The sequence below is a fragment of the Oratosquilla oratoria genome, chromosome 18 (genome assembly GCF_046742065.1).
Source record: "Oratosquilla oratoria isolate Oo_2021 chromosome 18, ASM4674206v1, whole genome shotgun sequence".
Classification (NCBI taxonomy): Eukaryota; Metazoa; Arthropoda; class Malacostraca; order Stomatopoda; family Squillidae; genus Oratosquilla; species Oratosquilla oratoria.
In genome coordinates, this window is record NC_134794.1 from 65773024 (window position 1) to 65875523 (window position 102500).

The following is a 102500-nucleotide window of genomic DNA, read 5'->3' on the forward strand; positions in this document are numbered from 1 at the left end:
GTTGTATTATTGAAGACTAAACCTACTCCCCCCACCCCCCCAATGGTTTTTCATGAGTGAAAGGGGCGTATTATTGTCGTTTCCTAGACTGTCTGGCCCAGCAGTCCCGTCTCCATTGGGAATACTTTGACTGGGAACGGTATTTCCCCACAAATCCCTTATAGAGCATATGTTGTGTTGTTGGCACGTGTAATTGTGTACAATGCAGTCTAGTCTTCCATAATGTGTTGTATAGTATGAGTTAAAATGTTACATCCTGGACAGTTATCTGTGATGCGGTCATACAGCCTCCTCTGGTAACTTGGAGGGCGTGTTGGTCACTTAGGTGGGCAAAATAAATAAATAAATAAATAAATAGATAAATAAATAAAAACAAGACCATCAATATAGCAGACAAACTCCCTCTCCCAATATCTCCATCCGGAAACTCTAGGACTGAAGACTAATTTATTTCCTTATACTTCCTTCTTTTCCTGCAGGAGTACTTACCGGTAATTCTGGCTCACACTCCGTCAAGTACTTCTCTACGCGCCGTCACCCACTACGCCCAGCTTAACGCAGCAAGTAAGTACCCGCAATATGACTTGTATATTTCTGTTTATAACTTGTTGGATTTTATGGGAAGAGAGCTATGTGTGCGCGCGCGCGCGCGTGTGTGTGTTTATGTGTGTGTGTGTGTGTGTGTGTGTGTGTGTGTGTGTGATTCACCTAGGTCTTTGGAACACGTGTTGGACTCGTGATCGACAGCTATTTCCCTCCCGGAAGAGAGCTCAGAGCTCGTATGATCGATCTATGGGTAATGCTTTGACCTTACACGCACACACACCCTAACTCCCCGCCCACGAGAGTTGGAGTAACGACTCGAAGCGCAGCGATACTGAAATTATTTTCAGCCCTGGGCAGGATGTGTGTGTGTGTGTGCATGTGCGTGTCGTCTCTACTTCATGTCTTAATCTTTTCAACGAAAAGACATTTTATATATTACAATCTCATGTTTCCCTGTGACAGAACGTTTCGGGGCTTTTGACTATGGTCGCCGCATCAACCGACGTCGCTACGGGTCTGACCGTCCACCGACTTACGCCTTGGGCCGCGTCACAGCGCCGGTCGCGACCTTTTGGTCCGTGAATGACTGGGTTGCAGACTACAAGGTAGGGGCGGGCGTCCGACTTTATACATCTACTTATCAGTTCATTTAGTATTTATTTATGTTTATTTGCATTTTTTTTTATTGTCAGAGATTACCGGGACGTTGTAAAGATTAGCAACCCAAGAGTACGTAAGGGTTGTTTGTCTTTAAAAACTAATATTCGGTGTGGTTAATCTTGAGTTCATTCCGAGGATGGTCAGTCTACAAGTTAGGCAGGGTTAGGTAGAGTTCAATGTTGAAGCAATTTTTATTTACAAGTTCATTTCTGGAGTTGCTACTCTTTATAAGCTATAACGTGGGGTAGCTTATCTTTACATGGGTATTCTGGGGTTGCTACTCTTTACGAAGCCCGGTTACCGATAAATACCATTGACGTGAGCTATCCAAATACAAACACAAGACGACTGATACAGGTCGCCATTAGATGTATTTCTGGCTCAGCTACATTATTAATATAATCACGTCATCAACATTAACTATCTGTAATATCACATTCAATATTAAAATATTACAAGAAAAGAAATGCATCTTATATGCGAAAGTAATATAATCCCATTCCTAACTTGCCACTGTATGTCACAAACGGCGAACTGACTTGTCCACGGTAAGATTCCGTTGTTTTCCAGACGAAGGATATGTATATAAAACAAAGAGAGAAACAAAAGAATAAATAAATATATATGTTTTTGATAAATGAATAAACAAATATAGACTGATATATAAATAGATGAAAAATATAGACGCAGAGGTTCTTTTTAATTAACGTTTTCTTACGGCTTCCTTTCGATCCCTCTTACATGAGTTCCGGTCGCGCTTGCATACTTTCAATTCCGATTGTTGCGTAATTGTGTAACAGGCGATGAGGTCACAACGTTCACACACATGCACAATTAATATTATACTGCCATAAGACAATATATTGACATTTATTTCTTTGTCATTTCATTGGATAAATGCAATTTCCTTTATGGCTTCCAAGACAACACAACCCCGAACGTAGCAACAAGTCAATCGATAAACTAAATATTTATTCAACTATGCAGAAAACATCTCGGTAGTGTTTTTCACTAATTGCTATTAAGTTCATATTCATCTTCAGTCACGTTTTTATATAATTTCTGTACGAATTAACACAAATAATGACATTGTTAATAATTGTGGAAAGAAGAAATAAAAAATGCATATAATTCATAAATGTGAGTTATACGCCAACCAGACGCACAACCCATGTCATCTGATTGAAAATCAGGGATCGCAATAATATCTGTCGGATTTGTAACTTTTCTCACAATATTCGTAACATAAAATAGTAATTACCCTGACAACAATGGACAATGTCTGAGAACATGGACATATTGAAAAAGGATCGTGAAAGCAGCTAAGGATGACCAGGGTCAGGAACTAAATGATAAACAAGGAAATGAACGAGTAAATATATAAAGCTACAAATAGTCTGCGGGTTCGGGCAGTTCGTTGAACAGTTATCTTTAGATAACAAACGCCAAACAAAAGAAGGTCGTCTTCAAGGAACAGATAATTAAAACTTTAATGTAATTGGTATCTACTTTTTATTTGTTTATTTATTTATCTATTTATTGCTTTGTAATTTGATGTCCAGACGTGATGAAGAGATGGAACATTTTTTTTCCATTATGCGCATCAAACCCTAATAATTTACTAATCTAAAAAAAAAAGATTACCGCTTGCTACATGAAGAAAATGTAATTTGGCCCATTTAATTAACTGGTAACAATATACCTCATTTTATTCATTGATAGATTTATTTATGTAATAGATTTGAGAACTGATCGACTGATACTTGCAATTCAATCTTTCACTGGATTGTTATTTATGGTGTAAGTTTTTGTGATAATGTGAATCGGATTATGTAGGGTTGTATTATTTATACATATTGTTAACGTAAATTTTGTCTTTCCTGATTCCGCACAGAATTTGCCCGTGAGTGGAATGTTTTGAATAGTTGGAGACGGGTAAATGAATAGATCAAAACTGATCTAGTCACTTATGGTTCTCGTCAAATGTTGTGAATTTGAAATGCTGGAGGACGACTTCGTTTACATTATTTTAGACTTCCCTAAGGACAAATCAACAATGTACCTAATATTCGTGTATGTTTAATTTCTTTTAGTAATTTAGCTTTACAATATATGACGGAAAAGTGACTTGACATTTGGAGATTCGAAAAAAAAAATGTAACTTTCTCAAACGAACTCATTCAAGTCGCGTAGGTCTGACTTGGGCTTCAAAAGAGGATACAAATACGCAAACACACTTTCACTTCTTCCTATTTTGCCTCTGAAAGATGCATTTTTCCTATGGATTGCTATGTTAGGTTAAGTTAAGCTAGGTTAGCTTAGGTTAGGAGCTATTGGACAACGTAAAATTCATGTTAAATATCCGTTTTTTTTTTTTTTTTTTTTTTTTTTTGCGATTCTGGAATTTTACCAAATTCTTCCTCTCGCTTTCCCAGGACTCCATTCGGATCAGCGCCGAGCTCGGTAACCTCGTTTTTAGTCATCGTGTGACAGTGGACGAGTTTAACCACATGGACTTCGTCTGGGCTGAGAGCGCCAGCGCCCTCGTCTACTCCCACGTCCTGGAGTTCCTTGCCAGGTACTGAGGAACCCTCCGTCAGGAGAGGAAGCGACGATCGCTGCCTGTGTGGGACACAGGCTCGTCCGGAGGGCTCTCTCCGGGTGCCGAAGAACTTCGAGGTGTAAATGATGCGACACCCGAGTCTCTACGCCGCGTCTCTTGGAGTTCGAGGACTGCTGCATCAGGAGACGAAGCGAGAACCTCTGCCCGCGTGCGCTGACGCCTCCGCTCGGAGTTCCTTCACGATTAAGGAAGAACTCCGGACTGTAGGTGACGCAGTACCTGGTGGGACATTTGGAGTTTCTTATCAAGAATGTGAGACCACCTCATTGGTTCTCCAGTATGAAGGTCTTATCTCCCCAAGAGGAATATCTACTCCCGCCTCCTCCCCCCCTCCCAAGCAGGAACTTCCAGTCACCCGCCAACAACACCTAAGGCCTGTAATAGTGCTGCGGTAGGGTCATTTATGATGTATGCTGTTTAAAGGGCAACTTTTCTTGCCCCGTAAGCATCGCCCTCCACTCCGCCCCCAGCAGGAGTAAGGTCGTGTGGTATGAATCTCACAAACTTAACTTCTGTTGTAACGCGGTGGTAACACGCCACAGGGCATACCAATCTCTGAAAGTATTTATGAAAAATGAGGGTGGTGGTAAGGGGGTGTAAAACGGATTAGGATTCCCTCTGCTTACATGTTTTGGTTAAACCTTCTTCACTTTGTGAAAGTGGCAGCCAAAGTACTGGAACTTATAAAACACTCAAACCATTCCGAATCTACTTACCAATAAACATATACTAGATTAATAACATTCACGGTATGTGAATGCAGTGGTGGTAATGAAGCTCAGGATTATTTTCATACTCAGAAGCTTCACATACGCCTTCCTCACCAAGAAGGACACATCTGGAACGTTAAAGAATAAAGATATTTGATATACTCCGAGTTTATTTACCATCACGAGCAGTGCACAACTTGACTTCGCATGTAAATGAACCGGCTAGCCCTGCCAGAGATGTGCTGTGTCTTGCTGCCTTGCTTCTGACCTGGGCAGTGGACGGGAAGCGGGGATGATCCTTCATCCACAAGGAGCTAAGAAGGAAGTGAAACAAATGGGTAGGGGTGTGTGCACGCCTTGGCTAACTATCTCCTTTATAAAAGGAAAGAAACAATAGGCACAGGATAGATAGCAGCACATGCATATCAATATTTCTATGGATTTCATCTGATAACTTTCATCTTTGAAATCTTAGTTCCAGATATACATTTGTTCATAAAAAAAATACCCAATGCGATCTATTCACCTTTCCCTGATAGTTTTGAACAGTAAGATAAAAAAAAATGTATTTCCTTGCCGATAAATCATCAACGTCTCTATCCATACAGACAAAATCGCGCCGATATTAAATACCTGGGATTAAGAAGGTGGGTAGAGTAGCATAGTTGTGTGTGTGGTAAATATGGGAATCTTTCAAACTGCGTAACTTTTAGGGCGTTATGTTAGTAGGTATGTATGGTATCAAAAGGTTGCAGTTACAGGTTTGTCACGTGAAGAAAAGAAAGGGGAGAGTTTGTCCTCCTAAAATAAGATATAAGGAAACCGTTCCTTGAGAAGAAAATTGAAATTAAAAGATATGAAGTTGTTGCGACGTGTTGAAGAGGTAGATAATTCAAGAAGAATGTGAGATATAGTGAAGGGGGTACCATAAGAGCAATAGACGGGGGTTATCATCATTATTGAGAAAAACATAGGTGAGACGAGATTGACCTGTTCAGAAGCACATTAATGCTGTCCCAAAGTGTCACTTATGTTGATAGGACAAGGACCATATGCGAACATGAGACAGATATACTTTAGAGTTTTTTATGGTGTTCCTCCTAGCGTTATTGTCATGAGTTTTGGGCCACGGACCGGAAAATTGCCTAGAGCTCTAATGCAAGCAAAACACGTGGAAACATTAAAGATTCTTACGATCCTGGATACTACAGTGGTAGTACGTTGGCCTCGTATTCACGGAGTCGGCAAATCGATCCATGCCCGGGCCCGCAAGCATAATTTGTTGGGAAGGTTACTGCCGTATATGGAAACCGCGGTGGGGGGGGGGGGGTGAGGCTTCCCACAGCCCGCCGTAGCTTTCGCTCGTAGTAACGGCCTCCGACTGATGTTCACCTCTGGCATACCGTGTACACCAACTTCTGCGTTCATTTATGAGCAGTTCTGGACCACCGACAAGGTTGAGGTCTACGAACCCCGCAAACCGCGAATATAAATATATATATATATATATATATATATATATATATATATATATATATATATATATATATATATATATATATATATATATATATATATATATTGAGGATTTCGGCCCAAATTTCAATTATTCAAATGGCCTTCTCCACTAATTCGAGAATTTTGCCTTCTTCCTAATCCACAGTATTATCATCAGCGTCTTTTCAAAGAACTATAATCACATTAGCCTTCATCTGATGGTGCAAAATATTATAGAAATCGGTACTCTGTATCCTATTGGCTAATATCTACCAGTTCTTGTCCTCAAATAAAAAAAAAAAAAATGCAGGCGAGCAAAAGAGTACTGGCCTAAATTTTCTCCGTGACTGCTAAGTGCTTTTTTCATACTGTTGGAACTGAATCGACACACTAAACAGAGATGTATTTTTTCTTTGACATGTGAATATTACAGGAGCTCAATCAGTAAAGCCCTGGAATGAGGTAGGCTCACTCGATGAATATACTTCGATTTTTCGTAGATCATGAATGCTAAAACCATTCATGATTTCGAATTTGGGCGCGTTATGTTGCTGGCGCGAAAATGCGCGCTAGACAAACCCTGAATTCTACAACCTACATTTGTTCGTTACTTGAATTATTCTTCAACTTACAATCTCTGTGACATTTCTGGAACGTAGACATAGCTTAAGATTTTCAGCGATTATTTCAACTATTCATAATAACCTTCAGATAATTCCGCTTTATTCTTGCTGGAGAAAATAGTATGTAGCTTACAACTGAAGAAAACCCAAACGCATGAAGGAGTGACTAAATCTTTCTGAATTTAGTTCTGTTTTATTACCATTTCTGAAATTATGTCCATCTCCGAATAGACTCGAGTTAGTGACTTGGTTAACCTGATTATAAGCTGCATTATTTTTCATACTCGAATAGATTTGTGCCAACCCGTTGTAATATCTGGTTATAAATTGCATTATTTTTTAAACGTATTCTACTAGCGCTTTGAAGATCGACAAAACATTATTATAGAGAACGGAGAGTAAGTACCAGATTCTTCGGATATTATCATTATTATCATTGTTATTATTATTATTATTATTATTATTATTATTATTATTATTATTATTATTATTATTATTATTATTATTATTATTATTATTATTATTATTGTTATTGTTATTGTTATTGTTATTGTTATTATCATTATCATCATTATTATTATCATTATTATCATCATTATTATTATTATCAATATTATTATTATTATTACTATTGTTATTACTATTATTACTATTATTATTATTATTATTATTATTATTATTATCATTATTATTATTATTATTATTATTGTTATTATTATTATTATCATTATTATTATTATTGTCATTATTATTATTATTATTTTTATTATTATCATAATTATCATTATCATATTTTGAATGTAATAAAAAGACGTTTTGGAAAGAAATTAAGAGAGGAAGAGGAGGCGAATCAAGTAGAGAAGAAAAGGTAAAAGGTGCAGATGAAGAGATGCTAACAGAAGAGAAGGCAGTGAGAGGAAGGTGGGTAGAGTGTTTCAGGGAGTTGTTAAATGTGGAAGAGGATGGGGAGGGAAAGGTAGTTGAAGTGGGAAGCACTAAGAAAATGACAGTGATGAGTGAGGAAAATGGAGTAATAGGGAAAGATGAAGTGAAAGCAGCTGTTAAGATGATGAGAGCAGGTAAGGCACCTGGGTTGGATGGATGCCATGCATAATGTCTGAAAAAAAAGGAGGTACAGTGATGGTGGACTGGCTGGTGAGGTTATTTAATGTTTGCTGGAGAGAGGGCAGAGTGCCGGAGGACTGTAGGAGTGCCTGTATAGTTCCACTTTACAAGGGGAAAGGGGACAAGTGTGTGTGTGTAGTAGTTTCAGAGGGATCAGCTTGTTGAGTGTAGTTGAGAAGGGCTTATGGGAGGGTCTTGATTGAGAGGATTAGGAGAGGAACAGAGGGAGTAATTGGTGAGGAACAGTGTGGATTTAGGACAGGTAGAGGATGTGTAGATCAGATTTTTGTGGTAAGACAGATATGTGGGAAAGCTATAGGAAAAGGTAAGGATGTTTTTTGGGCTTTATGGATTTGGAAAAGGCTTATGACAGGGTAGACAGGAAGGCACTATGGGAGGTATTGCAGATATATGGGATGGAAGGAAAGCTGTTAAGAACAGTCAAGAGTTTTTACAAGAGTAGTAGAGCTTGTGTTAGGATTAGAAATGGAGAGAGTGAATGGTTTGAGGTAAAGGTGGGACTTCGTCAGGGATGCGTTATGTCGCCCTGGCTGTTCAATTTATACACGGATGGGGTGGTGCAAGAAGTGAATGCAAGGGTAGTGGGTCAGGGGTTGGAGATGGTTAAAGAAAATGGAGAAAAGTGGGAGATAAGCCAGCTGTTGTTTGCTGACGACACTGCGCTTGTAGCAGGATCAGAGGAGGGATTGAGAAAGTTAGTGACAGAGTTTGGGAAGATGTGTGAAAGAAGGAAGTTGAAGATAAATGTAGATAAAAGTAAGGTGATGAGATTACAAGGGGAGAGAGTGGCAGAAGGCTGGAAGTGGGTATTAAGAGAGAGAGACTGGAGGAAGTGGATAGTTTTAGATACTTGGGTGCGAATGTGGCAGGAGGGGGAGTGGAGGTGGAGGTAGAATGTAGATTGAGAGAAGTGAGTAAATGCCTTGGTGGATTAAAAATTGTAATGAGAAATAGACATTTGGGAAGGGATGCTACGAGGAGATTGTATGAAGGAGTCATTGTGCCGACAGCACTGTACGGGGCAGAAACATTGAGCATAAAAGAGGAAGAGAGAAGGAATTTGAATGAGTTTGAGATGAAATGCCTGAGAAGTATAATAGGGGTTACTAGGATCGACAGAGTGAGAAATGAGGAGGTGAGGAGGAGAACAGGGGTGGAAAGGGAGTTGGGAGATAGGGATGATGAAAGAGTATTGGGATGGTTTTGACACATGGAAAAAATAAGTGAAGAAAGATTAGTAAAAGAGATGTGGAAGGCAGAGGTGGAATGAGTGAACATGAGGAAGCGTCCTAGGATAAGATGGATGGATGGGGTAAAAGGGGCATTGGGAAAGAGAGGAATGTTTGTTGAGGAAGGACGGGAGAGGACAGAAGATAAGGGTGAATGGAGAAGGGTTGTGTATGGATGATGCTGTGATGCATGAGGGGGGTGAGAAATAAATTGACGCAGCTCAAAGTGATTTCTCCCCGTCTTCTCCTTTTCTGCATAAGGGAACGGAGAGGGGGGTCGCCGATTTTTAATGAAGCGGCCTTGCTGTGGATGTGCTGTGTCCTACGACACTGCTTCTGACCCAGAGCAGCGGGCGAAATGCAGGGATGACCCGTCATATAGGAGGTACCAAGATTAGAGGGAGGGGAGGATGTTAGGGAGTGGTAGTGGTTTCTATGCCTTTTTCCTTTGGCTACCTTCCCTGCAAAGGGGGGGAAAAGCCTTTGGTATATGTATATATTATCATTATTATCATTATTATTATTATTATTATTATTATTATTATTATTATTATTATTATTATTATTATTGTTATTATTATTACTATTATTATTATTATTATTATTATTATTATTATTATTATTATTATTATTATTATTATTATTATTATTATTATTATTATCATCATTATTATTATTATTATCGTTATTATCATTGTTGTTGTTGTTGTTGTTGTCGCTGTTGTCGCTGTTGTTGTTGTAGTTGTTGTTGATATAATCACCATTATCATCATCACCATCATCATCATTATCACCATTGTTATAATGAGTGAAGGCTGACAAAAGTATGTGGTAGACAGAAGTGGATAAGTGAACTTAAGAGGAGGACCGAGAATGAGACGGATGGGTGGGGTGAAATGGGTTTTGAGTGAAAATGAAAATTCTGTTTAACAGAGAAGGACCAGTGGCGGCGCCAGGGGGGGGGGCTTTAGCCCCCCCAAAAAAAGTGTCCAGCCCCCCCAACTGAAATGAGCAAATTGAAAATTTAAACACTCATTGAAATAATTCTATTAAGTGGAATTTTTAATTGCCAGGGCTAAAGATTTGTCAGCCATCAGTGCTAGCCCAACCATTAACCCCCTCCCCTTCTGAAATGAGGATAATATATGTGTATTATCACATTACTATTAGCCCCCCCAAAAAATTTGCTCAGCCCCCCCTTAGCCTCCCCAACTAAAAATTCCTGTCGCCGCCGCTGAGAAGGGCTAAAGAGTAAAGCAAGAGGTAGCTGTGAGGTAGGTGCTCATGAATTCAAGACGGTATCCACCGTTAATACAAAATAAATAGATAAATACAAACTGCATGGTCACATGGTACCACGATAGAACTTGTTTGACATCCCCTGGAGAAGTTAAAGGAGTCTCCAAATGTAATAAATAAACTCGTTCTAAATTCCGTGTGATATCATTTATGAAAAACGGGGATGTTTTCGAATTGAATAGAAAAATCATACAATTCATATTCTAATAAAACCCGTGTTTGCAGAGTCACCATTTCTCGAAAGATTTTGGCTATGTGTTTGTCACTCGGGCAATACTGGACACTAATGTTTTTCTTCACTCGAACAGAAAACAAAGAATTTAGTTACCCGTTAATACACCCCGTGTTAAGTTTTCTATAATCTGTAACAATTTCGTTTTCTTCAGGCAGAAGTAAACATGAAGCAGTTTGTGGAGCTAACTTAACCGATTTTCATGTCTTTGTAAGAATTTGTTTATCTTTGTGTCATAATACGGAACCCAGAAGTGTAATAGAGATTGTAAGCAAAGAAAAAAGACACGTAGATAAAACAGTGAATTTGTAGGCAAACACGAATCGGCTACGGATTACTTGTTTACTAACAGTACTGAAAAGATTGTAGTGTTTTTCTTTTATCCCAAAGGTAATGGTCACTGGTTAATTTGCCCCAAGTCAGTAATAAGACTAACAATTTAATATTGAAAAAAATCACAATAATGATAGATAAACCACGGGTGTTTTACTTTACCGCATACAGGGAATTGAACTACCGCCGATTTCTTTGAAAATGTAAGATACAATTTAGTGAAACTACGTGTTTAGGAACGCTTTGATACCCTCTCCAGAAGGTATAATATGCTAATATATCAAGTGTTCTGTTTAAAGTTGTAGAAAGTGTGATCTGATCGTCTTTCATTCCGGTCCTCTTTCCACTCCGCCCTTGGGAATAAATGCTTTATTACATTGGGGCTGTTTAAGTTTGAGGTGATTTTGTTAAAATGTAAGTTTCATAGAAAGATAATTTAAAGCAAAAGAGGAAAAGTCCAATCCCTTTATGTCTGCAAGGAAATGTACCAACCTTGGTTTGGAGTGGGATATTGAAAGATACAGTAGAACTAGAAGCACTACCCCAGAAAAAAAATAATTGCCAATAAAAAAATCAGATATAATTTATATTACCATGGTATATAGTAATCAGCTAGTGTCTGGCTAATGAAACCTTGTCTGCCCATATTTGGTTCAGTTTCTTTCACTTGTCACCTAACCTAACTGTCAGATTCTTTAGGAAAGGGAAGGGGGTGGGAGCAGAATGTATTACAGATATAATAATGATAATTTTATTTGGCAATACATCAAATACAGGTAAATAAAAACACATATTTTGAAATTGCAGTTACAGTTACAATTGCTGAGGGTAACAAAAAAATGTGAGTTAATTTCCATTGTGGTCCTCATTAGACTATTAATCTACGCTAAATTACACCGACAACATACGTAGAGGTTAAGGGGACCAGAACACACATGATTAATACCAATCAGTACACATGTTACACAAATATTATTATTAGTTTGCTAATACTACTAAAATGATTGTAACATAGGATTGAGACCAAAATTTGAGTAACAACATATTAAAAGAACATTGCATTATGCATCAGGAACAACAGAATACTACTAAAAGGTACCAAAACAGTATGAGTGAGTACCAGATCAGTGGTGCACCATTAGTGATATACTGCATTATACTACTGCTGTTGCAGCAAGTGTAGGAAAATAAAGGGAGGTCCATCCCAGGGTAGGAGTAAATATCAAGTATTATGGGATAGAAGGTTACAGGCCATCAACAGTTTGAGCATATAGTTATAGTGAATACTACATGAGAGATTGGGTCACATGTTACTTAATTACAAATTAATTAATTACAAAAATTATCTGTACTTCAGGATGGAGTGGGCAATTACAGGATGGAGTGGGCAATTACACATCAATTTGATGACCAGGAAGTGAATATACATTATAATCTGTAGCACCAGAAGTAGGGTATAGGGGACCAGTACTGTTATGAGTAAAACAATAAGGAGCTGGAGGGAAAGGTCCAATTACCTTGTTGCCTGGTACCCTGATTCACCAGACTAGTATTATGATCAGATCATAACTGTTCTCGGACCATACTGGAAACATGTACCAAACTATGACAAGCAAAACAAAGGTGGAAACCTGTTTTGAGCATCAAACATTGTTATACGTCAAACCTCTGAAGGACAAAAAGGGAAGGTCAGAACGGTTATGAGTGAATGCAGATTTGGATGGTATTACTCATGGAGTCTAGTACCCCTCACGAGGCTAGTAGTACATAAAATCGTGGCTGTTCTCATTCCATAGCTGAGACATATAGTAATCCTTGACTTTTTTCTTGAAAGTAACCTTGCTATCTGACTGCTATGGACATGGTAGTGAGTTCCATAATTGAGCACCTATGAAGTGAAAGCTGTTTTTGGTGAAAGAACCTGGAGGAGTTACAATGGTGCTTGTTGAGTAGAGTTTAACCAATTAAATGTCCAGTGCCTGTTTCAAATTTTTTGTACCACAAAACGGCAACAATGCCAACACAACAAACATATAATATTAATACCTCTGATATACACAATGAACACCTAATTCTTATAAGGAAACTGAACCAACACCTGAAGCCACACAACCCACATTCACTGAATACACCACAACCAGGGAAGATAAAACTCAATTCAAAGGTGCACCCATAACACTAATGCACAACATTGTACCTTTTTCCAACAAAACAAATGAAATTAAACAATATCTGACAATTGGTCATCAATCCATTGCCTTAGGTCTCTTTTAGGAGATCCGTTCTCCCAGAAAATTGACATCATCTACTACACTGGCCTGTAAGTTATGCAAGGAAGAAATACTGTGTTGTTGTATGGGTAGTGCAATATAAGATGATGTGCTCAGTATCTTGTGTCCAAGCCTTTTCTGAGCCAGTACCATCTTGATGCTGGATGGTGACCTGAAGAAACTTACTAGTATGGTTATTGCTTCTCTTTGGAGGGATTTCTCTTTAGGGCTAATTTGGGGAGAGGGGGTTGATTTAGTAGGGAGTTTGGTTGTTGGATTTTTACAGCTTGTTTTATGATATACAGAAAAATATGTTTTTATGTGGGTGTATGTTAAGAAAAAATTCTTTCTTTTCCTTTTTATTTTTTTTTCCTTCTTCCTTTTTTCCATTTTCTTTTAATTTATTGATTTATTATTATTTTATGTACTTATTTATTTATTATTATTTTATGTATTTTTTTTATGTATTTATTTATTTATTATTTTTTACCTTTCTTTTCTTTCATTAAATTGGTTGTGGTGTGATGTAATGAGATGAGTGAGAAGGGTTGAGGGCTCTTGCACAGAACTGTGTACCTTTCTTATGGGGAAGATTATTGTTTCTGTGAACTGTTATTTTGTTGGAGATGGTATTTGTGCATCATGAGGTTGAACGCTTGAGAAAGAGACCCCATCACATTGACTCTCCATGATGACTACAGATTAACCCATGCCATACAATGATGCATACATAGGCATCATGAAGCACGAGTAGGTATATGAAAGTGCTGGTGTTGGTGTCTTACTTATATTTTGTAGTTGTAGCTGAGTGACCCCCATATTCTGTGAACTGACTTGATCATATTTTCTGTGGTTATTGATATTCAAAGTGAAAGAGAATGAGAAATATAGCTGTAACTTTATATCTTACATCATAAGTATTGTGATGCATCATTGTACATCAGGCAGCTGATGCTGCCTACAAGACAACTGCAAAAAGGGAATTTATGAATTGCCAAATGTCACCATATAAATTTGGGAGTCAAATAACATGTGCCTAATTGTAAATGATAACTGTTTCCTGGAAGTTTTATCACAGCTATCCACCAAACCTAGAAAGTATGCTGCAGTTAATGGGTTAAGGAGCTATCATAAATGTCCCAATTAGCACCCAGTCTGGGGTATTGGCTACATGTTATTGTGCAGTATAATTACAGTGATAGCATGCAGCCAATACATTAATAACTATACAAAACACCCCTATGGACCAGAGCCACACATCATTTTGTCTGTGTTAGAGGAAATCTCTACTCATAGAAAAATGATGCTACTTTATTTTACTGCGACTGTCCCTCCATTATGCTATCCCCCCTCTTAATACTGTCCTATACCATTTCTTTGAATATATATTTCCATTTTTACCTCTGTTCCCTGTGGTAGGGAGAATAAAGAATAATGCCAGTAAGTTTTCCCACTTTTGTCATAAATGCAGCTAAAATGGGACAGTGTGATGGGACTAGGCATCCTGCTCTCTGCAACTTTAAAGGGTACATTCACACAAAAAGTCAAGGCAAAAGAGGGTCTGGGAGGAGTTTTCCTAACAGAACCCAAAAGTTTGGGTCTTTTAATGTACATGAGTGTGGTACAGATGAGAGTAAAAGGGAAGAGAAAGGCAGTATGCTTGTGAGAAGGAAGATGGGTGTGTTAGGAGTTTTGGATAGATCTAAATGAGTGTTTAGAGAGTTTTGGGAGGAATGTTAATGTAGTGATTTTGGAATTTCTCAATGCTAGGATAGGGGATGAACCAGTAGACGGAGTGGTTATGAAGTATGGAGTGACAGGTAAAAATCATAGTGGAAAGTTAATGGTGGAGATGTGTGTAGAAAGTTGATGATAGCTAACACAGTGTTTAGGAAAATGGTCAAACATAAGTACACATGGGTGAGGATGGTGGATGGATGGGTGGTTGATAAGGCATTAATGGACTATGTAGTGGTATTCAGGAAAAGAGTTTTGGATGTCCATGTTCTTGGGGGGTGAAAGTGGGGGAATATCAGGTAATTTTTTAGTGGCAGGTAAGTTGAGAGTGGAGAATAGGTGGAGAAAGAGGAAAAGGTAGAGAGGTGCTTAGAGTAAACTGTTTAAATGAGTCCCAGGAGAAGCTGATAGAAGAGTGGGAGGCAGTGAAGGATAGAGTAGAGATAGGAGTGGAGGAAGAATGGGGGTGTTTTGAGGAGGGAGTGACAAGGTGTGCAAAGTTGGTATGTGAAACAAGGAGGATGGGAGGGAGTAGAAGGAAGGGTAGTGAGTGGTGAGATGATGAAGTGAAGAAAGTAGTAGAAGAGAAAAATAGAGTATTCAGGGATTGGTTGCAAAGTAGGACGAGAGAAACATATCAGAGGTAGAAAGAGAAGAGAAGCAAAACAAAAGATAAAGGAGGCAAAAAGGAGAGATGTAAAATGGGGAGGAGTATGACAGAAATTTTTGAAAGTAATGAAAAGATGTTTTGGAAGGAAGTTAAGAGAGAAAGGGGAGGTGAGTCAAGTAGAGAAGAAAGGTAAAAGGCCCAGATGGACAGATATTAACAAAAGAGGCAGTAATGGGAAGATGGGCGGAGTAATTCAGAGAGCTGTTGCATGTAGAGGAGGATAGGGTAGCCGTGGGAGGCACTAAGAAAATGACAGTGATGGGAGAGGAAAATGGAGGATAGATAAGAAAAGATTAGTTGCAAGTAGGGGGAAAAAGCCTTTGGTTTATGTATGCAAGTAGTTTTTAAAATTATGAGATTAGGTAAGGCACCTGGGTTAGATGGGTCCCACGTGGAGTGTCTGAAGAAGGGAGGTACAGTAATAGTGGACTGGGTAGTGAGATTATTTAATGTGTGTCTAAGGGAGAGTAGACTGCTAAAGGACTGGAGGAATGCCTGTATGGTTCTGCTCTACAAAGGAAATGGGGACTAATGTGTAGTAGTTTCAGGGATCAGTTTGTTGAGTGTAGTTGGAAAGGCATATGGGAGGGTTTTAATTGAGAGGATTAGATGCTTTTTGGGCCTGTATGGATTTGGAAACGTCTTATGACAGGGTAGACAAAAATGCACTGTGGGAGCTTTTGCAGATATATGGGATTGGGGGAAAGCTGTTAAGGGCAGTCAAGAGTTTTTACGAGAGTAGCAGAGCCTATGTTATAATTGGTAATAGAATGGTTTGAGGTAAAGGTGAGACTTCAAAATGGATGTGTCATGCCGCCATGGCTGTTTAATGTGTACATGGATGGGGGGGTGCAGGAATTAAAGGCAAGGGTAAGGGGTAGGGGAATGGAGATGGTTAAAGAAAATGGAGAAAAGTAGGAGGTGAGCCAGTTGTTGTTTGCTGATGACACTATGCTTGTGGCAGGGTCAGAGAAAGGATTAAGGAAGTTAGTGATGGAGTTTGGGAGAGTATGTAATAGAAAGATAAAGGTATATGTGGGTAAAACTAAGGTGATGAGATATATAAGGAGAGGATGGCAGAAAGTTGAAAGTAAATCTTAAAGGAGAGAGGCTGAAGGAAATGGATAGCTTTAGGTATTGGGGATTGCAGGTAGCAGGAGAGAGTAGTGATGAAAATAAAATGTAGACTTAGAGAAGCAAGTAACTGTCTTGGGGATTAAAAAGTGTTAATGAAAAATATGCATTTGGCGATGGATCCAAAGAAGAGACTATATGAAAAGGTGATTGTGCTGACAACACTATATGGGGCAGAAACCTGGAATTAAAGAGAGACAGAGAAGAAAAGTTCAAATGTGTTTGAGATCAAATATCTGAGAAGCAGGAAGGTGAGAAGGAGAGCTAGGGTGGGAAAGGAGATGGCAGATAGGGCTGATGAAAGATTATTGGGATGGTTTGTACACAGAAAGAATGAGTGAAGAAAGGTTAGTAAAAGAGGTGTGGACAGCAGAGGGTGAAGGAGTGAACTTCAGGGTATGACCGAAGATGAGGTGGATGCTTGGGGTAAAAGGGAAGTCGAGCAGGAGGGGAATGTCTGTTGAGCAAGGAGGGAAGAAGGCAGGAGAGAGGAGTGAGTGGAGAATGGCTGTGTATGGATGATACTGTGATGCAAGGGAGGGAGGGGATGGGGGTTAGGGAGTGGTTATGTATGAATGATATTTTTGACACAGCCTGCATGAGGGGACAGAGAGGGGGAGTCACTAATCAAATGAAGTGACTACTGTGGATGTGCTGTGTCTTGCTGCTTTGCTTCTGACCCAGGGGAGTGGGTAGGATACAGGGATGGCCTGTCATCCACAAGGAGCTAAGATGAAAGGGAGGAAAGTGTGGTGGATGGGAGTGGAATGGGTGGAGGTGGGTACTTGCCTTTTGATGTGGTTACTTTCCTTATAAGGAAGAAAAAGACCTTGGCATATAGGTAGCTTGTCATGTGTACAAAATGTTCATGCTACTAGTATTATATGTTCTCCAAAAGTTAAATGATAATGTTTCATTGCAAAAGGCAAATAACTTTTGTTTTTCAGAATAAGGCATCAAGATTTATTGGAACAGGGACTTGTAATTCATATACTCACCATATAATAGTGACCCAAACAGAAAAGAGAGTGGTTCAATGTGAGCTACATTTTGCTCTCTTACAAGAGTAATCACAGATTTTATGAGATGAGTCTCATAGGAGGAAACACCTTCCAGTGTGGGATGTGCGGTAAAGATTTTTCGACAAGGAGGAGTCTCAGAAAGCATACAGTAATCCACACAGGAGAGAAGCCTTTCCATTGTGATCGCTGCAGTGCGGCTTTTTTACTAAAGTGTCATCTCAATAGGCACGTGATGATCCACACAGGAGAGAAGCCTTTCCAGTGTGATCGTTGTGATGCAGCTTTCTCGAGAAAGGGTAACCTGAGAAGGCATGTAATGGGCCACACAGGAGAAAAGCCTTTCCAGTGTGATATTTGTAATGCGGGGTTCACACACAAGAGGAGTAGGGAACGACATATGATGTCTCATACAGGAGACAGACCTTTCCAGTGTGATCAGTGCAGTGCAACTTTCATGCAAAAGTGTCATCTCAAAAGGCATGAGATGGCCCACACAGGAGAGAAGCCTTTCCAGTGTGATCAGTGTGAAGTAGCTTTCTCACGAAAGGGTGATCTGAAAAGACATGCAATGATCCACACAGGAGAGAAGCCTTTCCAGTGTACTATTTGTGATGCAGCTTTCTTACGAAAAAGTAGTATGGAACGACATATGATGTCTCATACAGGACTTAAACCTTTCCAGTGTAGCCTTTGCATTGCAACTTTTGCACAAAAGAGTAATGTCAAACTGCATATGATGACCCACACAGTGTGACCTCTGTGATGCGTTTTTTTCATAAAAGAGTGTGTCAAAATGCATAGAATGAACCAAAGGATAGAAACCTTTCTGTTGTGATCATTGTAATGCAGCTTATTTATAAACGAGTTCTCAAAAAGTGTGTAGTAGCCTACACTGGATAAAAACCTTTTCAGTGTGACTTTTACAATGCAGCTTTCTCACTAGATTTACATCAAAGTGCATATGATGGCCAACATAGGAGGGAATCCTTTTCAATAACTTATGTGATTCGCCTTTCATATAGAAATATCTCAGTGATCATATGACAACCGGTATGAGAGAGAAACCTTCCCATTGTAACTTGTGTGTTCTGCCTTTCTCACCAGACTGGTACTGAAAGATATATGATGACCCACATAGGTGAGATTTTTTTTTCCATGGGAACTATGGAGCACAACTTTCTCATGTAAGAGTAGTCTTACTAACTACTAAGGATGTGGTAACTTTTTGCATGAAACCTTGAACACAGGCTACCTTTGTATTATCTTCATTGCTATTATACCTAGCTCTAGCTATATGGTAACTAAGAAGTTAAATTATTAAGATATTTATGCAATAGAAACCACATAAATTATTTGTTATAGATAATTATTTTTTTTTCTAGTATGCTAAACTATGTATAGTATATAAAAATCCTATTCAGGTCGATTTTGTAAATTGACATAATGGAAAAATGTATAGAACATTTAGCATTTAAAAAGAAATTTATATTGTATTGTAATGTAAAATTACCACAACAGAAAAGAAAATTGAGACATTTATTATATTCATGGACCATGATTATCCTTAAACAAGGGTGTCCACTGTGATATAGCAGTACCATGTGCAGCTGTCAACCATGAGAGAGATCAGATGTTCAGTATTAAGGACATGCACCCTGAACAATAGTCCCCAGTCACCTAAACCCAAGTCCTTTTGTGAGGCATCATCCTAGCTTTGAACAAGGGAGTTTGTGGTGTATTACCAAATCAAAGTTACCCTCAAACAAAAAGACATGCAGGTATGTTGTTTAAGAATGGCAAAAGGTTAATGTAAGCACAGAATCAATCAATTGTTGCCTTGGATTTCACAAAGTGGAAAACTGCAGCCCTACACTACGACCGGAGATAATAGTCCATGATGAATTTTTACCATATCTCAATAACTACTACGTCGATTTAGATGAAAATTTACATGGCATTAGATTACACTATCAGTAGCCTTTCATTAAAATTTGAAGTCAGTATCTTTGTTAGTTTTTTAATAATCAAATTGTTTTGTTTTTCAGGTGAACAGAGATAATAGTCCTCCTATTGAATATTAAAGAATGGGGCGTGGGAGAGATCTTACAGAGTGTGAGAGAAACAAAATTACAAAGGAACTAGCGCAAGGAAAGTCAGCTGGTGAAGTAGCCAAGAAACTAGGTCGACATATAAAGACAATTCGTAGATTTTTACAAAATCCCAAATTTAGGAAAGTGCGCAGTGATAAAGGGAAGTTCAAGTCTGTTACATCACATGACATCTCTCATCTTAAGCGATGCGTAAAGAAAAACCCTGGAACTACAAGTAAAACCTTGTTTGCAGATGCTGGAATTCAAGATGTCTCCAAAACAACCCGAAATAAGATATTGTCTCAACTTGCTAAATATAATAAACCTACATGTAGGCCTCCATTGGCACCGAAACACAAAAAAGCTAGGCTAGAATGGGCGAGGAAACACATGAAAACCGATGTTAAGAATATATTATTTACAGATGAGTGCCGAGCCACATTAGACGGGCCTGATGGAGAAGTAATGTTTTGGGCAGGTATCATGGGAGACACTATGATTGGCCCATTTAAAGTGCCAGAAGGTGTGAAAATTACTGCAACAACATACTGTGACTTTATTGAAAATGTCCTCTCAGACTGGCTGGATGAACTCCCATTATCAAAGCTCACAAAAGTCATTTTTATGCATGATAATGCACCAGCACATGCTGCCAAGAGAACAACGGAAATGCTCTCCTCCATGGGATTTAATGGAGACACTTTGATGAAGTGGCCAGCCTGTTCTCCGGATTTAAATCCGATTGAAAACTTGTGGAGTATCATAAAAAAGAAGATCTACTTAAATGACAAGCAATATACGTCTAAGGATTCACTGTGGGAAGCAATAAAAGAAGCTGCTAGAACAGTACCACCCGCCACTATCACAAAACTGACTGATTCAACTACCAATCGCATATTTGAGGTCATCAGACAAAATGGATCATATATCAAATACTAATAATAAATTTATGAGATGTATATTTAATATTTCATTCTTGTAATTGATTGTTATGTTGTATACTTATGGTATGGGTTGTTTAAAATTATTATTTTGCTTTACTTTGTATATTTATCCTTATAATTAACGAAAATACATAAATCCTTTTAACAGGACTATTATCTCTGTTCACCTGAAAAACAAAAAAATTTGATTATTAAAAAACTAACAAAGATATTGACTTCAAATTTTAATGAAAGGCTACTGATAGTGTATTCTAATGCCATGTACATTTCCATCTAAATCGACGTAGTAGTTATTGAGATATGGTAAAAATTCATCATGGACTATTATCTCCGGTCGTAGTGTACAGTGACTGGTAACAGTCTTTGGAACCTCCTACATATCTTGCAAGAAATTTTGGACTGCTATTTGTGTTGTACAGATATCAGTGTGGGACTATTTCTATGTCATTTGCTGAAAGTTGTAGGGAGAGGAAAGCAGTTGCTGGTTGTCAGCTCTTCATGTGTGAAAAAGTGTAAGAAATACTGTTGAAGTTGATGAAGAGAAACCTTGGGCCCAGTCCAGGAACTGAGTGCCAGCCCCTCATAGCTGCTGCACCTCCTGATGGAGGTGAGGGAGTTGACGGGTCTTGACAGTGGGAGCACATAGACAAATGGAGAGACATTAGGGGAGGTGCACCGATCCTACCACATGGCATCGGTTATTGTGGTGGATATGTGTGTAATTAATTCAGTTAGCAGTATGTTTTGAATTTGTATGGGTTAATTGATAAAGGTTTGGGAACTATAATGTCTCACTATTATAACTTTAAAGACTGCACAGAAAAGTAAGATATACAAAGATGAAAATTGTTTCAGAAAAAGGTATTTGAATGTTTGATCATATATATATATATACAGTTTATATAAATATTATATGACAACCTGATGTGTATTTGTATTTTTCTGAGTACCAAGTGGTGTGAGTAGCCCACAAAGTCCCTTGCTATTGTGGAACTCGAGTTTTATTGTTACAACAGGTCAAGTTCCTAATTAGTAAAAGTCCAGGGAATATTTGCTGGAAAGGGTAGTTATTACAGTACTAGCAACATCAATATATGAAAGTTTCAGTTGTTTCCATAAACCCAAATGAGTCATTACTTCAGTGCCTGATAAAAGCTGTATACCATTTCCCTCTCATTATTCTGAATTGTCTTACATTTCAAGAAGAAACAAAAGAGAGCATTTCCACAACTTGAGACAAGCAGAACTCTATGACTTACATGGTAGATAAATGTTTTTGGAACAGTTTACAAACAATCCTTTAAATTCATAGCCATCCATCCATATACCAAGGGTTTTTTCCCCCTTACCAGGGAGGTAGCCAAAGTCAAAAGGCATATACCCACTCCCACCTATTTCATCCCCACCCATTCCACTACCATCCATCATCCTTTCACCCCTCTAATCTTAGCTCCTCTTGGATGACGGGTCATCCCTGTATCCCATCTGCTGACCTGGGTCAGAAGCAATGCAGCAAGACTCAGCACATCCACAACAAGGCCACTTCATGTAATCAGCAATCCCATCTCTCCATCCCCTCATGCAGAAAAATAGAAGACAGTGAATTACCTTAGGATCACAGTATCATTAATACACAGCCATTCTCCACTCACTCTTATCTTCTGACCACTCCCTTCTTTGCTCAGCAGACACCCCCCCTCCTGCTCAAGGCCCCTTTCACCCCATCCATCCATCATATCCTCGATTGTCCCCTTATGTTCACTTCTTCCACCTCTGCCTTCCACACCTCTTTTAATAGTCTTTCTTCACTCATTCTTTTCTTGTGTCCAAACCATCACAATACTCTTTCATAAACCCTATCTCCCATCTCGTTTTCTACTCCTGCTCTTCTCCTCACCTCCTCATTTCTCACTCTATCCAACCTTGTAACCCCTACCATACTTCTCAGACATTTCATCTCAAACACATCTAAACTTTTCCTCTCTGCCTCTTTTAAGTTCCAGTTCTATATCTGTAGCAGACTAGAAAATACACTGAAATGGCCACCAAAGAGATCATGTCCATTGACCATTTCACTGCTAGTCTGTATTGCTTTTTGCTACCATACAACTAGTAGTTTCCATGTAGTTGCAGAGGATGTACATGAAATCAATTGGTTTTCACACTATAAAGCTATTCATGTAGTAGTTTCAGCAATAAATTTAAATATGATGACTGGATTCAGTTTTCTATATCAGGTGATCAAAGAATCAATATTATGTTCTGAATGCTTTTCTGTCAGTACTTGGTGGCTGAGCTGACTCTCTTATTTCTGTTTTAGCTCCTGGTGGTGAATATTTGTACTTCTTTCATGATATAACAATCTAAATATTCAAAACCTTATTGGTATGGGCAGAAGAATACTTACTATAAGATTGTAGTCTGCATTTATTTGCCTTATTGTATTTAACTTGTTGTATTACAGGATAAGAACTATGATTGTAAAATCCTGTCTTTTTAACTCCACTCCTCAAACTTTGCTTTAGATTCATTTCTGTTGTTCATCAGGACTGTTTTTTATTATTCATTCTATAAATTAACATACCTTCCCATGAACATTTAATATTCTTTATCCCCAAACTAATATATCCTATCTGTAATTTTTTCTACACCTTTCACAATTGTAAAGACAGTAGTCAGTCATGTCACTTGTCTTTTCTCTCTTCCACTGTGAGCTGTCCCAGTTTATCTAATCTTGTATGTTTTGTTAATCAGGTTAGGTATCATTTTAACTGGTACCTTTTGTATCCTTTATTTTACCTATTTCTTTTAGTGTGAAAACCACATCACTACTGCATCTTCCAAGCTGGGGTGCATTAGATTTTCAAAAAGAAATTCATATCCTCATCAATATAGTGAAGCGCCCTTGTTTAAGATTATCAGCAGCAGATACTCACATGTATCTCCCATTGTATTATTGATGTGGTTTTTTTTTGAGTTACAGGTTATCCATAATTAAGATTCCCAGATCCCTTTCCTCCCTTAATTTACTGATTTTCCAATTTCCCATTGTATAGCTCCATTATGGTCCTTGCTTACATTTTTCTGCCATTAAATATCATCTTCCACTCCTGACACATTAATCTTATCCAGATCTTTACACAGAAATTTGCAGTTTTCTTTATTATCCTTCACGGAGTAATACTATCTCCATCACTGTTCAACTGGTTCACAGGTGATCTTACCACACCAAATTTAGGTCATAACTTCAAAGCTCTCATACATACATACATATACCAGAGGCTTTTTCCCCCTACACGGGGGTGTAGCCAAAAAGAAAAAGACATAGAAACCACTCCCACCCATTCCATTTCCTATATATTCCACTCCCCTCCACCCTCCTCCCTCTCTCTTATCTTGGCACCTCCTGGATGACAGGTCTCAAAGCTCTCACCTATGCAAATGACCTAACAGTTAGTCTAGCACAATCACATTTGTTCCAGGCCTCTCATGGAGGAAACCTACATCTCCCAGGTAAACAGCAATGTCTACTGGATAGTCTCGTATATTATTCAGAGAAGAAATATTCCATTATTGTCAAGAGATAGGGTGGGGTAGTGTGGAATGAAGTGTTCAGTGTCCTGCGTGATGGTTGCATCTCGGACAGTTTGATTCTGTGAAGAGGCCTATTCCAGGATGGTATTGTCATATTGCCAGATGGTGACCTGAATTCAAACATGCTAGTGTGTTTCTTGCTTCTATTGAGAGGGATTTTTCTGTGGGGGCCAATGTCTAGTGGTGGGGGTGGGGGAGTATTGAGTTTAGTGATCTGTCCTGAAGAGCTTATTTTGTTAACAGGGTATGAATATATTAATCACTCAATTGTTATCTTGAGTTTCACAAAGTGAAGAACCCGTGGCCACATAGTGGCTGGCAACAGTCCTCAGAACCTCCCACAGACCTCTCTGGGAAGACACTTTGGACTATTGTCTGTGTTGTATCATTGTGGGACTGTTTCTATGTCACCAGCTGAAAGTTGTAAGGAGAGGAGAGCAGTCACCAGATGACAGCTCTCCATGTTTGAAAAAGTGCAAGAAATATAGCTTAAGTTGACAGACAGATCCTGGCCCCAGTCTGGGGACCAAGTGTCATCCCCTCATACCACCTCCTGATGAAGGTGAGGGGTTGATGGGTTTTGAAAATCGGCAGCTTTGCTGTCCGTCTTGCAGGACCATCACATGCAGGTACTTGTCATTGGTCCCTGTAAGTATTTTTTTTTATGTGGATGTATTGTGCACTATAAGTGGTAGGTTTTGGTGTATGAATAGTATGCCACTGTTTCTCTTTCTTTACTTCATCTTTTTCATTCAGCTGGTTGGGTTTGTGTGATGTAACGAGATGGGTGACTAGGGTTCAGGTCTTTCACAAAGGACTGTATCCCTACCATTTTCATATACCCTAAGGGGAGGATTTTTATTTCCAAATGCAAGTACTGTATTGGGGTGGTTTTATGCATCCTGTTGTTATTCTGAATGCCTTATTTTGTATAGTTTGTAGTATATTTTCTAGATGGTTGAGAACCAAGCTGTTGAAGAATAATTAAGTGTAATTCTTATGAATTGTTTGTAGATTGTGATTCGTTTCCTTCTGTTGTCCAAAGCTTATGGTTACAATTTTTTCCCTCCATTATTACTCTCAGGTTCTTTATATGAAGAAAGTATAAAAAAAAAGTGATACCTAGATTTTTCTTTTCTTTTGTAATGGAAGGGTTTGAGCATTTAATTTCATTATTGGGTATTCTTTTTATCCATGGTTGTCTAGAGTGAGCAATGTTGCTGATGACATGTAGGGTAGGGTGAGGCTTCAATTCTCTTGTTTCTGAGCCATTGTTCTAATATGTCCAAGCTTGGAACAACAGTTAGCAAAGCTCTAAAGATAATCAAATCCCACATACATCCATGGTCATCATCAACATAACCAACATTTTGAAACACCACTCATGTATATTTGCAATAAGCACCTATTCTTATCTATCCCATCAAACAACAGTCACCCTGCACATTAAAGGAGATAGACAAATTTGACAGAGAAGATCTCTTGATTTGAGATTGGGCATCACAAGGACATGAACAGTATGAAGATATCAGGACAATATAAAATTGGTGAAAAAGAAGTAAAGAAGTGGGATCTGAAAAAGACTTGGGGGTGATCATCACAAAAGATATGTCCCCTGACAAACATATAAACAAGATTGTTGATAAAACCTATCACTTGCTAAGATCAAAAAAGTGGTTTTTACTTACTTGAATGAAGAAATGGTAAAGAAAGTACTAGTCACACTGAAAAGGCCTAAATTAGAGTACACAGCAACACTATGGTCATCCAATACTAAAAAGAATATAAGGAAGGTTGAGAGAACCCAGTCAGCAACTACAAGGGTGGGTCCAACACTATCAAAAAAGTCATATGAAGAAAGATTGTCAAAACTAGAACTACTAGGCTGGATAGAGTGAGAAATGAGGAGGTGAGGAGAACGGGTGGTAAGGGAGTTGGGAGATAGGGTGGATGAAAGAGTATTTGGATGGTTTGGACACATGGAAAGAATGAGTGAAGAAAGACTAGTAAAAGAGGTATGGAAGGTAGATGTGGAGGGTGTGAACATGCGGGGGCGACCTAGGGTGAGATGGATGGATGGGGTGAAAGGGGCTTTGGGGAAGAGGGGAATGTCAGTTGAGGAAGGACGGAAGAGGACAGAAGACAGGGGTGAATGGAGATTGGTTGTATATGGAGGAGGTTGTGATGCATGAGGTGGAATGGGTCGGGCGATGGGGCTGAGGTAGTATGTGTGAGAAAAATTTGACGCAGCCCAAAGGGATTTCTCCCCGTCTTCTCCTTTTCTGCATGATGGGATGGAGAGGGGGGGGGTCGCTGATTTAATAAAGCAGCCTTGCTGTGGATGTGCTGTGTCATGCGACACTGCTTCTGACCCAGGGCAGTGGACAAGATGCAGGGATGACCCATCAACCAAGAGGTGCCAAGATAGGAGGGAGGGTAGAGGATGGAGGGGAGTGGAGTGTGTTGGGGATGGAATGGGTGGGAATGGTTTTTGTGCCTTTTCTTTTTGGCTATCTCCCTTGTAATGGGGAAAAAGCCTTTGGTATATGTATGTATGTATATATTATATATATATATATATTAATTTGACTGCTAACTGTCATCCATACTTAGATTTTATGAAGAATTAACAACACACATAGCTTTGTGGTTCAGCTAGAACGTTTCCTTTGTGGACTTATCATCGTTGTCATACCTGAATAGAATCACCATTGACAGTGATGTCATAGATATATATATAATATATATATATATATATATGTGTGTGTGTGTATACTGTATATATGTGTGCATATATGCATATAAGTACATGCATGCATGTATATATAATATATTTGTGTATATGTGTATATGTATACAGTATGAGTGTATGCGTGTGTATGTGGAGTAAGTTCTTCCTGTGCGCAATATTACCTTCATAAGCAAAATATATACGTGAGGAGGACGATCCGAGAGATCCATCCTAGGTGCTGCCTGACGCAATGTGAGATTTTCTATAAATCCCCCGATAATCATCAGTAATAACCTTTTCATTTCAGTGGGCCAACTTATCACATCATTCTCGCTGCCGCCGGGCGATTTTATTCAGCAGGTTTTGGTAAGTTCACACGGTACTCTGTGTCTGAAAGGAGTTAACGAAGGGAGGCGCTCTGAGGGTTAATCTCGAATGTCCTCCTCGGTGTGGTGGAAAGTGTGCCTAAAAGCTCCTGACCACTCGGAGCTCGGGCAGCTTCGACGAACGCGAGACTGAAGAACAACGATCTGGAGGGCCGGCTGGCAAACACAGCACGAAGCAAAGGATCTGAAAGAAGAGCGGGCCGGCCGGGTCAAAGGGAGGGAAACAAGAACAACGACACGGAGGGCCGGGCGGCAACACAAAAAGAAACTAAACACAAGTGAGAGAAGAGCCGGCCGGCCGGGTCAGAGGGAGGGAAACAAGAACAACGACACGGAGGGCCGGCCGGCAACACAACAAGAAACTAAACACAAGTAAGTAAGAGAAGAGCCGGCCGGCATAAACAACAAAAAACGAAGGAATAGAAGGAAGAGGCGGCCGGCTGGGAAAGAGGGAGGGCATATAGAGGAAAAACTATACGGAAGGCCGGCCGGCCGGCAAACATAACAAGAAACAGAAATAAGTAAAAGAAGAGCCGGCAGGCCGGAAAAGAGGGAGAGATAAAAAAAATGATAAGGAGGGTCGGCTGGCTAACACAACAAGAAACAAAGAAGCTGAAGGAAGAGCCGGCCGCTCGGAAAAGAGGGAGGGCGTACAGAATAGTTATAAGGAATGCCGGCCGGCAAACGTAGTAGCAAGAAATGAAGAAGGAAATTCAAGAAGAGCCGGCCGGTCAAGAAAGAGGACAGAACAAAAGAACCATGGGTTTTCCCTCAGCTGAAAAAAATTGTGATTTGATGAGAAAGAGGAGAAAAGAAAAATAGGTCAAGATGGACAGAATCACCCTCGGAGGACTTAGAGCCTCGAAAGGCTTACTGTCTCGGAGAACTTACAGACTCACCATTTTTGGCGCATTTCACTTAGTGCAAAGTATCTACATTTAATACAATGTCTTCATTTGATTCTTTCTTCCCTAAAGAACCTAATATTACAAATTAATCGACAAAAGTAATTATAAAGATACCAAGTATCAAGATGATATAATGTTAATCATCAAAATTCGCAAAGACAATAGCAAATGTACTCGTACCTCCATCCTCCATTTAAATTACGACAATATGGCTTCCGTTGCATATATCTAGCTGTCCCCTGTAACAACATGTAGTACAGGATGATCTACACATGTGCAAAATAGGCTTACAGGGAAGTCCGCAGATTGCCACGCCGACCGAGCACTTGAAGGGTTTTAACAAAATCGACGAAATCACGAAGACTTAAATTTCATATTATATTAGATATTCTCGTTATAACTGTCCTTTCAGGAAAAACCTCTGACAAGTCCTCAAGGATCCTTCGAGTTCCTGGGGAGTCCTGAGTGAGAGACGCTGCTCCAGAAGGCGTCCCCGGGGAGATTAAAAAAATAATAATAACAATAATAAAAATAAACAAATAAAAACGAAGAATACACCAGTCAAATACTGATAAGTTGGATTTTTTTCTTTTTTTTTTTACAAGTCCAAGTAACGCGGAAAGACTTCAGTAAGAGAGTTTCAGAGCCTCCCAGTTGACGAAACGTAATGGTTGACTTCTGCCGAAAGGTAATAACACACAGTCCCGGCTCTCTGGTGATTCTATCCATCTCGACCTATTTTTCTTTTCTCTTTCTCATCAAATCACATTTTTATTCAGCTGAGGGAAAACCCATGGTTCTTTTGTTTTGCCCTCTCCCTGCCGGCCGGCTCTTCTTGAACTTCCTTCTTCATTTCTTGCTACTACGTTTGCCAGCCGGCCTTATAACTGTTCTGTACACCCTCCCTCTTTCCCGGCCGACCGGCTATTCCTTTAGCTTCTTTGTTTCTTGTTGTGTTAGCCGGCCGGCACTTCTTTTCATTGTTTCTTGATTCCTCTCTCTTTCCCGGCCTGCCGGCTCTTTTTAGTTATTTCTTTGTTTCTTGTTATGTTTGCCGGCCGGCCCTCCGTATAGTTTTTCCTCTATATGCCCTCCCTCTTTCCCAGCCGTCCGGCTCTTCTTTCTATTACTTCGTTTCTTGTATATGCCGGCCGGCCCTCCGTATCGCTGTTTTTTTTTTTCCCCTCCCTCTGACCAGGCCGGCCGGCTCTTCTCTCACTTTCTTGTGTTTAGTTTCTTGCTGTGTTGCCGGCAGGCCCTCCATGTCGTCGTTGTTCTTGTTTCCCTCCCTCTTACCCGGCCGACCGGCCCTTCTTTTAGATCCTTTGCTTCGTGCTGTGTTTGCCAGCCGGCCCTCCAGATCGTTGTTCTTCAGTCTCGTGCTCGTCGAATCTCCCCGAGCTCCGAGTGGTCAGGAGTTTTTAGGTACACTTTCCAATGTCAATGTAGTGGGATTGGGAGACTTCAATGCTAGGGTAGGAAATGAACCAATAGACGTGGTTGGGAAGTGTGGAGTTCCAGGAAAAAAATCGTAGTGGATAGTTGATGGTGGCGATTTGTCTAGAGAATTGATGATAGCAAATACAGTGTTTAGGAAGAAAGTCAAGCATAAGTACACATGGGAGAGGGTGGTGGATGGAAGAGTGGTAGATAGATCGTCAATGGACTATGTAGTGGTAACCAGGAGTATAGTAGGAAGAGTTAAGGATGTACATGTTCTAAGGGGAGAGAGTGGGATATATATATATATATAATATATATGTATTTTTTTAAGTTAAGTTGAGAGTGAAGGACAGATGGAGAAAGAGGAAAAGGACAGAAGGTAGGGAGGTGCTCAGAGTGAACTGCTTAAATGAGAAAGAAAAGGAGCTGAGAGAGGAGTGGGAGGGAGTGAAGGATAGAGTAGAGCTAGGAGTGGAGGAGGAATAGGGATGATTCAAGGAGGGAGTCACAAGGTGTGCAGAGATGGTGTGTGGAACATGGAGGACGGGAGGAAATAAAAGGAAGGGTAGTGAGTGGTAGGATGAGGAAGCAAAGAAGGTTGTAGAAGAGAAGAAGCAAGCTTTCATAGATTGGTTATAAGATAGGACGAGAGAATCATTTAAGAGGTACAAAGAAAAGAGAAGTGAAGCATAAGATTAAGGAAGCAAAGAGGAGAGCAGATGAGAAGTGGGGTAAGAGTATGACAGAAAATTTTGAAAGCAATAAAAAGATGTTTTGGCAAGAAAGTAAGAGAGGAAAAGGAGGCGAGTCAAGTAGAGAAGAAAAGGTAAAAGGTACAGATGATAATGGAAGAGAAGGCAGTAAGAAGAAGAGTATTTTAGGGAGTTGCTAAATGTGAATGATACGGAGGGAAAGGTAGTTGCAGTGGGAAATGCTAAGAAAATGAGTGATGAGTGAGGAAAATGGAGGAGAAGTAAAGAAGGAAGAAGTGAAGACAGTTGTTAAGATGATGAGAGCAGGTAAGGCACCAGGATTGGATTGGTATCATGCAGAATGTCTAAAAAAAAAAAAAAGAGGTACAGTGATGGTGGACTGGCTGGTGAGGTTATTTAATGTTTGTTTATAAGAGGGTAGAGTGCCGGAGGACTGGAGGAGTGCCTATATAATTCCACTTTACAAGGGAAAGGGGGACAAGTGCGAGTGTAATAGTTTCAGAGGGATCAGTTTCTTAAATTCAGTTGGAAGACTTATGGGAGGGTGTTGATTGAGAGGATTAGGAGAGGAACAGAGGGAGTAATTGGTGAGGAACAGTGTGGGTTTAAGACAGGTAGGGGTTGCATTGATCAGATTTTTGTGGTAAGACAGATATGAGAAAGCTTTATGAAAAAATAAGGATATTTGGGGGCTTTTATGAATTTGAAAAAGGCGAATGCCTCCTCCAGTCTCTTTTTCAATATCTCTGTATCTGCTTGATCCCTTTTTTCATTTCTAGGTAGATGGCCAATGCCTTGCCTTCCAGGTTAAGGGCAATATAGCTCACGACGTCGGTGACACCGGTTAGTTTTGCCACTAATTCTGCCTTTTTGAGCCACGCGGCGAAGTCTCCATTGCCATCAAATAACTTTAGGGTGATATTGCTCATCTTGAATGGTTCCTTTGTGCTAGTCACCTCGGCCATCTTTAGTGCCTAGATAACTTGTCGCTCACTTACCTAATCGGAGTTATTTCCTAGTTCTGATTCCTGTTTCTTCGCTAGTTTCTCTTTCACTTTTCAATCCCCCAACGTACTTACTCACTTCTCTCACTCAACAATCTACCTTTATATTCGGTTGAGATGTGAATATATATTGGATATGCATATGAACATGTATACACATAAATAAAAGTAAAAGAATAACCAGCGAGGACTGAACCCGGCCAGTCATAGCACGTCTACGAAGAATCTACTACCTTTCCTCACGCTTGTCGCTGGATACAGACGGACTCATGTTCGTAGTACTTAGACAGAACCCAATACATTGCGCCACGTCTGGTCACGATCAGTCAAAGCTGGTAAAGGGATACATGTTCTTGGACTATTGATTATGGACTACCTAGGAAAGATCACCCGCTCGCGCGGGATCGGTAGTTGTAGGAAGGGAAGAGAAGTCTGTGTGAAAATGAAAAATAGTTGTGTATAAAAGAGGGCTATTTCCACCGGGCGATTCTTAGGGATATTTATTGCGTGAAGTCGTGGCTTAGGAAGGGTGGGCAAGAGACTTGGAGTTGGAGGCTGAAATCAATATTTGTAACTGTGAGGTTACTTTAGAGATAGCTATTCATCTTAAGCTCAACCAACAAAGTTAGAAAGGGAGTTGAAGGCTTAGTCGTAGGGACAGACAGAAAAATTTAAAATATTTTTAGTGGTAGGTAAATCGATATGAGAAGATGCACTAAGAGAGAAAGAAATGAAAATAATTTCAGTAGAAGAAAAAGCTTATGCAAATGTTTGTGCGTGTTTTTTTTTGTTTTTTTTTTCAATATGATTGTGTGTGTATTATACACAAAGAGTGTTGTTTCCTCTATGCGGGTGTACATTCAGCTTGATAATTAAGGGGCGAGACATATCCTGGTTCCGGCCGACGAAACAGATTTCCTGAAGTAGTGGAGCCATTTTACCGACGAGAGAATAGGTAATAGCATATATATTCGGATGAGATGTGAATATATATTAAAAATCCATATAACATATTTACAAAAAAATAAAATTAAAAATAAAATTAGATTTATAACCAGCGAGGACTGAACCCGGCCAGCTATAGCATGTCTACTGAGAATCTGCTACCTTTCCTCACGCTTGCCGCTGGATACAGACGGACACATGTCCGTGGTACTTGTCAGACAGAACCCAGCACATCACGGCACGTCTGGTCACGATCAGTCAAAGCTGATAAAAGAATACGTTGTATATATGCGCGGATATACACGATTTTTCGTGGACACCGCCCTTGAGAGAGGCGCAGCTGACAAGTAGTCTATACGGTGTGGTCTATGTGTGATGTGTTGCTTTTCATTAACTTAGAATACTCGTGAGTGCTCTAACACGTTGCCTGCCTCCTATCAACTTTCGAGTTTACCAACCACTGTGACCGAGCGGCCGACTTGACTTACCCGTGGCAGAGCACTCCCGACTATGCTAAATGAGGAGGAGGAGAAGGACTAGGAAGAAGCTGAGAACGAGGATAGGTAGGAGGAGGTCACAGTGGCGGGAACAACTCGAAAGTTGTTGTGTGGCTGGCAACGTGGCGGAACATTCACGATTATACTAAATGATGGACACCGAGTGCTCGGTCACGGTGGCGGGCACAACCCGAAAGTTGTTGTGTGCCTGGTAACGTGGTAGAGCATTCACGACTATACTAAGTGATATAGACCGAGTGCTCGGTCACAGTGGCTGGCACAACTCATAATTTGATGGTAGGCCAACAACGTGGTGGAGCACTCACTACTATGTTAAGTGACATAGGCCGAGTGGTCGGTGACAGTGGCGGGCACAACTTGAAAGTTGCTGGGGAGGGGGGCAACGTGGTGGAGCACTCTTGACAATGCTATGTGGTATAGACCGAGTGTTTAGTGACAGTGGCGGGGACAACTCGAAAGTTGTTGGGAGGACGGCAACGTGGTGGAGCACTCCCGGCTATGCAAAGTAATATAGACCGAATGCTTGGTCACAGTGTGTCATTTTGGCCACTGGCTCCAACTGGACAACCATCTCATCTACAGGTCAAGGGCCGCGAGGACTCCTGCGGATATCACTTGGTGACCAATCAGGCTAAAGGTGCGGGCGCTAGTGACCGAAAGGCAAAATCCAACCAGAACCTCAAAATTGGCTGGGTCCTACGCACACGCCCTTGTGTCCAGGTTCCTCACGTGTACCCCACAGTGCTCTGTGCATGACTGTCTTCCACAGGGGCAAGATTTGGCCAAATCAACCGATTCTGGGGCAAGATTGGGCCAAATCTGCCGAACTATATATTTCGGTGAAAAATCCCTGTGAGATTTTTGGGTCGTTCTGGCAACTGGTGATTGGGTCACTATCTCATCCACAGGTCGAGGGCCACGAGGACTCCTGCGGATATCATTTAATGACCACTCAGGCCAAAGGTGGGGGCGCTAGAGGCGGGAAGGCAAAATCCAAACAGATCCTCAAATTTGGCTGGGCCCCACGCACGCACACGCCCCTGAGTCCAGGTGCCTCACATGTACATCACAAAGCTCTCTGCACGACTCTCTCCCTCTGAGGTAATAATCGGCCAACCTGACGATTTTTCGAAGTGCAAACGATTTATTCAGAGTTGAAAAAGATCTTTTTTGTTGCCTAAATTCAAGTTTAATAGCAAAAATATTTCGTGGAAATGATCGGCAGTGTTTTTTTATTTACACTGCACGGAGGTTTGAAAAAGTGTCTCCCGGGGTGCATTCTGACCTTTAAGAGACCTCAATGGAAATGGGCCCCTAAATAGGATTTTTGAGTTATCCCTAGCATATTATTATATTCTTATCTGTGACTCGGTCTTTATTCTTTACATCCATTGTTTAATTCATTTGTATTCTTCGCTGTAGAGAAAATTATGTTTTCCTACAGATATCCCACCCCTTTTAATACGAAATGTTGACGGTGTAAGTTAATCTAGGTGACCGTCCCACCGAGTTAATTCTGGGGTACTCTGTGTGAAATTATATACAACTTTCAGCGACAGAAAAAATACATACCTGTGATCGGCAGGGACTCATCGAACCCTGAAAAGTACAATGGCATCACAAAGATTCATGTATCTTTGTGAATATGTAATAATTTCAATCATTCTGTTTTGTTTGGATATTTCATTAAATATTATGTAATTACTTAACCTGGCCTTGGGACCACTTGGTAATTTTTTTTGTCTTTGCTCAGATGGCAGTGAGGTGTGAGTCGACTTCGGGCGTGGCATTGGAGATAGGATGGGTGTGAGGGGAAGAATGAAGGTATGCCTTGAGGGGAGGCTGGCTGTCTCAGAACGCGTCCCCTCACTTTGGTTTAACACACGCCTAGTCGCATTTGCACGTCACACTATTACTTTTATATGAGGTCTGTAATTAGGGTACATTTCATATCGCTCCCCAATCACGAATCCCTAACACTTGTGGTCAGTTTCAAATAATGTCTTGGACTGCCTTACAGGGGCCCCACTTGGCGCCGAACGTATATATAAACAAAAATTATAGGCTTTCAAATACTTAACATTCTAGAATACAAATTTCATACAGCTTGATATGCTTTCATATACAAGCATTCTAGAAAACAAATTTCATACAACTTTATATGCTTAATTGCTGTATTTCAATCTTAATCCTAATTCTACAGCTATCAATTCACTAAATTAACTGAGGCCGTAACCACAGATAATATGTAATAATAGTTTATTTACTTCAGAAAAATGTCTCTGTCGGGATTTATTCCTGACAGTAACAGTTGCTGGCTTAATTTCTTATGAAATGGTTGTATACTGAAAAATATAATCTAAATCTAAATAATTTCTTACGGGACTTAAATGGAAATAAGCTCTTTTTTTTATTATTGTTAGTATCCCAAGAATGTTATTCTATTCTTACCTGCGACAGTCTATATTCCTTATATTTGCTGATTAATTCAATATAATTATTATTGGCTTCAAATGCTTGTGAAATGAATGTTTAATAAAGAATAAATATTAATCGAAAATCTACAGTTACTGTTTTGTTATCCCGTATTAATTTTGTAATGTAAACAAAAGTGCACGCCTACACGGTACTGCAAGCAAAGTTAAATGTAAGGCAAGTAAGTGCTGAATGATATCTATTATATTGTAGTTTTAAAATATAATTAATATAGAATTTTAACCCTTTATATATCTTCCCCAGATAGATTGGTTTTAAGTCACGACATAAGCATTCAAGAGGAATTATTGGCCACTTATGGGACTTAAATTGGTTTCAATTATTTTGCTACACATTGAAGAGTGTATATCTACTAAAGGATATACAGAAATAAATTGGAACCTGGGCAGGATAAAAAGTGCCTATGAAACGTTACCTTTTTTATTTTGGGTATATAGGGACACAATTTAGGTAAGCAAGATAGGAATCATACATAACATAGGTTTTCTTTCACGGTCTGAGTAAACACTGCCACTGGGGAGGGCCTCAATGAACCTATTAATTTATTTTTAGTATTTATCATGTTATTATCAGGTATAATATGTCATATACCTTAATTGCTGTTACTCATTGATAAATATGTATTGACTATAAAAAAGATAAATTTTTAGAAATGCACACGTATGTGATATAGATAACAATAGGAAATTAAATATGTAAACTATAACACATCATCGTAATATATTTAATACTATGTATATTAAAATGTATATTAAATATATGTTTTTCTTGGCAGAAATCAAGGTATCATAATTATTTTAATTGTGCCTACTTATGCAGTACAGCATTAGAAAATTGAATATTAATTTTGTAAATTTTAATACATGAACATAATATGCAATTTTCTTGGTGGAAATAACAAAAAACATTGCTACAAGCAAATCTACTAACAAATGGAGCTGCTAGGATATGGTCCAGATGCCATGTTGTTGTCTGTCCAGTCCAGCAACTGTCAGATGATGGCTTTCATGTTGTTGACTGGGTGTTCTCCAACTCTAGGTAACATTAATAAATGCTATCACAAAGACAATAGGGCTTTCTTGGACTTTATGAGAGAACACGGGGTTCTGGCATCGTCTGTTAATTTCCTGAGGGATAATAATAATAATCAGGCTATCAACATCTGTAATGATGACCCAGGTGATCATTAGAATTTGAGGTACTGAATTACTAAATATAGGTTAGGTTAGAATAGAGGAATTTATCATCCTTATATTTATTCGACCTCGGGATCTATCAAAACATGGCGTATCATTCAACCGCTGCAACTTCGTTTGTTAGTAAATTAATTTTAGCAACTATTTTGTTATTGATGTCTGTCAAGAAAGTCGCATATTACGTTGATGGATTATAATTTACAAAATTAATTATTAATTTTCTGTTGCTATATTGCACAGGTGTGCACTTCTACAAATTTACTGAAATCAATAACAGGAAAAGTTGCTAAAAGCTATACTCAAATAAATATAGCTGCTACAACTACTTGAGATGCCATCTTTGTTTTGGTTGATGCAGAAATCAAAGAAATTAAAGTATGATAAATTCATCCATTCTAACCTAACTTACCTAACCTCACCTAACCTAACTTGAATTTAGTAATGCAGTACCTGTAATCCTAGAGGTCAACAGGGTTGCCGTTCTCTTTGACTTCGAAATCTATCAAAACAAAGATGGTTTCATGGGAATTGCTGCAACTCCATTTATTCGAGCATCATTTTTAGCAATGTTTTCTGTTATTGATTTCTGCCAAGAAGAACATACATTACATTAATGTATTATAATTTACAAAATTAGTATTTAATTTTCTAATGCTATATTGTGTAGGTGTGCGCTTCTAAAAAAGATACCATAAAAATTCAAATTTTAATTATGTAGTGAACTAAATTGGCTTCACATAGGTGATTCACATCTTACAAGTTTTTAATGGTTAGTGGATCTAAAAGGGTTGCTCCTCTGTGCTCCACTTGTCAAATTGATCTATCAAATGAATTGTAATTGAATGCACAATGCTTTCTATTCAACATAGGGCAAATTTACTATCAGATAAGTCAGTATTAGATATTTTAAAATATTTTAAAGATATTAATGTTTTACGGTAGTTAATTCTTTTTTCTTAACATTTATGTGTAAATGAGAGTTTGGTATGGTTTAATTAATATATTTAGTATATATATTAGTGTTGGTAGTGTGAATGTGTTGTGTCAGGAAGCCATATAATTGTATTCATTAAATATATATTTATTAACAGACGTGTGCTGAATGACCTTCCAGGTCTGGCACTTGGTATTAGACCAAAAACTCATAAATCAAATCAAATCAAATATCCTTCCTATAAGGATGTTGACATCCATAACTCTTCCTATCCTTCCTTTGGATACCACTACATAGTCCATTAATTCCTTGTCAACTACCTTTACATCCCATGTATAATTATGCTTGACTTTCTTCACACTGTGTTTGCTATCATCAACTAGTGTTTCCACCATCAACTCTCCACTATAATTTTTACCTGGCACTCCAAACTTCCTGACCACTCCATCGTTTGGTTCATCACCCTATTCTAGCATTGAAATATCCCAATACTACTAGATTTATATATTCCCGACCACTCCATCTATTGGTTCATGCCCTACTTGAGATTCCCAATACTACTACATTGACATTTCTTCCAAAACTCTTTGAGCACTCTTTTAAATCTATCCTAAAGGCCTCCCTTTCCTCAGTTCTTTTCACTACCATGTCCATATGCACTCACAAAAACCCACATCTCCTATTTCAGTTTCATTTTCATCCACATTAACTTTGAAGATACATTTCACTCCTTGCATTTTCCTTTCTCATCACTTACCAGATAAGAGGGTGGAGAAGAGTGGAGTATGTAGGGGATGGAATGGGTGGGAGTGGTTTTTATGCCTTTTTCTTTTGGCTACCTTCTGTGTAAGGGGGAAAAAAGCCTTTGGTAGAGCTACCCCTTCCCTCCCTCACCCCTTCTTCATTCCTGATGCTTTCCTCACCATACTCCCAAACTCAAAATCATCCCTCCCTTTCACCTAGTTTTACTTGGTGCTAACACATCCATTTTCCTTCTCACAAACATACTACCTATCTTTCCTTTTTACTGGTTAGAAGTCTTTCAGACCCACTTATGCCTTGACTTCTTGTAAATGAGTATACAGAGAGCATGATGCCTAGTTCCATCACTCTGTCCTACTTTCACCTTTTATGACTTGCATGGGAAACACAGTGACTAAAGTCCCTCCTCCCTATATCGCATGGGACACAAGGGAAAAGAAAAAGTATGCAGAATATTTTCAAGGGAACATCATAACTGATGGATAGTTTTAGTATAAAAATAGCATCATTCTTCTAGGAGATTTTACTCCAACATAGATAAAATATGTGGCTCAAGTCTGTAGGGGTGCTCCAGAAGTCCCCAAAGCATTGGCTGCATGCTTATTTGCAATTAACACATACTGTACATACATACATATACCAAAGGCTTTTTCCCCCTTACAATGGAGGTAGCCAAAAAGAGAAAGGCATAAAAACCATTCCCACCCATTCCATCCCTAATACACTCCACTGCCCTCCACCCTCCCTCTTATCTTGGCACCTCCTGGATGATGGGTCATCCCTGCATCTTGTCCACTACCCTGGGTCAGAGGCAGTGTCGCAAGACACAGCACATCCACAGCAAGGCCGCTTCATTAAATTGGCGACTCCCCCTCTCCGTCTCCAATTAATACCACACAATAACATGCAGTCAGTACCCCTAGTTCAGGGGTCATTACCCCAGCACAGGGTAAACATGAAATCAGTACCCCAGTTCAGCATGCAACAGAGATGGATGAGGTGATGGGATACATGTATAAGAATGATGCAATTGATGATCAAGTTTGGGAGAGTGTATGAGAAAAGAAAGTTATGAGTGAATAAGGTTAAAAGTTAAGTTAAGACATGTACAAGTAATGTTGAAGGTGGCAAGATGATTGTAATGGTGAGATTATTTGGAAAAGTAAGTTTTGATAAGGATGGTTTCATAATTTTAAAGAAGGAATAGACTTTGATTACAAAAATGCAATGCATACACCTACTTGTATAAAGAGAGCATTGAACAGTTCCATCACAAGTGATTTACTATAATCGTCGTGAATCATGCATATTACTTGCTCTTTACTAGTTCTCACAGTGTAAAAGTAGTAGTTGGTAGTACAACATTTATTTCTCACAGAGGTCTTCAGAAGCAGACCATCCCTAACAATTTCCGTGGAGGTGACTTTCATACAGTACAGGGTCACTTTGAGAAGGCTCTTACTAAATTCGCAGCAGGACCGCTGAGCTGCTCAAGTCGAACAGATGCAGGTTAGGTTGTTGATTGCTGTATTTTGTAAACTTTTATTTTACCCACTTACCTATGTTTCCTCTTATCATTTTTGTTGAATATGTGTATGTTTACCTAATTGTGTATAACTATAATGTATGAGGATAGAGTGTGGCAGGATTGTATTCCTATCCACACTGTTGATAAGTTCTTCGGAGGCTTAGAGATGGAGAGTTTGGTGACCAGGTGACCAATGAGTAGTGGGTTTTTCAAATGTAAGCAGTGATGAGCTTAATGGATTTATTCTGCGTGGATAGCAGGAGACTGGTTGCCTGCTCAAGTCCATAGTGAAATCTGAATCTGTCCACTGAGCATTGAACCATGGTGAAGAAGGGTTTGGTGTCAGTTGACACTTCATCAATTTACAGATAGCATTTGTACACAAGAGGCCAAAAGTGGCGTGAAACTAATTGAGTGATACAATCAATATTTTGCTAATTACAATAAATATACCTAACCTAGAACAATAGGATAACATAGCATAAATGAAATGGAACAAGAAGGAAAAAATATATACAGAAGAAATATAATTTGTATGGTAGTCTTTAACAGTTGCCTTGTGGAAGTTGACCCGCAGAGCTGACTGTTGGGATCTGACCTAGGTTGTGAGGTCTCTTTCCCGCATTATTGTGGGAAATCAGGTCTTTCTGGTGACCTAGTACCACATTACTCCTAAAATGTGTGTGTCTTCATGTGCATACTGCTGGAGTGAATGTTAACTTTGTACAACATGCTGTGACGTGCTTTGTGACGTCACTCTCTTGCAGTCTGTCTTGATTGCAACAAAAGCCATGCTCATGGGGTCCCATCTTTATTGATCAAGCTTTACTTTTAACTTCATTTATGGTGTCTTCCTGAATTATCTCCCACAAATTGATGTGTCTTTAGGCAAGGTGTTTCCTAAACCATCCCAGCACTCTTTCATCAGCCCTAACTGCCAGCACCCTTTCCACCCAAGCTTTCCTCCTAACCTCATAATTTCTCACTCTATCCATCTCAAACACATTTAAATTTCTCCGTTCTTCCTCCCATAAATTCCAAGTCTCTACCCCATACCTTGTGATAGGTACAATTACTCCTTCTTGTAATATTTTCTTTTTATCCGTCTCCAGATATATATTTCTCATTGCACTTGTCATTGATTCAAGACATTTACTTCTCTCACTCTACAGTCTACTTCCATCCCACTCATCCATTCCCTGCTACATAGAACCTTAAATACTTAAAGCTATCCACTTCTTCCAACCTCCTTTAAGACTTGCCTACAATTTACTGCCACCCTTGTACATCACATCACCTTATTTTTACCCATGTTTATTTTCAACTTCCTCCTGTGTCATGAACTACCTTAGACCCCCCTTTGACCCAGCCACAAGTACAGTGACATCAGTAAACAACAACTGACTCACTTCCTACTTCCAGCCATTCTTTCTAACCATCTCCAATCCTATGCCCATTACCCTCATATTTCATGCTCTACCAACCCATCCATGTACACGTTGAACAACCATGGTGACATAACACAACTTTAATAAAATCCCACCTTCACCCCAAACTACTCGCTCTCTCCAACCCTAAAGCAAGCTCTTCTCAATCAATCGGCCATCCTGAGTCCACTGCTTGCTGCTCCTTGATTTCTCACCTCTTCACCCCTCTCCTGCAAGCAGACCAAGTTGGGACATGACTTGAAACTCGCAGTCATTCTCTCCGTTTTCATCTTTTCGTCCACCCCCCCCTTTTCTCGCACTGAAACCAAGCTATCATTATTTGGCACCCAACATTCATTTCTAAATACACACACACACACCAATAACTCTTTCCCCTTACAAGGGAGGTAGCCAAAAAACAAAGGCATAAAATCCACTCTCACCCATTCAATCCCCACATATTCCACTCTCATTCATCCTCCTCCCTTCATCAGTTTGCCTTCAAACCAACTTAACCACTTCAGTATGAATCAAATTCTCACACGCAGCATTGGCTGCCATAGGTATGATGTATCACACTACTCACATTATAAAATATGAAGTCACTGCTGTATTACTCATTCTCTTACTCTGAGTAATAATAAACACAGAAAACATTATCAAAGCAATTCACAGAATCTGGATGTAGCTCATGTACAACTACAAAAAAATATACTGTATAATCAAGATGCCGACACCAGTACGCTTGTGTACCTACTCGCACCTCATGACACCTACGTGGGTGTCATCATACCAAAGATTTGGCTGCCTAAAGTGGGGCAAGACTACCAGCCTAACAATTAGGATGTACCAAAATTACCCCCACTGGACACCTACATACAAAAACCAAAATCCTCCCAAAAGAACACCACATGAAAATGGTAGAACACAATTCTATACCAGGACTCTAAATGACACACTCTTTAGAATACATTTCAAAAGTACCATCATCAGATTGCTACAAAAAACTATAACAGCAGCATGTTACTCAAACATCTATAAACAACCTACCACCTACATCATACAAAAAATCCACTGTGAAACACATGCACACCCAAATCACTAAACAAGCCCTTCAAGGAAGTCCAAACTCAGTTATTTAATAACAATCCCCAGATATAAGACCCACAGAGAAAAATGATGAAAAGCTGGAGAGTAGGGATGGAAAGGGAGGTGGCAGATAGAGCTGATGAAAAAATACTGGGACGGTTTGTGCACATGGAAAGAATGAGTGAAGAAAGACTAGCAAAAAGTGTGGAAGGCAGAGGTGGATGGCGTGAACTTGAGACTTAGAATGAGATGGATGGATAGGGTGAAGGTGGCCCTGAGTAGAAGGGGAATGTTTGTTGAGCAGGAAAGGGAGAAGGTAAAAGATATATGTGAGCAGAGAATGGTTGTGAATGGTCTGTAGATTGTCACAGCACAAAGGGGTTTCTCCTTGTCTTCACTATTTTCATATGAGGGGACAAGGAAGAAGGGTTGCCATGTAAATGAAGCAGTGAGGTCAGGCTGTGGATGTGCTGTGTTTTGCTATTGGCTTGGTTAGGGTGGGTGGTCTTGGCTAGTTACCTCTCTTATAACTGGGAAGAAGGCTTTGATATGTAGAGTAGAATAATAATATTATTGTTATCATTGCTTTATCTTTTATTTAGTTATTAATCTTTATTCACTTATTATTTTTTCAGGAGTCCATGCTCTCAGAACCACAGCACATGTTGATTTAAAACCAGGAAGAAATGGAGAGTATCCTTCTCCAAATTATGTGACCAAAGTACTTAATTGTTGCTTTTATAAAGAAAAATTAGGCATAAGGTAAGGCGTTTCTTGAAATCTGTAAGTTGTGATGATAAGATGACAGATTATGTATTTACTTAGTTGTAGTCACTTTCCATAATCATGATAGTAATTTCCCAATTATTTTGAATCTTATGTTCCTGGCATACATTTCATGAAGTAACCTGGTCTTCCTGCCAGCCAAAATCTATCACACATCAAGTCATATGCTCTTCTCTGCTGTTCCATAATATCTTTGTATACCAGTTAATGAGCCATCTTGTACCTTTAACATTTCACCAATCTTATCCTCATTTGATTTTGTTGTGGCCTTGTTTACTTTTATAGAATTGAGAAGATTAGTTCTCTCGCTTGTCAGTCTCATTTTCTCTTTTAAGTTAACCAATTTCTGCTTTCTGAGCTAGGTTTGTATCTTTTTCTCATTTAAGCTTTTGCTCTATGTCACGAAACTTTGAACCAATTGTGAAGTCACATCCAGTATAAGTTATTGTGACCTTGGAAGTTATTCCTTTCTTTTATTTTAAACTCGGTATCATCCGTTGTTTGCGGACGACACTGCGCTTGTGGCAGGGTCAGAGGAGGGATTGAGGAAGCTGGTGGCAGAGTTTGGGAGAGTATGTGATAGAAGAAAGCTAAAGATAAATGTGGGTAAAAGTAAGGTGATGAGATGTACAAGGGGTGAAAGTGGCAGTAGACTGGAAGTGAACATTAAGGGAGAGCGACTGGAGGAAGTGGATAGTTTTAGATACAAAGGATTACAAAGGCAAAGCATGCCGACAGGAGACCTTTTGATCCATATCTAGGTCGGATGCAAAAAAAAAAAAAATAAAAAAAAATAAAAAAAAATAAAAAAAAAATTAAAACTATAACAATGTAAATAACAATTAAAATACATAAATAAATGCATTGGTATAGTTGAATAACAAACAAACAGGTAAATAGTAATTGATAATAAATTGACATATAACTAATAATAAATGAAAATCAGACAGACAAATTATAACAAAACAAAAACAAATAATATAACATAAATTATAATAATTACAGCATCTTACTTAGGTATTTATCTAAATGATTCTTAAAGCTTCGAACTGAACTACATTGCACTACCTGTGCAGGAAGTTTATTCCATTCATTAACTACACGGTTGGCAAAGTTGTTTCTACCTACTTCCAAATTGAATCTATTTCCGGACAGTTTGAGACCATTGTTTCTTGTCTGATTCTCATTCAATGTGAAAATTTGGTCACTTTTGATGTTGTCAATTCCCTTTAAAATCTTAAAGACCTGTATCAAGTCACCTCTGAGTCTACGCTTTTTTAGGGAAAACAGATTCATGTGCTTAAGTCGATTTTCGTATGATTTATTTTTGATATTTGGAATCAGTTTTGTGGCTCGCCGTTGTACTTTTTCCAGTCTGTCAATGTCTTTAATGAGATTCGGTGACCATACGGAAACAGCATATTCCAAATGTGGACGAACTAACGATTTATATAGCTTGTTAATGAGTGATGGACTTTTGAAATCAAAAGATCGCGCAATCAATCCCAGAATCTTATTTGCTTTCTCAGAGGCTGAAATACACTGCTTGGATGATTTGAGGTCGTTACTGATAATTACGCCGAGATCTTTTTCACTATCCACTTTTGTTAACGAATTTCCAAATAACTTGTAATCGTACTTGCTGTTATTTTTACCTATGTGCATTACCTTGCATTTACTTGTGTTAAATTTCATTAGCCACTTTTCAGACCATTGCTGTAATTTATCTAAATCTTCTTGAATATCTAATTGGTTTGAGTGATCATTTGCCACTCCGCACAGTTTTGTATCATCAGCAAATTTGGAAACAGTAGATTTTAGTCCATGGTCTATATCATTTATATATATGAATAGAAGTGGCCCAAGAACGGAACCCTGAGGAACTCCACTTGCAACACTTTTCCATCCAGAAGTTTTTCCATTTAAAACAACTCTCTGTTTTCGACCTTTCAACCAATTACTAGTCCAACCTAATAGGCTACCACTTATTCCATGCAAAGCTAATTTAGTAAGTAGTCTTTCGTGTGGGACGGTATCAAAAGCTTTTGCAAAGTCTAGATATATTAAATCTATATTGTTTCTTTTGTCATAATTCGAGACAACTGTGTTGTAGAATTCGAGTAAGTTAGTCACGCAAGAACGTTTCCGTCTGAAACCATGTTGGCTATCATTTATCAAACGGTTACTTTCTAAATGATATTTGATAGCATCTCTGATGATAGTTTCCATTATTTTTCCTACGATCGAAGTCAAACTAATAGGCCTATAGTTATTTGGTTTCTTTTTGTCACCTCTTTTGAATATGGGAGTAACGTTAGCTAGCTTCCATTCTCTTGGGACAAGTGTAGCAGGAAAAGGTGGAGTGAAGGTGGAGGTAGAATGTAGATTGAGAGAAGCGAGTAAATGCCTTGGTGGTTTAAAGAGTGTAATGAGAAATAGACATTTGGGAATGGATGCGAAGAGGAGACTGTATGAAGGAGTGATTGTGCCAACAGCACTGTATGGGGCAGAAACGTGGAACATAAGAGAAGAAGAGAGAAGGAGTTTGAATGTGTTTGAGATGAGGTGTCTGAGAAGTATGGTGGGGGTTACTAGGTTAGATAGAGTGAGAAATGAGGAGGTGAGGAGGAGAACAGGGGTGAAAAAGGATTTGGGAGAGAGGGTTGATGAAAGAATATTAGGATGGTTTGGACACATGGAAAGAATGAGTGAAGAAAGACTAGTAAAAGAGGTATGGAAGGCAGATGTGGAGGGAGTGAAGATGAGGGGACGTCCTAGGATGAGGTGGATGGATGGGGTGAAGGGGGCTTTGGGGAAGAGGGGAATGTCTGTTGAGGAAGGAAGGGAGAGGACGGAAGACAGAGGTGAGTGGAGAATGGTTGTATATGGATGATATTGTGACTGCATGGGGAGAAATGGGCGGGGGGGTGGGGGGTGGGGTAGTGTGTGTGAGTGAGTTTTGACGCAGCCCGAAGGGATTTCTCCCCGTCCTCTCCTTATATGCAAGGGGGGACGGAGAGGGGGGGTCGCCGATTAAATGAAGCGGCCTTGCTGTGGATGTGCTGTGTCCTGCGACACTGCTTCTGACCCAGGGCGGTGGGCAGGGTGCAGGGATGACCCGTCATCCAGGAGGTGCTCAGATGAGAGGAAGGGTGGGAGGGGTGTGGAGTGTATTTAGGGATGAAATGGGTGGGAGTGTTTTTATGCCTTTCCCTTTTTGGCTACCTCCCTTGGAAGGGGGAAAAAGCCTTGGTATATGTATGTATGTATCATCCTGATCAATTTCCCTAATGAAATTACTCACCTGTATTTGTGGAAAACCTTTGAAATTTGCCATTTATATGAAAATTAACACTATTATATGGACAAATTTAAATGAGTTCTGAACAATTTTGTTTCCTATCCTTAGTGACAACAGATTTTTTCCCTCTGTCTCTCTCTTTCTCTCTCACTCTCTCTGTCTCTCTCTCCCTGTCTCACCACAAACATTAACCCTTCTCTCATTTTATCTTCTCATTTGGTTCTTCAGGAGGTTTATTTATTGTTCCCCTACTGTAGATGAATTTCTTTTTGGATTTTGTAAATGTGGTGGGAAAGGGATGAGTGGGAAATTGAGAAAGCGAGTGGTTTGAAGTAAAGGTGGGACTGACAGGGCTGTGTTATGTTGCCATGGCTGTTCTCTGTGTACATGGACAGGGTGGTGCTTGAGCTAAAGGCAAGGGCAATGGGCAGGGGACCGGAGATTGTTAAAGTAAAATAGAGAAAAGTAGAAGGTGAGCCAGTTGTTGTTTGCTTGTGGCAGGGTCAGAGGAGGAATTAAGGGAGTTAGTGACAGTTTGGAAAGGTATGCAGTAGGAGAAAGTTGAAGATACTTGGAATTTAAGAGAGGCTGAGAAAAAAGTTTAAATGTGTTTGAGATGAAATGTCTGAGAATTATGGTAGGGGTTACTAGGTTGGATAGAGTGAGAAATGAGGAGGAAAGTGGGAGTGGAAAAGGAGATGACAGATAGGGCTGATGAAAGATTATTGGGATGGTTTGGACACGTTGAAAGAATGAGTGATGAAAGAGTAAAAGAAGTATGGAAGGCAGAGGTGAGGGGAGGGAACTTGAGGGGATGATCGAGGATGAGTTGGATGGATGGGATGAAGGAGGCATTGAGTAAGAGGAGAATGTCTTGAGCAAGGAAGGGAGAAGGGAAGAGATAGGGATGATTGGAGAATGACTGTTTATGGATGATACTGAAATGCAAGGAAGTGAGGGATGGGGGGATAGTGGGTACTACATGTGAATGATATTTTGATGCAGCCTGAAGGGATTTCTCCATGTCTTCTCTTTTTCTGCTTGAGTAGAGTGAGAGGAGGGTCACTGATTACGTGAAGCAGCTTTGCTATGGATGTATTGTCTTGCTGAATTGCATTTGACCCCTGGCAGTTGGCAGATGCAGGGATGACCCATCATCCATGTGGAGCTGAGATGGAATAAGTGAAAAGAGTGGTGGAGGGAATTGAAATTGATGGGAATAGGCACATGCCTCTGACTTAGCTACCTCCTTATATGGGGGAAAAAGCTCTTGGTATATAGATAGAGAACAGTTTGGGTTCATCTTTTCATTTATCTACTACACTTCTTTCAAAATTGGTTTCTTCCTTTGAATTCTTGTATAGCCATTCATAACTTGTTTGCAAGCTTCTTTTGTTTTATTACTTCTTTTCTTCCTCTTTTTTCCTCAAGCCATGTCCCTGGCCTTTTTTTTTCAATCTCACACTTTTTGTTAAACCAATCCTGTTTCTGTTTCTTCCTTTCTCTTGTTTTTGGCACATGTTTGTTCACTCCTAGTTTGTAAATGCCAAGAAAGATTTCCCATTTCCTCCTTATTCCTGTGGTATTCATGAATACCCCTCAGTTTATTTCTACAAAGAATTTTTCAACCCTTAGTAATATGCTTTCCTAAAATTGAGTCCCCCTTGTCTGTGTTATTCAGTCCTTGGCTCTATTTCCTCATCCCTCAGCTGAAATTCAGTAGTAATATAGTCACTTTTTCCTATTGGGGAAATGTAGTTCAAGGAGCTGATGATGTCTGGCTCTTTGGTTAGTAATTGATCTAATCTTGTGGGAGTGTCATCTCCTCTTACCCAGATTACTTCCTGTACCCACTGGGTCATTGTGTTCTCCATTACTATACTCAATAGTGTATTTCCCCAGGAATCGGCTTTGCCACTTGCTTCCCATTCCTCCCAGTTGACCTCACCACAATTAAAATCTCCAATAAGTACTATGTTGCTACTTTGTTCAATATTTTTCTTTAGGAAAAGAACTGTATTGAATAACATTTCATATTCAATTTCATTCCAAGCTCTTGTGCACATGTGTGCACACATACCAAAGGCGCTTTTCCTATTATAATCTAGGTGGCTTAGTCAAAACATATATTGTCAATATCGTTAATTCTATTTTATTTTTTTTATTTTTATTTTTTTTTCCAGAGTTCAAGAAACTCGTATAGTACCAGACACTTTTCATAGCAGATATGATGCAATAGAAAGGACATATTTGTATCGTCTTATTGTCGTGAAACCAGAAGCTTTGGAAGCATGTGAGCCAGTTTCACCACTCTTCTTAGACCATTTCATTCCTGTGCCAGAAATTGATCGGGCTTATATTATCAAGTAAGTATTTTTTTTTTTTCTATATATATTTTAAGATTGGTTAAAAATATAGGAGACACTTCATTAATCAAATTTATGTATAAATGCCCAAGAAAGGATTCAAGCTTCCTACTGGCCTGTCTTTCTCCTCTTCCTTGTATCAAGAATGATGGAAAGATTATTTATTTTGATAATTCAAGGTGTCTTATCAATTCTGCTTTCAGACCTCCTTTTGATGCAAGAATAGCACATGAAGTCTGTGGACTGTTTGAGGGTGAACATGACTTTGCAACTTTTCAAGCAGCCCTCAGCAAGAGTAGCTATCCCAGAGAAACAAAGCGTAACATTGATAAGTTTTGTATAACCCCTGGCAAGCCCCTTTTTGATCCTAGTTATTATCAAGCCTATGAGAGGTTGAATTTCTGGGATATTACTGTCACAGCCAAGTCTTTTCTGTACAAGCAGGCAAGTGATTCGTTGTATGATATTTAAGATAACTATTTATCAGGGAAGCTTTAGGTTAACCTGTTTTTTGGGACAGTCTTATTTTTAGTTACTTGGAATTAGTATGTTGCCCTTGTGTTCTCTTACAAGAAAGTAGCTATGGTCACCAGGCTCAGCCCAGTCACTCGTTAAAGAGAATGTGTTGTCTGGAAAGAATGAACATAGGATGGCATAGTGTTTACTTAATTGCACAATATTCTTATATTCAGTGTTTAGAGATATAACACTGGTCTACAAGGTTTTTGGTGTTCAGGAAATAAAAGTCATTCCTATAGTAAATTGGTCTCCTGAATCCAAAAATAACCTTCATTTTGACTGATCAGGTCTAGTTTTGAAGTTACCGAATTTCCGTATAATCACAATGTGTGTACGTCCACTCTAATTTTCTTTGCCATATCTAATTCTAATTTTCTATTTCTCCCGATTTTTTGAGATGTGGTGAATTCAGCAACAGAAAATGAGGAAGATGTCGTCTTCCAGAAGGTTTTGCATAAATTCTCCAAATGTGTTTTGTTATGTTTTTGGAGAATACGCTTTGCCTAATAATCGGAAAAACATCACGGACTTTGTTGAAAGAGCTTATATGGCATATTTTGGGGTCAAGCTGGGAGACCAAGATAAATACTGGGCACCGCATAGTATTTGCAAACAATGTACAGAGCATATGCGACAGTGGACTAAAGGGACAAGGAAAAGTATGAGATTTGCTATACCAGTGGTGTGGCAGGAGCCCAAAAATCACCTAGATGACTGCTACTTTTGTGCCCTAAATTTGAAGGGTATTAACAGGAAAAACCGACAAACGCTTGTCTATCCTAATCATGCCTCAGCTATCAGACCGGTTCCACACAGTGAAGAGCTTCCTATTCCTGTCTTCAGTGTCTTGCCTCAGATAACTTTGCCCTCAACTGAAGAAATCTCATTACCTGAAGATGACACTGGAGATGAAGACTTTTCAGGTATGACTTTACCTCAGCTTTTCTCCCAGGAGGAGCTGAATGATCTAGTTCGTGACTTGAACCTCCCCAAAAACTCAGCAGAACTGTTGGCTTCCCGACTGAAAAAAAAAATCTTCTAGAGAATGGTGTCCTTTTATTGGAGTCGGCATGAAGAGTTCCTTTCTTTCTTTATAAAAGAGGGAGAGTTGGTTTATTGCAGAGATGTTAGTGGGCTTCTTAAAAAACTTGGTATAAACCAGATGAATGACATCTTTTCATAGACAGCTCTTAGCATAGTTTAAAAAGTGTATTGTTGCACAACGGGAATTTGTATGGCTCTGTCCCACTTGCCCACTCAACAACTCTTACGGAAAAATATGAAGAAATTAAGTTAGTTTTAAAGAAGATACGGTACCATAATCATAAATGGGTCATCTGTGTTGACTTGAAGATGGTGAATTTTCTCATAGGACAACAATCTGGTTATACCAAATACCCATGCTTTCTTTGCATGTGGGACAGCAGAGACCGAGTAAACCACTATGTTAAGAAAGACTGGCTGCCTCGAACAAATATGGCTCCATGTAGAGCTGTCAGTATATTGGAAGAACCTTTAGTTGAGCGAGATAAGATAATTTTCCCCCCATTGCACATCAAACTCAGACTGATCGAGCATTTCGTCAAAGCTCTTGACAAAAATGGGGAGTGTTTCAAATATATCTGCTATGTATTTCCAGAACTGACAATTGAAAAACTGAAAGCCGGGATTTTTGATGGACCACAAATCCATAAGCTCTTGAAAGGCACAAACTTCATGAAAACGATGAGTGAACCTGAAGCATCAGCATGGTGCGCATTTATTGAAGTAGTGCAAAGTTTCCTTGGGAACCACAAAAGTGACAACTATAAGGATCTTGTTGCCAATTTAATATAAACTTTTGGTGAAATTGATGCAAATATAAGCATCAAAATGCATTTTCTTTTCAGTCACCTTGATCGTTTTCCTGAAAATCTCGGAGATATTAGCAATGAACAAGGCGAACGATTTCATCAGGACATCAAGGAGATGGAAACTCGGTACCAAGGACGTTGGGACTCTATAATGATGGCAGACTACTGCTGGTGTTTAAAACATGATTCACCAGTGGCTCAACATTCATGGTGCACAAAAAAACTTGAATTCATTCCTTGAATTTTCTGCCGTAAAGCTTATATTTTATTTTTCTATTTGTGCCCTTTTCTGTATAATGGCCTTGCTATTTCTTCCTATGTTTTACTCATGTATGAATAAATACTTTGTTAAAGAAACAGTCTTGTTTAATTCCAAAAGTCACCAAATATCAATTCTCGTATACTGTTCGAAAAGATTTTATGAGGACTTTTATCATCCAACGTAACTAAAATGGAAATAAAAGAGTCAGAAAACTAGACCTGATAGGGGTAAACTGAAGTAATTTTTGAATTCAGCAGGCAAAATCCCATAAGGATTCGCTGAAATATTTCAAACACCAGGCAAAAAGAAAAATTGTTGCCCGGTGTAATCATCTTTACAATACTTCTTATTTTCTAAATGTTAGGTACCAAGGCTCATCTCAATTCCTAAAATTGGCTGTACTCTTTTTCATCCGGTTAAGTACAGAGGACCCTCGAGTAACAAACTTAATTGGTTCCGCCACTGGATTTGTTACTTGAAGTATTTTGTACTCGAACTGGAGAATTAACGAAAAAATTAATTGTTCCAGACATACAGTAAACCTTCAGTATATCAAATCTCATTATAGTGGTTTTCAGGTATAATGAATGCCATCATTTATCCAAAATACCCACAGATATAACAAACTTGTTTTGTTGTATAAGTTGGAAGTTTGCAAAGAATGATGCTGTAAGGTATAATGGATGCCATAGTCTTTCCAAACTACAATAAACTCCTGAATATCCAGAATTCTTGTTTCACTAGCAAAAATCAACCGCCCCCCCCCCAAAAAAAAAAAAATCAAAAGACTGTCTATTTCATCACAACCCTAGCAATAACTGCTGCTAGACAATGAGCCAGAAAAATGCCAATTATTATTTAATTCCTTTAAAAAGATTAAATATTTTTGTTAAATAATTCCACCAGAAACATGGAACATAAGAGAGGAGGAGAGAAGGAGCTTGAATGTGTTTGAGATGAAGTATCTGAGAAGTATGATGGGGGTTACAAGCCTAGATAGAGTGAGAAATGAGGAGGTGAGGAGGAGAACAAGGGTGGAAAGGGAGTTGGGAGATAGGGTTGATGAAAGAGTATTAGGATCATTTGGACACACGGAAAGAATGAGTGAAGAAAGACTAGTAAAAGAGGTATGGAAGGCAGATGTGGAGGGAGTGAACATGAGGGGACGTCCTAGGATGAGATGGATGGATGGGGTGAAGGGGGCTTTGGGGAAGAGGGGAATGTCTGTCGAGGAAGGACGGGAGAGGACAGAAGACGGGTGAATGGAGAATGGTTGTATATGGAAGATGTGATGCATGAGGTGGGGGATGAGGTAGTGTGTGTGAGCAGAATTTGACACAGCCCGAAGGGATTTCTCCCCGTCTTCTCCTTTATATGGGGGGTCGCCGATTTAATGAAGCAGCCTTGCTGTGGATGTGCTGTGTCTTTTGACACTGCTTCTGACCCAGGGCAGTGGACAAGGTGCAGGGATGACCTGTCATCTAGGAGGTGCTAAGATTGGAGGGTTGTGGAGTGTTTTCAGGGATGGAATGGGTGGGAATGATTTCATGCCTTTTCCTTTTTGGCTACCTCCCTTGTAAGGGGGAAAAAGCCTTGGTATATGTATGTATGTAATTCCACCAGTTGAAGTATTTGGATGGTTGTTGATTTATTTGGTGGTGACCGATATTTTATTTCATGTTTGTTTATTTTTATCTATTTTTATTTATTTATTTAATTTATTTTTTTGTGATGATTGGTGTTAGTTGCACATTTTTTGGCATGGATAAATTTTACTAAATACTATGATTAGATGAATGCAGTTGTCCTTATTGATTGCTGTGAACATATGGTCTCTGTTTTTTATAATAGTTTCCCATGTGCAGTTTCTTGTCACTGATTTGGTTGCAAGCTAACCAGTGTTTACAGTACATCATTGGTCTGTGCCACTTATGAGTGTACCATGTGCCATCATCAATGGCATCCTACTGTCATTTACCCTCCACTATATATAGCCAGGGGAGTAGGGAATGATATATTATTATTATACAAATAGTATAGTAATGCTCTGTTCTGTCCTTACAATGTATGATTATTTTATAGAATATCTGTATGTGGGTCTATATGTATTTATTTTTGTATTTGGGGGCCTATTTGGAGTTTTAGAGTACCTCCCATATAACTGGAAAATTGCTATATCGATTTGTGCCAGATATTCAATGGTCTGCTGTACCCACTGTTATTAGTGATAGCCAAAAAGAAAAAGGCATAGAAACCACTCCCACCCATTCCATTTGCTATATTCCACTCCCCTCCACCCTCCTCCCTCCCTCTTATCTTGGCACCTCCTGGATGATGGGTCATCCCTGCATCCTGTCCACTGCCTTGGGTCAGAAGCAGTGTCGCACATCCACAGTAAATATAATACATATAAGATAGAATATTTTTCATTTTCTTTAAGAGTCTTACGTGTCTAGTGATTATATTCTTACACTATCATATATCTAATTAGATACGAAAGTTGCTACAAACCAGAAAAAATGTTGTGAAGTGATCCAATGAAAAACAGGCTATGTATCTGCCTGAGTGCAGAATGCTTGTACATGTGTGCAATGGAAAAAAAATCTATACCTGAATTAACCTAATCCACACTTACATACATACATATACCAAGGCTTCCCCCTTACTAGGGAGGTAGCCAAAAAGAAAAAGGCATAAAATCATCCCCCACCCATTCCATCCCTAAATGCACTCCACTTCCCTCTTATCTTAGCACCTCCTGGATGACGGGTCATCCCTGCACCTTGTCCACACTTACCTAACATAAAATCATTACAGTATGATTTTATTTTATTGTTTATTTATTTATATTTTTTTCGATGTACAAAGTGTGAAACATGAAATTTTTTTGATACTGTAGAAACATATACATACAAGGGCTTTTTCCCCCCTTACAAGGGAGGCAGCCAAAGTCAAAGGCATAAATCCACTCCCACCCATTTCACCCCCACATACTCCACTTCCATTCACCATCCCTCTCTCCCTCTTTTCCTTACTCCTCCTGGATGATGAGTAGTCATAGAAATGATAAAGGACGGTTTGAAAGGAACAGCATAGACAAATGTGTGGCTCTGGTACATAGGGCATCCCAAAAGTCCGTAAAGCAATAGCTGCATGTTACAATGCAGTCAATATCCCAGTAAAACAGTTGTTATTACTGGTGAAGGACACAAGTGTATAGATCAATGGTATCTACCTGTTTCCTCTGTTGAATATTGGTACCACATTTCAAATTTCCAGTCTTACCTTCCTCCCTGCTAGAGTGCATACAGTCAGTTGATGTGTTTAGAATATATGTTAATGTATTGTCATTTTTTTTAACAGGTTCGGCGAATGGTGGCTGTCCTTGTAGCTGCTGCTAAAGGACACATCACTCTCTCAGATGTGAAGCACATGCTAGAAGTCCCAGGGCACAAAAGCTGGAATGATAGAGCACTAACCGCTCCTGCTGGAGGACTCTACCTTGTAAATGTGAAATACAACCCAGATTCTTTATTATTCAGTGATTCAGAAGGAAAAGAGCAAGTAACATTGAAAGAAAATAAAGCACTTAGTTCTATGGAAATTCTGAAATAGCAGGTGAGGTTTAGAAAATAAATGTGTAAGGACAATTGATACACTAATATTGTCTTTGGTTTTCAGAGAATTAAAAACATTGATTGCACTTTCATAAGAATTGTTTATATTTTGTCAACTTAATGTGGATAAGTTCTTGACAAGCACAATGTCGAGCCTAGCAAATCAACTTGCCCTTAAAAAGGGAAACTTGAAACACACAGTTACTCAAGTAAAGACTCCTAATGGCAACATAGTTGTGGAGGAACAGATGTCAGATGGAATGCGTCTGGTGCAAAGTATCAAAGAGCAACACCCAGGATTTGTTGTAGATACCAAACCAGACCTTAGATACTCTCATATCCTTCCTAAATTAATTCTTAGCTCACAAGATGTAGCTCATGATTTAGATTTACTGACACGGATTAAGGTTACTCATATACTCAATGTTGCCTCAGGAGTTCTAAATCTTTTTGAAGGATGGTTCACATACAAGACAGTAGAAGTTTATGACACACCAGAATGTAGAATCTCTAATGTTTTTGAAGAATGCATAAATTTCATTCATGAGGCAATTCTTGGAGGAGGCTGTATTTTGGTGCATTGCAATGCTGGTGTGTCAAGGGCTGCTTCTATTGTGATAGCATATCTCATGAAATTTTACGGTATGAAGTATGAAGAAGCCTTTTCCCATGTCAAGAACAAGAGGGGCTTCATAAGACCTAATATAGGCTTCATTGCACAACTTAAGGAATATGAAAGAACAATAATGTCCTAAATGAATCCGAGAGACATGTGCACAAAGAACTTAACTTCTATAGAAATACTCTAGGAAAAAGTGACCAGATCAGGTCCACTGTCAGTAAACTACATTTGTGTGTCATATGAATTACACATCTGTGGAGAGAACTTCAGGGGAAGACTAAGAATGAAGTGGATAGATGGTGTGAAAGGGGCATTTGAATGCAAGGGGAATACCTGTTGTGCAGGGAAATTGGCAAGTGAGTGGAAGTGGTTGTGAATGGATGAGGAAATAACATGGCATGAAGTGATTTCTTATTTGCCTTGTATATTTCTTGAGTGCATAAGGAGTAGTGGTGGGGAGTTTCCACTAACTTTAGTTGTCAAGCCCAGGAGTGGGGGTGCTGTGTTTGTTTCAGTGCCTCCAACCTAACCTAAGCAGTGGTTAGGGGATAGGAGGGACCCATCATCTACAAAGGACAACAGATTGGTATTTAGGTGGATGTGGGAGAAGTGTAAGGTGGTTGTATGTGTTGATTTACCCCCTTCCCTCCCACCATGTAGAGAGGAAAGGGCCTTTTGATATGTGAGAGAGGCGGAAGGGAAAACACATAAATAGAACGAGAGTTTATTCTTTAACTAGTTAGTTTCGCACTATGGTGCTTCTTCTGAAAGAATTTTACACTACAGAAAATATTGGCAATAACATTCTTTCTGAAGAAGCACCATAGTGCGAAACTAGTTAAAGAATAAACTCTCGTTCTATTTGTGTGTTTTCCCCTCGGCCTCTCTCACAACCTGTCAAGATGTCGTTACATATGTATGTATAAATTCCACTGTTGTCATTAGTATTTAGGTTTAAGGGAAACAAACAAGCATTATATGCTTTCATGACATAATGGGCAATAAATTATAACTAATGGCCTTCTTAATACGTCCAAAATTTTACACATTTCTATTGTACTCATATTCTGATGACAGGATAGGTATTCTATTCTTAGACAGTTTAGGCTAGTTTGATAATTACTATAACATATTTAACGGAAATTCTCATCATTTAAGAATGTGACAACTAAATTTTAAGAACATAAGAATGAAGGAGACTGCAAGAAACCATAAGGCCTACACAAGGCAGTTCCATGTCCATTACCACCTATTGTCCCTATCTATAAAGCTATTTAATCTTCTCTTAACCTCTTCAATACAAGTCAAATTCTCACACACTGCATCAGATACCTGATACATGATGATTCAAAGATGCATCACAGTACTCATATTATAAGACATAAAGTCACTACTCGTTCTTTTTCACTCTGAGTAATAATAAACACAGAGAATGAGATCAAGCCAGTTTACAGAATTTGGAGGTCAGCTCCAACTACAAAATAAATATGATCAGGACGCTAATGCCGGCATGATGGCATACCCATTCGTGGCTCATGACACCTACATAGGCGTCATTGTATGGAGAGGTTGAAACAACTCATTGTTTCTATGCTCACTACATGGTTACTAAGTCTATTCCATTTGTTAACCACTCTAATGATAAACTAATTCTTAAACTTCAATTTGTCCAATTTAAATCCATTACCATGAGTCCTGCCCTGCTGTCTTAATATGATGATCTTGCCTGCATCACCCTCCCTTGTTATAGTCCTTGATCCATTTGAGTAACTGTAATAGATCGCCCTGCACTCATCGTCTTTCCAGAGAATTTATGTGTGGCCTTACTCTTGCTATGGTAACTGTGAATAACAGTTTAAATAACTTAGTAATACAAGCACATGACACTGCAGTGCACCCTGAAGTATCTCCCTGCTACCCATCATCTAAATCTGTGAACAAATAGAGTCCAAGGAAGTTTGATTGATAATTCAATGGGTGTAAACCAGTAAATTTTTAAAGAGGTCATGGAGGAGACAGTAAAAGTAATTCAGCTTTGGCTGTTGGGACCTTCTGTGGAGGCACTGAGTCTCATTGCATTGCCTCTGACTTAAGCACTGTCGTGAGGGACAGGGATGACCCATCATCCATGAGGTACTACATGGAAATAAACACAGTCCAAACACAAAGAGGACAACTTACATTATCACAAACATATATCCCTCCAACCACACATTAACCCCAAGAGGCTATGTCCCACAGCTCCAACCTCCAAACTCAATAAAATACTACATACTGGCAGGTGATCTGAATCCACACCATCCAATCTGGCTTGACACACAAAAGCAGATCAAAGAGGACACAAAATTCTTGAACAACTCCCCAACGTAAACATAACTCCAGGAACAACCCCACCAGACAATCTCTCCATTGGACACAATCAACCAACATCCCCTGAAACAAGTGTTCCCTCCCTACAAATTTAAACCACATGGGAAACCATACAAGATCTATTATCTAATCACTTTCCAATTAAGATCACCATAGAACTGGAAGAGAAATTACAACCCATGACCAAGAGAACTTTCATAAACTACCAAAAAACAAACTGCCAAAAGTACTCTGAAGACATTGAGAAACAATTAGAACACTTTGAAAAACAGCAGTTCCCATCCTTGGATAAAGCTGTATACAAAATAGGAACTACCATCTAGAAAGCAAGTAAAAACACCCAGAGGCTACAGAAAGCAATTTAACCCAATTTCACACATGAGATAGTCTCATTAACTACTTCAGTACGACTCAAATTCTCGTGCGCAGCAATGGATGCCACGTGTAATTTGCATCACACATCACAGTACTCACATTATGAAATAGAAAGTCACTACTCATTCTCTTTTACTTTGAGTAATAATAAACACAGAAAATGTGATCAAACCAGTCCACACAAAAAAACAAGGAATGACTTTAAAAAGAAGCACAACTTCACAAAACAAGAAAATATTACAAAACAAGTTAATAACAAACAGAAAGAAAACTGGGAAAACTAACAAACAAAATACTCATAGAAAGGCTGACAACAGAAAAATGTGGAGAACAGTAAGAAACTTAAAACTCAAAACTGAACCCCTGTACCCACCCCACCCATGAAGCAGTTTGAGCAGCTCAAGACAAAATACTATCACCAAAACAGCAGTGTAACATAATCAGCAAACACTTCCCCAAAAATAGCTTCAAGGCCACCATACCAGAAAACGGGAAAATAAACAAAGACACATAAAATCAAGCCTGACAATGAAACCAGCCCCTTCCTCAGTGTCCCAAAAGTCACTAAGGGGTTTTGAATTTTAATAGCTTCTTTATTTTTGTATGTGCAGTTATGGAATTTTAACACAATATGAAGATTATGGAAATTTATTTATAGGAAGTTACAAAAAAAAGATGAAAAAATCACTCGTGTATGAAAAATTATGTCTTTTAAATGGCATCCATTTTTAGCTTTGCACATCCATGCCCTTACCAAAACATGCTCCATGATGGCTTCCGAGGGTTTCCTGGCTCAATTCCCTGATTTCCCTCATGATGTTCTCCTTCAATTGTTCCAGGGTTTGAGGTTTGTGGACACCATTTAAAAGATGTAATTTTTCATACACAAGTGATTTTTCATCTTTTATGTAACTTGGTGTAAATAAATTTCCATAATCTTCTTCATATTGTGTTAAAATTCCTTAACTGTACATACAAAAATAAAAAAGCTATAAAATTCAAAAGCCCTAAGCGACTTTTGGGCCACCCTGTAGAAGGAGCAATAAAGAAACTAGAATATTTGGTTATTACTTTTATATACATCCCTAATATTTTGGCTTAAAACTTAAAAAGAAATGGATATTATACACAGATACAGTAATTTTTTCATCTTATACCATTGCCTTGAATAAAGTCGAGGCAATGATAGAATAGGGTTGATCAAAGATTGCTGGCATGGTTTTGGCATATAGAAAAAATGAGGAAAGACCAGCAGAGTAGAAGGCAGAGTTGAATGGAGGGACCTGAAGGAAGACCAAGGATGAGTTGGATGGATGAGGTTTAAGAGACAGTGGATTTAAGAGGAACATTTGTAGAGTATGGAAGACAGAAGCCAATAGATATTTGTTAATGGATAAGGAAATACATGGCCCAAGGGGATTTCTTCATGTCTGCTCTGTATATTTCTTGAGTGAGTGAGGTAGGCTATTGGGCTATTGTGGAGGTGCTATGTCTCACTGCATTGTCCGATCCATGCACTGGGCAGGGAATGGGGATGACTTCATCCACAAAGAGGTAAGATGGGATGGACAACTGATGGATTTTTGGATGGGTATAAGATGTGTGTATGCATTCACTTGACCATCCCCATATAAGGGAGAAAAGGCCATTTGGAATACAGTTTAACCTCGGATAATAGATACCCCTTGTAATGAACAAATTGGTTAATGAACAAGTTTTGTGAAAAATTTTTGCCCCAGTTAACAAAGGATACGTTGGCTTACAAGCATATGCATATGCCTGCACTGTGTGCACAAATCCACTGGTTCAGTAGTGCTTTGGCATGTTTGCTGTAATTATTTCTGTTAGCGAATGTTTCAGTTTAAGAATGGAGTTACAGAACAGATTGTGTTCATTATCTGAGGTTCTATTGTATTTGTATATATTTGTGCACAATTCAATTCGCACAAAACTTTTTTGCCATTTTAAAAATAAGGTGTTGAACTATGCTATTCCTTTGGCTGCATGTATGAAATGAGAAAACAAAGTCAGCTGATACTTATCACTCAACCCTGTAGTCAAATGTATTTCTCAAATTAATAGTGTATTGGCTCCAGGAGGAACCAAGGTAAGAGGGAGGGAGGGGGACAAATGAGAGTGGAGTATGTGGGGATGGAATGGGTGGGAGTGGATTTTATGCCTTTGTTTTTTGGCTACCTCCTTGTAAGGGGGAAATTGCCATTGGTATATGTATGTAATAGTGAAATATGCTAGAACCCAGTTTCAAATTGTGAAGATGAAAATACCAATACTTAGGTATCTTGTCAGCTCTCATGTCAGTGCATTTCTTTACCCTTTGTATTACTACATTTATTTGATAAATTGAAATGGAATAATAAGGTATAACAACTGAAGTTCAGAATGCATGCTATGTCAACAAAGCTGTATGATTACGTATGTCTATATATGTTGTTTACCCAAATATAGGTTGTCGCAACTGGTACAATACATATAGGAAGTACTAGGTAACATTACTTTCGAGATAAGGTGCATGGTACTAATGGAAGAAGGAACAATGTCCTTTGCTATTTCTTTATTTAGTGTAAGGCTGGTTGCCAGTGGTCAGGGCCTGCCACAAAAAGTAGCAGCCTAAATGGTTGCCATGAAAAATGGCAAATAAGAGCACCATGTACACAACCCAGGGTGGCAGCCACAAATGAGATCAGTGTCATTATGGATCTCTGGCTGTAAAACCTGAATTTTGTGATGCCAATTTTGTTCTCAGACATGAGAGTGTGAACTTTGAGTACACACTGTATGAATGTACCATGCTGAGCATTGGTCATGATGGCACTAGATGTAATATGAAAGTGAAAGCTGTAAGAGATCTTTTTGCCTCATACTTTACGAGTCCTCAAGGAGTTTGTTTCATGGCAGTACAACAAAAATATAGATACCTAACAGAGTAAGTGAATTTCATGAGTCTGAAAATTGTTGTAAGGGAATATATACTATGTAAACACAACACACACACACACACGAGCTTCCAAACTGTCATTATCTTCTCACTTGAGCTCCGAAGGCTACCGAAGAAGACAAAAATTCTTAATAGTACAAGGAAAACAGGAGGCCTGGTTTGTATTGAATGGGAGAGGGAACAATTGTGGTTACCCAAAATTATTTCTCTGCAGTATTAGATTGATTTGATAAGAGAAAATGCAGGAAAATAAAAACTATGATATTGAGCCGAACGTTGACTTGAAAGCAGAGCCATCTAGGGGTGCCATGCCAAAGTCTAATGTTAACAGAAGAAATGAAATGCCAGCAAGAATTAGACTGTATAATTAAGACTCCTTTTCCGGTTTTGCTAAGTCGAAAGGTAAATGAATAATAATAGAAAATGGTGAGAAAATTAATTCATTGAACCAAGAAAGGAGATTATAGAATTTATGGAATATTTAACCCAAGCTAACAACGAGATATCCGATCTGAAGAAATCAAACTCTGAACTGAGAAATGAACTCAAGGTAATAAAAAATTATATAATTTGAAGTTAAATGTGAAAATGAAAAAATGAAAATTAATAATACTACCAATAGTGAGAACTTAAAAAAAGAAGTAAATAACAAAATACAAGAAATGACTGAAAGACTTGAAGAAAACTTAGGTGGGGAAAGTATGCAAAAGATTAAGAAATGGAATGAAAACAGAAAATGAAGAAATTGCCTTTAAAGAAATAATACAACAACAGATGCAGGAAAATGCGAAGATACAATCATGCAAGTAATTAAAAGGCAAATTGGGTTAGAGACACAATGGATAAAAAAAATGTATTGTGGTATATGGACTAAGGGAAAAACATGGTCTGGTGAGGTACATGAGAGAAAAAGCAGAAAAAGAAACAGCAATATCAATTCTAAAAGAAATACAAGATGGTGACCTGGAAGTAGAGAAAGATATAGAAGTGTATAGAATGGGACAATATTCTAAGGAAAGACATACATATACCATATATATACCAAAGGCTTTTCCCCCCTTACACGGGGAGTAGCCAAAAAGAAAAAGGCATAGAAACCACTCAGGAAAGACATATTAAGTAGACAAGGAGCGAACACTACAACAAGATATGGATAAAAAGAGAAATGAGTGTTGAGGAAATAGAAAAAGAGAAAATACTAAAAGGTGAAGCTAAGGAAAAAACACAAAGAGAACTGGGACTGAAAACAAAAGAGTTCTATTGGAGGGTCATAGACAGGCTGAGAAAATGGTACATCAGAGTGGGCAAAACAAAAACAGAAAACAAGATAGAGAATAAAAAAAATTAAAAGTGGCCTATACTAACATTGATGGATTAATCTCAGGATTGAATGAACTAAATGATTATCTGTCAGATGAAAAACCAGACATAATGGGAATTGTGGAGATGAAATTAAGGGGACCAATACTACCTAATAAATGGTGTTGGACATGAGTTATACAGTTATTGCATTAAAAACAGAAACGAGAAACAGGGAGGAGGAATCATGTTCTTGGCCAAGAAAAACTTGAATGTGACAAAGGTTATTGAGGGTAAAAACAATTTAGAAATGATCATGATAAAAGTTGAAGATAAAGACATGAAAAGTAGAAAGTTTGTGGTGAGTTGTGTGCCCCCCAAAAATGGGCTCTTGGAAAGAGAACAAGCAGGAGTAATTATCTCAAATGACATGTCCTCTGATAAACAAACAAAATTGTTGGAGAATCCTATAACTTAATAAGATCAATAAAAGTGCCATTTACCTATTTGGATGAAGAAATTATTAGAAACATATTAGCCACATTAATAAGGCCTAGACTAGAGTATGCTGCTGCATTATGGTCACTCAGTACCAAAAATAATATAAAGGAAATTTAAAAAATATAGAGAGCAACCAAGAAAATGGCCCCAGCACTTTTAAGAGGGACTGAAGAGGGATTGGCTAAATTGAAATTACTGACTTTGGAACAAAGAAGAGAGGTGACCAACTGACCATCTATGGAATCATGAAAGGCATGGAAATACTTGATAGAGAAGACTTACTAAATTGGGACAAGAGGACACAAAGAAACTCAAAAAGGATAGTTATAGAAGAGATCTGAAGAAAAACAGTTTTCCACACAGAGTGGTTGACATTTGGAACAAACTGGACAAAACAATAGTGTGTGCAAAAAGCATACACAAATTTAAGAGCAAACTAGACACTGCAAGATACAAAGGTGGGACACCATGAGCATAACTCCCCTTCCTGTAAGATACAACTAGGTAAATACACATGAACACATACAGAGACCAACACACAGATCAGCAGGCAAGTGTAACATCAGAATTATTAGTGAACATTGTTTTTCTTTCAATAAAGTATATTGTAACTTCCTACCTTTCTCTCTCTCTCTTTTTTTCTTCCTCTTTTTTCATTTCTTTCTTTCTTTCCATCATTTTTCTTTAACCTCTTCCATATGATAACACCTACATAGGCATCTGCAAGGATGCTGGCATTGGCGTTCCGATTATATTTATTTTGTAGTTGTAGCTGATTGACCCCTGAATTCTGTGAACTGGCTTGATCTTGTTTTCTGTGTTTATTATTACTCAGATTGAAAGATAATGAGTAAATCAGTAGTGACTTTATATTTTATAATGTGATTATTGTGATGCATCATTGTACATCAGTGATGCTGCACACAAGAAATTGATTCGTATTGAAGAGGTTAATATTCTTGTCTGTGGATTCCTTCAAATTCAAATTGTAAAGTGCTGGTCTCTCCTCCACCCCTGCGATCAATATTTCACAGTCAAATAACTCTTTTAAAAGCCTTTCTTCCCACTCAAAGAAAGGAGGACTTGATGCTGTGACAGACAGTTGGAGGCAGGGTGCTGACAGTCAATAGTGGCTCATGTGTTCATTGCCATGTGAAATAACGGTTTCCATTGCTTGTAATAGTGGTGTGGTCAGAAAAAGGGCTCTGCCCACCACAACTTGCAACTTTTTTTTATTGATCATGTGAATGGACTGATATACCTGTAGGTGTGTGTTGTGTTCTATATTTGACTCTTTTTTTTTCTCCACTGACCACAAAATATGGCTCCTGTGAACCCAGCCTAATACTTTTATTCATTTTATAAGATACGTTTCTTGTGTGATAGAATGCATTGCCTAATGTACATACATATACCAAGGCTTTTTCCCCCTTACACAGGGGGTAGCCACCTCATGTGGTATGTGATATATGAGTACCCTGTCGTGATAGAACACAAGTGCCAAAATACTGTGATTTATGGCAGTAGTTTATTTTAAATAGAAAATTTTATACTGTATGTGGAGGTATTACACTTCAGTAAGTAAAAAAAAATTTTGGCCTCTGGGTATTTTACCTAATATAAGGAAAGTTTGATAAGACTAGAAGTTATATGGTACATTTCAGAGCATAATGGATGGAATGTACCCAACTGCATCATTGGGGCCAGGTGGGAGTCACGGTGAACAATCACATAGTCTGCTACACAAAAGAAAGGAAGACACACAACTTGCACACTTACAAGGCCTTCCAGATGACAAGATACTGAGACAGGAGTACATTAAAGAACATTGTCACCTCGGAGGAGGAGGAGGAGGTGAAAAGTTTCAACAAATGAAAGGAGAGAATAAATGTAACCAGCAAGTAAAAACCCAAAACCAGAATAACCCAGAGGGAGAGGAACAAAGACAAAACCAACAGTCTGGTAATCAGGAAAAAGAAAATCAACAATGTAAACAGGTGGTGAATAAACAGGGCGAGATCCAGAGAAACCCACAGAACCAGCAGGCCAAAGGTAAGAAACAGAAAATGGGAGGGATAGGTGAAAATCATCAGCGTATGAATTACTTACTTCAGGTGTCACATTGGTTGTGTCAGAAGGAGAGGAAAATGGCTCGAAATGCTGGTAGTCTGGCTATGAGCATTGGTAGGAAATGTCTCATTCGCATGGATCCCTTACTTAAAAGAAGCTTGTGTAAAGGATGCGGTGTGGTACTTATATATGGTATTAATGCAACTGTACGGTTTAGAAAGAAGAGGCAAAAGCATCTTGTTATTACATGTCATAATTGCAGAACAATTAAAAGATTTGTGAATGATTCTAAATATAGGTTGTGGACTTTATGTAATGAGGCTAAAGTAGAATAGAAGAACAAACATGATATCCTAGACATCTTTTCACCAATACTTTTTGGGATATAATTTGAAAAAGCCGTTTTCTTTTTGTAAATATTGTAGTGATGCATTGTAGATATTTGCACTTTGTTTGCTTAGCAATTTCTTCAATTACAAGGTTCTTGACTACTGAATAAAAAAGCTATGCAATCAATTTTGTATTTTTATATCATATCTAAATAGGAAACTACACAAAATTTGAAAATACATACATAAACCAAGGGCTTTTTCTCCCTTGCAAGGGAGCTAACCAAGTCAAAAGGCATAATTCCGTTCCCACTTATTTCATCCCCACCCCTCCCTTCCTTCCTCATATCTTGGATCTTCCTGGATGACAAGTCATCCTTTCATCTTGCCACTGCCCTGGGCCAGAAGCATTGCAGCAAGACACTGCATTTCTGAAAATTTGAAAGTGCATACATATACCAAGGGAGGTAGTCAAAGTCAAAGGCATAAATACACTCCCATCCCTTTCATCCCCACATATACCACTGCTATTCACCTCCCTCTTTTCTTGGCTTCTCCTGGATGACTGGTTATCAGTGCATCTTGCCCACTGCCCTGGGTCAGAAACAATGCAAGGCACAGCACATCCACACTAAGGCTGCCTCACCTAATTGGTGACACCCCATCTCCATCCCCTCATGCAGAAAAAGAGAAGACAGGGAGAAATCCTTCGGGCTGCATCAAAATATCATTCACACACACTCCCTCAGCCCCCATCCCCCACCTACTCCCTTCCATACATCACAGCATCATCCATACACAACCATTCTCCATTCACCCCTATCTTCTCTCTTCTTCCCTCCTCAACAGACATTCCCCTCCTACTTGTCCTATGTTAATGCATGGGCACCATGTGGGTCGGGCAAGGTGGGTGGCACCCTGCCTTTCACCAAGGGATACCCTCTCCCTACACAGTATACAGAAGATCCCAGAGTTGTAGATGTCAGGTCCTGGGTTCTTTTGCCAACCTCATTTCTAAATCAAATCCGATACACCATATAGTTGGACTGTAAAGAGCCTCCATGACCCAACCTTAGTTTAATGTGCCAAAATCTGGCCAAATGTGGCTCATTTAGGAGAGAGGGGGTTGGGTCAGCTTCGTTTCACTCTTGTAACCATTACTAACAAAATATTAGGTCACACGCCATCCACATGCATGCAAGATGGTACTCGTCTTTCACAAGACCTCTAATCTTGCTAACCTCGCATTTCCCATTCTTAAAACATATGACTCAAGGAATGCTAATGTGTAACAACATGATACCATTGTGTCATCACCCAACAGGGAAATACCTAGTCACCAGACAATTTATTGACCCCTTTCTTATGCCTACCTGAACTACTTTATCGTAACTTCAATATATACTGTATGGCATAAACTAGCCACATCCACTAATATAACTAAACCCCATGCAATGCAACTTACACTTGTATAATGTATATTCTACCACAAAAACTTTTCCTATGTGACTACACCAAATGTGCTTACCTAGGCATTTTCCCATTTTATATCGACGACTGCACTTGCCATAGAGAGGGAGCTTAGATCAGGACCTTAGGAGAGAGACAGGAAACTCTGTCCCTTACCTCACCAGGCAGAGATCTTTCCCCAAAGCTGGAAGTACATCAAGTACCTGCCAATAAATCAAATAAGTCCAACCAAGATTTTACATCACCTGCTAAATCCCCCTACATGTAGCAAACCTTGCTACAGCTCCTCTACCATGTTACCAGCCTCCCGGTCTATATCACTTAACATCATTGGGAGGTGTTCAGCCACGGTTCACGGCCGGGATGACCAACATAGTGATATCATCTGCTTGCACCACTAGTATGGATCAGCAATCTGTATACGTCATCACTTAGGCCATCCAGGAGATACTCCATCACGATCTGCAGTGTGGGTGACAGACATTGAGCGATATGGCTGGCCCGCCCGCCCAACTTGGACCAGCACTCGGTCTACATCACTTACACCATCCAGGAGAGGCTCCCTCACAGTCTGGCCAGTCCGATGCACATCAGGCAATATGGCCAACTCACACTGCCAGCATGGACCAGGACACATTCTACATCACTTGGATCATCCAGGACATGCTCCACCATGGTGTGCAGCCAGGGTGAAGAGCATAGTGATACAGCCTGCCCGCCCCATCATCATGGATCAACACTGTCTACATCAATTAAGCCATCCAGATCCTCCGCAACATTGCAGCAGTGACAACGGACATCAAGTGATATGGTGGGCCCATCCCACCACTGTAGATAAAGCACTCGGTATGCATCACTTAGCCCATCCAGTAGATGCTCTGCCAGTCTGCAACTGGGATGATGCACATCATGCGATATGACTGGACTGCCCCACTCCACCACTTATCCCACCGGGAAAATCTCAGCCACAGTCAGCAGCTGGGGCAACCAGCATCAAGCGATATGGCTGGCCCGCCCCACCACTGTGGACCAGCACTAGTTCTACATCACTTAACCCATCCGAGAGATCCTTTGCTACAGTACATGGCTGGGGCGATCCAGCCTGCCCGCCCCACAAACCGTGGACCAGCATTCTGTGTGCACCACTGCCCACATGGGCAAGATTATGCTAAGTGATATAGACTGAAAACTTGGCCAATTTGGCAGGCACAACTCAAAAATTCCTGAGAGGCTGACATGGTGGAGCACTCACAACTATGCTAAGTGATGTAAACTGAGTGCTTGGTCATAGTGGGAGGCAAAACTCCAAAGTTGCTGGGAGGGCTGCAACATGGTGGAGCACTATGACTGCTAAGTGATATAGACCAAGAACTCAGGCAAAGTGCCAGGCACAACTAAAAAGTTGCTGGGAGGCCAGAAACGTGGTATAAACCAAGTGCTCTGTCACAGTGGCAGGCACAAATCAAATGTTGCTGGGAGACTGGCAGTGTGGTGGAGTACTCACAAATCTAAGTGATATAGACCAAATACTTGGTCAGTGCTGTTACTTCCAGGGGAAACCTCAGTGGAACCATAACACTAGAACATTCCTCAAGTCTCTAGGTTCTCCATGGATGCCATGTAGCAAACATACTAGTTAGCAACCCATAGTGGTATTGGATGGCTATCAACTCAAGATGTCACTGCCCTTTTTAATGGCTCTCTTTTTTCCACCATCCTCCTCACTGACAGGTCACCAGTGAGGACCCAATTTATACGCGATCAGCCCGACCATGCGGCAGGAGGTAAAGGGTTACACAGAAGGTAGACACTGGATTCACAAGATACTTATGGGAGATAATCTCTGTAAGGAGTAATTTGAAAGACACAAGAGCCCAAAAACAAAGTTCCTCTTTTTGCCTTGGCCAAAGGTCATACAATTTTTAAAAAGATCTCATGTAGGTTAATGCAGTGGCTTTGACACATGCACTATACTCCTTGAATGTAGATATTCCTGAAGGAACAAGATCTTAACTTCCAACAGGAAACCATCCCCATTTAACTGAGAACTTTGTGCACTATATACATGGGAAGATACTCCCCATGCAGCACTTCGTTTGCTCTAGAATGAGAGGTCTTTACCAATGAAAACAATATCATCTTTCTTAGTCTTTACTCAAATCAGTTACAAGTAAGGATCCCGGAATTCAAAGCTAACTTCTTTTCCTGTCAACTTCTTGTAGACAGCACCAAAGGTATCAACCTGAAAATAATTGTACCAAGTAAATAAGGGCAGATTTACCTAAATTTTAAAATTTTATCAACTATATTCAGTTCTTCTTAGAGGATAAAATGGATCATTTATATCACTGTAAAGATTTTCATCATATAAAACCAAAAGCTACAGTAGCATCTCGTTTATTCACAGCTCCCATTACATAACTGATCTGCTATATTCCTAAAGCCCTATTTGACATGACTTAACACATTGTATTCTGTGGATCTGCAGCATACAGCTATTACCCATGTCATACCTCCATTCACAGGAATATTTAATTATTCATGCTGTTGTTCCCTTGTCAGGGGAGGAAATGGGAGTAGATGGGACATATATGGAACTATGGCATACAGAGATAATAGTAAATGGTATCTAAAGATGAATGATGTACCTGAACTATGGTCCAAGAGGGTTTGTGGAGGGTCAGTTGAAATGTCCTTGTAGTATTAAGTATTACCTAACACTTGTTGTTGATGCCCTTGACAGTTTGGCTGCATAGTCATATCCCCATGAGGAATGCCATGAATTATGCCTTTGACTTTAGCTACCTCCCTTGTAAGGGAAGAAAAAAAAAAAACCTTGGTACATCTTATATTGCGTGTATTGTGATGCATCATCGAATCATCATACATCAGCCAAACCTTGCTAAAAAATATCAATTCATATTGAAGAGGTTAATATTGTATGGCTGAATGGTGTCCCAAATCCAAGCATGCTAATGTAGTTCCTACTTCTCTAGAAGGGGATTATGCTCAAGTTTGGAGTTTGGTCAGTCTTGAAGAGCTTCTTTTGTGATCAGTGAAGGACTGTATTTTTGCATGGACACTATGTATGGTACAGGTGGCATGGAACATACACAATTTCAGCATAGCTGCACTGCAAAACTACTCTTGTGGGCAAGTTTTTGCGTGCGTTTGTATGTTTGTTTAAGGCCAGAGCATTACCCATAGATCAGGCATATATAAGGTCTCATTGGGTGGGGGTAATACCTGTCAATCACAACTCCAATACACAACCCCAAGACCAGCGTGATGAGCAAGTAGGGTAGGACTCTAGTATAGAATGAGTATGGTTATCTTGTTACATTTGGCAAGCCTTCTTTGTGCGATTTCGTGAAATTGGCAACGGGGTTAGTGGATTCCATCATAGAACTGTGGACCCATCACCTTCAAATGATATCTTATGGTGAGGATTTCAGTTTCCACAAGCTGGCACTCCACTGGGGTGATGTTATATGTCCTGTTGCTGTTCTCTATTCTATTTTGTAAATTTCAAGTGTCAATGTGTCAATTGAAGAGAACAAGGCTGTGAATGTGCTGACTTGTGCTTCTTATGAATTGTTTGTAGACAGTAATTAGTTTCCTACTTTAGTGTAAAACCTGTGCTTGCAATAGATTTTAGGCTTAGTCTCCTATTGATTTTCACTATTAGATCTGGAGTGTTCGGGTGTAATGAAGTGTTTTGAGAAACAGGTATCTAGGGCTGAATGCAGTTATATGACCACAGCTGGGATTTAAGAGTTAGAGCCTTGGTGTTCCAAGGGCAGATCCAGCAAAAAAATCTGGAGGCGAGGCAAAGAGCAGGGGTAGAAAGATTTAGCAGGTAGGACTGAACAAAGAATGCTATGATGGTGGTCATGTGGACCAAGAGGGCTCATGAAAACAATTAAATGAATAAATAGATGGAATGAACTTGAGAAGACCAAGAGAGGCAGGGTTAGGGAAGTGCAAATAATAATTACATTACATTTACCAAGGCTTTTTCCCCCTTACAAGGGAGGTAGCCAAAAAGGAAAAGGCATAAAATCATTCCCACCCATTCCATCCCTGAATACACTCCACCCTCCCTCTTATCTTAGCACCTAAGTAGATATTGTGAAGGATCAGTGATAATCCTTACTCTGCAATATAGGATGAGTTTTAATAGGTGTGGCTTTAGTTTGACCACTCCACTGATGAGAGACACCCTTTTGGTATGGAGTTGAAAATGTTCCCCCATGCCTAGAGACTACCAGCATGAAAAATGGGAATCTGAATTAACGAGATGCTAAAACTTGAGTATAAATGTACACAATATACAAACCTTGTGTTCAATATTTGTCTGCTGTCCTTTGTCCAAGTGAACTTTGATGAGTCTTGATCCATCAAGTCGGACACGAATGCGCTTTCCAACAATTTCAGCAGGATAGACTAAGTCCTCCAGGATAGCATCATGAACTGCTGTAAGGGTTCGGCTGTAGAACAATTGATAAAAATAAATTAAAAATTAATAAAACTATGTACTCCTGCAAATACTTTAAAATACATACATATATACACCAAGGCTTTTTCCCTCTTACAAGGGAGGTAGCCAAAAAGGAAAAGGCATAAAATCATTCCCACCCATTCCATCCCTGAATACACTTCACACACCTCCACCCTCCCTCTCATCTTAGCACCTCCTGGATGACGGGTCATCCCTGCACCTTGTCCACTGCCCTGGGTCAGAAGCAGTGTCGCAAGACACAGCACATCTACAGCAAGGCCACTTCATTAAAATCATTAAGCTATAATACACACACAGTTTACACATAACCATCTTCAAGCATTTCAACTACACTTCTAGTGTGGTTCTAAATAAGCAGAACCTATAAACATTTCAGAATCTGGAATTGAAACCATCCTATTTGGATGCCTGGTAAGGAAACCAACATCTTTCTGGTTGAACACACAAAAATGACCGGAACACTGTTCTATACCAGAACCCTGTACACCTCAAACTCCTCTCGGTACATCTCTAAAGCATCATCAAAAATACTCAAATATTTATAACCTGCCACCTGTACCACACAATACATTCACACTAGGGTCAATAAACAGGATTCAAACTGCCCTAGATGCAACCACCAAAGATGCCATACACGAGAGAGTGCACGAGTCTTCAACCAATGCAAATACAAGATTGCCTTCCCCGTGTGGGGTAGCTCAAAGTGCGGGGAAAACGTCAACTCATTTGGTGGCAACTTGCATTAGCACCAACCCCAAAACACATTCTTTCCAAATGCACCCCCACCATGCCTGTAAATCAATTTGTAATGGTTCATCATCCCTTACTCTAGCCCAGAGATCTCCAACACTACTACACAAACATTCCCCTCCTTTCCTCTCTCTATCCCAAAATACACCTTTACTCATTCTCACTACCCCACTTGCACTTACAAAAATCCGCATCTAACATCCCAGTTTCCCCCTCATCTGCATTAACCTCTTCAATATCAGTCAAATTCTTGCACGCCACATATGTCTAATGTTCAATGCATCATACTACTTGCATTATAAAATATAATGTCACAGCTATACTACTTGTTCTCTTTTACTCAGAGTAATATTAACCACACAAAACATAATCATACCAGTTCACAGAATTCGGGGGTTACCTGGTTACAACTACAAGATAAATATAATCAAGACATCAACATCCTTGTATACCCACTCACACATCACGACACCCACATAAGAAGTTAACCTTGAAGACAATTCCTTCCGTGTTACCACACTCTTTCCTATCATCACTTAATCCTTGCCATCACATCACTCCTTTAAAAATCATCCCTACCACTTACTATGCCTTTTTTTTTTTTGGCTACCCCCCGTGTAAGGGGGAAAAGCCTTTGGTATATGTATGTACCACTTACATACATACATTTACCAAAGGCTTTTCCCCCTTACACAGGGGGTAGCCAAAAAGAAAAAGGCATAGAAAATACTCCCACCCATTTCATTTCCCATATATTCCACTCCCTTCCACCCTCCCTCCCTCCTTAGAACCTACCACTTAGTTTCACTTGATGCCAAAATATCTATCTTCCATTTTACCCTAGTTCCATCACATTTTGACACCTTTTAAGACTCATGGAAAACAATTCTTTCCTCCCCCTGCCGCTGCAGACAGACAGAGGCAAAAAATGAAAACTACAGCCAAAGAAGTGGTACAGGACAGTTTCAAGAGGGAACAGCCTAACAGAGAAATAGTCAAAGAACAAAAGTTGCATTACTGCTCCAGTAGATCTTACTCTTACATAGACAAAATGCATGGCTCTAGTCCATAGGGGTGCCCTGAAACAGTACCTGCATGCAACTGAGCAACTAATACTGTACAACAACATAAGGTAAATACCATACAGGGGCCAACTACTTTGCCAAAAAGATAAAAAATTTAGATTAATATTTACCTCCTGGGCCTCTTTTGCTTTGGGGGGTTCTTCATCTTGCGTGTAGGTTTTGCAAGAATTCGTCTCTGTGCAATCACCACCACATGCTTACCACTGAACTTCTTCTCAAGTTCCCTAACCAAGCGCTGCTGAACACGCTGGAACGACTTCACCAGTGGTACAGGAACAAAGATGGCAATGCACTGAAATATATACATATTGTCAATAAATTCCAGTCTGCTATTTCCAGGTGTCCAAACCATCCCAATGTGTGTGTATATACATATATATATATATCACACATACACATGTATTATATATAGAAAGGTAGTGAATCCTTCCGAGAAGAGGGGAGTGATGAACAGTAAAGTGGTCAAACTGAGCTGTGCACACGGCTCTAATTAAAATCCATAAGTATATAATTAACCAATATCTCACAGACTGGGGGTCACTTTTGTTGCAACAAAACTAGTTTATTAATTAGGTGAAAATCAAACTGAACAACCACCTTCAATTCTGTTAATTATTTTTTGTGAAATTTCTAAACATTATTCTTCAACTTGCATCACTGCAACTACCAATCCTGTGCAACAAACCCTTATCCCTTCACACACACAAACAAATTATCCCAAAATTTATTATTAATTATTCTAGATGTTAAGCTTCTATCAGAGCATTGAGCACTGGTTAATGCTTAGCACTAGTAATGATCTAGCACCATTGCAACTCCACACTACACTTTCTTGTGCAGCCTGGCTATCATGTGATGCAGCACACACACACACACACAAACTACTGGAAGCAATGTAATGATGTGGCACTGGGATCTAAATACTGGAATACATGAACCAGTGAATGAAGAAAGAATGTGCCATAAAGGAAACATGTGGAGAAAAGATGAAGTGTACTGACATGGGAATAATTGTAGTGAATATGGCTTTTTAAGTTATATACAACCAAAGGCTTTTTTTACCCCCTTACACAGTAGGTAACCAAAAGACAAGGCATAGAAACCACTCCCACCCATTCCATCCCCTACGTACTCCACTCCCCTCTACCCTCCCTCTTATCTTGACACCTACCGGATGACATATCATCCCTGCATCTTGTGCATTGTCCTGGGTCAGAAGCAGTGTTGCAAGACGCAGCACATCCACAGCAAGGCTGCTTCATTAATTCGACAACCACCCTCTCCATCCCCTCATGCAGAAAAGAAGACGGGGAGAAATCCCTCCAGGCTGCGTCAATTTATTTCTCTTGTGTAGTCCCCCACCCCCCACCTACTCCCCCTCATGCATCACAGCATCATCCATACACAACCATTTTTTGGGTTACAATGCAAATTAATATATGAATCTATCCCGAGGTTCCTCTAGTCACAACAGAGTTCCATTTCTATATAATGCCAACACATCTTTGGTGCAGACCAAAACCAGAAGTGACTTCTATGCCTAGTTGTCTGGTACGTCAACATCCTCAACATGGACAGAGGCTATTTGGAGATACTACACCTTTCTAGCCTGTTTACAGTAAATTGATAAATGGCCAATAACTATGACATGTAACCAATTGAATTAGCTATGGTTGCCACTTACCACAATACCCAGTCCCACATCTCATTGGTAAATCCATAGTTACCAACATACAACAGCCAGCAAGCTCACCTCAACAAGACCTTCAACATGTCAAAGAGAAAACATGCAAAAGGTCAATAATTATTTCATGCTCATCTAAAAAAACTCACCTTCTTATCACCAACATCAATTTCTTTGGCACCAGTGATGGAGAGTTCACGAAGTTGTGCCTTCAACTCAGAGTTCATCTCCAGATCTAGGAGAGTCTCTCCAATCCGTACCTCAAACTCGTCCGGCTGCTCCGCCGACGTTTTTGTAATCTTTCCATTGCAGAAAAGTGGCATCTGAAATACATTCCTCCATTAATTAAAAATATTCCTTCCATAACCAAGTTCTACTTTTTCCCATTGGAAATGGGATTTACAAGCCCCAGTTTACTCTTCCTGAGGCCCTTAGAACACCCCAGTTCAGACCACCGCTCACTTGAAAGGTCATACGAGCTGCTCTGTATCTTCCGTGGTTGCTGTATTTTGATCAACCATTGTCAGGCAAAGTTGGCACTTATAATGTGAGGTTTGAACAAACTAAGAGATGAGAAGGAATGGGGATGGTTCAAGGAGGGAGTCACAAAGTGTGCAAAGATGGTGTGTGGAACAAGAAGGATGGAAGGAAATAGAAGAAAGTTGTGAATGGTGGGATGAGGAAACAAAGAAGGTTGTAGAAGAGATGAAGTGAGCTTTCACAGATTGGTTACAAAATAGGACAAGGGAGTCATATGAGAGGTACAAAGAAAAGAGAAGAGAAGTAAAGCACAAGGTAAAGGAGGCAAAGAGGAGAGGAGATGTGAAATGGGGTAAGAGTTTGACAGAAAATTTTGAAAGTAATAAAAAGTTTTGGAAAGAATTAAGAGGAAGAGGAGGCGAATCAAGTAAGGAAGAAAATGTAAAAGGTGCAGATGGAGAGATGATAATGGAAGAGAAGGCAGTAAGCCAATGGCGGGGTGGTAACTACATTCTTGACATCTCCAACTGACGGTCTTGTTGCTCCCCACTGCCTCCCTGTATTCATCCTGGGTAATGCCTGTGTTGCATACTCTATGTTGCCATCTGCTGCAGCCATCACAGAAGTGCTTGCTGATGTGGCCCAACTTGCTTGCAGCAAACAATGCAGGGATCTTCCTCTTGACTCATAACTTCCGTTTCATGTTTACTTGCTTATGACGTATTTGAACTAATGATGCACCGGGAGATTTTGGGGGATTTATATAGCCCCGTGATGAGTTTTCATCCTTTAGCAGTGATTAAAAGTTCACTTATTGGGTCACATAATGGGTTTGCGAGATACTCATCACTTGGCATGTGATTAGTGTTCACATTAATTGGTGTAAATAAACATTCACTCATCTTCAACAGGTCATTAATTGACTTGCTCATCTTTGAAAAGTACATACATACATATACCAAGGCTTTTTCCCCCTTCCAAGGGAGGTAGCCAAAAAGGGAAAGGCATAAAAACACTCCCACCCATTTCATCCCTAAATACACTCCACACCCCTACCACCCTTCCTCTCATCTGAGCACCTCCTGGATGACGGGTCATCCCTGCACCCTGCCCACCGCCCTGGGTCAGAAGCAGTGTCGCAAGACACAGTACATCCACAGCAAGGCCGCTTCATTTAATCGGCGACCCCCCCTCTCCGTCCCCCTTTGCATATAAGGAGAGGACGGGGAGAAATCCCTTCGGGCTGCGTCAAAAATTACTCACACATACTACCCCACCCCCCACCCCCCCGCCCATTCCTCCTCATGCAGTCACAACATCATCCATATACAACCATTCTCCACTCACCTCTGTCTTCCGTCCTCTCCCTTCCTTCCTCAACAGACATTCCCCTCTTCCCCAAAGCCCCCTTCACCCCATCCATCCACCTCATCCTAGGACGTCCCCTCATGTTCACTCCCTCCACATCTGCCTTCCATACCTCTTTTACTAGTCTTTCTTCACTCATTCTTTCCATGTGTCCAAACCATCCTAATATTCTTTCATCAACCCTATCTCCCAAATCCTTTTTCACCCCTGTTCTCCTCCTCACTTCCTCATTTCTCACTCTATCTAGCCTAGTAACCCCCACCATACTTCTCAGACACCTCATCTCAAACACATTCAAACTCCTTCTCTCTTCTTCTCTTATGTTCCACGTTTCTGCCCCATACAGTGCTGTATGGGGCACTTTGAAAAGTGATTGCTATTTATCAATTGCTATGCATACCACAGTTGGCTTTAATTGGTGGGCAATATAAAATAAACTGGAAAATAACTCATGCATTATTGTTCATGTGTGCCAGCGAGATCAGCCATGTTTGATAAAAAAAAAACTAAAAATATGTAATTTTTTGTTAGTTTCGTTTAAACCTAGCATGACATATTATCCATACTACGTGTTGGAAGTGCCATCATTGTACATGCGTTTTATTGTATTATTTTATCAGTCATCTGTAACAGCCTTTTAGATCTATTAATGCTTATCGGCATTATATGTAGAATAAATTGAAGATGCTCGACCTGCCCAGACGATCGAAAATGTGGTACATGGAAGGAACATTCGAAGTAGTCACGGAGCCTTTTACGCAACTGTTCAGTGTGCATTCGTTTATTCGAAGTGGAGATGATACCAAACAAGTACCTCTTTTATTTGTTTTGATATCATGGCGCCAGAAAAAAGACTAAAGAATAGTACTGAAAGTCATCAAAAACCTAACACCCAACAATAATGTTAGAAAAATTGTCATAGACTTCAAGCAGGCAGTGTTTCAAGGAGTTACTATTCAAGGATTCCTTTTATTTGGCTCAGTGCTTTTGGCAGAAAATACAGGAAATAGGTCTGGCTCCAGCATATCGTAATGATGAGGACACGCAAAAACTCTGTCGCTGATTTCTTGCGTTGCCCTATCTCCCTCAAGAACACATCCAGCCCATGTTCAAGAGACTAGCAACAGCTGCAACACATGCATCTACAAGCTTGCTGACAACATTGGTGGATTATATTCACATCAACTGGATCGAAAGTTTACTCTGGAATCCTGAAACTTGGAGTATCTTTAAGCAGCCGATTTGTACCAACAACGACATTGAGGGTTGGCACGGTGCGCTGAATCATCACGACAGATGTTGGAATTTGTGCTTCTATCTTATTAAACTTTAGCATGAACAATCGCAGTTGATCAATATTCAGATAAGATTAGTGTCAGACAATAAACTGCAACATAGGCAAAGAAAGGATTATAGACTAGTGCAAGGACAAGTCAATCAAGTTTGGGATTCCTATATTGTTGGTCGCAAATGCTCACACCTAGTTGCCCCAAACAAACGCCGTGAATAATCACTGAAGTTTAGTGCTTTTTGTGAATTTAATTATGTGCTTTGCAATTGTGATCCATCTTGTCGACAAGGATCACGTTTTCATTTTTTTTTCTTTTGTGTATGTGTGTGTGTATTTACCTAGTCTGTATGTGAGTGTGTGTGTGTGTAAAGTATTGGATATATAGGCCTACTTCGTGGCAGAGCAAGATAAAAATTACCGGTAAAATATTTTCTCATGTTTATTGTAAATTTGTAATAATTTGTAGTATTCACTCTCGGTTCTTTGGGATGCTGAACATTATGGTTATGTAAATATTTTGTATGTAAATATCTTGTTTATTTAAATATAAATTTTGTAAATTAAATTAGATATCTTCTTGTTTGTTTTGAGTGCGTTACAGAGTATAGTCAAATTTAAACAGAAAAACAATTCAATCAACATGTTCAGTCATATAGGCAAGGGCACACTACATACTCTGAAAAGCAACCCTAAAATTGAAAACCGTTCACGGCTGGTTGTGATCATATAGGCAATGTCCACTGTCGTACCTACTGTACCACCACCAGTCTCCTGGGGATGTCTGGGATAACCTGATCAACATAGGTAATCACAAAGGTGAGCCCGGATAAAAACAAGAACAGTTATTAGCTAATTATCAACCAACGGCCCGGCAATTAATAATAGAGCGAGGCAGTTTTAACCTCGCCACTGAAGGCGAGGCCGTTTAGACTTGCCCAGGGCCGTTTTCACTGGTAAGCAGTACAGCAAACTCCTGCATGTGATAAAATTAGAGTTCCACTTCCACAGCTGCATACACCTCATGTTAAAAATTCAAAATAGCTGAAACTGATAATCATTCCAACTGGAATTTAGTTAACTAGTTTATTTTGTTTGAAGTTGCAAAATGAAGTTCAAATCTATGAACTTGAACACTATTATATGCTGTACAGTGTATATTTGATTGGCTAGGTTTGTTTAGATGTTAGGTTAGGTTTAAACTTAGGTTATGGCTGATTATAATAGTGAATATGGCACAATTGACACAATGCTGTATTCACTATTATGATCATCTAAGTGTAAGTGTATCAGCTACGAATATGGCAGAAACGTAAGCAGAGATGTTGCTTTGGCACATGCTCAGAACACTACCATACCCTCAGCCATGAAAATTTGCACTTCTGCTGCAGTACCTATATACGGCGCACTGGATATGCATTAAAGCTTTAGAAAACATAAATTTCATGGTAAATATAGTTTGCGTGATTGTGGAATTTAACCTGGTTAGGTTTGGAGTTATTGAACAAGTTTTATCATTTGTTAAATATGTTTGCAATGTTTATAAAATGTGACAAATCAACCTTTCAATTTCGTAAAAAAAATAAACAAAAATGTGTGTGTTACTGGAACACAACCCAAAAGTTAACCAACTATTTCAATTGGAAGATACGAATTATTAAGCAGAAAACTAGGAGTGAAGTGGAGGAATTCCACAAATAAAAATATGACCATAATATTAATCAAGGATTCGACCTAAACGTCCCAAGTTGTCGTTCTGCTCCTGTCAATTTTCTTTGATCTAGTATTCTTCACGTCACCTCTACGTGAATAAGCATGAAAAAATAGCTATAAATAATTGAAAAAATACTGGACAGGATCAGTTTAATTAGATGGTTTCATGAAATACTAATCCTAGTGTAAGTGTAAACATATTGCAAACTACACAGATACCTAATATATTCTAATCCTTGCTATTAAATCATAAACATTCATATCTCTTACCGTAATCCACCCGCCTAAAATTACTAAGCATTCAATATTCTCGTTTTGATTTACGCTTTCAGGCTTCACAGACCGCTCAACGTGGTCAACAAATTCATAGTTTTCTGCCTCCGTTTACGCATAATACACCAATATTATCACCAACGTACTGTCCCCACCTGTGTAGCTACTTTATGGTAATCAATATTGATCCTTTCACTACATATTCTTTAAAACTTCACTTAATTTACGAAGGCTTATACACACCTTGCCTGTTGTGTGAGCCACACGGGGTAAAGAGGAAGGCAATTGGACCACGCAAAACAACTGAGAAACAACTTGCGCTTGACCGCCATTCTTAAACTCGCATTTCTTATGTATCAGAATCTCCTCCCTTTGTTCAATTTTAAAGCAATTAAGGCTATGAAAACAAACATATAATAAATAGTATGTAGTATATGTAGCTATGCAAATATATTGCAATGTATTATATGGGTACTTGTGTATAATTCAATCCATGCAGTCATCCAAAGGTATAAAATACTGCTAAAAATGTGGTGCTATGAAAATTATAAAATTCTAGACAAGTAAACCATAAAGCATGTGCATATGTATGATGCAATAAATCATAAAATTAATTCCTATGAAGATGTTGACTTAATCCAACGTGGTTTGGGCAAGCTCAAAGAATGGGGTAAAAAGGGTTGTTAGATTTTAATGCAGATAAATGTGTAACTATGCATCTAGGGCAAAAAAAAATCTAAATTTCGTTTATGAATTAAATGACAAGGAACTTCATTCTTCGGATGTGGAGAAAGACATTGGCGTGTTTATTTTTTCTGACCTTAAATCAGTTCATTATGTCACAAAGATAGCATCAAAACCAAACAGATGTTCACAGAAAATTCATTGTAGCTTCAGTGTGGTAGCCTGACCATGGTTTATTTGTTGGCTGCGTGTGGTGGTTAGTTGTGCTTTATAGTTTAACCTTTGTTCTTGACCTTCCCCAAAATCTATCAATACTGGACTCAAACTTCGCAACCGAGTCAGCATTTACTACCATTGCACTTCGGTAGACCATTCCAATTGTTTGTGATATGGTTAAATAATAACAATTTCCTAACACTCAGCTTTTATCTTGATTTGTAGATTCTTTTGAGTTCTCCCTTGTTGTATTATCTTCCCGCATTTCGAAAAGTCCCATCGTGCATTCGTTGTCTTATTTTCCAGGTATTACTTTATAAGTTCCAAGATAAGGAGCTCCCAAGCATGAACAAAGAAATGTGCAAAACTTTATATATCTCCTTGGTTGAACCGCATACGGAATATGTTAATCAAAGTTGCTCACCATATCTCAAGAAAGACATTTATATGAGCTTGGGAAAGTACGGCAAAGAATGCTCAAAGTTGTGCTGGAACTCGGAGACCTTGATTATGAAGGAAGATAACCGTTTGGGGCTGACTTCACTAGCACAAAGAAGAAAGCAAGGATATTTGATTGGTATACTAGATCCTGAATGGGATGGAAAACTTAGATGATAATATTTTCTTTGAATTCAGTGAGTCTAGCACGAGGTCTAATTACACACGTTAGCTGCGTGGCTAAAGCCAAGATCTAGATGTATTTAGATCTAGGTATATTTAGATCTTGGCTAAAGCTACGGTTACACTAGTCAACGGAATGATTTAAACAGAATCTTTGCATTTGTCCATCTGATCCTATCTTTGAACGAGTGGTTAGACGCGAGTCCATGCCCCATCCTATAACCAGAATAAGGAACTCATCGGCACACTTTACGCTATGCCAGTTTCTCAAACATTTTACTCCAAATAACTTTCAACGACTCGCAATCTCTCTAAAATGTATATACCTAATTGTAGTCTGTCCGTTCCTATGTTTTACTTGGATTTTAGCTTTAAGATCTTAGCTTTAAGAACGTTCACGACGAAGGGATATATACACCACAAAGTATAATAATATAGTGGGATTCATAAGTTGTGAGAATTTTTAGGGACAAGACGAGGGAAGAAATACTATACCCCGAAAATCAAGTATTTTAAAACCGTAAAAGTCAGAGGGAACACATTTCATGATGGCTGACTACAACAATGTAAATACCCAAACCCAACAGGACTCACATACCCAACCTAGGCAAAACACCCATCCTTGTAGAAAATGTCACAACCACTGTAAATCTGGAATCAAATGTAACAATTGCCAGAAATACACATGCTTTGAATGCGCAAAAAAAGTGCATAACTGGCTATGATGGGATTGTCTCTGAGATAAAACAGTGTTTGGAGAAAGAGACAAACATCACACAACCCAATCATCAGGAAGAGAAGGTCAAAGATAGGGAACAAAACACCAGGATTGATAATGGTATGCCAGATCTGGGAGACACACCAGAGGACATTAGTCTCTCCCAGCTTTCCCCTAACCTCTCCCCTGCTACAGAAAATAACAGAGAGGAAAAGAAAAAATCAGATGAGGCAGGGCCAGTCAGGTCTAAACCTCAATCTCAAGTGCCATCACCTAAAGAATGGACCAAAATATGTATGTATTATAAGAGGAACATCTGCATGTATGATATCAAAGGTGATGATTGCAGTCACAACCATCCAAAAGTATGTCCCAAACTATTGAACCATGGCCTCGACAGGAAACTTGGATGCATCCTCGGTAGAAAATGTATCTACTTCCATCCAACTATCTGCAGAAACTCCCTGAAGCAACATGAATGTTACAGAGAAAACTGCCGCTTCCCCCATATCAAGGGAACTAAAAGAAAAAGGGAATACACTGAAAACCAGATGAAAAAGCAGCCTACGCAAAGGGAAACCCCAGCTGGGTGTTTTTCCCAGAAGACAAGCTATCAGGAAAGCAAAGGTGAACACCTGGCTTTTTTAGAGGTGTACAGGGGCAAACTTAGTCAATGATGGAACTGTTAATGGGGAAAAGGGAACGCTTGGAAGAAAAACAAAGAAATTTCGGATGCCTAGGCCACCGTTAATTAAATTTCTTACTGGTAATATACGAGCCATCTACCCGAAATGTAATCAAAGCAAGGTACCTTTACTCGAACTATCACACCAAGTAGAAACAGGGGCGGCGCCAGGAATTTTTAGTTGGGGAGGCTAAGGGGGGGGCTGAACAAATTTTTTGGGGGGCTAATAGTAATATGACAATACACATATATTATCCTCATTTCAGAAGGGGAGGGGGTTAATGGTAGGGCTAGCACTGATGGCTGACAAATCTTTAGCTCTGGCAATTAAAAATTCCACTTAATAAAATTATTTCAATGAGTGTTTTAAATTTTCAATTTGCTCATTTCAGTTGGGGGGGCTAATGGGGGGGCTGGCCACTTTTTGGGGGGCTAAAGCCCCCCCCTGGTGCCGCCACTGAGTAGACATGACCTTCCTAGCCCTTACTGAAACCCATCTAAAGGAAGGGATCCTTGACGCAGAAAGAAATAAAAATGTTGGATTATACTCTTTTTAGAACAGATAGGTTAAATAGAAGCCATGGAGGTGTAGCAGTTTACTGAAACGATGACCTTGCTTCCAGTACAGTAACTCTTATTTCATTTTCCAATGGCACAACAGAATTGATTGCCGTACATATAAAATCAATTGACGTGATCGTCATAAACATATACCGCCCACTCAACACCCTCACCCCAAAATTCCAAGAGACACTGGTAAGATTAAATGACATAATAAGTGAACTTCCAAATCAATCAACGGAAACCCTTTATGGGAGATTTCAATTTTCCCCACATATGCTGGGCTTCCCACAATTAAGGGAGGAACAGGTGAAGACAGGCAGCAAGCTTAGGATTTTATCACCTTGATGGAAACTAAATATGTCACCCAGTTCATAACTAAACCAACAAGGGGCGACAGCACACTAGACCTTGTCCTGAGCAACAACCCAGAAATCATACACTCCAATGAGGTCGACAAAACTACCATGTCAGACCATAGTATGATGAAATTCATGGCTAAAATAAATTCTACACCAGATACAGCTTATCCAAATAAAGAGGTCAGGGACCCATCAAACCTAGGAAATATGAACTTCTATAGCAACAAAGTAAACTGGGATAGTATTAAATCTGAATTAAATAGCATAGACTGGGAAATCGTTACCAGCGGAAAGGACAGTACAGCCATACTTAAAATAATAATAATAAAAAAAAAACTCTATCCATCTACAAGAGATGGGTGCTAGCAAGAAACACCAAAACAAAGAAGAACCTTATCCCAAGAGACAGAAAAATCCTAATGCGAAAGCGGTTGACCTTACAATAGAAACTACACAGGATACCCCGACATCAGTATACCTTAATTAAAAAGATCCAAGACTGCCTCAACGAATTAGAAACACGCCTAATACTGTCACATGAAGAACAACGGAGATGAGTTGCAGGGTGTGGAAAACATAAAAGAAAACTCGAAATTCTTCTTCTCCTATGCCAAAGACAAACTGAGAACCTACGCACCTATAGGCCCTCTTGTGAATGATACTGGTGAGACGATCTATGACCCAAAAGAAATGACATGTTTTAAAGCATCAGTATGAAAGTGCTGTTAGTGAGAAAGACAAGGATAAAGAAGTAACGGACCCCATTTATTTTTTTGAAGAACCAAATGAAAGTGATCCCTTGCTGGAGGACATCAAGTTTACCACTCATGATGTTATTGCTGCAATCAACAGCATTGCACCGGACTCAGCAGCTGGACTAGATGAATTCCATGAAAGACTTCTTAAAACTTGGAAGCTGGAATTGGCAAAGCCTCTACAAATCCTGTAGTCAAAATCCCTGAGTGAGGGAACAGTTGCGCAGTCACTAAAAGTGGGCATAGTATTCCCCATCCATAAAGGTGGCAGCAAAGGACAGGCCAAAAATTACAGGCCAATCGTCACGACCTCCCATCTAATCAAGATTATGGAGAGCATCATCCGCACACGATTCACAAACCACTTAGAAAATTTAAATGCCTTCAATGACGGTCAACATGTTTTCAGGCAAGGCCGTTCTTGTCTCTCTCAACAGCTCCTACACTACGAGAATATACTTGAAACCACAGAGGAAGGTAAAAATGCCGACGTAATTTATTTAGACTTTGCGAAGGCATTTGGCAGAGTGGACCACGGCATCTTACTCCATAAATTGAAAGGATATGGTGTCTGTGGGAATGTTGGGAAATTGATTCATAGCTTCCTGGTCAATCGAACTCAGCAGGTGTCTGTACAGGGATGCCTATCGCAACTAAGCCCAGTAACAAGTGGCGTCCCCCACGGATCAGTGTTGGGTGCCCTTTTGTTCTTAGTAATGATTAGGGATACTGACAATGGCTTACACTTCTTCAAAGACCTCACCACCCACTATCTTTGTGATTTCTTCCCTGTGTCTCAATTTACTATTTATAAACCTGTAAAACAGTTTTGGCTCATATTTGCATTTATCTACTATACTTCTTTCAAATTTGCTCTCTTCCTCCCATCGATTTATTGTATAGTATATTATTGTATATTTGACGATCCTTGCACCTCTCTTATACACACACACACACACACACACACACACACACACACACACACACACACACACACACACACACACACACACACACACACACACACATACAAGTTCGTTAAAGAAGACATTGTGCCACTTGATTGGAACAAGGTATATGTGGTGCCAATTCACAAAGATGGAAATAAATCCACGGTTACACTAGTCGACAGAAGGGTTGGATTCCAATGACTCAGATGGATTTCGTCCATGGTTGGAGTATTTGGCTTGAAATCCATGTCTGGGGATGCCCAACCCAATACCGTTGGAGTCTATCCCTTGGAAGATATCCAAGAAAAAAAAATGAAGATCTATGTTAACATTATTCATATTTATGACATTTCAAAGCATATACAGGGTGTTTCAGAATATTTGAAACCCATTTTTGGGCTTCTCATAAGTTTCCTATTAAAACTAACTCCAATTTTATTTCTTATTTTATTCTATTTTTTCAGATGATTGGATAACAATGACTTGGACAACAAAACAAAAGTTTCCCTGTGTAAATACATACAACAAGACAAAATCATTCAAGATTGTTCAAACCAAGTATCGTCTATTCAATTTCAACCATTACCCAAACAAGAGTAAAATTTTCAAATGGGTTTGAAATTTTGAAGCCTATGGAAGTGTAGAGGATCATAGGACGGGTAGAAAATCACCTACTGGAGCTCCTATTACAGTCTGCACAACTGAAAATGTTGCGATTGCTCAAGATTTTGTGGGCCGAAGCCCAAGCAAATCTCTGTGTCGTAGGAGTCAACAGGTTGGGATTTCATGGTCAGTTAGACTCATTTTGATCCCTGATCTGAAACTCTGTCCTTATAGGGTTCAGATCAAACACCAGCTCACCCAGTCTGCTGTGGATAAGAGAGTCACCATGTGTGGGTAGTTCTCCCAAAAGATTGGGGAGAATGAAAACTTCCTGAACAATGTGTGGTCCTCAGATGAGGTCCACTTTCTGTTGTGCGGTCATGTTAGCTCCAAGTACTGGGTTTTCTTTGTCACTCACAACCCTCACCGTATTGCTGAGCGACATTTGCACTCAAAGAAGTGCACTGCATGGGTTGCAATGTCCAAGCATGGAATTTTTGGACAATTTTTCTTTGAAGATGAGAATGGAAATGTGACAGTATCAAAGGAGCGTTATGTGAAAATAATGGAACTGATCTGGGGCGAACTGGAGGAACGTGATGTTGCCGAAGATGAACAGTGGTTTCAGCATGATGGTGCGCCTCCTCATACTGTAAACATTACCATGGACTAGTTCAGTGTTTCTCCTTTTCTAGCTCATGGCCCACTTTTAACCCAGAATTTTTCTGTGGCCCATAAAATTATTAATCGAAGAAATTACTTTTATTTTATATACTATATAGCTACTATATTAGCTGCAGTTCAAAGTTTTCTTAAATTTCAATTGTTCTGCCAAAGGCTAAAAACAGAAAATATCTAATTTGTTAAGAGTACAAAACATTTTGAACCTTTTCCCCACTAAAATAACGAAATTTCTGTGGCCCACATGAAATTTGCTATGGCCCATTTTGGCCATGTGGCCATAGGTTGAGAAATACTGGACTAGTTGACGCGGCACTTTTGGGGAACACAGCAGCAGCAGCAAATCCGACACAAAATGGTCACACAGACCCTTGGGGTTTCTTCAAAGACAGTATCTATAAGAACAACGCTACTACCATTCCAGAGTTGAAAGAAGCCATAATAGCGAACGTTCAGACCATCAGAGGAGGACTGTGTGCGTGTTATCAATAACTTTGCACTGCCTCAATGGCGGACGTTTGGAGAATATTCTCTAAGCATCCTGTTTTTTCTAAGTTTATGCCTTATCAATTTGAAATATATAATTTTTATCATCTCAACTTCAAATAAATGTAATCATTATCAGTATACTGTATCATGTTTGGACTTCAAATAAAGTTTAGCTCAATAGTCGATGGGTTTCAATTATTCTGAGACACCGTGTATATATAATAAAAACTCTTTTCACCACTTGTTTGGTATTTACGCACGAAAACGCTTCTCATCGTTATGGGGTGATTACTGAAATTATCCATGCATTACTGGAAAAGATACTAACACAAGAGAGGGTCTCTCTCTCTCTCTCTCTCTCTCTCTCTCTCTCTCTCTCTCTCTCTCTCTCTCTCTCTCTCTCTCTCTCTCTCTCTCTCTCTCTCTCTCTCTCTCTCTCTCTCTCTCTGAGTCAGCCCATCAGTTGCCGTTCTCTGTGGATGACAAACCCAAGAAAACGTCTGAACTGCCTAGTGCTCGATAATTTACATGTGTCTATTTCCTATTTTTTTTATAACTAATTGTAATACACAGGCAAGGAGCAACGTCCCTTGGATTCCGTCTCCTATTCTCTAATTTTCTAACATACCTAGACTCAACTTCATGTACAATTCCAACTTATTCTTAACCAGTGCTTTCCAAATATTTGAACTCATGTAGTGTACTTGTGCTGTTTGACTTCCTAAGCTATTCCACATATTTATTCATCCATATGGAAATTTGTATTTTTTCACATAATTTAGACATGTGATATTTTTCAATCTGCTCCCATGACCTCTTAAAGCAAGGCCGTAGCCACGGGGGAGGGGGGGGGGCTCAGTCCTAAAAAATCCAATTAGACCCCTAAATTGATTATGACTCAAAAGTATTATCAGTACACTACACCGCAAAATTTACAAATATAAGATAAGATTATGGTGAATTTGTGATACATGATGTATATACCTAAAATATAAAATTATAACTATTATTACAGGCAGCCCCTCTAAAGCATGATTTAATTCCTGGCTACGGCACTGTCTTAAAGTCCTCCCATCTTTAATCAGGAGATATTTTCTGTCAATACAATCTATACCTTTTAGTGAACCTGAATATTATAATCATGTCACCTTTCTCTCGTCGATCTTTCAAAACTGGCAGACAAAGTCTTTCCTCACATGTTTTATCTACTGGGCTGGGGACAATCTTGGACGGATCAGGGCTTCGTTTATTTTTTCATTATCTCTTCATCCATAAAGTGAAAAAAAAACACTTTAATTTTTTGCAGTAGTCTGTATGTCTCTCCCACAATCCTACTGATATATTTGTCAGGAGACAGGTTGTCTTTTATCAACACTCCCAAGTCTTTCTCCTCTTTTGTTTTTTTCATATTAGGTTCACTTCCAAAGGAATGGCTTAAGAATGGTGTTTTGCCACTCATGTCCATTTCTAGTACTTTGCATTTTTTTTTTTAGTAATGAACTTTATTTCTTATTTTCGGCTCTTTGCAATCATCAACTCTTTCTAAACACATATCCATCATTAACTCTCCACTATGACTTTTACCTGGCACCCCTAAGTTCCCAACCACTCCATCTATTGGTTCACTCCCTACTGTAGCATTGAGATCTCCCAATACCACCATATTTATATTCCTCCCAAAACTCTCTAAGTACTCATTCAAATCTATCCAAAGATCCTCCCTTTCCTCTACACTTTTCTCACTACCGGGCCCACATCTCCCCTCTTAGTTTCACCATCTACGTTAACCTTGAAGAAAATTCCTTCCGCTCTACCACATGCTCTTCTACCTCTTCACTTAATAGTAGAGCCACCCTTTTCCTCCTCTGTCCTTTCCTCACTCCCGACACCCTCCCCACTACACTCCCAAACTCAAAATCATCCCACCCTTTCAATTCAGTTTCATTGACAACACATCCATCTTCCTTCTCACAGGCATAATGACTATCTCTTCCCTTTTACTCTCATCTGTACCACACCCACGCACATTAAAATACCCAAACCGGTTGTGGGTTGTGGTTGAAAAACTCCAAGATTCTCCTATGCCTTATTTATATATATATATATATATATATATATATATATATATATATATATATATATATATATATATATATATACATATATATACACACACACACACACACACACACACACACACACACACACACACACACACACACACACACACACACACACACACACACACACACACACACACACACTGCGTTTCGGGTCGTTACTCTGACTCACGTGGGCGGGGAGTTGGGTGTGAGTGTATGTGTAAGGTCATAGCATTGCCCATAGATCGGACCTATGAGCTCTGAGCTCTCTTTCAGGAGGGAAATAGCTGTCGATCACGAGTCCAACACGTGATCCAAAGACCAAGGTGAATACACACACACACACACACACACACACACACACACACACACACACACACACACACACACACACACACACACACACACACACATATATATATATATATATATATATATATATATATATATATATATATATATATGTGTGTGTATATATATATATATCCCGGACCTCCATTAGTGTCGAGCGAAGGCACCTCGCCACCCTGGGGCAACCGGCTTGCAGTTGCAGCACGACAAACCAGAGTCACCTGCTCGGCAAGGAGTAAAAGTAGATAATCCACCAACCACCCGCTAGTCAGCCAACCAGTAAGGAGACCGCGACCGTCAAGGCCATGGCGGAACGCCTTTTTTTTTTTTTTTTCAAACCTCCCCTTCTCCATTTCCGTCTACTTCATGTTGTTCGTTATCAACTCCTCTTCTCCTTTTATACCACCTGACCTACTTCTAGACTATTCTGTCCTCTTTATCTTCTTATTTTATGCTACCTAACCTATTGCTACACTATTCCATCTTTCTCTTCTCTCCTTACCCCTCTTCCTTCCCCCCATTCCATTTTCTCTCCCGATTTCTCTAACTCCTCGTTTCTACTTGTGGTGTTCGCTGCCCTTTTTTTTCTACCCTGCTTTCCTTTTCCTTATCCTTGATAACCTTCCCCGTCTCTTCCTCCCCATCTTTCTTTTCTTATTTCTCTTGCTGCTTGCTATCTTTCTCCCTTCTTTTCTTTTACCCCTTCACCTTTTCCTCCATCTCCCCTCTTCCTTTTCTATACATTTTTTCTTGTTCTCTCCTACGATCTCTTTTTTTTTTTGTGTGTTTCTTCGTCTTGTGTTCTCCGCTTCACTTCACCACTTCCTCTCTTTTCCCTTCTTCATTTCCTTCCTCCTCCTGTTTCTTATATTTACGTTACTCTACTTCTCGGCCCTTTCCTCTTTTCTTTTTCTCTCTACCTCTTTCTCCTTTTCTACCCACCTCTCTCTGTTTCTTCTCTTTGTAGTCTTTCCATTTTTGTTTTCCTCTTATTCATTCTATGCTTGTCACCCTCCCCTTCTTTTGTAGTCCCTCATCCCTTTCCTCCTCTTCTCATTTCCCTTCCTTAGCTTTCCTCTCTCTCTGAAAATTCCCTTTTTTTTTCTTTCTCTCCCTTCTTACTTTTCCTCTCACCTTACCTAATCCTCCTCTTCCTCTTCTCATTTCTCTTCCTTGGCTTTCCTCTCTCTCTGAAAATTCCTTCGTCTTTCCCATTTTTTCTTTCTTTTCCTTTGCCCTCCTTTACCTTTCACCTTATCTTATCCTCCTCCTGCTGTTCTCATTCCCATTCCTTAGCTTTCCTCTCTCTGAAAATTCCTTCATCTTTCCCATTTTTCTTTCCCTTCCTTCGCTTTCCTTTTCCTCCTATCTCTATTTTCCTTCGATTCTTGTCCACGCTATTCATGGAAGGGTAATTGAAAGGACATTAATAGACTATGTGGTGGTATATAAACACTAAAACACTATGTAGACGATGAAATTCAGTCAAGACTCTACCTCGCATCCGCATCTTTTGGCCGTCTACGTTCTCGGGTATTTGATAAAGGAAATTTACGAATCGAAACCACAATATCCTTCTACAGACCCGTCTGTATCTCCACAGCTGTATCCCCAGCTCAGAAACCTGGACCAACTACAGGTGACATGTAAAAGCTCTGGAGGTCTTCCAAATTCAGTGTTTTCAAAGAATCCTAGGCCCAACACTGAAATCTTGCAACGTGCACAAATCTCTAGCAGTGAAACATCACCAAAGGTTCAGCTGCATCGGGCAGGTCACGTCATCCGAATGCCTGTCTTCCCCGACAATTCATTTACGGACAACTACCTGATACCCGTCGCAATTCAAGGACTTAGAAAAAGCTATAAAGATGAGATAAAAACAATCAAGAGGTATAACATAACACCAACTGATCTTGAAACCATTATTCCTGATCGTGCCCCATGGCATACAAAGTGTTTACAAGGGGTCAAACATCAAGAATTGGGCTCTAAAGTCACCTCCGCTGACATCCCCACCCAGCATCACTCATCCCATCACACCTCACCGTAGCACTGTCGTCGTCGATCACCAACGGACTGCCATAAGGAGCCAGTGAACTACAGACCTATAAGTTTAACCTCAACCGTAGGAAAATGATGGAAACTATTATCAGAGATGACAATGAACACCATTTAGAAAGTAACTGTTTAATAAATTATAGTCAGCATGGATTCAGATGGAAACGTTCTTGCGTGACTAACCTACACGAATTCTACAACACAGTTATATCAAATCATGACTAAAGAAACAATATAGATTTAATATATTTGGACTTTTCGAAGGCTTTTGATACCATCCCACACGAAAGACTACTTGCTAAATTAGCTTCACACGGAATTAGTGGTAGCCTATTAAGTTGGGTTGAACGATCGTAAACAGAGAGTTGTTCTAAATGGCAAAACTTCTAGATGGAAAAATGTTACGAGTGGAGCTCTTCAGGGTTCCGTTCTTGGGCCACTTCTATTCATAGTATTTATAAATAATATAGACCACGGACTAAAATGTATTGTCTCCAACTTGACCGATGATACAAAATTGTGCGGAATGGCAAATGATCACTACAATGAGATATTCAAGAATATTCAGATAAACTACAGCAATGGTCTGAAAGTGGCTAATGAAATTTAACACAAGTAAATGTAAGGTTATGCACATAGGTAACAGTAAGTACGATTACAAGTTATTTGGAAATTCGTTAACAAAAGTGGATAGTAAAAAAGATATCGGCGTAATTATCAGTAATGATCTTAAATCATCTAAACAGTGTATTTCCGCTTCAGAGAAAGCCAATAAGATTCTGCGATTGATTGTGCTGTCTTTTGATTTTAAAAGTCCACCTGTCATTAACAAACTATATAAATCGGTAGTTCGTCCACATTTGGAATATGCTGTATCCATATGGTCACCGAACCTCATTAAAGACATTGATAGAATGGAAAAAAGTACATCGAGCCACAAAACTGATTCCAAATATCAGGAATAAATCATACGAAAATCGACCAAAACATATGAATCTATATTCCCCAAAAATGCGTAGACTCAGGGGTAACTTGATACAGATCTTTAAGATTTTAAAGGGAATTGACATAAAAAGTGACAAAATTTTCACACTGAATGCGAATCAGACAAGAAATAATGATCTCAAACTGTCTGGAAGTAGATTTATTTTGGAAGTTGGTAGAAACAACTTCGCCAGCCGTGTAGTAAATGAATGGAATATACTTCCTGCAGACGCAGTACAATGTAGCACAGTTTGAAGTTTTAAGATTCATTTAGATAAACATAAACACCTAAGCAATATGTTGTAATGCCTGCCATTCATTACATTCTGTTTTATTTATTTATCTATTATTATTCATGTTTATTTTTATTTCTATTATCTATTAATTGTTATTTTTGTTTGTTTACTATTTATCATTATCTACTTTTATTAATTTTTCTTACTTATTTGTTTATTTTGCATTATTTTTCCAGGATCCGGCCTAGTTAAGGACCAAAAGGTCTCCTGTCGGCATGCTCTTGCTTTGTAATCCTTTGTAATGAGGAAAGTAGGAGGGAACAGAAGGACAGATAGCGAGAGGTGGAATGAAGAGGACAGCGATGGAAGAGAAGAAGCGAGCTTATGAGGATTGGTTGCAAAATTGAACTAAGGAGATTTATGAGAAGTACAAGGAGAAGAAAGAAAGAAAAAAAAGGAGGGGTAAAGGAGGCAAAGAGGACAGTAAACGTAAAGTGGGGTAAAAGTTTGATGGAGAATTTGGAGAAGAATAGGATGATTTAAAAGGAGGCGACATATCATTTTAATCAGCCGAGAAACAGATATAGACAAATCGACTCTCAACTCTTAAATCATGGACGTTGATAGGAGTTGTACCTTCAGTTGAATAAAATCGTCTGGCGACTGTGGCAATGAAAATAAAACAAATACAGACGCCAAAGGGTTGAACTATGGACTACCAAGGTCAGATTCCCCGTTCTGGTGGGATCGGCTTTTATGGAGAGGAAATGAAGTCTGGGAAAATGAAATGATAGCTGTATATAAAAGTGGGCTTTTGCAACTGAACAATTTTTGGGGATATTATTAGGGCCTGGATCGTGGCTATGGACCTGTATTAATCAACGAAATCGGGGGAGATGGTCGTAGATATAGGAAGAAAAGCAGAAAAACGGAAACATTCATTCTTAATGAGAGGTAAACTGAAATGAGAAGATGCACCATGAAAGAAAGTTGAAAATTACATGACTTTTAGTAGAAGGAAAAACATGTTTGCGCATGTAGGCGTGTTTTTGTTCGTGCGAAGTGTGTGTACATTTCCTACGAACAGCGAGTTGTCGTGACTCAAATTGAATTGGCTCGACTCATCTGGTGTAAATGGTTTTCGAGGAGATACGTTAGATTTGAATGTGAACCAGAGTGGCGATTCTTGATTAATCATGAATTTTGTTGACACTGCCACGCTCTCCTCACTAAGCTTCATTTTTGCTTATTAGTAGCTGTGGCCAGCCGAGAGAAGACCACATACAACATGAAAATGAGATTAGTAGTTCAGCATACTAGATGTATAGGTAAGTTAGGCTCTGATCTCCTTTCAATGTCTCTTATTTTGTATTCCGCACTGGGGTACTGACTGCATGCCATCATGCAATAGTGACTGCATGGAAGCATTCAACCGATGAATTAGGTACTGTTTTGAGGCAGACCTGGGGAGTGGAGTCACATATCATTTGTGTATGTTGGAGCAAAAATTTTACTTATATAGGGAAGCTCATACATTTGTACTACAAATGCTCCTCGATTTTGCTGTTTCATTGAAACTTTCTTTTACCACTTCCATGACTATACATTTTCTTATCCTCTTTGACAGTTATTGTGATTCCCTTGCGAGTCGTGAGAGGCGACAAAATGGGACGGAGTGATGGGACTAGGGATTGTGCTTACTGCATATTGAACCCTAAAAATTGTGTCACTAAATGTGCATGGTTGTGGTACGGATGAAAGTAAAGGGAAGAAATAGCCATGTTTGTCAGAAGGAAGAAGGATGTATTAGCGTTAAATGACGTTAAGTTGAAAGGGAGGGAGATTTTGAGTTTGGGAGTGTGGTGGGGTTAGTTGGGAGTGATGAGGGGGTGAGGGAGGGAAGGAGTAGCTTTACTGGAAGAAGTTATGAAATAGGAAAGCACTTGGTGGAGTGAAGTATCTTCAAGGTCAATGTGGATGAAGGTGAAACTGGTATAGGGGAAGTAGGGTTTGTGAGTGCATATAGAACTGGTAGTGAGAAAAGTGAAGAGGAAAGGGAAGTGTTTTGGATAGATTTAAATGAGTGTTTAGAAAATTTTGAGAGGATTTCAATGTAGTGGTGTTTTGGGATCTCAATGCTAGAGTAGGGGATGAACCAGAGATGGAATAGTAGGGAAATTTTTGGGTGTCAGGTACATTTTGTTGTAGAGACTTGATGTTGGAAATGCGTTTAGAAAGGGCGTTTATGGTAGCAAACAGTGTTTAAGAAGAAACTCAAGCACAAGTATACATGGGTAGGGGTGGTGGACGAAATAGTAGTTGATAATTGATGGAATATGTAGTGGTATCCAAAGTAAGGATAGGAAAAGTTCTGAATATTCATGTTTTTTAAGAGAGAGAAAGTAGGGGGTAATATCGGATTATTTTTTGGCAGAAGGGAAGCTGGGTATGGGGGAGAAGTGGAGGAAGAGGAAAAGAGTAGAAGGTAGAGAGGTGCTTAAAAAGATTGTATAAGAACGAAAAGGAGAATGAACACCAGAAGCTGAGATAATGTATGTATGTATGTATGTATGTATGTATGTATGTAATGTATGTATGTATGTATGTATGTATGTATGTATGTAAGTATGTATGTACGTATGTATGTATGCATGTATGTTTAGGGTATCGCTATTTGGGCGCGAGGTCGAAGTGGAGGCGGATTGAGTTTGCCTGGCAGCATGCGAGTTGGTAGTAAAGACATCATTCTCTACTAGATCCCCTATTTCAACGAATCTTCCATAAGGTGGCACCGTCCTGGACCTCTTTCAGAGGGCTCATGACGTAAAACTGAGAACCAAAAATCACGTATGTATGTACGTGCGTACGGAAGTACGTATGTATGTACGTATGTATGTATGTATGTATGTATGTATGTATGTATGTATGTATGTATGTATGTATGTATGTATGTATGTATGTATCTATGTATGTATGTTTGTATGCATGTATGTATGTATGTATGTATGTATGTATGTATGTATGTATGTATGTATGTATCTATGTATGTATGTTTGTATGCATGTATGTATGTATGTATGTATGTATGTATGTATGTATGTATGTATGTGTGTGTGTATGTATATATATGTATGTATGAATGTATGTGTGTATGTATGTTTGTATGTATGTATGTGTGTATGTATGTATGTATGTATGAATGTGTGTATGTATGTATGTATGTATGTATGTATGTATGTATGTATGTATGTACGATATGTATGTATGTATGTGCGCATGAATGTATGCATTTATTTATATATGTTTCAATGTATGTACTGTAGGTAGGTAGGTATATACGTATGCTGGTACATTGTGACAAGTTGTATGTATCAGGAAATCAGCCTCTGTTCCATATGCAGTTATGTGACACAGCGCCATTTCTGGTCGCAGTAACGTCCAGCCAAGGTAAGAGGGTGAAATGCACACCCAACCTGACTAACCTGATTCGAGCTTCAAAAGTTGAGCTGATCCTGATACACAGAAAATCAGTGAGATGGAAAAAAAAGTCACATTTCTTGAAGCTCCGACTCGCTCAACCCTTTCTCTTGCTCAATAAATATTACCTGTCAAAAGCTGCGAATTAATTTTAATATCTTGGAATTTTGTTTTTGCCCTCCTAATTATGTAAGTAGCCTTCTCAGGCGGGCCTTATTCGGTTGTTTTCTGTGTCTTGACACTAGCCACTGCCTTGTTTCATCATTTACAATTTCAGTTCCGAACTATAGCTCCTCTCAAACAGAAATGTGTTTTGCCTTTTATTAAATTGTTTAATATCTGAAGATGGAAGCATGTTAAATATTATTGGGTTATAATAATTTTCAAATATTCTATCTCCAATTATTTTTTCGTAGCGCAATACGTTTAGCGCTTATTTGATGTATGTATAACTCGAATAGTGATTGAGGGTTCATATGGATTTAGTCTGCTTTTCATATAGAATTACCGGATCTTATTATATTCTTGAGTGAGAATGAGAAGGCAGAATATTTTGTACGTGATTCTCACGGTTGTATTGGCAGCTACTGAAAGAGATTAGCCCTTTCGCTTTCGCAAATCGCCTAATGGTAGCCAAAATAGGACTACAAGCCTACAAGTCAACACCATGGTTAATAAAACAGGCTGCAGTCTCCCCCCCCCCCAATGGAGACCTGATAGTAATTTGACAATTTGTATAGATCAATTGCCCTTTTAAGGGAGGGTAGGGGGTGGGGTCAAGTCGAAATACGCTGTGACATGCGAAAAAAAAACAAAAAAACAGAAAGGTGATTTCAGTCCTATCCCTTCATTCCGTTCAACCACCTTTTACGACACGCATGGCTTACGATATCGATATTCTTATCCCCCGCCACAGAAGCATAAGGAGGTGGAGGCCTAACAGGGGGTTTACACGGTCGAACGCGGTTCGACAGACACGTGTTTAAAGTGATGTGTGAACGTGTGAACGGGGTATTTGGTTGTCGATCACATTGGTTAAACCCCAAATACCCCGTTCACACGTTCACACATCACTTTAAACACGTGTCTGTTGAACCGCGTTCGACGGACCGTTAGACCGTGCAAAGCCCCTCTAAGAGTGGTAAAGGAGGGATTTAGATATAACAGAAGACTGAAATAATGTGACGGGTGCTTGTCCAAATATACAATGGACCTAGCTTGGGAGGGGGAACCTTTGGTGGCTGTGTTCAACTTTCATACATATTTTTGGCTGCCGTCAAACGATTCTATTCAGGTGATGTGAAGCCCCCGTAGACGCCAAAGGCCTTAAACCCAACTTAATCAAGCCTGTGGTGTCTACAATTCATTCCTATGTTTTCTACTCCAACTGCAATCAGACGTTTTCATTCAGCTGAGGAAAATTACGCAACCACTCCCACCCATTTCACGTCCATCCACCACCCACTGTTTCCCTCTCATCTTAAGTCTTCGTGGATGAAAGGTCATCCCTGTATCCCGCCCACTGCCCCGGCTCAGAAGCAATGGAGCAAGACAGCAGTACATCCACAGCAGCAGGACCAGCAGCCGCTTCACATACAAGGCGACCCTCCTCTCTTCCTCAATCGTAGCTCATGCGGAAAATAGAGAAGACGCGGAGAAAACTCTTTGGGAAGTGTCCAAGTATCATCCATACACAGGGATTCTCCATTAACCCCTACCCCCTGCCTGTTCCCTTCCCTTCTCAACAGACATTACCCTCTTGCTTAAAGCCCCTTATACCCCTTCCATCCATCTCATCCTCGGTCGTCCCCTCAAGTTCGCTCCATCCACCTCTGCTTTCCACACTCTTTTTGCTAATCTTTCTTCACTCATTCTTTTCACATGCTCAAACCATCCTGTTACTCTTTCAACAGCACTATTTGCCAGCTCCCTTCCCACAGCCGTTGTCCTTCCCACCTCATTTCTCACTCTATCCAACCCTTGTAACCCCTACCATCCTTCTGAGACTCTACATCTCAAATATATTTAAATGTCTCCTTCCCGACTTTCTTAAAATCCAAATTTCCGCCCCATACTGGGATACAATCACCTCTATCTATAATCTTTTTGTATCCATTCCTAGATGATCATTTCCCATCATACTTTTAATTTTCTTCCACTATATATATATATATATATATATATATATATATATATATATATATATATATATATATGTATATAATCAAAGTGCATTGTGGTTTAATATATGTATATATATATATGAGAGAGAATGTGGGTGGGGAAACCCATATATACATATATGTATGGGTTATATAATTAAAATGCATTGTGGTTTAATATATATATATATATATATACATATATATATATATATATATATATATATATATATATATATATATATATATATACATACATACATACATAACTAGTTGAAATAGATAAAAAGCTCCGAACAGTAAAATCAACTTTTATTAGCCGGTGGTCATATGCTGCAATTACATACAACATCATACGTGTCCAACTGGATTGAAAAAAAAAAAAAAAAAAAAAAAAAATGGGGGGGTCTGCTCGGGCGAGTGTCAGGTATTACGGAAATGTATCCCCACCCCCTTCTATTCTCCCACTGCTCCTCCCCTCCTTTTCTTTCTCTTCCTCCTCCTCTTCCTCATCCACCCTCTCTTTTCTTTTGCTTATTCCTCTTCCTCTCCATCTCTCCTCTTTTACTTTCTTCTATTCTTCCTCCTTCCTCCCTTCTCTATTTCTTCCATATCATCTTCCTCCTCCTCCTCTTCCTCCTCCCCATCTCTCCTTTTTTACTTTCTCCTCTTCTTCCTCCTTTCTCCCTTCTCTATTTCTTCCATGTCATCTTCCTCCTCCTCCTACTCCACCCCCACTTCCACTAATCTTCCTCCTCCTCCTCCACACCCACTTCCATTAATCTTCCTCCTCCTCCTCCTCCTTCCCCACCCCGTTACTGCTTTCTTAGGTTGAATATACTCTGAGGTAACTGTCTCTCTTGTCCTTTTTATTTATCTATTTATTTATTTATTTATTTATTCTTATAGGGCACAGGGAACCCCGCTAATCAAAGATAATTCTTTATCGGCAACAAGAGAAAGTTGATAGACCTGCACTTCCAATAAAGAATTGGTCGATTTATTTGAATGGAATCATGTTCAAGAAAGTAGGTCACATTGTCTCACCCGAGCATTTATCAAAAGATGAACAACCAGCATTATTTTGCATTTATTAATTCATTGACTTATTCGCTATCTTATTGATTTATCTATATTTACTTTATTTATTTATTTAGTCATTTATTTTATTTGCTTAGTTATCCATTAATTTATTTTTCTGTCTATTCATTCATTTATCTATTTATTCATTTATTTATATATTTATTGTTTTATTTACGTATTTATTTATTTATGCATCTATTTATTCATCTATTCGTTTATTTATCTACCGAATTTATAAAAGATCCTAACCCCCAAGTCTAAACATAAATCTTCAAAATGGTGGAGATTTTACCTAATCAGCTGTCCATAACGTCGAGGTTATGTCTAGCTATAAGCATTTAGGTCGTCAACATAGGGATATAGGTAAATCTCCGCCCTTAGGGTTAGGATCTTTTATAAATTAGGGTTGGGATCTTGTATAAATTAGGGTTAGGATCTTTTAAAAATTAGGGTTAGAATATTGTATAAATTAGGGTTAGGATCTTTTATAAATTAGGGTTAGGATCTTTTATAAATTAGGGTTAGGAGCTTTTATGTATTCGGCCCCAGGAGCCCCTGCGGCAGTAGCGTTCCCAACACAGCAGTTTCGCGACTTCCCACTCATCCCCTCCCCTCCCCTCCCCTCCCCTCCCCTCCCCTCCCGTCCCGTCCCGTCCCCACCCTCACATGTCCTGAAGGACAGGTCGTGGGAGGAGTCTCACAGCGAACCGAAAAACGGATTTTCCGTTTGAAAGCGTATCCTATGTAGACACCTGGTTCCCCGTTTCAGTTAGTACGTTAACAGTACCTGCAGATGTCCACATTTTCTCCCCCTCTGGTTCTGTTTGAATCAAAATGTAAACAGTGACTGACCATTTATCCCTTTGGTAACCTATCATTACTTGTATGTTTATTCTGTCTGCCGCCAAGTGATTCTATTCAGTTGATTGGAAACACCAGCTGAACAAAGTCATCTGGTGAGAGCAACAATTGATATTTGCCAAGCCATCAAGTAAGGATCAAAATAAAAGGGCAGAGGGTGCCTCTGAGGTTTGATAAAATCGCATGGTGACAGTAAAAATAAAAATAAAAGAAAAAGTAAAAAATGGCCAATATAGAAATTAGCCTCATCCTTTTAATGAACCTAGGGTAGCACCACAAATGAATATATATATATATATATGTATATATATATATATATATATATATATATATATATATATATATATACATATATATATATTAATATATATATATATTATATATATACATATATATATGTATATACATATATATGTGTGTGCATGTGTGTGTGTGTGTGTGTGTGTGTGTGTGTGTGTGTGATTAATTCAACAGTGTGTGTGTGTGTGTGTGTGTGTGTGTGTGTGTGTGTGTGTGTGTGTGTGTGTGTGAGTGTGTGTGTGCGTGTGCTTGTGTGTGCGTGTGTGTGATTCACCTTGGTGATTCACCTTGGTCTTTGGAACACGTGTTGCATTCGTGATCGACAGCTATTTCCCTCCCGGAAGAGAGCTCAGAGCTCGTATGACCGATCTATAGGTAATGCTATGAAGTGTGTGTGTGTGTGTGTGTGTGTGTGTGTGTGTGTGTGTGTGTGTGTGTGTGTGTGTGTGTGTGTGTGTGTGTGTCGTTCGTCCTTCAATTGAGAAGACCATCTTCATAGTACTTTATCTATGTATCTATTCATTTATTTGTTTTATTTATTTTATTTTATTTATTTATTTATTTATCTATCTATCTATCTATCTATCTATCTATCTATCTATCTATCTATCTATCTATCTAGCTATCTATCTATTTGCCTAGGGGTGTTCGGAGGTGGGTAATGAGACCAATCCAAACCCGGAAATATCTGGGACAGTGTGGACAGGACCACGAGGCTAAAGTATCTTGAGCCGATTTGTCGCTGCAACAACGGGCCTTACGTGCTGCTTGCTTTGCCTTGGCTGTCTTCATACGTTGATGCTCCTTTGTCGATTGTTCTACGCCAAGCTAGTCGGTCCTGAGCGTTACCCAGGACATTGAGTCGAAGCTAAAGTCCTTCATAGAAGCCTTCAGAGTATCTCTGAAGTGTTTCTTGTGACCACCTTGTGAACGTGTTCCAACCTGCAGTTCCCCGCAGAACATACGCTTGAGTATGCACTCGTCGGACATTCTCGTAACATGTCCAGTCCAGCGGAGTTGGTGTTTGCGCAGAATAGATATGGATAGCATGCTTGCCTGCTCGAGGAATGCGGTGTCATGAATTTTGTCCTACCACGTTACTCTGAGTAGTTTGCGAAGAGAGCAGAGTTAAAAGCGGTTGAATTTCCTTGTATCCCTTTGATAGATTGTCCATGTCTCGCATGCATTTCGCTGGCGATTAAATTGTTAGGTGTCTGCGCTCCATCTAGTGTGGCCAATGTATATTTTATTACGAGGCGTGCA

General features: G+C 39.3%; 6 protein-coding genes across 11 annotated transcripts in view; 5 read left to right on the plus strand and 1 right to left on the minus strand.

The window, feature by feature from the left end:
* LOC143035348 (lipase 3-like) overlaps positions 1–4700 on the plus strand; it is a 44589-nt gene extending 39889 nt beyond the window's left edge. For all 3 annotated transcript variants that reach the window (XM_076202335.1, XM_076202336.1, XM_076202337.1), the window contains exons 8-10: positions 480–564; positions 1009–1151; positions 3642–4700. In XM_076202335.1, coding sequence (XP_076058450.1) covers positions 480–564; positions 1009–1151; positions 3642–3791 — 378 coding nt within the window. In that variant the 3' untranslated portion in view covers positions 3792–4700. The remainder of the gene's footprint in view (positions 1–479; positions 565–1008; positions 1152–3641) is intronic.
* Positions 4701–10703: 6003 nt separating this feature from the next.
* Positions 10704–19627, plus strand: LOC143035349 (uncharacterized). Of its 3 annotated transcripts, none has more exons than XM_076202338.1 (2): positions 10704–11160; positions 17657–19627. In XM_076202338.1, the coding sequence occupies exon 2, from the start codon at positions 17796–17798 to the stop codon at positions 18483–18485; it is 690 nt and encodes a 229-aa protein (XP_076058453.1). In that variant the 5' UTR covers positions 10704–11160; positions 17657–17795; the 3' UTR covers positions 18486–19627. The 3 variants fall into 3 exon arrangements, with proteins under 3 accessions (XP_076058453.1, XP_076058455.1, XP_076058454.1); XM_076202340.1 differs by having other exon boundaries at positions 10704–10955; XM_076202339.1 differs by having other exon boundaries at positions 10709–10775.
* Positions 19628–35621: 15994 nt separating this feature from the next.
* Positions 35622–65068, plus strand: LOC143035350 (tRNA pseudouridine synthase-like 1). Of its 2 annotated transcripts, none has more exons than XM_076202341.1 (8): positions 35622–35654; positions 35747–35953; positions 39774–39904; positions 43075–43201; positions 48710–48892; positions 49096–49336; positions 54890–55144; positions 64931–65068. In XM_076202341.1, exons 2-7 carry the CDS (start codon positions 35907–35909, stop codon positions 55139–55141), a joined length of 981 nt encoding a protein of 326 aa, XP_076058456.1. In that variant the 5' UTR covers positions 35622–35654; positions 35747–35906; the 3' UTR covers positions 55142–55144; positions 64931–65068. The 2 variants fall into 2 exon arrangements, with proteins under 2 accessions (XP_076058456.1, XP_076058457.1); XM_076202342.1 differs by having other exon boundaries at positions 35636–35663.
* On the plus strand, positions 55151–59453 carry LOC143035352 (dual specificity protein phosphatase 19-like). The gene has a single exon (XM_076202344.1). It carries the CDS (start codon positions 55290–55292, stop codon positions 55896–55898), a length of 609 nt encoding a protein of 202 aa, XP_076058459.1. The 5' UTR covers positions 55151–55289; the 3' UTR covers positions 55899–59453.
* Rpp21 (ribonuclease P protein subunit Rpp21) lies at positions 64937–65811 on the plus strand. The gene has a single exon (XM_076202343.1). It carries the CDS (start codon positions 64937–64939, stop codon positions 65669–65671), a length of 735 nt encoding a protein of 244 aa, XP_076058458.1. The 3' UTR covers positions 65672–65811.
* Positions 65812–69272: 3461 nt separating this feature from the next.
* On the minus strand, positions 69273–80630 carry RpS7 (ribosomal protein S7). The gene is made up of 5 exons (XM_076202345.1): positions 80542–80630; positions 75326–75499; positions 73603–73784; positions 71475–71625; positions 69273–69377 (listed from the first exon to the last, which is right to left on the minus strand). Exons 2-5 carry the CDS (start codon positions 75497–75499, stop codon positions 69300–69302), a joined length of 585 nt encoding a protein of 194 aa, XP_076058460.1. The 5' UTR covers positions 80542–80630; the 3' UTR covers positions 69273–69299.
* Positions 80631–102500: the final 21870 nt, after the last annotated feature.

Excerpts from the sequence above, each read along its gene's own strand:
- LOC143035352 (XM_076202344.1), top strand. The coding sequence starts at position 55,290 with ATGTCGAGCCTAGCAAATCAACTTGCCCTTAAAAAGGGAAACTTGAAA.
- LOC143035349 (XM_076202338.1), top strand. The coding sequence starts at position 17,796 with ATGAGTCTCATAGGAGGAAACACCTTCCAGTGTGGGATGTGCGGTAAA.
- LOC143035350 (XM_076202341.1), top strand. The coding sequence starts at position 35,907 with ATGAAACGTTACCTTTTTTATTTTGGGTATATAGGGACACAATTTAG. Across the intron at positions 39,905-43,074 it reads CTCAAGTCGAACAGATGCAG|GAGTCCATGCTCTCAGAACC; the intron begins GTTAGGTTGTTG and ends TTATTTTTTCAG. Across the intron at positions 48,893-49,095 it reads GATCGGGCTTATATTATCAA|ACCTCCTTTTGATGCAAGAA; the intron begins GTAAGTATTTTT and ends TTCTGCTTTCAG.
- Rpp21 (XM_076202343.1), top strand. The coding sequence starts at position 64,937 with ATGGATGGAATGTACCCAACTGCATCATTGGGGCCAGGTGGGAGTCAC.
- RpS7 (XM_076202345.1), bottom strand. The coding sequence starts at position 75,499 with ATGCCACTTTTCTGCAATGGAAAGATTACAAAAACGTCGGCGGAGCAG. Across the intron at positions 73,785-75,325 it reads TTGATGTTGGTGATAAGAAG|TGCATTGCCATCTTTGTTCC; the intron begins GTGAGTTTTTTT and ends TATATATTTCAG. Across the intron at positions 69,378-71,474 it reads AGACAAATATTGAACACAAG|GTTGATACCTTTGGTGCTGT; the intron begins GTTTGTATATTG and ends AATTATTTTCAG.